Raw genomic sequence first — 136,241 nt, forward strand, 5'->3', positions numbered from 1 at the left:
AGTTTCACAGCTCGCACGGACAATCTGCGACCCGACCTCCGTCGTGTTCTCAGGTAGTGTCGCGATGCTTGCGGGAATCCTACCCAATACCTCGAGGCGTTGTCGGGTGAGCTGGACGCTCTCTATGGACAGTCCCACCATGTCCAGTTGTGCGTCCACCAGTCTGTCAGCAGACCGGCTTTGCCGGCTCATCCTCTGGAGAGACGGCATATGGGATTCAACCCCGGGAGTGCGTTGCTGCACACCACTAGTACTCGGAGCCTCGGATGGATGAGAATGTTTCATCCTTGGACGAGGCGTTATCTGGAGGAAAAAGAGGTGTCGAGTGCATCGGTCTCCCTCCACCACCACCCCCCCCCGGAGTAAGCTGCTCCGTCCACTCCTCTCCTTCAAGTTCCTCATCCTCCTCCTCACCCCCCCCGGCATGATGGCCTGAGGTGAAGGCTTTGAGGATGTGGCGCATGCAACTCCTTATCTGGAAATAGAAAACAACAGACGAGTGACTAGCAGCAGTAAGGGTAAGTCCTGCACACTGCCTGGGCTGGGTTTGGGCAATGTGATGCAGTGTCTGTGGACTAGGGTTTGAGCAATGTGATGCAGTGTCATGAGTAAAGTCACAAAGCACAGGCTTATTTTATTTGAAGGACCGCCGCTACTGCATTATATGTAGTCAAGAGACACTGCATCACATTGCTCCAACCCTAGTCCACAGACACTACATCACATTGCCCCAATCCAGCCCAGGGAGTGTGCAGGACTTATCCTTACTTTTGAACAGGGTGGTGGGGGGGAAGGACAGTCGCCCTCCCTGAGGCACCAATCAAACTGGACACTCTCTCCTCCTGGTCTGTCAGAAACATGCTTCGGGATGGACCACTGCCTGTCCACCACTGCACCCAGCAAAGATGAATGGTTACCAGAGGGCCCCTCTGCTCTTGTGGCACACACAGATAGTCACCAAAGCACTTACACCATACCGTGTGCATTTAATACAATCCTCTGTCTAATGGCCCTGGAAGTTGCTCGTGGTTCATGAGAAAGACATCGAAGTGCAGAAACATCTTTTAAGATCTCAGAAAACAATTTTAATAATGTGTAAAGATCATTCATGGCAAATAGGGTGCAACACTAAGCCTACCGTTACCAACAGCATGAGGACAAATAGTGTGTCAGATTTATAATTTAAATAATGAAACATAGAAACATAGAAAATAGGTGCAGGAGTAGGCCATTCGGCCCTTCGAGCCTGCACCACCATTCAATAAGATCATGGCTGATCATTCACCTCTGTACCCCTTTCCTACTTTCTCTCCATTCCCCTTGATCCCTTTAGCCATAAGGGCCATATCTAACTCCCTCTTGAATATATCCAATGAACTGGCATAAACAACTCTCTGCGGCAGGGAATTCCACAGGTTAACAACTCTCTGAGTGAAGAAGTTTCTCCTCATCTCGGTCCTAAATGGCCTACCCCTTATCCTAAGACTGTGTCCCCTGGTTCTGGACTTCCCCAACATCGGGAACATTCTTCCCGCATCTAACCTGTCCCGTCCCGTCAGAATCTTATACGTTTCTATGAGATCCCCTCTCATCCTTCTAAACTCCAGTGTATAAAGGCCCAGTTGATCCAGTCTCTCCTCATATGTCAGTCCAACCATCCCTGGAATCAGTCTGGTGAACCTTCGCTGCACTCCCTCAATAGCAGGAACATCCTTCCTCAGATTAGGAGACCAAAACTGAACACAATATTCCAGTTGAGGCTTTACCAAGGTCCTGTACAATTGCAGTAAGACCTCCCTGCTCCTATACTCAAATCCCCTTGCTATGAAGGCCAAATGCCATTTGCCTTCTTCACCACCTGCTGTACCTGCATGCCAACTTTCAATGACTGATGAACCATGACACCCAGGTAACATTGCACCTCCCCTTTTCCTAATCTGCCGCCATTCAGATAATATTCTGCCTTTGTGTTTTTGCCACCAAAGTGGATAACCTCACATTTATCCACATTATATTGCATCTGCCATGCATTTGCCCACTCACCTGACCTGTCCAAATCACCCTGCAGCCTCTTAGCATCCTCCCCACAGCTCACACCGCCACCCAGTTTAGTGTCATTGCAAACTTGGAGATATTACACTCAATTACTTCATCCAAATCATTCATGTATATTGTAAAGAGCTGGGGTCCCAGCACTGAGCCCTGCAGCACTCCACTAGTCACTGCCTCCCATTCCGAAAAGGACCTGTTTATCCCGACTCTCTGCTTCCTGTCTGCCAACCAATTCTCTATCCATGTCAGTATATTGCCCCAATACCATGTGCTTTGATTTTGCACACCAATCTCTTATGTGGGACCTTGTCAAAGGCCTTTTGAAAGTCCAAATACACCACATCCACTGGTTCTCCCTTGTCCACTCTACTAGTTACATCCTCAAAAAATTTAAGACGACTTGTCAAGCATGATTTCCCTTTCATAAATCCATGCTGACTTGGACTGATCCTGTCACTGCTTTCCAAATGCGCTGCTATTTCATCCTTATTAATTGATTCCAACAGTTTCCCCACTACTGATGTCAAGCTAACTGGTCTATAATTACCCGTTTTCTCTCTCCCTCATTTTTTTTAAAAGTGGTGCTACATTAGCTACCCTCCAGTCCATAGGAATTGATCCAGAGTCGATAGAATGTTGGAAAATGATCACCAATGCATCCACTATTTCTAGGGCCACTTCCTTAAGTACTCTGGGATACAGACAATCAGTCCCCGGGGATTTTTCGGTATTCAATCCCATCAATTTCCCCAACACAATTTCCCGCCTAATAAGGATATCCTTCAGTTCCTCCTTCTCACTAGACCTACTGTCCCCTAGTACATCCGGAAGGTTATTTGTGTCTTCCTTCGTGAAGACAGAACCAAAGTATTTGTTCAACTGGTCTGCCATTTCTTTGTTCCCCATTATAAATTCACCTGAGTCCGACTGCAAGGGACCTACTGCAAGGAGTGCATCAATAAAAATATTACTTACTCTGATGATCCTGCAATGGTCATTAAACCTCTTGTGGCACTGTGTGTGGTTCCTTCGGATGGTGTCGACATAGAAGACCTCCTCAGCTATACTGGTCCAAATTTTTTGAAAAACTCCTGGGAGGGCTCCACTTGCACCCCTCCTGTTCAATTCTGCCCATGTTCTTTCAACAGCACTGACAAGCGACCTTGTTTGCCTCACTGCTGAACTTTCTGGCTCTCTGACTGCAACCATCTCCTTCCATTGTGAATCAAATCTAAAAATGGCTGATTCAACCCTGACTGTACTGTGAATGCGCAGGTGCTGCCTGCCAGCTGTCCACAAGCGCGGGAGGAAGAAAAAAAATTGCAAACAAAAAAAAAATGCACATGCACAGGTGTTCTTATTTTTTTTGGGGGGCTCGCAAATTTCGGTTCTGGCGCACAAATTCAGTTATGTAACTTCAGATTTATCACCATCGCTAACGATCTTTATTTGCCGAAACTTGCGAGCTCTGGCGGTAATGGTAAGCCAGGGGTAAAAAAAAATTTTCACCGCGATTATCGCCTGAAAACGGGCGAAATCGCTAAAACCCGAAAATCTAGCCCTTACAGTTTAATTGCCTGTCACATATTGCCATAGTGTTGTACCTGCAGCATGTGGGTACAGGATATTATCCTTTTAGCAAGTAGTACAGTATTTATCGCTCTGACCATGTGTTAGATTTGCAAACATGAGCCTTTTTCGTAACACTGCAGAGCTTTGAAACAGAACTCTGAATACTGTTTTCCCAGGAGAGTTGTACCTGGAAATTCTGGGTCATTCATATAAAGATGAATCATTCAAAGGTTCCTGCATTCTGGTGGTCTGTTACAAAGCGGTTTCATCCAACTCTTGCCATCATTCATTGTTCAAGGTTTTCTGCTGTTTAACAATCACCAGCACAAAGGCCATTGACATTCTTGCACAGGGTTGTCATTCAAGATTTTCCAGGCTCCTTGTTTCCCTCACAATGATTAAAAAAAGCATGCCATGCAATACCCGAAAAGGTATTGTGTATAAAGGTAAAGAAACCTTCTACATTCTGTATTACCAAACAGTCCGTGTAAATGAAAGTTAGTTCAGTAAAATATAGTTTGAAAATTTTACACAGGAAGGAAAATATCCTTTTCACTTTGACATTTAACAAAGTATTGCTTTAGGAAAACAAGCCTCCCCCAGGAACCACTTTCCTCTGCAGCAAGGCTACACTTTCATTACTTAAGCTGCTGCAATTTCCTAGAGTATACAATACCTTTGTATTGTTTTCCAAAGGCAACTACACGACAGCACTTGCATGTGGGTGCCTTCACTGTTTACATGTATAACTCCTTGTGCAAGGGGCACTTGGGCTCCAGCCCCTCCTGGATTGTCCTGGAGTCTTCAAGAATGAAAGATTAATCTCCTGGACATTGCTATGAGCAAGCAGGGGGAAAGCTCATTCGGGCATTTAAAAAAACAAATTGTGTGCTCTAAAAAAAAATTCTTTGATACTTTTGTTTATTAGTTATAAAGAAAGACTTGCATTTCTATAGCGCCTTTCATGACCACCAAATGTCTCAAAGCGCTTTACAGCCAGTGAAGTACTTTTGGGATGTAGTCACTGTTGTAACGTGGGAAATTTGGAAATGGGTGAAAAAAGGCGGTTTGACTCGGCTGGGTGATTGGAGGCGGGAGGTCATGTGATGAAACCGCCTGGAGTATGTCCAACCAGAGTTGGCAACTCTACATGCGGCAGATGAGGAACTTCACAATTGAATTCTGTCATTTGTTCACTGCAAAACTTTGGGGGGTGAATTTCCATTATACATAGACCCCATCAAAGTCCCAGCGCAGGTTGGATTTGTGAGAAACCTCTTTTTTGCTGTACGTATGGAATGTACTTTTTATCCCCAGAACCCTGGCCAGTGTTCTTCCTTCAACCAATGTCACCAACATTGATTAATTGGTCATTCATCTCATTGCAATTGTGGGACCTACATTGGCTGCCACATTCACCTACTGAGCAACAGCGAATGTACTATAAAACTAATTCAATGGCTGTGGGATTGTTTTGCTACATCCCATCGATAGGACACTTACTATTGTGTCAGTCTGGACAAGGGGTGCCAAGAGGCTATTCGGCTGTGCATGGCATTACAGTGAAACACACTCCTGTCCTCACTCAACATCCATTTTCCAGAAGGGCTTTTTGGATTACCACATAGAGTAAAGCTTTCCCCCTCTCTAACTTAGGGGCAGAAAGGAGAATTTTAGTCCCCTTACAATCATCCCATCTGAGATTGGCCAACTCGGGATAGATCAAGCAGCCAGGCTCTCAGTTTAATGTCTCCGTAAAACTCCCTCAATATTGCACTGATGTCTCAGTTCAGATTATATGCTCAAGCCCATAGTGGGCCTTGAACCCGCAGAAGTATCATCACTGAGGTAAATCAACACTTTGATGAGCTAAATAAAAATGAACTCCATATTTGCAGCTTTGTAGCAGGGGGAAATGTTTACAGGGTATGCGCACAAAGGTGAAGATGTTACTTGGATGAGTTGCTGGAGAGCTACAAGTGCCTTTGGGACTCCAGCTTGGCATGAATCCTTTACCTTCAGGAAAGGAAAAGTAATAGGGTGAATACTGGGGGAAAAAATGAATGTTTATCTTATTGTAACATGCTGACATGGATTGAGAACTGGTTGGCAGACAGGAAGCAGAGTAGGAGTAAATGGGTACTTTTCAGAATGGCAGGCAGTGACTAGTGGGGTACCGCAAGGTTCTGTGCTGGGGCCCCAGCTGTTTACATTGTACATTAATAATTTAGACGAGGGGATTAAATGTAGTATCTCCAAATTTGCGGATGATACTAAGTTAGGTGGCAGTGTGAGCTGCGAGGAGGATGCTATGAGGCTGCAGAGTGACTTGGATAGGTTAGGTGAGTGGGCAAATGCATGGCAGATGAAGTATAATGTGGATAAATGTGAGGTTATCCACTTTGGTGGTAAAAACAGAGAGACTATTATCTGAATAGTGACAGATTAGGAAAAGGGGAGATGCAACGAGACCTGGGTTTCATGGTACATCAGTCATTGAAGGTTGGCATGCAGGTACGGCAGGCGGTTAAGAAAACAAATGGCATGTTGGCCTTCATAACGAGGGGATTTGAGTACAGGGGCAGGGAGATGTTACTACAGTTGTACAGGGCCTTGGTGAGGCCATACCTGGAGTATTGTGTACAGTTTTGGTCTCCTAACTTGAGGAAGGACATTCTTGCTATTGAGGGAGTTCAGCGAAGGTTCACCAGACTGATTCCTGGGATGGCGGGACTGACATATCAAGAAAGACTAGATCAACTGGGCTTGTATTCATTGGAGTTCAGAAGAATGAGAGGGATCTCATAGAAACATTTAAAATTCTGACGGGTTTAGACAGGTTAGATGCATGAAGAGTGTTCCCAATGTTGGGGAAGTCCAGAACCAGGGGTCACAGTCTAAGGATAAGGGGTAAGCCATTTAGGACCGAGATGAGGAGAAACTTCTTCACCCAGAGAGTGGTGAACCTGTGGAATTTTCTACCACAGAAAGTTGTTGAGGCCAATTCACTAAATATATTCAAAAAGGAGTTAGATGTCGTCCTTACTACTAGAGGGATCAAGGGGTATGACGAGAAAGCAGGAATGGGGTACTGAAGTTGCATGTTCAGCCATGAACTCATTGAATGGCGGTGCAGGCTCGAAGGGCCGAATGGCCTACTCCTGCACCTATTTTCTATGTTTCTATGTTTCTATTTATGTTGCAATCTCCCAATGGAAGGTTGATTAGCCTCATTTTGTTTTTCTTCATTAATGAGCTGTTGATGTGCAAAATGACACCGTCGGTCAGATAAACAATAACTAAATCCTGCGAGGATTATGTCGAGAGAATTAGACAATAGAGAAATAAATGTCGAGGTAGCTCAGTTCATCGTTCTTGGAATTGTGAGCTTAGAATAGCTTACCCACCTCAATTCCATAAGGATAGCAAATGCTTATGTTTCAAACATTCAACTCCTTGGGGTGGCAATTACATTGACAAAATGTTGATGCATTAATGCATTTGATTTCTGTTGAAGCAAACAAGTGCTGAAGATGATTAGAGAAGCTGATGTGAGAATAGGAATCCTCAACTCTGCTCGTCACTTAAGGAATGTTTAATATTCTACCCCGCTCTTCTTCAAATAGTGCAATAGGACCTCTGACATCTTCGCGTCTCATCCGAAAGACGGCACTTCAGACTGTGCAGCGCACCCTCACAACTGCACTGAAGTGTCAGCCGAGATGTTATGTTCAAGTCTCTGGAGTGGAGCTTGAACCCATGACCTACTGACTCAGAGGCAAGAGTGCTACCCACTGAGCCACGGCTAGCACCAAAATTCAGTGCTAATGGATGGGAAGGGCCAACTCCCCAATGAGCCAAGCACAAAGCAACACAGCACACAGTAATGTTACTATACAAAAATATACCCAGTGTTTGGATGAATAAAAGTTAAAAAAATGTATATTAGGTCAGATAGCATAATATTTCCATTATACCAGCTCCAATTACTTATATTATTTCCTTTTCCTAATCTAAACTGTTAAAGCTCCTACGATCAGATATGTAGCTGAAGAGTGCGCACCTTGATGTGGTGGTGATTTTGATCTCCATTTATGAGAGAATATAAAAGCACTCACGCTTAGTTATTACTGGATTCGAGTACGAATGGGAAGTGGAAGATCACGGATTCCTTGTCATGTTTATTTTTCAAAGGGTTGTTTAAGATCCCACCTGGGATCACTGTCAGACAATTACTGACTGCAGTGTTGATGTGGGTTCATATAAAACTTTTATTTTGGTTTCAAACTTATTTCATGTACAAGTTCATAAAGGTGGATTTAACAAGGGCTTTCTACATGTTTTTTATTTTGTGTACACAGGAAAGATATTATGGAAAAAAAAACTTGACAGTAAAATAGGTGTCAAGCAATACCACGGTCTGGAACTCCTTGCCTAAACCTCTCCGCCTCTCTACCGCCTTTAAGACGCTCCGTAAAACCGACCTCGTTGACCAAGTTTTTGGTCATCTGTCCTAATTTCTTCTTATTGTGGCTCGGTGTCAAATTTTGTGTCTGTCAATACTCCTGTGAAGCACCTCGGGATGTTTTACTATGTTAAAGGTGCTATATAAATACAAGTTGTTGTTGTAAATCGTGTACAAACATTTCTAGGCTATGTTACCTCCACATACATTGTATAAATTAAATTATGCAAAAAAACAACCACATAATTAGGGGCAGGGTAGTGATTCATTTTTTTTTAATGTTCAGATGTTGTTCTCCTCTACAACAACAACAACTTGCATTTATAGAGTACCTTCAGCGTAGTGAAACGCCCCCAGGCGCTTCACAGGAGTATTATGAGACAAAAAATTTGACACCGAGTAGCACAAGTAAAAATCAGCGTAGGTGACCAAAAGCTTGGTCAAAGAGGTACGTTTTAAGGAGTGCCCTGAAGGAGGAAAGAGAGGCAGCGAGGTTTAGGCAGGGTTGGGGCCTAGGCAACAGAAAGCACAGCTACCAATGGTCGAGCGATTATAATCAGGGATGCTCAAGAGGGTAGAATTAGAGGAGCGCAGACAACTCAGGGGGGGCTGGAGGAGATTACAGAGATAGAGAGGGGCAAGGACATGGAGGGATTTGAAAATAAGGATGAGAATTTTGAAATCGAGGCGTTGCTTAACCGGAAGCCAATGTAGGTCAGCGAGCACAGGGGTGATGGGTGAGCGGGTCTTGGTGCAAGTTAGGACCTACTTGTATTTATAAGTTACCTCCACATACTTGGTATAAATTACTGTGAGCCACGTGCCAACTGTCAAGTTGCTTAAAATGTGTCCACTATACTCAGAATTCCTGTTTAAAAGTATTCTTTTGAATCATTCTTGTTTAAAATTTGGTGCTGCATGGACCAACCAGCAGGGGTCTTACAACTGACTGAGTAACTTTTTTTAAATTTCAAAATATACTTTATTCATGTAAAAATTTGCACAGTACATTGGAAAGCAGTTCAGTACATTTGGATGCAGTCAGCAATTCCATACAATACATTTGGATGCTGACGGCAGTTCCGTTCAATACATTTGCTTGCTTTACATTGAGGTACATTTCAGTACAATCCAGGATACAGTGTAATACGGTCATCAAATTACGTTACATGTGGATTTTACGGTACACGGAATGGGTGAGGGTACAGTTACATTTCTCTGCAACATACATTACTAAACAGAACTTGCATTATACATGGCGCTACAGAGAGCACCATGATCTGAAAAAACCTACGCATACAAAAAGTTTACAAGTACAGCCCGAGAGGAGTTTTATACTGATTCCAGCCCCTGGGTTTATCGTGGCGGAAGGGCTTTAAACTGTGGCTCTTCCCCACCGTGCCTTTGCGGCGACTGCACCAATTTTTAGTGCGTCCCTCAGCACGTACTCCTGGATCTTGGATCGCGCCAGTCTGCAACACACAGTCGTGGACATCTCCTTGCTCTGGAAGACCAGCAAGTTTTGGCAAGACCAAAGTGCGTCTTTCACCGAGTTGATGGCCGTCCAGCAGCAGATGATGTCTGTCTTGGTGTGTGTCCCTGGGAACAGCCCGTAGAGCACAGAGTCCTGTGTTACGGAGCTGCTCGGGATGAACCTCGACAGCAACCACTGCATCTCCATCCAGACCTGCCTTGCAAAGAAGCAATCCCAAAGGAGATGGATGACTGTCTCATCGCACCACAGCCAATTCGGGGGCAGAGTGCCGTGTCTCTGAAACCCCGGCTGTGCATGAAGGATCTGACGGGTAGGGTCCTCCTCACCGCCAACCAAGCTACATCTTGGTGCTTGTGTGAAAGCTCTGGCGATGAGACGTTCTGCCAAACGAGTTCGACAGTCTGCTCGGGGAACCACCCAACAGGGTCCACCCTCTCCTTCTTTCGTAGGGCGTCCAGGACCTTACGTGCCGACCACTGCTTTATGGCCTTGTGGTCAAAGGGGTTTTTTTCTGAAAAACTTTTCCATGAAGGACAGGTGGACAGGCATGGTGCAACTGGTGGGGGCGTTTCGCGGCAGCGTGGCCAGGCCCATCCTTCGCAACACCGGGGACAGGTAGAACCTCAGCACGTAGTGACACTTGGTGTTTGCATACCGGGGGTCTATGCACAGCCGCACACAAAGGTGGCCATCAGGATGAGGGCCTCGTTCGGAACATCCTTTCCTCAACTGTCCAGAGATTTGTACATCGTGTCTCTGCGGACACGATCCATTTTGGACCTCCAGACAAAGTGGAAGACGGCCCGGGTGACTACCACGGCACAGGAGCGTGAGATAGGCCAGACCTGCGTCACGTACAACACCGAGAGCACCTCACTCCTGATGACCAGGTTCTTTCCTGCAATGGAGAGGGAGCACAACTTCCACCATCCCAGTTTTTGTTTCACTTTGGCGATATGCTCTTCCCAGTTTTTAGCGCACGTCCCGTCCGCTCCGAACCATGTTCCCAACACCTTCAGGTAATCTGGCTTAACGGTGAGGGGAATAAAGGATCGGTCGGTCCAGTTGCCAAAGAACATGGCCTCGCTTTTGCTGCGATTGACCTTCGCTCCCGAGGCCAGTTCAAACTGGTCGCAGACTGCGGATCCAAGCAAAAGACGGTGACGTCGTCCATGTACAGGGAGGTCTTGACCTGAGCACCTCCGCTGCCTGGGTTCGTCACCCCTCCTGATGGACTCGGCAAAGGGCAGGAGGAGAGGGGACAGCCTTGCCCGACTCCAGACCTGATCGGAAAGCTTTCAGTTTCCCACCCGTTGATTAGAACTGTGCTACTGATGTCTGTGTAGAGCAGTTGGATCCAATTGCGGATACCCTCCCCAAACCCCATCTTGGAGAGCACGTCCATCAGGTACGTGTACGATATCCTGTGAAAGGCCTTCTCCTGGTCCAAGCTGATTAAACAGGTGTCCACCCTCCTGTCCCGCAAGTAGGCGATCGTATCCCTGAATAGTGCGAGGCTATCAGAGATCTTCCTGCCGGGGACAGCGCAGGTCTGGTCCGGGTGGATCACCAGCTCTCGAGCAGACTTGACCCTGTTTGCAATGACCTTCGACAAGATCTTGTAGTCCACATTGAGCAGCGAAATGGGCCGCCAGTTTTTGATTTCCTCCCTCTCCCCCTTCTGCTTGTAGATGAGGGTGATGATGCCTTTCCTCATTGATTCTGACATACTGCCAGCCAGAAGCATACCCTCGTACACTTCCAGCAGGTCTGGGCCCATCCAGTTCCACAGAGCCGAATACAACTCGACCGGTAAGCCGTCACTTCCGGGAGTTTTACTCGTCGCAAGGGACCGGACGGCCTTTGTCAGCTCGTCTAGAGTTAGCGGATGGTCCAGACTCTCCTGCTCGCTGTCGTCTAAGACCTCTGAGATAGACGACAGTAAAGACTGGGAGGCCGCGCGGTTTGTGGGCTTGACGTCGTACAGCCCGGCATAGAAGGATTTGCTGATCCTCAAGCATGTCGGGCTGCGAAGATGTCACAGAACCATCTTCTTCCTTTAGGTTAGTGATCACAGAGCTCCCTATGTACCTTTTGGAAGAAGAAACACGAACACATCTGGCTCGACGGAGCAGACTCTGGAACGGATGATGATTTTGGAGGACTCTGAGGCAAAGAGCGAGGTTTGCTGGCCCTTCACCTCTTGGAGTTCCTCCACGACATCGACCGCAGCAGGAGCAGGTTTTGCATACACCTTTGAGGATGAAGAACCTCTTGATGTTTGTCTTGATTGTTTCCCACCAGTGCATCGGGAATCACAGAGGGGTTTTACGGTTCTCCAACTTTTTTAATCCCTCTTTGTAATTCCTCAACGTTTTCCGGGGTCAACAGTTTCACGTTGAGCTTCCATAACCCCCTGTCAACTTTCTGGTTTTCCTGTGGGAGGCAGTCGGCCAGTAGGAGGCAGTGGTCAGAGAAGAACACCGGTGTGACGTCGGTGGATCTGACCTTGAGCATGTGGGACACAAACAGGAAGTCTATTCTGGAACGGACGGACCCGTCTGGTCTCGACCAGGTGTATCTGCGCGGTGCTCCATCTGCAGGGTTGCTGAAGACGTCGCACAGCTTGGCATCTTTTACCACGTCCATCAGGAGTTTGGATGTGGTGTCCAGTTTGCTGTCGGCTCTGCTGGATCGTCCTGCCGCATCGATGATGCAGTTGAAATCATCGCCCAGAACGACCGGTCTGGATGTCGCCAGCAGCAGTGGGAGCTGCTGGAGGAGGGCCAGCCGCTCGCTTCTGAGAGGCGAGGCATACACGTTAATTAGCCTTAGAGGAACATTTTTATACAGTACATCTGCTACGAGGAGGCGGCCGCCCACCACCTCCTTAACTTCAGTGATGGTGAAGTGGCCTCCCCACAGCAGAATGCCCAGGCCGGAGGAACGGCAATCCGTTGCCTCCTGACCAGACGGATGGTCCGTGGGACCACCATTGCGACCACTGCCGGTAACTGCTGAAGGCCACACTCCTGCAAGAATAGCAGGGTCTGCCTTGACCTTGGCGAGGTACCCCAAGGTGGAAACACATCGCGTAGTCGACTTAATGCTACGCACATTAATGGATGCAATCTTTAAACCCATTTTTAAATTGGTGATTGCAGTCCAAACATTACATTTCGAACACGCAGTTCCCGTATACAAAGATTAGCTTTAAACTTTTCTACTGCACCTTGGCTGAGATATGGGTTGTCCTCTGCCTTGGGGATGGTTCGACCAGGGGACAGCAGCAGTGTGGACGAGGGGTCCTCCATGTCAAACGGGCTGCCCTCGCCTGGTGTTGGTTGTTCCTTGTGTGCATCCTCTGTGGTGTCGTTGCTCACAGCGTTCTGGAACTGGGGTGCATCGGTGGCTTCGTCGCTCCCGGAGATCCGGAGCAGGGGTGCATCGGTGACATCACTGCTCCTGGGGTGCCGGAGCTGGTCGCATTGGCGTTTTGCCTCTTCTTCTGCTGGTGGTAGTGGGGGCTTTTGCCTCGCCCTTCGTCATCAGAAGAGCTGCAGCCACTGCTGTCTGTCGTGGACGGTAGCCGTCTGTTGCCTCTCGTTTCTGCAGGAGGCCTCTTTTCCTTTGACTTGTGGGCTGCCTTCTTCTTGGCGACACGCTGTCATCCTATCCCTATTCCTCCTCTGCTTCTGCTCCCTCCTCTTCCATGGACTCGATGTCTCGGGGGGGGGGGGGTAAAGAGTTTCACTGCTGGGTGTTAGTGTCAGGCAGCGTCCCGTGGCAGACTTCCCTTCCTCCTCTCGGTCAGTGTCGACTAGGGCGGTGGTTTGTTCGCACGGTATCTTGGTGGGGAGGGAGGTGTAGGTAGGCCTCCTCTGGGGTGTTGCACTCCTCCGCTTTCTCCTCACATGTCACCATGTTCTTTGCCGCCTGCGCATAGCTGAAATTGCGCTTGGGGCAGGCCTTATGCTGACTGAGTAACATGCAGGGTATTCTTGTGTACCTCCTTCACAGTCAAGTTTCAGACTGCTTTTGCAGACTCCGTCATGGTCAACATCTATTGGGGTGGTGGATGTAATGGTAGCCATTTTTAAGGGGAGAAAATAGCTTGAATAGGAAAAGTCATCATATCCCTCCACAAAACAGCACATTGAATCTCAATATTGACAGTACTACCGTTAGTTGCACCCGAGCACATTGTGAAGACTTGTATTTGCATTTATATAGCGCCTTTCATGACCACTGGACATCTCAAAGCGCGTTACAGCCAATGAAGCACTTTTGTAATGTGGCAAACACAGCAACCAACTTGCGCAAAAGCAGCTCCCACAAACAGCATTATTATAATGACCAGATAATATGTTTTTGTGACGTTGATTGAGGGATAGATTGGCCAGGACACCAGTGATAACTCCCCTGCTCTTCTTCGAAATAGTACGCATGGGATCTTTTACGTTCACCCGAGCGCAGACGCGGCCTCGGTTTAACTCCCCCAGCACGGCACTGGAGTCTCAGCTTAGATTTGTGTTCAAGTTCTTGGAGTGGGACTTGAACCCTCAACCTTCTGAGTCAGGAGTGTGTGGTACTCACTGAGCCACAGCTGACACTACAAGCCGTAATATTTAAATCAAACTGGGCCCTTGAATCTACTCCGTTCCGATCAATTATTGCTCAATTTACATGGTTGAGTTAATCCTCATTCATACTTAGATTTTCCAACAGGGGTTCCCCAATTTTACATTGGTTTAGTGCAACTTGCAGTATCAAGTGACTGAAAACTGCCACGTCTCATTAAACCATCAGCAGCAAAGTTGGCACTTAGAATTGAATTTTAAATTGCTAAGTAACAGGTTGCAATAAGATAACCGACTCTTGTATGCCATTTGCAGTGGTTTGGGGGAATTGTGTGGCAGCAGCTTGAACGTTTTCAGACTGGAAAGAGTTCATGGGAGCTTTACTTTTAAAACAGAAGTTATACAACTGTACAGAAGATTAGTGGGGACGATGGTGATGTCTTTTTGGAAGGAGCATGTTGTGACTGTACAGAGCATACCAGCCTTTAGAACAGCTCATTGTTGCACAACCAGAACACTTGCCAAGTAAATATACTGTTGAAGCACACTAATGGTGCATTTAGCAACTCCCAAGGTACAATTAGTAAGACTACTATCATTTGCGTCTGGTTATTTGCATGTGGCAGTTTCGCCTTGTGGTTTTAGCAGTTAGAAAATGGCTCCACTGATGTTAAGTTCATTAATCTAAATAAATAACCATTTGGCCCATCAAGTTTGTTCATTCCTGTGCATCAACTGCTATAGACTCTGGCCACTTACCCCTGGGACCCAGAGGCAATTGAATTAAAAATCCAGGACATTAACCTACTAACACACATTATTCGACCGTGGCTGGCTGCATTCTGTAGATAACATTCCATGCTCCAACATGAACTGAAGCCACTGTGTGCAGCAGGCTAGGTTACCCATGTCCGTGACAAGATTTCCACCCAGCCATTTTTCAAAGTTTGCGGACAAAACATCTTCTATTTTTGCATGCATCTGTGATGTATCTAAATTTGAAAGAAAAAAAGACTTGCATTTATATAGCACCTTTCACAACCACCGGGCGTCTCAAAGCTCTTTACAGCCAATGAAGTACTTTTGGAGTGCAGTCACTGTTGTAATGTGGAAAACGCAGCAGCCAAATTGCGCACAGCAAGCTCCCACAAACAGCAATGTGATGATGATCAGATAAGATGTTTTTGTTATGTTGATCGAGGGATAAATATTGGCCAAGGCATGAACTCATCTGCTGTTCTTCAAAATAGTGCCATGGGATCTTTTACATCCACCGGAGGGGTCAGACCGGGCCTCGGTTTAACGTCTCATCTGAAAGACGACACCTCCGACAGTGCAGCACTCCCTCAGCACTGCACTGGAATGTCAGCTTAGATTTATGTGCTCAAGACCCTGGAGTGGGACTTGAACCCACAACCTTCTGACTCACAGGCAGGTGTGCTACCCACTGAGCCACAGCTGACAGTGGAATGTTATGCAGATTTGGGTTGCAAACACATTGGAACCATTCTCCTTCAATACACCAATAGTTAGATGAGGCTTATGGTTTCTTTGCAAAAAAGGGTGACAGAAGGGGTTTTTAAATTGCTGAATGATATTGATAATTGCATGCAAGTTGTTTAACTTGGGCTGATTACCGAACAAGGTGACAAAAGTATAAAATTGTTAAGCTGGACCAGAATTGAGAAATTTTGCCTTCTCAAATCAGAGGAAAAATTCAGATCTCTGCTCTCCCCGGCAAAGCTGCGGAAAATCAACTTTTCATTTTGGAAAAATGCAGAAGTCTTGGGGGACGTATAGGACTGTTGGGATAGCAGTGGAACTTTTCAGAGGCTTGGAGGACTGAATAGGTACAGAATATTTTAGTCTAACTTCTTTCTGAAGAAAGCTACTTCCAAAGGAAAGAAAAGCACCAGAACACACAGATAGCAATAATTAATTTATTGAGCACATTTAGAAAGCAAGGAGCGCCAGATTTTTTACCTGCTCTCACGCACAACTTTCCAGCTATTGCAAGATGTCCATTTGATTTCTAGTTAGTGATTAAAGTACAGCTGATGTGAGCACTACAGCAAGAATCTTGCAACCCCCTTCCCCCAGGTGAATTTCCACTGCTTTCAGTTAGTGACGTGAAATGTATGCTGGGATAGGTTTGAAAAACAGAAGATGGTTGTTACACGAGTTAAGACAAAAAGTACACACTAATGTACACTTCATTATCGGATTTCTGGGGGGGGGGTGGGGGGAAAAGAGAAGAGAAAGACATCGAACATATTCCAGAAAGGTATTAAATCAAGTCTTTATACGAGTTAAACCAGATCAAGACTATCACAAACTTGGAGACTGGGGTAAAACAACACTGCTGGAAGTCAATTCAAGTTTAGTTTTTCAGCTCCTTTTTCCTTCCAAGTTGAAGCACTCTATGCCTTGTGCAGGGCCACCAATGTAAACCTTAATTCATCAGGGTCACGTTGCATAAACGTCTTACAAACTCCTATTGCATCCTGGAAGGTAAATCGAAAATTACAACAGGAAGAAATTTGAATCCTCAGAAAGAATAAAATCACATCAGGCTCTGTGCAACAAAGTTCGATCAATATTGTTTGGATTGATGCAGTTTTAATCAAATTGGTTACTAGGCACTAATCTCACGAGGGAGAAGATTACCGAGTACCATCCTTGCTCCCAAATTAACTTGCAACCACTCCAAAGCATTGATTAAATGTACTGTGATTCTCCGCTCCACTCTGACCTCTGACTCCTACACTGTTCCAACGAAGCTCAACGCAAGCTCAAGGAACAGCACCCCATCTTTCGATTAGACGTTTTACAGCCTTCTGGACTCAACATGGAATTCAACAATTTCTGACCGTAACCTCTGCCCCTATTTCTTCACATGGCAGTTGTTGATGATTCTGCCGTTCCCACTGACACCTCCTCCAGACTCATCTTCTGTCTCTTTACTAGTCCCATTACCAGCTCTTTTTGCTTTGTACGATCATCCCTTTTGTCATTCAATCTCCCCTGCCGTCCACCCTATCACAGACTGTCCCTTTTGTTCTTTCCTCCCCGCCCCCTTTCCCTGCCTCTGCACTTGCTTAAAACCTGTTACATCTCCAACTTTTCCCAGTTCTGACGAAGGGTCATCGACCTGAAACGTTAACTCGGTTTCCCTCTCCATAGATACTGCCTGACCTGCTGAGCATTTCCTGTTTCTATTTCAGATTCCCAGCATCCGCAGTATTTTGCTTTTGATTTATTCTGTTTTAAGTTTGGCCTCTGCACTCCAAGTAGTTGATTGTCTTTCACTGCAGATCCTTCCCAACGAAATGACCAGAGTCTTTAATTATATTTAACAGTTTATTATTGTGAAATAATGAGATTCATTAATATCAAAGATATTAATATACTGAGATAACTGACAGTAAATGTTGGAAGTCCCCCAACCCTGTGTTTTTTGGAAGTATTAAGGAGCAAGTTATACTGTAATCTAAAACAGATGATTATAAAATCTGAATCTCAGCCTTGTAACTCAGTCCAAAACATTACTACTAAATATTTGCACTATTGTTTTCCTAGTCAGCAACAGTACCGTAAAGTAGATCTTTTGAATAATTAGCTGTTTTCCCATAAAATAAAGAAAAACTTATCTGGTAAAGTCTGCTTCATTCTTCAAATTAACTGCAATCTTCACAGACAAAGGGAGTATGCCCTAGCTTGACATGTTCTCATGAAATCAAATGTTGAGCACTCTGTGTGCTTTCCTATTGCCACACTGCTGTGCAAAGCCCAAGGATCGGAGTCAATGTGTGCTGACCTGCAACTAATTAACCGCTTGAGACTATTTCCGCCCCCCCCCCCCTCCCCACCCCGTACACTTGCAGGGATGAACAGAAGGGATGATAGCGTCAAGAGGATGCACATCATTCAAAGAATGGAGAACCTACAAGGTAATAATCTACCTTTCCATTCCGCACCCTCCACATACTGTACAAGCGCATCAAAACAGTACAAGTTTAGGAGGCGGAGGTCCCAGTGTAGGAGCCATGGCAGCAGTAGTTAGGACTGATCTGGCAGAAACTGTGTGTGCTGCAGTTAAATCAAGACGGTAATGCTCTGTAAATGTGCAGTGACTGCTCCATGTGGCAGCCATCTGGTTCTATCAATTCCAATCTGATTCAAGGATGCTCAGGAGGCAACTAGAGGCTAGGTGGAGTGGCCATTAACTTATCCCTCAAGTTTCTTCTGTACTAGTAGCAGAATTGCAGAGTTTTACAGCACAGCACCATTGCACCTGTGCCAGTTCTCCGAACTATCCATTAACCGCTTACTCCCATTACCGTGTCCTTTCCCCATACCTTTTGTTTTTTTTCTTTTTGGAATATTTATCCCTTTCCCTTTTAAAAGCAATTACAGATTATCTCTGGAAGGGAATTCCATGTCTTAAACCTCTGGATGAAATAAATTCTCTTAACTTGTTCATTTTTTTGATGATCTCAACTTTATGCCCTCCAGTTACTGATTCACCGGCTAGTGGCAATAGTTTTTCGTTTTTTACCTCAGCAAAACCGCTCACTTTTGAACACCTCCACCAGCTCGCCTCTCGACCTTCTTTGCTCTAATGTAACTTGTTTTAGTCACTCCTCATAACTAAAACGGCCATCCCTACCTTCTGTTGCCTGGGCCTGAAGCTCTGGAACCCTTTGCCTAAACCTCTCTTTCCTTCTTCAAGACGCTTCTTCAAACCTACCTCTTTGACCAAGCTTTTGGTCACTTGCCCTAATTTCTCCGTGTGGCTCAGTGTCAAATTTTGAGTCTCATACCACTACGTTTAAGGTGCGATATAAATATAAGTTGTTGTTGGTGGTAGTATCATTGTGAATCTCTTCCATATTATTTTCATTACTTTTACATCTTTCCTAAAAGTGAGGCACCCAACACCAACGTGTATTTATATAGCACCTTTAACGTAACAAAACATCCCAAGGTGCTTCACAGGAGTGTTAAGAGACTAAAAATTTGACACCGAGCCACACAAGGAGAAATTAGGGCAGGTGACCGAAAGCTTGGTCAAAGTGGTGGGTTTTAAGGCGCGACTTGAAGGAGGCAAGAGCAGTAGCAAGGCAGAGGTTGAGGCCGGAATTGTAGAGCTTGGGGCCCAGGCAACAGAAGACACGGCCACCATTGGTTGAGCGATTATAATCAAGGATGCTCAAGAGGGCAGAATTAGAGCAGCACAGACATCCCATCATGTTTGAGGATTATTTAAAAAAAAAAACAGAATTTGGGGATTGAGTTCATGTTTATGTTTAAGAGTTGCATTTTTAAAACAAAATGAATTTATAGGTGGAACAAGGCCACTGGCTGCAGGCATTGAAGAATGTGCATTAAAGCCAGACAAGCCAGTGTGGGGGAAATGCCACAAGTTGGGAGTGTATTTCAAACTGAAACAAGGACACATCGTCTCAGCCCATTAGCCAGGCTGGTTAGGGACAAACAGACCATTTGATCGGTTTTTGATAGTGTTGGCTGAGGAATGCAGGTCAGGAAACCAGAAGAATTCCTTACTCCAAAAGGAATTATGCAATGGAATTTTTTTTTATATAAACAGGCCGTCGGGGTCTTAGTTTAAAACCTCTTCTGGGGGATAGCATCCTTGACAATGCAGTAACCCCCCCCCAACCCCCCACGCTGCATTGGAGTGTCAGCCTGGAATGGTGCTTGAATTCACAACATTCTGACTGAGAATCAAAGTTGCTGCAAACTCAGCCAGACTGACACTGCACAATGGAGAAGGTCAGCTACCTCCTTCTGACTGGGAAATGTATGATGACTGGGGGGGAAAAAAAATGTTCAAGACAAAAATTTTCAAAACACAAGATACAATTTGTTGCAACTTCGCCCACTGCACACCTTAATGCCATTAGTGGCAATTAAATATTAAATGAAGAATGATAAATCAAAAGAGAGTTGCTTAACCGAGTGCCAAAAGGAGGTGCTACCCCACGGGTAGTTTAAGGTGTTTATAATCGTCAACTGAACTCGAGTCTAGATAGCTCATCCAATGTGCTTAGAAATAAAGACTAATTTTGAGATGGTTTTGAGTTTCACCTTTTTTGCTGTTGGCATACTCCAAAACAAAATCATTCATTTCAAGAGTTAATGTTATTAGTTCATCAAGACACAATTTGCAGTTGATTACGTGGATTTTATAAACTGCCTCCCTTATTTAGGGCTCATTTCTTAATTATTAATATGCAGGACCCACTCTTACCTCGAGCAAGCTATCAGCAGTAGTGTCTCCATGATTTATAGGGAATGGTTTACGTCCATCTGGGTAGAAAAACCAAACAAAATTTAATTTTTTAGCAAATACTACTACTTTGAATGTTTGTTTTTAAAATCAAAGAATGTTGTAATACATACATAATATAAAATTGTGCCATTCCCAGGGTCAGCTAGTAAAACAAAAAGAATGTAATTTCTAGCTGAAGATGATGATAAACAGAAGAACATTAGAAACAAGAGTAGGCCATTTGGCCCCTCAAGTCTGCTCCGCCATTCAATAAGATCATGGCTGATTTTCTACCTCAACTCTAATCTCCTGCACGATCCCCATATCCCTTGATTCTCAAAAAACTATCAATCTCGGTCTTGAATATACTCAAAGACTGAGCCACCACAGCCCTGAGGTAGAAAATCCCAAAGATACTGGAGTGAAGAAATGTCTCCTCATCTCAGTCCTAAATGGCCAACTCCTTATTCTGAGACTGTGACCCCCTAGTTCTGGGCTCCCTAGCCAAGGGAAACATCCTCCCAGCATCTACCCAGTCAAGCCCTGTAAGAATTGTCTATGTTTCAATGAGATCACTCCTCATTCTTCTAAACGTGCAAGAACAGCATGTCAATAATTGTTCATCATGAAAGAAATCAATGTATTGCATTACAAGGAAGAGAGTCCTCTGTAGCAGCAACATTGAGATGGGAACACGGGAACAATAAAATCACTCCATTTTTGCACTCCTATTTGTTATGAGATCATCTCAATCTCTTGCCTTGGCGCATTCTCCATACTGTGCATCTTCCTAGAAAACTAGATAGCCAACAAACTAGAAATATCCACAAAAGTCAACAAATGGTTTCAGCATGAGCGACACACATTAAAACAGTCGTGGAACGAGGATTATATTGTTTGGTGCATCAGCGGCATTCCAGTGAGGCTTCTCGGAGGAATTCAGTATGCATGGCCCACTTTCCAAGATTATTATATGTACTCAAAATTCATTGGGAAGCGAAAGCAGACCAGCTCAGGTGTGATGCCCCATAGTTCATATTTGAATAATGAACACTTGGACAATGTACCTGTGGAATAATATCCCAGCTGAAATCAGCTAATGCAGCATAGACTGGGGCGAGGGTTAACCTCACAACATGACTCAACCACTCACTGAATAAATTCAGACAACCATGGGGTAGTCTTGAATGGTTGGACCTCTGGTCAGTATCCTTAAATTTCGGTGATCTCTAGCTGTGAACCAATGTGTTGCGCTACGGCATAGAACAACCCTGTGAGTCAGAAGGTTGTGGGTTCAAGTCCCACTCCAGGAACTTGAGCACATAAGATTTTTGTGCTCAAGTTCCTGGAGTGGGACTTGAACCCGCAACCTTCTGACCCAGAGGAGAGAGCTCTACCCACTGAGCCACAGCTGACACAGAGGCCTCTCAATAGGTGATCTGAATAGAGCTTCAGTATATGATGGGGAACATTGATCACTTGTAAAGGAATTCATTGTTCTGAAGTGCTTTGGGACATTATGAAGGAATAAATCACTATATAAAAAGCATGCCCTTTCTTTACAAATTAAGGAACCAAATAGTGCATGTGACCCAAGTAAACAAGAGGCATTTCCAGATAGCACTGCTACTGTCATTTAGGCAATAAGACCATTGATCAGACCATGAGCTCAGACAACACAAGAGAATACCAAATAATTACTAGTTGTGATTCTTGTATCCACTTTATCACCTGGATGATGTCAGACCACATTAGTGCCAAATAATACAATTCATCAAATCAGTGGTTGTTGCTTGGCGACATTGGAAAATTACACCAATAAACAGTCATGTCTGGATAATGAAAAACACATAATTGAGCCAGGCCCATAAGAGCTTTAAGAAATGTATTCTCAGTCCCTTTAGGCAGTTATTTAGGCAAGTGCAGAAAATAAATGGTTGAGTCCCGCTTCGATTCTCATCTCCTGCTCTGCTGTAGGGTCACATTTTTCTACAATACACATCTCTTTTTCCTCCCCCCCCGCCCCCGCCTCTCCACCCCACCTCCGATCCCCCAATCCCACTCAAATGCATTTGCGTTTTCAGCTCAGACATGGACGATGACCATGTGGGTGGAGCACTGATCGATGGGCAGTCAGCAGCCATGGGCCATACTTCAAGGGCCAACACCTTCAGGAGAACCTGAAGGGAAGAAAGTACCAACATACCAACAAAAAACAATAATCATCTGTGGAAAAATTGTTGACATGGCCTTTTGATTACAATGAGCAGCCAACCTACCAGCTTTCACACACACACACGATTCTGGGCTGCCATGTTAAAAGGAAACCAAAAAGCAGGGGGCGAAACTGCCCCTTTTTATAGCCCCATTAGTGCCTCCAGGGGGCGCAATGGCGTTTTCACACGGGGGAGGGGGGGTGCTCGCACCTCCAGAAAAATTGCCCAGAGGTTTGGGGGGGGGGGGGGGGGGGGCGTGGTGGCACTTTCCTGGCAGCGCTGCGCCCCGCAAATAGTGCCCCGAGCTGGCACACAACTGGTGAGGACATCATTGCCATGCCGCCGATCCCTTAGCGCCCCACGGGAGGAATTGCCCCGTGAGCCGCGAGGCTGGCGGATATTTGCCACCCTGGCGCCTTTTAAAAGGAGAAGTCTTTAGCGTCCCAGGCTGCCATTTTTATTTGTCGGTTGACTGGGCCGCCATTGTGCAGCCCGGCATTCCGCTTTGGGTGTGGGGTTGCTGGCTCAGTCGATCGTCTCCCGAGTAGCCCAGTGGCGGCCACTAAAGGGCCTGCAGAATGCGTGGCGGCACTCCCGCTTCCTGTGAGGGGCGCACAGCCCAATTCCGCATCGGGACTTCCAGATGTTGAAGAAAAGGAGCTCAACTATATTTTTCCAACAAAAACCCACAGTGCTCAGACATCTGTAGTTGTCGGTTCCCCAGAAAACAAGGAAGTGAAAACTAGCAAACAATCTCTGTTGGCACACATATGACAAAAGGTTTCAATGACCCAGCAAGGAATTCAAGCCCTTTTCTAACAAAACCAAGATACCATGCTAACAATTTCACCAACCAATACAAAGGTCATATACATGACAAACTGTAAGAATGTGTCATGCTTGTAATGTAACTGTTGGATTTTCAAAAACTCAAGAGCTTGCAAATAGCAGCGGACTGCTCAAAATAGGATGTCAGTTCACATATCTGCAGAATATAAACAAGAGTGCATGCACAACATCCTCTTATATCTGGGAGGAACTCATTTGCAGTAGAGGGAAGGGGAAGGGCGAGAGAAAAGAGGGATGGGAAGAGAGAAACAGGAGGGGGGTGGGGGGGGGGGGGGAAGAGAGAAACGGAAGAAACATAGAAAATAGATGCAGGAGTAGGCCATTCGGCCCTTCGAGCCTGCACCATCATTCAATATGATCATGGCTGATCATGCAACTTCAGTACCCCAGTTGTGCTTTCTCTCCATAGCCCTTGATCTCTTCAGCCGTAAGGGCCATAATCTAACTCCCTTTTGAATATATCTAACGAACTGGCCTCAACAACTTTATGAGTAGAGAATTCCACAGGTTCACAATTCTCTGGGTGAAGAAGTTTCTCCTCATCTCGGTCCTAAATGGCTTACCCCTTATCCTTCGACTGTGACCCCTGGTTCTGGACTTCCCAAACATCGGGAACATTCTTCCCGCATCTATCTGTCCAATCCCGTCAGAATTTTATATGTTTCTATGAGATGTCCTCTCATTCTTCTAAAATCCAGTGAATATAAGCCTAGTCGATCCAGTCTTCATATGTCAGTCCTGCCATCCTGGGAATCAGTCTGGTGAACCTTCGCTGCACTCCCTCAATAGCAAGAATGTCCTTCCTCAGATTAGGAGACCAAAACTGTACACAATATTCACCAAGGTTCTGTACAACTGCAGTAAGATCTCCCTGCTCCGATACTCAAATCCCATAGCTATGAAGGCCAACATGCCATTTGCCTCCTTTCCCGCCTGCTGTACCTGCATGCCAACATTCAATGACACCCAAGTCTCGTTGCACCTCCCCTTTTCCTAATTTGTCAACATTCAGATAATATTCTGCCTTCCTGTTTTTGCCACCAAAGTGGATAACCTCACATTTATCTACATCTGCCATGCATTTGCCCACTCGCCTAACCTGTCCCAAGTCACCCTACAGCCTCTTAGCAACCTCCTCACAGCTCACACTGCCACCCAGCTTAGTGCCATCTGCAAACTTGGAGATATTACATTCAATTCCTTTGTCTAAATCATTAATATATATTGTAAATAGCTGGGGTCCGATCACTGAACCTTGCAGTACCCCACTAGTCACTGCCTGCCATTCTGAAAATAACCCATTTATTCCTACTCTTTGCTTCCTGTCTGCCACCCAGTTCTCAAGCCACTTCAATAAGTTATCCCCAATACCATGTGCTTTAATTTTTCACACCGATCTCTTGTGTGGGACCTTGTCAAAAGCCATTTGAAAGTCCAAATACACCACACCCACTGGTTCTCCCTTATACACTTTACTAGTTACATCCTCAAAAAATTCTAGAAGATTTGTCAAGCATGATTTCCCTTTCATAAATCCATGCTGACTTGGACCGATTCTGTCACTGCTTTCCAAATGCGCTGCTATGACATCTTTAATAATTGATTCCAACATTTTCCCCACTACCGATGTCAGGCTAACCGGTCTATAATTCCCTGTTTTCTCTCTCCCTCCTTTTTTAAAAAGTGGGGTTATATCAGCTACCCTCCAATCCATAGGAACTGATCCAGAGTCTATAGAACGTTGGAAAATGACCACCAATGTATCCACTATTTCTAGGGCCACTTCCTTAAGTACACTGGGATGCAGACTATCAGGCCCTGGGGATTTATCAGCCTTCAATTTCCCTAACACAATTTTCTAACAAACAAGAATTTCCTTCAGTTCCTCCTTCTCACAAGATCCTCAGTCCCCTAGTATTTCCAGGTTATTTGTGTCTACCTTCGTGAAGACAGAACCAAAGTATTTGTTCAACTGGTCTGCCATTTCTTTGTTCCCCATTATAAATTCACCTGATTCTGACTGCAAGGGACCTGCATTTGTCTTCACTAATCTTTTTCTCTTCACATAGCTTTAGAAACTTTTTCAGTCAGTTTTTATATTCCCTGTAAGCTTACTCTCATACTCAATTTTCCCCCTCTGCTGAATTCTAAATTTCTCCCAGTCCTCAGATTTGTTGCTTTTTTTGGCCACTTTATATGCCTCTTCCTTGGATTTAACACGATCCCTAATTTCCCTTGTTAGCTACGGTTGAGCCACCTTTCCAGTTTTATTTTTTATGCCAGACAGGGATGTACAATTGTTGAAGTTCATCCATGTGATCTTTAAATGTCTACAATTGCCTATCCACCGTCAACCCTTTAAGTATCATTCACTAGCCTATCCTAGCCAATTCATGTCTCATACCATCAAAGTTACTTTAAGTTCAGGATCCTAGTCTCTGAATTAACTGTGTAACTCTCCTTCTTAATGAAGAATTCTACCATATTATGGTCACTCTTCCCCAAGAGGCCTCGCACGACCAGATTGCTAATTAATCCTCTCTCGTTACACAAGACCCAGTCTAGGATGGCCAGCTCTTTAGTTGGTTCCTCGACATATTGGTCTGGAAAATCATCCCTTATACAGTCCTGGAAGTCCTCCTCCACCATATTGCTACCAGTTTGGTTAGCCCCATCTATATGTAGATTAAAGTCACCCATGATGATTGCTGTACCTTTATTGCACGCATCCCTAATTTCCTGTTTGATGCCATCCCCAACCTCACTACCACTGTTGGTGGTCTGTACACAACTCCCACTAGCGTTTTCTGCCCTTTGGTGTTCCGCAGCTCTACCCATACAGATTCCACATCATCCAAGCTAATGTCCTTCCTTACTATTGCGTTAATCGCCTCTTTAACCAGTAACTCTTCCCCACCTGCTTTTCCTTTCTGTCTATCCTTTCTGAATATTGAATTCCCAGCCTTGGTCACCCTGGAGCCATGTCTCTGTAATCCCAATTACATCATATCCGTTACCTGCGCAGTTAATTCATCCACCTTATTACGAATGCTCCTCGCATTGAGACACAGAGCCATCAGGCTTGTTTTTTTAACACTCTTTGTCTTTTAGAATTATGTTGTAATGTGGTCCTCTTTGATTTCTCTGCCCTCTACTTTTCATTATCTCCTTTCTACCTTTTGCTTCTGTCCCCATTTTACTTCCCCGTCTCCCTGCATAGATTCCCATCTCCCTGCCATATTAATTTAAACCCTCCCAGAGAGCGCGCGCGAAAAGGGGGGGGGGGGGGGGGGAAGTGCACGCGAAAAGAAGGGGGGAAAGAGAAAAGAGAGGGGGAAAAGGAGAGAGAAAAGTGAGAGGGTAGAGGGAAGAGAGGGATGGTGCGAGACAAATGAGAAAAATAAATTGGAGGAAAGTTAAAAACGCTCTTTTCACATCAAATAACCAAAATCTCTTAACATTGTAATACTGCAAAAAGCGAGAAAGTAAAAAATTTTTTAACTTTATTGAGCAGACTCATCAGAAATTGGTTGAACTTGTGAAATGTCTGTCCAGGAGCTTGACTGCTTTGCTTGACCAAGCTTGAAAATTAACAATTTTGTTCAGTACAAAGGGCTTGGCTAATTTACTTAACTTGTTCAAACAGGGCTGGCTGCCAAAATGCGAATGAACAAATAAGGGCAGTGTTCCAAGACATTCCTATTCCCAAGTCTTGACTTCCAATGGAACTGAAGAATTTGTAATGGAAACGCCCAACCTTTGTGGCCACCACCAGCTTTAAACACATTCATCTTATGACAAGTGAATCCTTCCAACAATTCAGCACAAGGAGTTTGTTTTTAAGAAAAGACACAGTTGCAAACCTGGATTGGATCCTTCTGTAGAGTCAGTGCAAACTCTGAAAAGATATCTCGGGTTTGGTTTCCAATTGGGTTGCCAACTCGGCTTGGAGGTATTCCTGAAGGTTTGACCACGTGACGCTCGATCACACCATTTGCAAGCGTTACTGCATTTATATTAAAAAAAGTTGTCTCCCCTGTAGTCGAGACCTTGGCTCGCAGTTTCAGGCCGGCAGTTACCGGGTGAAAAGTTCCGAGAACAGGGCACCGCCCACAAACGGGCAAAGCAAGCACATAGGCACAAACCACAGATGCAAATATGAACTTTACATTTCTCCTGGATTACACTCAGCAGTGCCCGGGAAATTATCTTCCATTCCGGGAGACTCGCGGACCATTTAAGAGTGTGTTGCCAACCCAAATCCAGATACCTGGAACTCAATTCATTGGACCCGACAGACTTCTCTTTTATAATGCCGCTGTGAAATGTAAATATGCTGTCTACATAGAAATTGCACATTCTCCAACCTTTCGGGGAAGAGGGTAATGGAGGAAAGAAGAAATCTGTTCATAGAATAATATAGTGCAAAAGGAGGCCAGTCCACTGTGCCTGTACCGACTCGAAGAAACAGCTGGCCACTCATTTTACCCTCCAATCAATCCCACTTCCCTGCTCTTTCCCCATTGCCATGGAAGTTTTCCCCCTTCGTGTACTGATCCAATTCTCTTTAGAAAGTTATTATTGAATCTGCTTCCATCCGCCTTTCAGGCAGTGCATTCCAAATCATCACAACACACCGAGTAAAAAAAAAACTCACCTGATCTCACCTCTGGTTCTTTTGCCAGTCACCTTAAATCCGTGTCCTCTGGTGACCGACCTCTCTACCACTGGAAACAGTTTCTGCTTATTTACTCAATCAAAACTCTTCATGATTTTGAACACCTCTATTAAAGCTCCCCCTAACCTTCTCTGCTTTAAGGAGAACAGCCCTAGCTTCTCCACTTAACTGAAGTCCCACATCCCTGGTACCATTCTAGTAAATCTCCTCTGCGCCCTCTCAAGGGGGTTGACATTCTTGCTAAAGCGCGTTCATTTAAAAAAAGTGAGCGGGACACAATTCATGAACTTACTCAGACTTCAATGCACTGAAAGACAACTTTCTAACTATCTCTGGCATAATTCTGGAGTTCGGTCTACCGACAAGCAACTACAAGGTACCTTTAAACAACGGGGCTGAATGTGTGGCACTTATGGGCGAGTCCGAGCTGCGCACGCGCCCGTAGGAGCTCCACAAGTTCCGGGTTTAGACATGCACTGCGCATGTGCTGAAACCCGGAACTTGCGATCCGTCAAGAATTCTCTGACAGAAATGGGCCTCCGCGGGCGGAGAGTTGGGCTACTTGCCCAACTTCTGCCCAGCAAAAGGCCTTGAAATTCTTATGCCTTTAGAAGCAGGCATAAGGCAAAAAATGTTTTTAAAATAATATTTTTTCCACTCATTTATATATTAAAAACCCTGTCCATTATGGTAGGTTTATTTTAGCCCTGTTAAAAATTTAAAATTTTTTTTTAAAAATTAAAATATTTAATATAATTTAAATGGCATTTTAATAAATTTTAAACATGTAATGTGTTCTAAATTTTTATTTCATGTGTTGCATTTTTTGGAGGTATTCTCATTCGTACTTGTGGCAGCTCTGTAAAAACGAAACCCACCATTAATATGAATAGGGATCCCCCTACTTTCATTGGTTGGGTCGGCCCACGTGATCCCAGAGGCACTTGTGAACCGCATGCACTCTTGGGCTACGTGGGCCTCTACGCAGGCCTATGCGTAGAGGTCCGGGACCTCAAGCCGCCGAACCTCCCGATAAGTTCGTAGATGTTTTGCAGGTCGGAGGCATCCGCCCGCGGGAAGCTTCCAACCGCGAATTCTACCCCAGAAATATGTTCCTAGATCTTTAACGGGATGGGGAGGGGAATTATAAAGTGATTTATACAAAAGTATTTGTAGCATTACAGTCTTCCGTTTATTATCTACCCACCCAAGCAAGATGTACTTACCCAGTTCATACAGATGTCCATCAATGTTTGCAAAGGTTATAAAATGTAAGTCTACTTTCTCATCTAAGCTTGGTGCCTGAAAGAGACAACATTGATTCATAGTTTAGTCATTATAAACTTTATAATTTCGAAATGTAAATGATCTTAAATTAATGTTCTATACAACACAAAGTTACAGTACTTTTTTGCTTTCCAAAACATTTATTCCATCAGAAGTATGACAAAAAAAAATTAAAGCAGAAAAAGCACAGAAGATAGGTCTGCATCTTAGAGAGAATGAAAGGTTAAAGTGTCCCAACAGATTCCTTTGATAAGAGTCAGTCAATAGATGCAGATCAATGGACTTTCATGGATTTTCAGAAGGCATCTGATAAGGTTCCCTACAAGAGTATAAGAGTAAGGAAGTCATGCTGCAATTATATAGGGCTTTGGTGAGACCACCTGGAGCAGAGTGTACAGTTTTGGTCTCATTTCCCAAGGAAGGATATACTTGCTTTAGAAGAGGCGCAACAAAGGTTCACTAGATCGATTCCTGTACAGGGTTATTGGTGAGGCCACACCTGGAATACTGCGTGCAGTTTTGTTTTCCATATTTACGAAAGGATATACTTGCTTTGGAGGCAGTTCAGAGAAGGTTCACTAGGTTGATTCCAGAGGTGAGGAGGTTGACTTATGAGGAAAGGTTGATTAGGTTGGGCCTCTACTCATTGGAATTCAGAAGAATAAGAGGTGTTCTTATAGAAATGTATAAAAGATTATGAGGGGGCTTGACAAGGTGGATACAGAGAGGATGTTTCCACTGATGGGGGAGACTAAAATGAGGGCACGATCTTAGAATAAGGGGCCGCCCATTTAGAACTGAGATAAGGAGAAATTTCTTCTCTCAGAGGGTTGTGAATCTGTGGACTTCATTGCCTCAGAAATATGTGAAAGCTGGGATATTAAATAAATTTAAGACCGAAATCGACAGTTTCTTGAGCGATGGGCAGATGAGGGGTTATGGGGAGCGGGCAGGGAAGTTGAGCTGAGTCCATGATCAGATCAGCCATGATCTTATTGAATGGTGGAGAAGGCTCGAGGGGCCTTATGGCCTACTCCTGCTCCTATTTCTTATGTTATGTTTTCTTATGAGAGAGTTGTCCCATGAGAAGATATTGGCTTACATTCTCTGGAGTTTAGAAGAATGAGAGGAGATCTCATTGAAACTACGAGGGCTTGACAGGGTAGATGCCGAGAGGCCGTTTTCCCCTGGCTGGAGGCTCTGGAACTAGAGATCCACTGTTACTTGGACTTGCCCTTGCCCATTAAATTTCCATGAGCTTTTGCATTGCAAGTTGCTGCAAATGGGATGTGTGTGAACAGGGTAAGCAAATGAGTATCTCCTTAACTAATCAGGTTGAAGAATCATTAAACCGAGTCCCTGTCTGCCCTTTCAGATGGATGCAAAAGTTCCCTTATTTCGAAGAATATTTATCCCTCAACCAACATCACTTTAAAAAGAAACAGATTATCTGGTCATTATCACATTGCTGTTTGTGGGAGTTTGCTGTGCGCAAATTGGCCGCCACGTTTCCTACATTACAACAGTGACTACACTTCAACAAGAACAACAGCAACTTTTACTACATTAAAGGCGCCATATAAATAAAACTTCCCAAGGTGCTTCACAGCAGTGATACAAGACAAAACAGATGAGCAACATTTGCAAATCTAGAACATGGGGGAAATACAGATATTGCACCCAGGACCCTGCTGATAGCATTATACAACCAGTCACACAGGAAGTGCATGAGAGCAGCGTGGGTTGATTCACCTCAGGATTTGCCCCCACACTTCTGTGGGAGAAGCACTGTGCCTCTGCCTGTCAGCATTCTTGACATCAACAAATCACCACAAGCCGCACCGCACTTGGGAACCAAGTTGCTCCGCGTTAGAAAACTTGGCTAGAATCAAGAGCGGCTTTGATTGTACAAGCAAAATGCTCCACTCCCAACACACAACCCTTCACGCCCGAATGAACAAGCACTAGACTGGAATGCCAATCCCAGCACGACCGACATGTTTTAACGGTTGTCAGTGATGCCGTGCAATCGTGCTCTTTCCGAGAGCTGGGCCTGCCCTGCCCTACAGGAACACACATCTCGCAGGCTAGTCAAACAGCAGCACTTCCAGCAGCTATGAAAAAGTCCCAAACTGCTGCAAGAAAATAAAACGGTGGAATAAATATTTTAAAAGACTCAAGAGTGGTGGGAATGTGGAACGCGCTACCATAAGGAGTAGTTGCAAATAGCATAGATGCACTTAAGTGGAAGCTAGATACGCACATGATGGGGGGAAAGGAATCTCTAACCTTTTCCAGTTCTGATGACCGGCCATCGACCTGAAACGTCAACTCTGTTTCTCTCTCTCCACAGGTGCTGCCTGACCTACTGACTATTTCCAGCATTCTGTTTCTATTTCAGATTTCCAGCATCCGCAGTATTTTGCATTAAGGAATAGAAGGATATGTTGATAGGGTGAGATGAAGTAAGGTGGGAGGAGACTCGTGTGGAGCATAAACACCGGCACAGATCAGTTGGGCCGAATAGCCTGTTTCTGTGTTGTAAAATTCTATGTAATTCTACGTGATTGTGGGAACTATACTTCAAGCAAAAACTGTTTACAAGGGAGCTAAAAAAAAGAAAAGAAAAGCAACTTTTGCAATGCAGGCATATCATTATTTAGATGTACTTAAAAATGCTCTTTTCATGGAAAAAGTCATGCCATTTGCAGTATCGTCACAGGAATATAGTATTTGTATCTCATCAATGCAGCCTACTTTTTTCTTCAAACTTGTTAACTTTTCAAAAGAAACACGTTAAACATATTAAGCAACGTTTCTGATTTGGCAAAGAGCATGCAATTATTCTTTTTGCTTGAGGTGCCGGGGGGGGGGGGGGGAAATTTATTGGCAATTCAATTGGTTAAAAGCAACAACTTGAAGCATTCCAAAAGCATTAATGCCCGCTAGCCTTTTAATGTAATCAAAGAAATGCGTATCGAGTCTAAAATCCATGACTGGCAATGTCACTGCATTAGCTAACAGATGAAAGCTGCTTGCATGGTCCTATTCACAGCTGAAGGCAGACTAGGCTGTACACAAGGGGAGGGGAGAGTGCAACTGCTCTGCAACTTAAGACAGTTTGGGATATGAACACTGCTCATCAACATGCCCCCGCCCCAAAAATTAAAGTTTTCAAGGAGGCAAATAGGCTATCTGAAAAGGTACAGGTATGCGGGTGGGAGGAGGAGATCAGTGCTGTTTGTGGGAGCTTGCTGTGCGCAAATCAGCTGCTGCGTTTCCCATATTACAACAGTGACTATACTCCAAAAGTACTTCATTGGCTGTAACGAGCTTTGGGACATCCTGAGGTTGTGGAAAGGTGCTGTATAAATGCACGACTTTCTTTTTACTCACTGGTTTAAACCACAGAAAGTTGTTGAGGCCAATTCACTAAATATATTCAAAAAGGAGTTACTACTAGGGGGATCAAGGGGTATGGCGAGAAAGCAGGAATGGGGTACTGAAGTTGCATGTTCAGCCATCAACTCATTGAATGGCGGTGCAGGCTCGAAGGGCCGAATGGCCTACTCCTGCACCTATTTTCTATGTTTACTGGGAGGATACAGATCACTTTAAAACTCCTGTGTAGTACCATGACACAACACTTCAAGAGAAACTGTTTAACATCCACTTGCGCCTTTGATCACCCCTTGGGTTATTCAACCTCGGGGTCGGCACATCACAGAGGAACCCATTCTGCTCAGCAGATGTCCACGCACGGATCTTCCCGGTAGGAGAGTCCCTAGGTAAGCAGGAGGAATACGGATTCTTCCGTTGCCTAGACCTGGGCCAGGAATTCCTTTGGATTGGCTCCCGTTCTGCTGCTGGTCAGGTGGAAACCCCCATTGTGTGTGTAAGCTCGGAGGGAATTCCCGCCGAAGAATGTTGAGATCCATTGGAATGTGCTTAATACGGCCAGTGGCAATTCAGCAGAGACAGGTCGAATGTGCTCAGTAAATCAGCATCATAGGCAATCCCTCGGAGTCGAGGAAGACTTGCTTCCACTCTAAAAGTGAGTTCTCAGGTGTCTGTACAGTCCAATTCGGGAATTACAGTCTCTGTCACAGGTGGGGCAGACAGTGATTGAAGGAAAGGGTGGGCGGGGAATCTGGTTTGCCGCACGCTCCTTCCGTTGTCTGCGCTTGATTTCGGCATGCTGTTGGCGATGAGACTTGAGGTGCTCAGTGCCTTCCTCCATTTTGGGCGGTCTTAGGCCAGGGTTTCCCAAGTGCCAGTGGGGATGTTACACTTTATCAAGGAGACTTTGAGGGTGTCCTTGAAATGTTTCCTCTGCCCACTTAGGGCTCGCTTGCCGTGTAGGAGTCCTGAATAGAGCGCTTGCTTAGGGAGTCTCGTGTCGGGCATGCGGAAGATGTGGCCCGTTGAACGGAGCTGGTCGAGCGTGGTCAGTGCTTCGATGCAGGGGATGTTGGCCTAAGCGAGAACACTGATGTTGGTACGTCTGTCTTCCCAGTGGATTTACAGGATTTTGCGGAGGCAGTGTTGGTGGTACTTCTCCAGCACTTTGAGATGTCTGCTGTATATGGTCCACGTTTCTGAGCCATATAGGAGGGCGGGTATCACTACTGCCCTGTAGACCATAAGCTTGGTGCCAGATTTGAAGTCCTGTCTTCAAACACTCTCTTCCTCAGGTGACCGAAGGCTGCGCTGGCACACTGGAGGCGGTGCTGGACCTCGTCATCGATGTCTGCCCTTGCTGATAGTAGGCTCCCGAGGTATGGGAAATGGTCCACGTTGTCCAAGGTTGCGCCGTGGATTTTGATGACCAGGGGGGTGGGGGCAGTGCTGTGTGGTGGGGTCAGGTTGGTAGAAGACCTTTGTCTTACGGATGTTTAGCGTAAGGCCCATGCTTCCGTACGCCTCGGTGAAGATGTTGACGATGACTTAAGAGTTCGACCTGTATGTCCGCGCAGACGCAAGCGTCAACGACAGAGGATGGGACAACCTTGGATCTAGCTCGGAGGCGGCGAAGGTTAAACAAATTTCCATTGGTTCTATAGTTTAGTTCCACTCCAGCGGGGAGCTTGTTGAGAGCGAGGTGGAGCATTGCAGCGAGAAGATCGAGAAGAGCGATGGTCGAGAAAAATGATACCAGTGGTTGCTTTCAGCAATGAATCACCAGCACAGTGCCCTCAACTCTTAATTTAAAAACCCACAGCACGTGTGTACAGATAGCTTTCCTTGTGCACTCTTCATCGTCAGGCGTGGGGCCTGGGCTAGACCACAACACTTTCAATACGCAAGTGGTTACTTTGGGTGGTCTCACCGGCATTTGCAGACGGACACACCCATGACTTTCTCGGTCACCAAGATGACCTAACTGCACCGCCCTTATATTGCACACCTCTGCTCCGACCTCAGCCCACCTGCTGCTGCAGCCCTTATCCAGCCCCGCGGTCACCTCTAGACTCAACTATTCCAATGCTCTCCTGGCCGGCATCCCAGCCTCCACACTCCGCAAACGTTAGCGCATCCAAAGCTCTGCTGCCTGTAGTCTATCCCACCTCAAGACCCACTCACCCTATTCTTCGCTGACCTACATTGACTTACACACATAGCCCCCCCACCACCCCCCCACCCCCCACGTACTACCTCAAATTTAAAATCTCATCCTTGCTTTTAAATTTCTCCATGGTCTCACCTCTCCCCATCTCTGTTACCTCTTGGAGCACGACAATCCCTTCCACCAAGCTCGCCATTCCCTCGAACTCTGGCTTCTTGCACGTACCCCTTCCTTCACCTCTCCATTGACGGCCATGTCTCCTGCTGCCTGGGCCCCAGAATTCCTTCTGTAAACTACCTCGAGCTACCTCTCCTCCTTTAAGATGCTCCTTAAAACCTACCCCTTTTAAAATGGTCCCTAAAATCCACCTCTGTCCACATCCTTGGCCACTCCCAATATCTCCTTCTATGGTTCAGTGTCCATTTTTTTTTAAACTTGCTGATCTGGAAGCCAGATCTATTATAAATGCAAGTCCAGATTAGATGCTAAAACAACAAAAGATTTTGTACTTTTTTTTTTTTACACATGCCTCTACTTTAGCCCCATTTTTCACATGGCAGAAGGTAATGGTGCAGAAAGGTCCCTTCCCAATCATTTTCCTTATCCTCTCCACGTGTGGTGGATGCAGGTCTACACTCATTGATTGGAGGGCTTCAAGTACTTCATTTTCGGGGCTATTCTTCATCATGAGCCCAGACAGTGAGTGTTGCCAACCTATTTGACTGTGGGAGCAGCACTTCTGAGCCAGATTGTGTCCTCTCCAAATATCTACATTTTCCAGCAAAGGACAATGGATAGCAATCAGAAGCAGGGACTTTGGCTGATTTCATAGAATCATAGAAATTTAAAGCACGGAAGGAGGCCATTCGGCCCATCGTGCCTATGCTGGCCGACAAAGAGCTATTCAGCCTAATCGCATTTACCAGCTCTTGATGGAGTATAATGTGGGAAAACGTGAGGTTATCCACTTGGCAGAAAAAAATAGAAAAGCAAATAATAATTTAAATGGAGAAAAATTGCAAAGAGCTGCAGTAGAGGGGAACCTGAGGGTCCTTGTGCATGAAACACACAAAGTGAGTATGCAGGTCCAGCAAGTAATCAGGAAGGCAAGTGGAATGTTGGCCTTTATTGCAAGGGGGATATAGAGTATAAAAGCAGAGAAGTCCTGCTACAACTGTACAGGGTATTGGTGAGGCCACACCTAGAGTACTGTGTACAGTTTTAGTCTCCATATTTAAGGAAGGATATATTTGCATTGGAGGCTGTTCAGAGAAGGTTCACTAGGTTGATTCCGGAGATGAGGGGGTTGACTTATGAAGATAGGTTGAGCTTATACTCATTAGAATTCAGAAGAAAGAGAGGTGATCTTATCGAAACATAAAAGATAATGAGGGGGCTCGACAAGGTGGATGCAGAGAGGATATTTCCACTCATAGGGGAAACTAAAACTAGGGACATGGACTCAGAATAAGAGGCTGCCTATTTAAAACTGAGATGAGAAGGACTTTCTTCTTTGAGGATTGTACATCTATGGAATTCTCTGCCCCAGAGAGCTGTGGAGGCTGGGTCATTGAATATATTTAAGGCGGAGATACACAGATTTTTGAGCGATAAGGGAATAAAGGGTTATGGGGAGCAGGCGGGGAAGTGGAGCTGAGTCCATGATCAGATCAGCCATGATCTTATTAAACGGCAGAGCAGGCTCGAGGGGCCAAATGGCCTACTCCTGCTCCTATTTCTGATGTTCTTATATTCTTATGATCCGTAGCCTTGTAGGTTACAGCACTTCAAGTGCACATCCAAGTACTTTAAAAAAAAAAAAATGTGGTGAGGGTTTCTGCCTCTATCACCCTTTCAGGTAGTGAGATCCAGACGCGCATCACCCTCTGGGTGAAGAAATTTCCCCTCAAAGCCCCCTACCATTTACTTCTTCCTTCCTGGCTCAGGGACATTGAAACCAACTATAGTGCCCGACACTGGGTCAACAACTTACTTAGTGCAAGCCAGAAAATCAAATCTGGAACTTGTTGAACTTTATGGCTTAATTACACACTGCATATAGATAGAAACTATTTCTGCTGGTTGGGGTGTCTAGGAATAGGGAACATAGCCTAAAAATTAGAGCCAGATCTTTCAGGAGCAAAGTTAGGAAACATTTCTACATCATCATCATCATCATCACAGGCAGTCCCTCAGAATCGAGGAAGACTTGCTTCCACTCTTAAAAGTGAGTCCTTTGGTGACTGAACAGTCCAATACGAGAGCCACAGTCCCCGTGACAGGTGGGACAGATAGTCGTTGAGGGAAAGGGTGAATGGAACAGATTTGCCGCACGCTCTTTCCGCTGCCTGCACTTGGTTTCTGCATGCTCTCGGTGATGACGACACAAAGGGTGGTAGAAGTTTGAAACTCTCCTGCAAATGACAATCGATGCTAGATCAATTGTTAAATTATAAATCTGAGATAGATAGATTTTTGTTAACCAAACGGTATTAAGGGATAAGGAGTTAGATCACAGATCAGCCATGATCTCATTGAATGGCGTAATGGGCTTGAGGGGCAAAATGGCCTACGCCTGTTCCTATGCCAATGGAGCCATTGACAAAACATCAAGATTACAAATGTGGAATGATTTTTGTTGTAGACTACTTTTGGTGATATAATGATGTCTCTTTAAGAGAAGAAACGACAGCTACTCCACAAATTAGTCACTGCCCTACAATTCCCTTCCTGACAGTTCTACTTCAGGACATCTCCTTTCTAACTCTCTGCACCACACACCCAGGCAGCAAGATGGCTGTAGGATTGCAGTTACTCCTGGCAAGGAGGGGTCAAACCTCTTACAGCGACGTTGGGAAAGGATGAGAAGCAGAGATCGACAAAAAAACATCATTGTGTATTTCAAACTGAGGATGTTAACTGTCTGGCAAGAAAGTGGCAAATGAAATGAGTTGTGGACAAGTACAAAGTATTACACATACAAAGAAAAGTAGGTAAAATACTCTGTGAAGGTGCTGAAATAGCTGCGGGTGATGCAGAGAGATCGAGGAGTACTGGCAGACTTAGTGCTCAATACTTCCAATCGCTGCACAACAGCAATCAAACCAAATAGAACAATGAACTACGGCACCAAGAAAGGCATGCAAACTGGAGAAAGTTACACTTAAACTGTACAGATCAGGCATTGAATACTATGCTCAGTTCTGGTCATCAGGACACAAGGCAGATACTCACGCTCTGGGTGCAGTACAGAGAAGAAGCACTATACTAGTCCCTAGCATCAGAGGACACGGCTTCTATGAGGAAAAAGGCAGAAGACTGAACTTAAGCTTTACAGCCTTGCAAGAGAGCGACTGAGAAGAGGTATTCAGCATAGCAAATGATATTGAAATTGTAAATTTGGAACACCATTTGAAATTAGACCACGACAAGTAGGACAAGGGCACATAGGTTCAAACTAGCAAAAGGAAAAATTAGGACTGATATAGGGTTAGTTCTTCATGCACAGAGTGGTCTGGACCTCTGGGTGTGGTTGAGGAGAAAAACACCCTGAATTTATTTACGAAACACCTGGCTTCTGTGATTTGGAGATCAGTGAAGGCAGAAGATTGGGGGGAGGGGAAGAGAGAAGATTGAGCCCATTTCTTTCTGGATGAGCTAGAATGGGACAAAAGGTGGTCTTCATTCATATCCACCTTGTTAAATTGGGTACTATTGGCCTCGATTCACAAAATTGCTCACAATACTGTATCAAATTGATTTGGAGATCACCCGAGAACAGCTGTCGTTGAAAACAGATTCACACTGGTTGCAATAGCAGTGCTCTCCCGAGATTGGGTTTCAGGGATTTTGGAATAACAATCCTATTTGTGTGTGATGTGTATGAAAAAATATTTGACTAAAATGTTTCAATTCAGCATGGAGATAAATCCCTAGAGTATTTCTGTCAGTTATAACTGTAAAGTCCTGACCCTGCAGTACAGACTTACACCAGACACATGCTGAAGTCAAGGTCACTCTGGACCTGCACCTTTATTTCACAGCTCTGGAGTGCCACACTTGCCCGAGACCTCCCTTTATATACCTGTGTGGAACAGGTATGCAGTGTCTCCTGCAAGTGCATCCCTGGTGGTGAAGTATGCTTGTGGTTACAGGTTATATCTAGTTACAGTCATGTATATAGCATGGTAAGATACAGTTATATACAGTAGTGTGAGATACATGACAGTAACAGCAGGAAGTAGGAACCTTCTGTGACCCCCACAGTTTGCCCCGAGTTAGCGAATTCCAACTAGAGTGGTGGAGAGAACATTAGAGTTGGCCGCAGGGGTTAAGGAAGGGGTGAAGAGGGAACAGCATTCCTGCTCCTGATAGCTATATAGTGGCTCCTGTGGGAGGGTGCCTACGCGGACACCAGATAAGGATGAGATCACGATCAGGTCGGGTTCGCCTCGTCAGATGAACTACCAGAGGAGAAAACAGCAGTTGTGAAACTGGACCCGAGCAAGTAGTCAGGGGAGAAGATTGAGTAGGGGAAAAAAAAGCAGCCAAAGCAGGAAATAATTAAAGTTTAAACTTTTTTTCCCCCACTTGCAATACTGGTAGTACAGGCACAAGACCCACTTTCTTATCTCAACCCGAGAGCACTCGGAGTGAGCTGGTAACAGAGCGAGAGTGAGGAGCTGCTAAAATGGGAATTTGGTTCATAATGCGCATCAGCTGCCAACATAATGAACATCATAGCACTGGGACATCAACTTGTCAGGGTACCCTATACCCTATTCTGTATCAAGAGTACAGCGGAGTCGGATTCAATTAAAGCATTCAAAAGGGAATTGAATAAATCCCGGTTCAAGAGGCGGAGGTGCGGGGGAAAAGAGAGTGCTATGGGTTCTGTGTTGGAAAAGACAAAGTGGTCACAATGGATTCAGAAACAAGATCTGGATGGGCTGAACTGTTTTTTGTATTGGTTATAAGGCAGCGGGGCACGATGATGAATGCATTCATACATTTAAAAACTGAACGGGTTGAGCTCAAAGCACTTCAATGATTTGGTTTCCTTAAACAGGTGGAAGGTGCAAAAATAAATGAATGAATTGTTGCAAATCAAAACCATCTAATAAAAGACAAACAGATTTTTTTGAGTGTCAAACTGTTTTAATTACAAAAAAAATAAACTGGTAACAATCCTCAACAAAAAAATGCACATGTTTCGCACATCACTCAAGGGTGATTTTATATTCATACACGTGAACGTGAAAAAAAAGTTTTTAAAATTCAGAGTTTGTAATTTTCCAGTCCTGCTAAATTAAAAAGTACCCAAAATACTTCCCCCATCTTAATGAAAATATATATACACTTTAAAAATTCTTAGACTTTATTTTTTTATAAACGGCAATTTTCTGGCCTGCATGGAGACCCGCCAGGTTGAGTCTCCTCTCTCAGCGCAACTGTTCTGTGGTGTCACCAATGAGCAGAGGTACATAGCAGCACCATTGGCTGTTGTGAAGGCCACAAATCCTTGTTTGCGGGGCAAATCCATAGCCACCTATACATAGGGGATGGAGCATGCGTAGGTGACAGCATGGTTCACTGGATTGGGCAGCTCTGGATCTTAGGCAAATCCAAAGTCGCTGACCTCGAAAACAGGCAACACCGTGGCCTACTATGGCAGGCAGGAAGTGCACCAGACACCATACAGGTCAAGGACAAAGGAGAGAAATCCTTTACCTGTAGAGTCCTTACACAATACCACAAATCTACACGAGGCACATTCTATGGACAAGGTCACTCCATGACCTGAACCTTTATTCACAGGACCAAGAAGTGATGACCCTGCGTGGGACCTCCCTTTATATACCTGGATGACCAGGTGAGAAGTGTCTCCCACAAGTTCACCCTCTGTGGTCAAGGTGTGCATTTCTTATGTATATACAATATTGCAGTGTCATTACATAAAGGTATTATGTAATGACTATTATCTGAATGGTGACAGATTAGGAAAAGGGGAGGTGCAAAGAGACCTGGGTGTCATGGTACATCAGTCATTGAAGGTTGGCATGCAGGTGCAGCAGGCGGTTAAGAAAGCAAATGGCATGTTGACCTTCATAGCAAGGGGATTTGAGTACAGGGGCAGGGAGGTGTTGCTACAGTTGTACAGGGCATTAGTGAGGCCACACCTGGAGTATTGTGTACAGTTTTGGTCTCCTAACCTGAGGAAGGACATTCTTGCTATTGAGGGAGTGCAGCGAAGGTTCACCAGACTGATTCCCGGGATGGCGGGACTGACCTATCAAGAAAGACTGGATCAACTGGGCTTGTATTCACTGGAGTTCAGAAGAATGAGAGGGGACCTCATAGAAACATTTAAAATTCTGACAGGGTTAGACAGGTTAGATGCAGGAAGAATGTTCCCAATGTTGGGGAAGTCCAGAACCAGAGGTCACAGTCTAAGGATAAGGGGTAAGCCATTTAGGACCGAGATGCGGAGGAACTTCTTCACCCAGAGAGTGGTGAACCTGTGGAATTCTCTACCACAGAAAGTTGTTGAGGCCAATTCACTAAATATATTCAAAAAGGAGTTAGATGAGGTCCTTACTACTAGGGGGATCAAGGGGTATGGCGAGAAAGCAGGAATGGGGTACTGAAGTTGAATGTTCAGCCATGAACTCATTGAATGGCGGTGCAGGCTAGAAGGGCCGAATGGCCTACTCCTGCACCTATTTTCTATGTTTCTATGTTTCTATGTTATATACATGTCATCACCCACACCTGATGGAAACATTACACCTCTGGTTTACATATGCAAAGGACCCAACACCCGCTCCAACATTGGTTTGCCCTGAAGCAGCCAGGGCCAGCGCGGTTAGCACTCAGGGAAAATAGCCCTATAGAACATCTGCAACTAAGGTGGTAAGCTACCTGAATGTGGAGTCGGGAGGAGCAGGAGTGCCCCTCGAGCCTGCTCCACCATTCAATGTCATGGCTGATCTTTGACCTCAACTCCACTTTCCCGTATTATCCCTATATCCCTGGATTCCCTTAATATCCAAAAATCTATCGATCTCAGCCTCGAGTACACTCGACGACTGAGCATTCACAACCCTCTGGGGCAGAAATTTCCATAGATTCACAACCCTGAGTGAAGAAATTTCTCCTCATCTCAGTCCTAAATGGTTAACTCATTATCCTGAGACTATCACCACTGGTTCTAGACTCTCCAGCCAGGGGAAAATAGCCTTTGTCAAACCCTCTAAGAATGTTACATGTTTTAATGAGATCACAACAATCTACAACAAAGGTCACATTGAAGGATCCTCTTGATCTCCGCTATTCCCGGCCCCGAAACGCCCACCTTCCCTCTGCCCCAACTCCAGGCCCCTTGAGTAGCTTCCAGAACCCCAGCCAAGCCCACGGCTCAGTGTTCTCTTGGAATGTCTAGCCTCGCCTCCTCTCCCCCCACCGCCCCCCCCACATTCCCGACCGAACCCACTTAACTTCATTCCTCTCCTAATCATGCTGGTTCTATGACAATGAGGCCTGAGGCTCAACATGCAGTGTGCCTTGGACCTGGCCATTTACCTTGTGAACCCCCCCCTCCCACCGTCACCCGACCCTCCCGCTCCCACCCTCGCCGACACCCCACCCGCACTCCTGCTCCCACCCAGAATGCCTAAAAGTGGGCGCTCTGAATGTCTTGTCTGCTGGCTGAGCCACTCTAAGGCACATGGTTGCTCCAGTTAGTGATGGCATGCAGTATCCTAGCAATAAAGGAGAGCCAACTTGGTGGATCTGCTTTGAGATCCGGTCTGAAGAAAAACTCCAAGCAAAATTTTGATACGTAATTACCCCCCACCCCCTGAATTATTATTAAACAGGACAAGTACTTTGAACTAAAAGTACTCTGTATCCCCATCAACTGTAACAGAATACTGCACAACAAAATATCTACTAAAAAACAAAGCAGAAATCCAGGAAACTTTACTGACAGCCATTTTGAATTTTAGTAAACTTCAACTTGAAATAAATCCTTTTGGATGGAATCTTAAATTTACAATCCTTGTCCACCTGAACAGCAGTCTCACAAATACTGGCCTCAATTCTCACCCGTGTGTGAAATGAGGCCTTCGGCATTTTAAACAGATTTGTTAATATGCACAAGGATACCTCGTAGATCAAAGGTGAAATAAACATACCTCAGTTTGTCCTTCCTGCGCACTGAACTCGTGTGTAACACGAATACTCTGAAAAGAACACAAACACGAGTAAGCCCTTTTCTTTGTCCCTTCCCCACACAAAGGAATTTTAATCTCAACTTCAAATTTATTGACAAGCCAATATATCTGTTCATATTACTTATACTAAGAGTCTGTAGCTAGTATTTCAAATCTTAGAAAATATTTATTACTTCAACAACAACAACTTCTATTTATATAGGGCCTTTAACAGTGAAACTTCCCAAGGTGCTTCACAGCAGTATTACAAGACAAAAATTTGACACCGAACCACATATAGAGAAATCAGGGCAGATGAACAAATGCTTGGTCAAAGAGGTAAGTTTAAAGCTTCTTGAAGGAGGAAAGAGGGGTAGAAAGGCGAAGAGGTTTAGGGAAGGAGTTCCAGAGTTTAGGGCCTAGGCAGCTAAAGGTACGGCCACCAATGGTTGAGTGATTATAATCAGGGATTCTCAAGAGTGCAGAATTAGAGGAGCACAGATATCTCGGGGGGGAGTTGTGGGGCTGGAGGAGATTGCAGAGATAGGGAGGGTTAAGAAAACAAGGATGAGAATTTTGAAATTGAGGCATTACTTAACCGGTAGCCAATGTAGGTCAGTGAGCACAGGGGTGATGGGTAAATAGGACTTGGTGCGAGTTAGGACACAGGCAGCTGAGTTTTGGATGACCTCAAGTTTATGTAGGGTAGAATGTGGGAGGCCAGCCAGGAGTGCGTTGGAATAGTCAAGTCTAGAGGCAACAAAGGAATGGATGGAGAGTTCCAGCAGCAGATGAACTGAGGCAAGGATGGAGACGGGCGATGTTATGGAGGTGGAAATAGGTGGTCTTAGTTATGGAGCGGATATGTGGTCAGAAGCTCATTTCACAAAAATAAGCATGAAAAAAAAACCTCACATGTTGCAAAGCAATGTCTTCACACTAGTTTGTAATATTAAAAAAATAAGTCACCTCATCTTTTTCTAGGTATTTTGCTTTTTCTTCAGGAGTTAAGTTGGCCGAATCCTCCAAAAACTTTTTCATAACTGAATCGCTATCTGTCAAAAATAAATTACTACATTAATAACTGCATTACTGTACAAATGAGTGATGGTCCATGCCAAATATACTAACACCATCCTGAAAAATCTTTCATTAAAAATAGAAAAACTGCATAAATAAGCGACATCAACAAGACCAGCCCCACCTCTGTGGGTAAATGCACTGTATGGTGATACTTGTAAACCACACAGGCGAGGAATGTTCAACCTTTGGTCTATCAGAAGTGTGCCAACCTCAGATGGCTTTACATTTGGGATTAACACCTTGCTCCCCTCAACCCAAAGAAAGGAAATAAAGAAATGGTCAGGATTTCTACTCCTGATCACAGCACGTACTCTGCTGCTTTAAAAAAAAAAGCGTTCCTGGGATGTGTCCGTTGTTAGCAAGGCCAGCATTTATTTACAGCAATTAGGGGCGGGCAATCATCATCATAGGCAGTCCCTCGAAATCGAGGAAGACTTGTTTCCACTCCAAAAGTGAGTTCTCAGGTGACTGTCCAATATGGGGATTACAGTCTCTGTCACAGGTGGGACAGACAGTGGTTGAGGGAAGGGGTGGGTGGGACTGGTTTGCCGCACGCTCCTTCCGCTGCTTGCGCTTGGTCTCTGCATGCTCTCGGCGACAAGTCTCAAGGTGCTCAGCGCCCGCCCGGATGCTCTTCCTCCACTTAGAGTGGGTCTTTGGCTAGGGACTCCCAGGTATCAGTAAGGATGTTGCATTTTATCAAGGAGGCTTTGAGGGTGTCCTTGAAATGTTTCCTCTGCCCACCTGGGGCTCGCTTGCCGTGTAGGAGTTGCGAATAGAGCGCTTGCTTTGGGAGTCTTGTGTCTGGCATGCGGACAATGTGGCCCGCCCAACGGAGCTGGTCGAGTGTGGTCAGTGTTTCGATGCTGGGGATGTTAGCCTGACCAAGAGCACTGACGTTGGTGCGTCTGTCCTCCCAGGGGATTTCTCCAGCGATTTGAGGATGGGCAATAAATGCTGGTCAGTCATGAACGATTTTTTTTTTTTTAAAAAGTAAAAAGAGTAAAAAGATCATGATAAATCTGTACAAGCCAATGGTCTGGCCACAGTTAAGAGTACTATGTAGAGTTTTTGATGCCCAATTATAGAAAGGACATCAAAGCAACAGAGCATAGATTCACCAGGGGTCAGAAACTATAGCTCGAAAGTCTGGTTCGAGATACTGGGACTATTTCCACTGGAGCAGAGAAGGCTATAAGGGGATTTAATAGGGGATTTTAAAATAATGAAGGGTTTTGATGGGGTATATAGGGAAAGACTAATTCTTCTAATTAGGAGTCAGTGACTTACTAAGAAAGTGAGGAGAAAGGTTAGGAGACAGTTGTTAAAGCATGCAATGTTTTACCACAGGGACTGATCGAGGCCGAGACCGCTGCAAAAGTACAAGTGGATAAGTATTTTAACCAAATGATGATACGGGGCTGAGAGATGAGAACTGATTTGGACTGCTCTAACAAAGAGCTGGTACAGCCATGAGGAATTCTGTTGTGTATGCATGCCTGTTTACTGTGTGATGTCTGTAACACTGAATGTACCCTTACATTGTACACACCTTGCCTGTACTCAGAGGGTGCTGCTGCTGGAGGGTTATCTGCACATCCTTTGAAGGTGCCTTTTCTCTTTGCATGCATTGTCTTTGTAGCAGCACTGGTGGGCCCTGTGGTTTCCCCCACAGCGCCAGCATGGGGCTGGCCGGTTTGCCCCATGTGGCGAACTCAGGGTTGCGGGACTCGGGGCAGTGTTTCTGCCCTTAGAAGTATCAATGCGGTGCACTGCTCTCGTCAGTTTAGAGTCCCTTAGTGCTTCATTTAGGTGGTCACCAAAGTCGCATGGTGCAGCCAGTCTCAAGTGTTCCAATCTTTCTACAAAAGCGTCCCAATCTTCCCCATCGGTAAATTGCTGAAAGTTGCTGAGATTCGACATGCTGAGCTTGTGGTTCATCACCTTGTATTCCCATCGCCAGGTGTAGTGTATGTAGGCACCTTTAGTAATGACTCCACGAGGCAGGGTATGATACTTAAACTGTGTAGACCTGTAGTCCTTTATTTGCAGCTCCTGAGTGAGGACAAGAAGCTGTGAGCTCCTTTTTATACTCCAGCAGCAGCACCCTCTGGTGTACAGGTAAGGTGTGTACAGTGTAAGTGTACATTCAGTGTTACAGACATCACACAGTACACAGGCATGCATACACAACAGATTCAATGGACACTGGTCATGCTGTAAGCTTCTGAGGTTAATCTTTCTTTAAGTTCTCTGTCCCCACCCCACATTCTCGCAAATGAACATGAAATAGGGTCTGCGAGGATTTTCTCAGAATTGCTTCATTATTCATTCAGTCTTCTCAAACAGGATTTCTTTAAGGTGCAATTAAGACCTACTCCACCCTTGGATGATTCAGTTCTATTACACTGTCCAACTAATTGCGCTCAACTAGTTCCCACAATGTTATCAGCTTTATTACACGGAATGATTTACAAACTGGCCATGGGCCAAAGTGTCCTATGCACATCAAGCTTCTATGTGGATATGCCTCCCATGGGAACAAAGAGTTCCAATATAGACTTCAGAAATGCTTTATTTCCCTCCCGCCCTGCAGAAGGTATTGACTCCTTGCTGGGGTCCCAAACACCATTGGTGGAAGGGTCGAGAACCAGAGGACACAGATTTGGCAGATGGAGTACGAGGTTGGAAAGTGTGAGGTCATGCACTTTGGCAGAAATAAAATCAAAGAGCAAGTTATTATTTAAATGGAGAAAGATTGTAAAGTGCCGCAGTACAATGGGACCTGGGGGTACTTGTGCATAAAACACAAAAGGATATTATTGCAGATACAGCAGGTGATCAGGAAGGCCAAGGGTATCTTGGCCTTTATTGCAAAGGGGATGGAGCACAAAAGTAGGGAAGTCTTGCTACAGCTATATAAGGTGTTGTTGAGGCCACACCTGGAATACTGTGTGCAGTTTTGGTTTCCATATTTACAAAAGGATGTACTTGCTTTGGAGGCAGTTCAGAGAAGGTTCACTAGGTTGATTCCGGGGATGAGGGAGTTGACTTATGAGGAAAGGTTGAGTAGGTTGGGCCTCTACTCATTGGAATTCAGAAGAATGAGAGATGATCTTCTCGAAACGTACAAGATGATGAGGGGGCTTGACAAGTTGGATGCAAAGAGGATGTTTCCACTGATGGGGGAGACTAGAACTAGAGGGCATGATCTTAGAATAAGGGGCCGCCCATTTAAAACAGAGATGAGGAGAAATTTCTTCTCTCAGAGGGTTGTAAATCTGTGGAATTCGCTGCCTCAGAGAGCTGTGGAAGCTGGGACATTGAATAAATTTAAGACAGAAATAGACAGTTTCTTAAACGATAAGGGGATAAGGGGAGCGGGCAGGGAAGTGGAGCCGAGTCCATGATCAGATCAGCCATGATCTTATTGAATGGCGGAGCAGGCTCGAGGGGCCGTATGGCCTACTCCTACTTCTTATGTTCTTAAGGTGATTGGCAAAAAACCAAAGGCGACACGAGAAAAAACGTTGCTATGCAGCGAGTGATTAGGATCTGGAATGCACTGCCTGAAAGGGAGCTGGAGGCAGACTCGATCGTGGCTTTCAAAAGGGAATTGGATAAGTATCTAAAGGAAAAAAGCTTGCAGGTCTACGGGAAGAGGGCAGGGGGAGTGGGACTAGCTGAAGTGCTCTTGCAAAGAGCCGGCAAAGGTTCGACAGGCCGAATGACCTCCTTCTGTGCTGTAACCATTCTATGATTCTATGAATTGTCCTCCAGTACCTTATGAAGCAGCTATTACATACATGTGAGCCTTGAGCGGGATAGTTCGCAGGCACTGCAGTGGAGCTGGACTTGGTCCTTATCCAGCAGCATCATTGGATGGTGCACAGGACCCTCAACCAGTTTTCCTCTCCCTCGTCCAGGGAGCATCAAAACTATTTGTTTTGCTCTTAATGCGGCCCCAATTGAAATTTGCTAAATGGTCACTGGACTGGGATTGAATCTCAGGACTTTTAAACTGTTCAGAATATTTAGATCCCATCAGTAACAAAATTATTTATTCACAGCTGTTTTAACAACAACAACTTGTATTTATATAGCGCCTTTAATGTAGTAAAATGTCCCAAGGTGCTTCACAGGAGTGTTAAAGCAAAATTTAACACCGAGCCACATAAGGAGATATTAGGGCTTGGTCAAAGAGGTAGGTTTTAAGGAGCGTCTTAAAAGAGGAAAGCAAGGTAGAGAGGTGGAGAGATTTAGGGAGGGAATTCCAGAGCTTAGGACCTTGGCAGCTGAAGGTACGGACACCAATGGTAGTCCGATTAAAATTGAGGATTCTCCAGAGGCTAGATTTGGAGGAGCCCAGATGTCTCAGAGACTTCTGGGGCTGGAGGAGATTATATTACAGGAGCAGATCTCCTCCGTATTGTTCACGGTAGGTCGAAGGTTATTGTTGCCAAGGGGGTGGAAAAGGGATTCACTAATCCACTAAAAGAATTTGGAAAGAAGTTGGAGGCGTTCCGAGACAGAGAAGCATTTTTTTTAAACCATAATGTTTTCCATGCCAACTACAGGGTGATAAATAAATGTGTTAACTTCAAGATGGTAACAACTCGTACTTATATAGCACTTTTAGCAGAAAGAACTGTCCCGAAGCGCCTCACACAGGTGCAATCAGAAAAAGAGATCCCGAGCCAAAAGTGGGGCTATTAGGTGAGGTGACCAAAAGCTTGGTCGAAGAGGAGAGTTTTAAAGAGGATATTAAGGGTGCAGAGGGAGGTGGAGAGGCGAAGGGGTTTAGGTAAGGAATTCGAGTGTGGGGCCCTCGATGGCTAAAGGCACAGCTGCCAATAATGGGGGCAAAGGGGATGGGTGAGGGAAACAAAAATAAGACCAGAGGAAGAGACAGTGTTTTGGGGAGGCGGAGGTTCCAGAGATAGGGGGGGGGGGGGTGAAGCCATGAAGAGATTTAAACACGAGGATAAAAATCAGTATCAGCCCATCAGATCATTTGGAAAGTGGGACGGGAGGCGGTCAGAACCAGTTGGAGGGTAGGATTGGAGCCAATCGGATGTTACTGTTTCCTGTTGTTCAGTGCCCCCAAAACTTGAGGCTGAAGAATTTTGAATCATTTGTAAGTGGGATTTGCAGAAACAAACAGGACTGTTTATTTAGGATTTATCCTAAAAAAAAAATCAGTTTCTAGAAACCTTTCCTCCAAGCGACTTCCTGCCGTTTGTGCAGTTGTTCTATGCGAAGGTTTATCTCTGCAATACAAGGGGTAGCGGCTATTTTGCGAAAGGTTGGATATTCCCTGGTATGAATGCATTACTGGTCTGGCTTTAATAGACAACCCCCTCATCTCACTTGTGACATAGTCAAGGTTTGCAGATACGATAGAAAGTGGGGCTGGAGTGGATGACCCAGTTTACTCAATTATAGCGGGCTGCGGAAATGTCACCAAAGCAGGTGTGAAAAAAAATACAGAAGATAATTCTCATCTCTTCAGCATTCACAACCATCGTTCCCTCTCATTTTTTTTCCCGTGTGCGGTCCCTTTAACAGGCTGCGTGGCCCATTCAAATTTCCGCTCATCGTGCAGCTTCTTCGACGCACGAGCCAGCGAGCGGCCTGCGTGGGACCGCCAAACTGCTACGCGGCCGCGCAGCTTAGCAGGAACGTTGATCACAAGTCATTCCTAAATCACCACCGCTGTTAACAGTGCTTTTCTATAATACAACAAAAGTAATGAAATGCTGTATATACCTGCAGCTTAGTTTATAACTGTACAGTGTAATGTATTTGCTTCATGGGTTCTTTGCTATGAAGAACTAGTTGGCTTATTAACAAAGGTTTAACAGTCACACTAGACATTAGTGGCTCATCCACTAGGCTCACAACTGCATATCTCATTGTGGATGACCTAGACCCTACTGACTGGGGTTTTATTGCGTCTGGTGAACATCACGTGACTGGCGAAGCCACTCACGATGCAACAGCTCTACAACTATTTTAGTAAAACAATAAATCAAGTGCCCCGTTATTAAAGGGGCACTACAACCGCCAAATTAAACTTTTGGCATTAAATGGATCAAACTAAAATTTGGTTGCTGGGGGTGATGATGCATTCCAGTCACTCTGGCGCCCACTTCTCGCGGAAGGCCGCGAGCGTACCAGTGGACACCGCGTGCTCCATCTCCAGGGACACCCTGGCTAGAACGTTACATCAAAGAGAGGCAGGCAGTCGGGCTGAAAGACCCCCTCGACCGCCCGCTGCCAGGACCGGTTAATGGCCACCTTGGCCATGCTCAGGAGCAGTCCCACGAGGAGGCACTCCAACCTGCCCACTCCCCTCCGTACAGGGTGCAACAGTTCTATAAATCTGAGAGAATACTCACAGGTGCATACATTACAATGATTAAAACCACGTCCCGCTGCATACTCAGTGCAAGTCTTTGTCCTCACATGTCCTTGTTGTATATTCGAAGCGGTCAGCTATTTTGAAGCTTTTTCTAGTTTGGCATTTGTGTGGTTACACTAAATGCCTTTGAATATTCAAGTCTAAATCATTTTCTTGTAAATTTTGTAATTTAATTATGGTATGAAGCTATTTCCAGTTGCAAATCTTCAGCTTCACGGAGAAACCAAGGCAACAGCTAAAAGAATTTTTAAAATAAATGTGGATGTATTTTATTGGTTTTCTTTCTATATTGTCAGTATGGCTCAGTGGGCAGTACATTCTCCTGAGTCAGAAGGTTGTGGGTTCGAGTCCCACTCCAGAGACTTGAGCAAATAATCTAGGCTGACACTCCAGTAAAATGCTGAGGGAGTGCTGCACTGTCCGAGGTGCCGTCTTTCGGATGAGACGTTAAACAGAGGCCCCATTTATCGCTCAGGTGGATGTAAAAGATCCCATGGCACTATTTCGAAGAAGAGCAATGGAGTTATTCCCGGTGTCCTGGCCGATATTCATCCCTCAATCAACATAATAAGACAGATTATCTGGTGATGACATTGCTGTTTGTGGGAGTTTGCTGTGCGCAAATTGGCTGCCGCGTTCCCACATTACAACAGTGACTACACTCCAAAAGTTACCCACTGGGTGTAGAGCACTTTGGGACGTCCAGTGGTCATGAAAGGCACGATATAAATCCAAGTCTTTCTTTCGTTTATTGATAGCTCTGTTGACTGATCATTTCTATTCTTAGTCCGTCACTTTAGCAGCTTTCTTTGTGTTTGAAGGATATGTTCCCAATCTGTTCAGTTCTATTTATTGCTGATGTTTTCATGACACTGAAAACAATGTGAAAAGATGCAATGGCAAAAAAAAAAGGAAGTAACAAAGGTGCAAGAGCAAAGTGCGACATACACAGGCACATACAATACACAAGGCTTACACTGGTTTCAAAAATTCCAAATCAATTTAGCTTTTGATTGCAGAAGATTTCACATAAAGCACATACTCACCAAATTCCAGTTTATCTCGATTGTTAGCCAGCGCATGTATAAGGCCAATAGTCCCACACGCATTACTGATGGTCTGTTTCATGAAATAAACTTGCGGACTGACTTTTTGCCCCTCCGATTTTATTTTTGCTTCCTGTTCTTGCTTGAAGGCTTCATACTGAGGGAAACAAAAAAAATATTATATTGGCCACTTGCTTCCAAATATGCTCTATCATTTTCAAATCAAATGAAAATATTGTTTACTTCTGTTTGCCTCTTGCCTTTACTGACAGAAAACAAGGTTGCCGTATATGTTTCTTGGCTCTTTAGTAGTCTGGATTAAGCACTTATAAATATCTCTTTTTCTAATGGGTTTGGAACCTGTGGAAAGTTTTGGATCCACTGTCATTACACTCAGATTTTGGGAACACTTTTTTTTTATTCATTCCCGGGATGCGGGCATTGCTGGCAAGGCCCAGCATTTATTGCCCATCCCTAATTGCCCTTGAGGTGGTGGTGGTGAGTCGCTTTCTTGAACCGCTGCAGTCCATGAGGTGAAGGTGCTCCCACAGTGCTGTTAGGGAGGGAGTTCCAGGAATTTGACCCAACGACGATGAAGCAACGGCGATATATTTCCAAGTCAGGAATGTGTGTGACTTGGAGGGGAATTTGGAGGCGCTGGTGGTGTTCCCTTGTGCCTGCTGCCCTTGTCCTTCTAGGCAGTAGAGGTCATGGGTTTGGGAGGTGCTGCCGAAGAAACCGTGGCAAGTTGCTGCAGTGCATCTTGTAGATGCTACACACTGCAGCCACTGTGCGCCAGTGGTGGAGGGAGTAACTGTTTAAGGTGGTGGATGGGGTGCCAATCAAGTGGGCTCCATTGTCCTGGATAACCCAAGAGTGATTGCCGCCTCTCGTAAATAGTTTCTACTTATTGTGTTTAAAAAGGCTGCTCTGGATCAATATCTAGGAAGAGAGAGAGACTGATTTTTACTTGGGACAGATACTCAGCCAATGGAGTCCATGGCTGACATAAGCTGAGGGAGTCGGAGTGCCTGCACTGACCTAAATAAGTCAGATCCTTCAAAGGTTTCACGTGTTTAAAAAAAAAAGTAAAGACTTGCAATTATATGATGCCTTTCGCAACCTCAGGGCATCCCTAAATGTCAATGAAATACTTTGAAGTGTAGTCAATGTGGGAAACGTGGCAACCAATTTGTGCACAGCAAGCTCCCACAAACAGCAAGGGATAAATATTGGCCAGGGGACTGAGGATGACTCTCTTGCTTTTCGAAACAGTGCAATGCAATCTTTTACATCCACACAAGAGAGCAGGCGGGGACTCTGTTTGCCGTCTCATCCGAAGGACGGATTTACATGAAGGATGGCTTTGGGTTAGGAGTTAAAAAAATAAAGCTACTTTGATTTGCAAACTGCTTCCCTCCCTCTACATTTAACAGCCTTCCATCTTAACTTCATTGCACTTCTTCCTCTGTCAGCCAGAGGACAACTAGTTCCCACAATGCTATCAGCAATCAATATTCAGAAGATCAAATGCCTTCTCTATTGCCTTGAGCACAAACACAAGGCGGAATTAAAAAGGGTCATCTTTGCATTGTTCACGTTCAGACATGTTTACTAATTAGAACCAGAGGCATATTTACTCTCAACATTCTGCTCCTTTTACATTTACAGATTAACAGGGCAACAAATTGCACCATTTTTTTAATCCGCCTTCCCTTTCCTCCTGAAGGCACCTTCAAGGTGGGTCTGAAGACTGAGTGGATTCAAATCCCAAATTACAAAATCTAGTTTACTGATGCAAGGATCCAAGATCCTCACTCTGGGTATCCATAAGAAATAGGACCAGGCCATTCAATAAGATCATGGCTGATTATCGACCTCAACTCCACTTTCCCGCCCGATCTCCATATCCCTCGATTCCCCTAGACTCCAAAAATCTCTCTCAGCCTTGAATATATTCAGAGACTCAGCATCCACAGCCTTCTGGGGCAGAGAATTCCAAAGATTCACAACCCTCAGTGAAGACATTCCTTCTCAGCTCTGTCTTAAATGGTCTACCCCTTATCCTGGGACTGTGCCCCTAGTTCCAAACATTCCAGCCCAGGGAAACAGCCTCTGTATCTATCCTCCTCATTCCCTTCAGAATTTTGTATGTTTCAATGAGATCACCTCTCATTCTTCGAAACTTGAGAGTATAGGCCCATTCTACACAATCTCTCATCATAAGACAGCCCTCTCATTTCAAGAATCAATCTAGTGAACCTTCGTTGCACGCCTATATATCCTTCCTTCGATAAGAAGACCAACACTGTGCACAGTACTCCAAGTGTGGTCTCATCAAAGTCCTGTACAATTGTAGCAAGACTTCCTTACTATTACACTATAAACTGCGAGCCAGTCACCTCTCATAAGGTCCCTTGCAAACTATGAGGTGGATTTTCCTGTATCCTCTGCTACTGTGTACACCCCACTTCATCACCACCATCTTCTGACAAATGTTTCATTCATCTGCCAAGGGTAATCAGCCATGGTGGATAGTCTTGGGCTTGGATTTTCTTCCCAAACCCCCAAGGACTGCATATAAAAAGGAACTGGATGCAGAGAGTGACGACCAATAAAGCTCGCGCAACAAGAACTTGGATTTTATATAGCACGTAGTAAAATGTCATAAGGTGCTCCGCAGGAACATTAGCCGACAAAATTTGACACTGAGCCACACAAGGAGATATTAAGACAGATGACCATAAGCTTGGTCAAAGAGGTAGGTTTTAAGGAATGTCTTAAAGGAGGAGAGAGGTGTAGAGAAAGAAAGACTTAGGTTTCGATAGCGCCTTTGTCGACCACCGGATGTCCCAAAGCGTTTTACAGCCAATGAAGTACTTTTTGAAGTGTGGTCACTGTTGTAATGTGGGAAACGCGGCAGCCAATTTGCGCACAGCAAGCTCCCGCAAACAGCAATGTGAAAATGACCAGATAATCTGTTTTAGTGATGTTGATTGAGGGATAAATATTGGCCCCAGGACACCGGGAATAACTCCCCTGCTCTTCTTCAAAATAGTGCCAAGGGATCTTTTACATCCACTTGAGAGCGTGACAGGGCCTCTGTTTAACGTCTCATCTGAAAGACGGCACCTCCAACACTGCAGCCTTGAGCACAAATACAAGGCTGAATTAAAATTTGTCAACCTAAATTTCCAGTGCTTGGGCCTGATCCATCTTCAACAATGTCTCCACCTCTCACTCACTTTGCAGCAAAGGCAAATCAATGTTCCACGTGTATCTGCAGCACCAGTGACTGCAGATCCTTGCACCAGTTTGAAGGGCTACTTTGACAATTTGGTCACAGTTCTTCCAAGCACAGCAGAAAGGGCAAGTTGGTGAGTTAAATATACTACATATACTCGCAAATGAATCTAGTAATTTCTGTTGGGGGCTGAACGTGGGGGGAGAGGGTCAAGTCAACATGGTAGATGCTGCTGTACTGGTACACAGACCCGAGTCTGTCAGTGAACCCAGTGACATGCAGGGCCCAACCTGACCCTCAGTCAACCAGAATTTGACCTATCCAGATCATGCATTGAGTAGAACCCAAGCAGACCCAGACTTTAAACACCTGACCCAACCTCAGCCCATCCTACGACCACCGCGATAGTCAGGTAGAATCCAACCCTATCAGGCAGAAGTGTGATGGAGCTGTGAATGCCAATGGAATAGTCCCTACGGTAATGGAACAGCTGATCTTACAGTTAACCTCCCAGAATTGCAAAACCACAAGGGAATTGCAGGTAAAGTTGGCCAGTCAGTGATGTGTGGATTGCTGATACTCATCTTGCTTGTGGGTCATGGGATTAATTGGACAGCTCTACCAAAGAGCCGACATAGACACAATGGGCCCAAGTTTCCACACGATAAAAAACAGGCGCCCCTCCGAGCTGGGCGCCCGTTTTTCGCGCCTAAAACGGCGCCGGAAAAAAAACTCGCGATTCTGGAGAGCCCTGCAGCTCCTTGTCTGTTTGGCGCGGCGCCCAGGGGGGGCGGAGCCTACACTCGCGCCGATTTTGTAAGTGGGAGGGGGCGGGTACTATTTAAATTAGTTTTTTTTCCTGCCGGCAACCCTGCGCGTGCACGTTGGAGCGTTCGCGCACGCGCAGTGTGAAGGAAACATTGGCACTCGGCCATTTTTGTAGTTCTTTGTAGCTGTTTAATTTTTGAACATTTTTTTAATAAAAGCACATTGCCATCAGCATTCCCGCCCGCCGTCTGGAACGTCTTCCACCCCCCCCCCTGCTGCGTTCGGGCGGGCGGGCCCGCACTCCCTCCCTCCCTCCCACCGTCGGGAACGGCTTCCTCCTCCCTCCATCCCTGTCGTCGGGAACGAACGAACTTGTGAGGCTGGCTGAAGCACTTTCACACAGGTAGGAAGATGGTTTATTTAATCTTTTCTTGGCTTATAAATGTTTATTCAGGTTGGATTTATTTGTATAATATTTGTAGAAGTATAAATAAGGATTTATTGTAGAATTTAATGACTTCCCTTCCCCCCTCGTTCTGGCCGCCTAATTTGTAACCTGCACCTGATTTTTTAATGTGTAGACAGGTTTTTTCAGTTCTACAAAAATCTTCACTTGCTCCATTCTAAGTTAGTTTGGAGTACATTTTCACTGTGGAAACTTTCAAGTCAGGCGTCAGTGGCCGGACACGCCCCCTTTTGAAGAAAACATTCTGTTCCAAACTAGAACTGTTCTACCTGACTAGAACTGCAGAAAAAAAAAAATGTGGAGATTTGCGATTTCTAAGATAGTCCGTTCTCCACCAGTTGCTCCTAAAAATCAGGCGCAAATCATGTGGAAACTTGGGCCCTATGTGTTGCATCATGCTCTGATTCTATGAAAAAGTTTTCAGCTGTTGGCTGAAAGGTTGGGGGGGGGGGGGGGCGGTGAGGGGGGTTGCAAATAAGCGGTTTATATGTGGATTGCTGTGTACCCAAGTGCACAGAGTATACTGTACAAAGCAGGTGGTTAGGAGTCATTTCAATCCGAAACCCAGCTGCAGTTTTAACAGCACATCTCGTCCAAATTATTGCTTTGCCTCTCGAAACCTGCACAAAACAAACGCTGCAGTGTCTAATCTCATCCAGCACTTTTCCACCAGTCACATTTTCTCTTTGGCTAAGGCCGACTATAATCAAATGATCTATTTTGCTCAACGTGGAGAGGCAAGTTAGAACTTTCCTTCCACAAAATCACGTGGACAAACATGCTGACAGTTCAGATCCTAAAAGCAGATTCGAATGCAGGCTGCCTAGTTATACCACATAAAAGTCACAGTAGACAATCTTTCTCTTGCTGTCTTTGCTTTGTTCGTCGTGACATTACGTTCCGAGTGTATGCGGATAAATAGGGCCTTCTTTGTAAGTGCAAGTTACACAAAGAGACTGAATGAAAATGACTCACTGAAATAATACCATGTTTATTTCCCATACTAAACCCTGAAAGATGAGGCTTCCCCTCGGAATATGATCAAATAATCCTTAACTGTCTTCGCCGAACACCTTGGGCTAAAAATTCACCATAGCCTGGTTTGAGGTGGTGATACCGCCTGGTCGCTAACTTTAGCGACGGGCGATGTTTACCGCCTCCAACCGGGATATTCACTTTTAGCAGCCCAAGAAGGGAGTGGGGCGCTACTCCTCTTAGGGCGCCAACCCTGATTCCTGGGGCACTATCACAAGAACGCTGCTGAAATTCTGCCGCTGGGAAATCAGCATCCGAGCGCCTTAAGGTTAGGTCAGCTGGACCACCCGAAAAGTTAACGAAAAGCCACGGGCAGCTAAACCACAGTGTCCAGCATCGAGGAGAGATGCATTAATGGGGGAAAACATTTTTTTTTAAAACTGCCCAACTGCTTCCCCCCTTGAACATATCGCCCCGGCAGCTCCTCCGTGACGCCTGCTCTCCCTGTCGGAAGTGGCGCCAGGCGCTACGGCAGGTGAAAGCAATCAAGTTCATAACCGCGCGCTGGGGGGATTGCACACTCAGTGACGTCACCGAACGGGCGGCGCGAGAGTGCGCAGCGCTAATTCTCAGCGCTGCCAGTTGACCTCCACTGAAGGTCGCAGGGGTCACTGCCAGCACAGCTCTCAGTCGGTACGAGCTTAGTGACGCTGAGCAACCGAATTTTTAGCCCCCTTACCTTTTAATACAGTAGGTCCTGTCACAAGGCACTAATTATGACTCTTGCCTTTAAAGTTGTATCTACTCTTAGGTTTCCTCTTGAGTGGAAGCTGTCAAAAATGCTGACTGATCAAATTCTCAGCTCTGCAATGGTTCCAGGTGACAGGATGGATATCATCTCCAGCTCAAATTCAATTTTCCTTTAAAACCACCTGGTGTCTTCCCTCCCTTCCACCCTGCCCGCTGAGTACTGGGAGGACCTAGCGTGCTGTGGTTGACCTACACGGCAGTGCTACCAATTTCCCCACCGCCTGTCGGTGACAGATTTGGCTGGTCCAACCAAGTCACGGTGCTCTACCAGCAGTAATGGTTACACCATCCCTCGAGAGATGGAGCTGCAGCTAGGCGTCACAGAAAATGGTTGAAACATCCATAAATCAGTTTTCCAACCCCCCCCGCCAAACCATTGGACTTAATATTTACCAAGCAGAGAGCCCCACCAGACCAACAGCACTCAAAAAAGATGGTCCACATGTAAATGTCCGAGACATCGCAGCACTGACATTTTTTTCCCCCCCATTCAGAGCTGCATGAGAAAACTCCATATTTAGACAGGAGCAGATTTTTTGGCTCGCACAGTTGATAGTAACTGCGTGGTTACTGAGTTTATCCATTCATGCGCAAGATTCCAATCACCCAGTCGCCTTGTATCTTACAAGCAGAACCAGTGGCTTGTGATGACTGAATTAAATTGCATCACGCTTTAAAGCATGCAACCACAGGACTTTTTGATAATGCTCTGGGCACCACCCGCGGCAATTCTGTTCACTTATTCGTTACCCGTGAGGTTTACCTCAACCCAAAACTACGCTATTCCACCCCCTCACCTTCCCGCTGCATATCCCAAGTAACACATGACATGTGGATGTCTCAGAACAACAATCGATTTCAATTGATAAGAAATTTTACACTTTATCTTCTGTAAATTCTTTCGGCTGAAAACCGAGGGTGGGAGGGGGATTATATTTGAGTGCATATGGTCTGCCGTGCAAAAACAGTCGCAGTTGATGATCACTCATTTCAGACAATCAGCTTTTACAGTACACGACAAACATACTCGTGTTAGACCACACAGAGTACTGCATGCAGTTCTGGTCGCCGTATTATAAAAAGTATATAGAGGCACTGGGGAGGGTGCAGAGAAGGCTTACAAGGATGTTACCAGAAATGCGAGGGCACACACATCAGGAAAGGATGAACAGGCTGGGTCTCTTTTCTCTTGAAAAGGGATGCCCGAAAAGAGGTCTTTAAAATTATGAAAGAGTGGATAGAGAGAGAATGTTTCCATTTGTGGAGAAGAGCATAACTAGAGGCCATCAGTATAAGATAGTCACCAAGAAATACAATAGGGAATTCAGAAGAAACTTCTTTACCCAAAAAGTGGTGAGAATGTGGAACTCGCTACCATAGGGAGTGGTTGAAGCAAATAGTATAGATGCATTTGAGGCGCTAGACAAGCACATGAGGGAGAAGGAAGGTTATGCTTATAGATTTAGATGAGGAAAGACGGGAGGAGGCTGGAGTGGAGCATAAACACCAACCGGCATGGACTGGCTGAGCCAAATGGCCTGTTTCTGTGCCGTATATCCGATGTAATCCCATGTGTTCAAAAGAGGCAATCTAATTTGGTTTCTGTAAATCATTAGCTGAAAGGGTCTTTCTGAATACGTTTGAACAACATATCACTCGGCCTAAAACCAAACACAATGTTAAACAACATGAGGATTTCGCACATGGCTGTGAAAACTGTGGATTGTCTCAGAGCTCTTTGAAATATAGCTAATCAAATTACAGATCCTTTACAGAATAGATGGGTTTATTTTGTTCCCTATCAGATGCGTATGTATTCACGTGCTATTGGTATTACTCAATCAATAATAAACGATGTAAAAATCCACCCAAGCGAAAAAAACAATTAACATGGCTCGTTAACAGGCTGCAAATCGCCTCTATTGTGCCTGCAGTTCTAGATTTGTTCCATATAAAGGTAAATCTTCTCTTTAGTCTTAGGCAGTCCCTCGGATTCGAGGATGACTTGCTTCCACACTAAAAATGAGTTCTCAGGTGACTGATGAGTCCAATGTGGGACCTACAGTCTCTGACACAGGTGGGGCAGACGGTGGTTGAAGGAACAGGTGGGGTGGGGTGTTTGGGTTGTCGTGTGCTCCCTTCCGCTGTTTACGCTTGGCTTCAGCTTGCTCTCGGCGTAGAGACTCGAAGTGTTTGGCGCCTTCCCGGATGCTTTTCCTCCACTTTGTGCGGTCTTGGGCCAGGAATTCCCAGGTGTCGGTGGGGATGGTGCACTTTTTCATGGAGGCTTTGAGGCTGTCCTTAAAGCGTTCCCTCTGCCCACCTGGGGCTCGGAGAATTTTAATATCTAGGCGTTGCCGGACCAGACCCAATGTAGGTCAGTGAGCACGGGGGTGATGGGTGAACGAGCACTTGTGTTGGGGTCTAGTATCGGGCATGCAGACGACGTTGACCGCTCAACGGAGCTGATCGAGTGTGGTCAGTGCTTGAAAGGTTAAATATGAACAAAATGAAAGATGTTATAAATCTGAAAGATAAAACAGAAAATGCTCGAGGCACTCAGCATCTGTCAAGAAAACATGAGTCAGTTGACATTTCAGCTATAAACCCTTCCTCAGAATGGTTTCGGTATTTGCTTTAAATATAAATATGCCTCGAATCTCGTCAGCATCTACTGTCTATTTGGAAAGGAGCATGCTGTTACTAGTGGTACTCATCGCCGAGAGCATGCAGAAATCAAGCGCAAGCAGCGGAAAGAGCGTGCGGCAAACTAGTCCCGCCCATCCCTTCCCTCAACGACTATCTGTCCCACCTGTGACAGAGACTGCGGTTCCCATATTGGACTGTTCAGTCACCTAAGGACTCATTTTTTTTTTTAATATAGAGTGGAAGCAAGTCTTCCTCGATTCTGAGGGACTGCCTATGATGATGCTTTGGAAAAAAGAGTTTTAAATCTGCTAATTTAATCTTATTTCTGTATAATAACATTTCTTATTGACCTCATCCAAAATTCTGCTGCCCATAAGCCTAATTCGCACCAAATCCCGTTCACCCATCACCCCCGTGCTCACTGACCTACATTGGGTCTGGTCCGGCAACACCTAGATTTTAAAATTCTCACCTTTGTGGTCAATTCCCTCCATGGCTTCACCCGTCTCGATCCCTGTAACCACCTCCAGCCCGACAACCCTCCCAGATCTCTGCACTACTCCAATTCTGGCCTCTGGTGCATCGCCAATTGCCATCGCTCCACCATTGGCGGCCATGCATTCGCCTGCCTAGGCTCCAAGCTCTGTAATTCCCTCCCTAAACCTCTCCATCCTCTTTTAAGATGCTCCTTAAAACCTATTACCCCACGTCAATCGGAGTCAACTTTTGTCAGATAACACTCCAATGAAGGGTCTTGGGAAGTTTTATTACATTAAAGGCGCTATATAAACGCAAGTTGCTGATGTAATGAATTCCTGAAGATTTTTAGTCTGAGCTACATAGACTTTCAGTGTTGTGTTTTCCACTAAGATTTCTCTGCACCTCATTTACACACACAGTGGAATAAACACAGCTTTGTGTAGAGTCACACAATGGCTTTGACAGTGTTGAATTTACTAAAACTCAAGATAGATAATAGTCCTGTTGTGAAACGCAACCAGCACATTGAAGTAAAAACAACTTGCATTCATAGAAGTGTCCTTAATGCAGAAAAAGGTCCCAGCACAAGAGAAGAGAATCTGAAATTCAACAGATCAGGTCCACAAATTCCAAACACAAGAATTAGGTGGAGTCGGCCATACAGCCCCTCGAGCCGGCTACACCATTCAATATCATGGCTGATCTTCGTCCTCAACACTTCCCCACCTGATTCCCATATCCCACGATTCACCTCAAGTCCAAAAATCTATATCAGCCTTGCATATACTCAATGATTCAGCATCTACAGCCCTCTGGGGTAGAGAATTTCAAAGATTCACAACCCTCTGAGTGAAGAAATTCCACCTCATCTGAGTCTTAAATGGCCGACGGCTTATCCTGAGACAATGCCCCCTAGTTCTAGACTCTCCAGCCAGGAAAAACATTCTCTCAGCAGCGACCCTGTCAACCGCCCCTCCTCCTCAGAATTTTACATGTTTCCATGCGATCACTTCTTATTATTCTGAACTCGAGAATATAGGCCCAATCTGATCAATCTCTCCCCATAGGACATGCTTCTCATGCTAAGGATCAATCTAGTGAAACATAAGAACATAAGAAATAGGAGCAGGAGTAGGCCATTTGGCCCTTGAGCCTGCTCCGCCATTTAATAAGATCATGGCTGATCTGATCATGGACTCAGCTCCACTTCCCTGCCCGCTCCCCATAACCCTTTATTCCCTTATCGCTCAAAGATCTGTCTATCTCCACCTTAAAAATATTCAATGACCCAGCACTCTGGTAGAGAATTCCATAGATTTACAACCCTCAGGAGAAGAAATTCCCCCCCCATCCCAGTTTTAAATGGGCAGCCCCTTATTCTGAGACTATGTCCCCTAGTTTTAGTTTCCCCTGTGAGTGGAAATATCCTCTCTGCATCCACCTTGTTGAGCCCCCTCATTATCTTATATGTTTCGATAAGATCATCTCTCATTCTTCTGAACTCCATGTATAGACCTAACCTACTCAACCTATCCTCATCTCTGGAATCAACCCAGTGAACCTTCTCTGAACTGCCTCCAATTCAAGTATATCCTTCCTTAAATACGAAGACCAAAACTGTACGCAGTACTCGAGGTGTGGCCTCACCAATACCCTGTACAGTTGCAGCAGGACTTCTATGCTTTTATACTCTATCCCTCTTGCCAAGGCCAACATTCCATTTGTCTTCCTGATCACTTGCTTTCCCTGCATACTCACTTTGTGTGTTTCATGCACAAGAACCCCCGGGTCCCTCTGTACTGCAGCTTCTCGCAATTTTTCTCCATTTAAATTATAATTTGCTTTTGTATTGTTTCTGCCAAAGTGGATAACCTCACATTTTCCCTCATTATGCTCCAGCTGCCAAATGTTTGTCCACTCACTTAGCCTGTCTATAACCCTTTGCAGATTTTTTGTGTCCTCCTCACAATTTGCTTTCCCACCCATCTTTGTATCATCAGCAAACTTGGCTACATTACACTCGGTCCCTTCATCCAAGTCATTAATATAGAAACGTTAATCATTTTTTCCCATATATAAAAGTCTAGAGTTATCTGGTGCCAAAGTCCCTCATAATCACCAAGGAAACCTCAGGTAATGTAGATCTGTAAGTACTGATTTCTGGAGAGGATTGCACATTATCCACACTGACAACCAGGTACTCCAGCTACCATCAGTGCATATTAGAAAATTGTAGACACGCTCAATATTCCAGCCATGGAAATTCAATGGGCGGAAAATTGTCGGCAACGTGCCTGCAATTTTCTGATACACATTGGCAACACCATCCGCACAGACTCAGAACATTTAGACTACTGCGTTTGTGTGTCATTGTTGAGTAAAGTGTATCGGTAATCAACGTAAATGGTACATACTATGTTGTGATTGCCACAATTAGAGGTGCTGACCGGAATTTTCCCGTAAAACAACACATGGATTTGGAGCTTGGGGACAGTTAGTGATAAAAATGAGATTCCTGACCTGATCCCACCTCCAACCTGCTCACTTGCGGTTTTACCGGAGATGGGACGGGTCTAGCGACCAACCTATGAGACTGGAAGCCTCTTTTTCCCTGTCCATTTTGTGTTTAACTGCCCGTGGACAGGTTTCACAGAATTCATGAAACCTGCTTCCTGGATCCAGGGTACCTGCCTAACCCACCCCCTGCAATCGGAGGCCCTCCCCACGAGGCCTCCGATCACCTCCCCCACCCACCTCCCCCCCCCCCCCCCAGCCGATGCGCTCTTTCTCTCCGCCCCCCCCCCCACCCCTCCTGGCGAAGCTCTCTTTCTCTCCCAGCCATCCCCCCCAAACCCCGATCCCTGCCGATTGCCAATCCTCCTCCAACAATTCCTTCCCCCAGACCAGGCCTCTCAATCTGGCTGGCTGCGGGCGAGTAGCCGAGGTCTCGCAATCAAATCAGGCCATGCCTCCCTTGAGAAATTTCCGACCAGGAAGTCGGACTGGTTAAATGGTTTTGACCAGTTTTATCATCAGGCCTAGCCAAGGTTCTCAACTTCAAATCGCTCAAGTATAAAATTAAAAGATGTAGAAACTGAAAAATCAGTAATCCTTAATACAGATAGATGCAAGTCAGGAAAGAGGGCATGGACTTTCAAGGAAAAGAAAAGAATGTCAAATTTGCCAAGAAAGTTTGTTCACATCATAAGTATATATGTCCTATATTAATCAGTCTGGTGGGCTATAGATTACCTAAAATGGAGGGGTTTAAGAAACGAGTCTCATTAAAATATGTAGACAATTACAAAAATGCACAGTCTGGGTTGACAACAAGTTCCAGACGTGTCCAAGTGCCATCTTTTCATATAGATGTAAGGAGCGTAAAGCCAGACATACCCCAAAACAGATACACATCTAGCCCAAGGCCCAGGGACGGCAACAAGACTTAAATGCTCAACTGCACAAATTAGAGACCTCCCAAAAACTATAATTTTCCTACATCTTTATAAACACCTGTGAAACAACCCCGATATTCAGAAAACATTCTGCACACGACACAACAGATAAAAGATAAAAACAATTACAGGTTAATTTCTGGCGTAAACCTACAATTTTAAACAACTGAAGACAGAGCGTGGCATCAACTCCGTGACTTAACATTACATTTCATTGTGTTCAAAGAAACGCACTCATGCAAACAGATATTTTAAGAACATAAGAAATAGCAGGAGGAATAGACCACCTGGCCCCTCGAGCCTGCTCCGCCATTTAATACGAACACGGCTGATCTGATCATGGACTCAGCTCCACTTCCCCGCCCGCTCCCCATAACCTTTTACTCCCTTATCGCTCAAAAATCTATCTATCTCTACTTTAAATATATTCAATGATCCAGCCTCCACAGCTCTCTGTGGATTAAAACTGCATTCTTCCCTCATTTATACTTATGGCACTTCTTAATACACATGTATTTCAAATTACATTTAGCTTTATTAAAAAACGTTATAATAGGAGCTTCCTTACAGATCCGTGGTTAATTAATGGGCTTGAATGATGACGCTAGTGCAAAGGGCCAGTGACCCAGGGAATGAGAGCAAGCAACGCTGAAGGGATTCAAATGACTTTTTTCCAAATCGTATTTAACTTTTTATAAAAATACATACTGTGGGCTCAATTTTACCCAGTGCTGTTTTTTGGCGTATTTGAAGAGTTACGGCCGTTTTTTTGGCCCCGACTACTGCAAAAAAAAAAACCCTGAAAGTTTCCCCGTTGTAATTTTTGAAATTGGTGCCGCGCAGCCTGTCCTTTAGCTTTAGGGGGGGTGGAGCCCAAGGTCTGCGCCGAAAAAAGACCCCCCCCCACCACCACCAACCTTCTGCGCATGCGCGGGGGAAAAAAAAGTGACGTTTTCTATGTGACCTGTATGGGTGCGCATGTCCAGTACACCACCCGGTCTGCAGTCAGCCATTTTTAAAGAGCCAGTTATGTGTGAGAACTTTTCTTCGGAGTGGAAAAAAAAAATCAGAACTGCAATAAGCAACGCGGCTCAAGGACGAAGAATTTCTCTTAGGACGGTGGAAGCCCTGGTTACTGTAATTGAGGCCAGATGGCACGAGCTGGACACCAGCAGAGGTCAAATAAAAGTTACACCAAAAGAAAGAAATGAAAAAACGCTGGAACCAACTTTCACACGATTACTGTGCAATGGTGACCATCCCGTGATCCGGAGGGCAGTGCAAAAAGTGGCAGGACCTTGGTCAAGTAGTTGGTGTAAGTAACATTTTCATTTATTCACTGGAATTGCAATTGTTAATGCGACCATCTGTATGTCCCACCAACAGAACGACACCCTCTCTAAAAAGTTTTTTTTCATCTTTGCAGAGGAAGGTGGCACACAACAGAGAGAGAACTCGAACAGGGGAGAGGCAGGGTCGCTGCTTTGATGGGTCCTGCCTGGAGAAAAGTATCCACCACTGCACAAGCTGGGGGCACTTGAGGGAGAGGGTAAAGTCCTACAAATTCCACATTCTGGTTTTGCTAAATGTTAAGTACTGCACAGGCTAGCCATACTTCGGTTCATGGGCATGTCTCAGTCAGCCAGGCTTCATTGATGCAATGTGCTATCATTCATCGTGGTCCCTCAAATGAGCCCTTTCACCCCCCCCATAGCCCCCAACCCACCCCCCCCCATAGCCCCCAACCCCCCACCCCCCCATAGCCCCCAACCTCCAACCCCCCCCACAGCCCCCAACCACCCCCCCACCCAATAGCCCCCAACCCCCCCCCCCCCAAGCCCCCAACCACCCCCTCCCATAGCCCCCAACCCCCCCCCCCCCATAGCCCCCAACCACCCCCCCCCAACCTCCTCTGCTGCTAACCACTTGACTGTTCTGTTATATTTTGCAGAACTTGAGGCCAACCCTGACAAAGCTGAAGCCAATGCAGAAGATTCAGATGTGGACAAGGATGAGAAGGAGAACATCTTCCAATCCGACCTTCCAGACCAAACCATGGGGGTGAGGGGGAGGGGGAGGATGAAGCCTCCACTGTTGTACTCACTCTGGAGGAGGTTCTGGTGCCGCCCATTGAGGTGCCAGGCCCTTTCCCGAGTGGTGCGAGTGTTGGGACATTTCCTGGATTCACACGGTCCGAGGCTGCGGGTCCCAGTGGGATGCAGCGAGCCACACCCAGGGTGAGGAGGGGAAGGAGAGCTCGAAAGCGCTCTCCTGAGGTGCAGGATCTAACAGATCTGGTTCAGATGATGGCAATGAGTGCGGAGAACATTGACTTTACACGATCACTCCTGGAAACCATCAGTGGGGTGGGTGATGAGGTATCGGGACTGTCGGGAGAAGTAATAGCAATCTCACGAAAAATGGGAACATTGTCAGGGCACATTAGGGATGTCGTAGGCAGCTGATACACTGTCGGTGAACATGATGGAGGGAATGTTGCGGGTCGCTGACTCGCTGTCGGGGCACACGAGGGAGGTAATGTCGGAGGTAATTGAGATGCTGTCGGGGCACGAAGAGGGAATGTCGAAGGTAGCTGCTGCAATAAGGGAACATGGCCATTGACGGAATTAACTGCCACTCCCACTCCAATCCCCAGACCAACCTCTGAAGAGCCCAAAGCCGGGCCTTCCACATTATCACCTGCCGACAACCCCCCCAACAAGAAGTGTGCATTATCCGAGATGCACGAAAGAATAAGCTTGGTGCCAACCCGAGAAATACTGCGCCACTGCCTGCGGGCAGGGCTGGAGTCACCAAGACCAAGCGCAGCAGGCGGTCTTAGAATAAGATGGAGGAGAGATGGGTGCAGCCTTTGTTTGCTGCTGCTGTTATTGTTATTACTGTTGTAACTGTTCTCAAATTAAAAGTTTTTGTAAGTGATGTAAATTTACAAGTTTAAAAGTTTGTAAGTGATCTTAACTAAATAGTTTAAAGTTTGATACAAGAATATTTTTTATTAAAGTTAAATTAGTTAAGTACAAACAAGTAATAATAAAATATGTATTTTAAATTATAACAATCATTTCCATTATTTGTTCCATTAACACAACACAACGTTACGGAACAGGTCCAAACAGTAAACATGGTACATTTTGAATAGTTGCCACTGAGTCTTCAGGCAGCAAAGCGCTCACGGATGAGCTGCTGATGTAAGGCTCGAACAATTAAAGGACGGCCCGCCCTCCTCCGCCAACGTGCTCCGGGGTCAGGTAGTTGCATGGCTTCCTCGTCATCTACATCTTCCTCCTCATCATCAGCCACTCTCACCTCAGGTAGGTCTTCTACTACCAGCTGCTGCTGCCTCATGATGGCCAAGTTGTGCAGCATGCAGCACACAACAGTGAACTGACCGACAATCTCAGGGGAGTACTGCAAGTAGCCTCCGGAATGGTCCAGGCATCGGAAACACTGTTTCACTATGCCAATGATCATCTCTATTATGCTGCGTGTCGCAATGTGCGACACGTTGTATTCCCGCTCAGCTTCCGTCCGGGTTACACGTAGGGGCATCATGAGCCAGGTGGTGAGGCCGTACCCTTTGTTCCCCCAGCAGCCAGCTCTGCCCTTCTGGTTGCTGCTGAATCATGGCCGATATAACGCTCTCGCATCGTGGGTGCTCCCAGGGTATACGAGATGATGTGATGCATGTCGTTTCTGTTCCTGTACATCTCGGAATCCTCCAAAAAGGTGCTCGCAAGGCAATGTGGGTACAATAAATTAAGCCCTATACCTTGGGGAAGCCAGCAATCCTGGAGAAGCCCACAGCCCTGTCACGCATTGCCTGGGTGGTCATGGGGAACTTTATGTAGTCATTCCTCCAGGCATATAATGCAGCAGTCACCTACCGAATGCAGATATGTGTTGCATGTTGAGAAATGGCACACACATCCCCAGTTATAGCTTGAAACGATCTGGATACATAGAATGAAAGTGCAGCTGTAACCTTCACTTCAACTGACAAAGCAGTCCGCCTGACGCTTCTAGATTGTAGGTCTGCTTTTACTAACTTAGATCTTGGCTGCAACCTCTTTTTGGAAACGCAGCCTTCTGACACAGTCTGCATCACTCAGGTGCAGGTATGAATGCCTGTCTCGATATATCCGAGGTGGGTAAGGCTTCCTACCCAGCACCCTACGGGCTCTGAGGTCCCTCATGCGATGACGTCAAATCAATTGTCTCCTCCGCAGCACCATCATGCAGAAGGCTCACACAAGGTATGGCATTGTCAGTATTGTCCTCATGATAAAATTTTACTTTTGCAGGAAGCTCAAAACGGCAGGATAGGTTTTTTTGTTCTCTCTCCCCAAGGCCTGTATGGACCACACACAGGTCTGAGCAAGCGCAGTGATCGGGAATCGGGAACCGGGAACCCCCCCCCCCCCGCCCCCGCCCAGATCATTGCAGTCTTATGACTTCTTCTGATTGGTTTTAACAGCACCTTCCCCCCCACCCCCACAAAGCCCCCGGGCTCATTTGATGCCTATAGTGCAGTCTTCCGATGACCACCTACCCTCCCTGGGCTTATTTTGCAGCCGAGTCCCTGAGACGATGTCCGGGCACGGGGCCGATTCTGCCGACTGATGCTCCGACCCTGCAGCCCTGTTTGAAGACATTCGGTGGTGGCGTATGCGTTTAAAAAAAAAAATGAAAAGTTCAGAATTCCATCTACTCTGTTGCAAGGTAAAAAAAAAAAATTTAATCTTTATTATATGTATTTAAAGAGTTCTTATCTCCCTTCAAAACTTCGATGAAAAACAATGACATCTTTCAGCGCCAATTTTTCAATATGAGCTGCTTTCTCTTAACTCACCAGAAGGTTTTTCGGGAGTGGCCAGATACACCAACCTAGGATAAATTTTATTTGGGCAAACTTTGAAAAATGATTAAAAAAAACTGGCGCAGACATGAGGCAACACCCCTATGACGTAAAAAAAAAAACGAACCTAAAATATCGTAACTAACTTAGTTACGCTGGCGCAGGTTCCTTGGGGAAACTTTAATATAAAAACTTACGCCAAAAAAACGCCGCAAATGACCGGGGAAAATTGAGCCCAATATCTAGTATTTACCTGCGTGGTCTTCTTTCTTTCCCTCCCCTTCTCTTCTGAAGGTGCTGAAGTACTGTCTCATAGGTGGTCCTTCAGTACCTCAGCCAACTGAGTGTTCTTCATAAGAACCTAAGAAATAGGAATCGGAGTAGGCCATACGGCCCCCCGAGCCTGCCATTCAATAAGATCATGGCTGATCTGATCATGGACTCAGCTCCACTTCTTCGCCTGTTCCCCATAACCCTTTATCGATTAAGAAACCGTCTATTTCTGTCTTAAATTTATTCAATGTCCCAGCTTCCACAGCTCTTTGAGGCAGCAAATTCCACAGATTCACAACCCTCAGAGAAGAAATTTCTCCTCATCTCTGTTTTAAATGGGCGGCCCCTTATTCTAAGATCGTGCCCTCTAGTTTGAGTTTCCCCCATCAGTGGAAACATCCTCTCTGCATCCACTCTATCAAGCCCCCTCATAATCTTATACGTCTCGATAAGATCACCTCTCATTCTTCTGAATTCCAATGAGTAGAGGCTCAACCTCCTGAATCTTTCCTCATAAGTCAACCCTCTCATCCCCGGAATTAACCTAGTGAACCTTCTCTGGACTGCTTCCAAAGCAAGTATATCCTTTCGTAAATATGGAAACCAAAACTGCACGCAGTATTCCAGGTGTGGCCTCACCAATACCTTATATAGCTGTAGTAAGACTTCCCTGCTTTTATACTCCATCCCCTTTGCCATGTGTCAGCCAACAGCAGTGTCATAAAGCAGTGACACATCAAGTAAAAAAGGCCCGAGATGACTATGATCAGACTGAGAAAGCTCTAGCTGTTTTATTAAAAAGGGAAATGTCACCGGTGGATGGGGAGGGAGAAGAGGAAGGGGAAAAGAGTGGAGGAACTACCCTCAAAAAAACCTATCCCTCCTGTTTTTTTATATAAAGGAAATTACATTTCAGTCAAAGGAGTCACTAAGAGATAACAAGCAATCTCAGAGGTCAGGCCATCTGCCCAATACGGTCTTTTCTAGCCAGGAGACTTTGCTGTAACTATCTTTCCTGCTCCTGAAAGCTGAGCTCAAGACTAGAGGTCAAAAGTTCAGAACCAGCAGGATCTCGGGTGAAAGTGCAGAAACTGCTGCCCACTGAGCGGACAGTCAATCAATATAATATTGCTTGAACTCGATGCTCAGCAAAGGATCAACGGCCAGCACTCGGACCCGGAGCACTGGAATACGCTCAAAACACGCACCAGAAAAATGTGCTAGTTGCATTCATCTAGCTACACAGCTTGTCTGCTAGAGATATAGGAAATAAGACCCATGCTTCCCAAATGGTGCAGTGGGTGCTAGATTCATGCAGATCAAGGAGCTCCCAGTTTGATCCTTGCTGTGTGTTAAGTTAGCTGATCTTAGCCAGGACAATGAGAGCGTTCTACACTCAGTTACAATGGGAGGGGATGAGTCACCCAGAAATCCAACACTAGATTTGCTATCCAGTGTACAATTACCACCCAGAAAATTATATCTGAACGCGAGGGCCCGGATTTTGTGATCAACGGCAAAGTGCCGATGCTCGCCGCTGACCTCGAAGAAAGCTGCCCACAAAGATCCAGCCACCTCCATTGCAGGGATTTCACCTCTCCTGACATGAATTTCATTTTGGCATCACCTAACGGGATCACCAGCATCCAGCAACAGTGATGTTATCAAGCTGGTTAAGCAGTCAATCATGTTGAAGAATTCTCAAATGGCAAACCAGGAAGTAAAAAGCACTGATTATCCTTAACGTTTTAATCATTTTACAGATAGTGAAATAAAGATTGGGACATACACATGGGATTAAGGTAGAAGCTAAAATATCAAACTTTAAAATAAATAATTTTTATTATTTTAAAAATCTACGAATAAATAAATAATGGAGAAATTTGACATTCCACAAATATAAAATTAGTTTTTCAAGGCCAGAGAGGTTGTTCGGCGGTAATTATGACTTAGTACACCATTAAATAAATCAGTTACACTTCATTCAACAAGGCGTAAGTGTTTTTTTTTTTAAAAAAAGGGTTTTTACAGCGCGAAGACTGCGTAAAAAGTGGAAGTTCATGTGAATTCAATGTGTTCAATTTTCCCCAGTGATCTGTGCCATTTTTTTTGGAGCAGGCTGCTTTTTTCGGCACAAGTTAAAAAAAATGTTTCCCCAATCAATTTGTACCAGCGTAACTCAGTTAGTTACGATTCTTTTTAGGTATGTTTTCTTTCAGCCAAAGGAGGCGTAACCTGCCACCCGCGTCAATTCTAGCCATTTTGGCAAGTTTGGCCAGCTGAGAGTTACTCCAGTTCTGCTTAGGCCAGCATATATGGCCTCTGCATCAAAACTTTCTGGAGAGTTAAAGAAATCGGCGCAGGGAAGTGCAGCAGATGCCCGGACAGCAGCAGCAGCAAGCAGCAGGAAAGGTAAGAGAGAGGGGAAGAGAGAGGTGGCTGGGGGAGGGAGGAAGCCTTTCAGGTGTAGTTAGGTGCAGGGACTGGGAGGGAGGCCATTCGGCAGGGGCTAGTGGCGGGGGAAGCAGACCGGCAAGCCCTTCGGCCAGGGCTAGGAGACCAACAAGGCACTCGAGGCTGGGGGGGCGAAGAAAGAGAGCGGGACCGGTAAGGCATTCGGGGCTGGGGGCGGTTGTGGGGGAGCTGGAGCTGGACTAGCTGCGGCAAGGGGCTCGGGGTGAGCTAGGCAAGCAGACCGGCCAGCACTTCGGCCAAGGCTCGGGGCAGGGAGCAGAACTGGCTTTAATAATTGGAGGCAAATTGCTGCAATATATTTTAATGTGCTTTTAAGTTGATGCAATGTGTTTTAATGTGTTGGGAGCTGGCTGTATGTTTCACTTTGCAGCCTCAGCTCGCATTGCGTCCCTGGTTACCGTGACAACCTGATCTTTTTGGCGCTGATCAAGGCTCCACCCCCAAAACTAAAGGACAGGTTCGGCCACGCCAAAATGAAAAAAATCCAACGGGGAAAACTTAGCACATTTTTTTTTTGGTGTACTTGAGCCCCCCCAAAAAAACGGGCGTAACTCTTCAAGTACGCCAAAAAAAGCTTTGGGGGAAATTGAGCCCAATGATTTGAATTGGTTTCCATCTGCGAGGACTATAACAGCGCACTCTATGGAGGAGCAGGGTAGCACTGACAGCAATTTCAGCATGTGCGGACGGCAGAATTTGCTGCCAATTTTACATAGAAATGATGGCAAACGCCGAGAAACTGCAAACTCCAAGCAATGAATTGCTGCTACCTTTAAGAGGGAAGGTGTAAGAGGAGGAAGAAACGATAAAACAGGACATTTGGCTGAGGTTAAGTTTAACGTTTAGCCTTAGAAACTACCAAATGCCAGTTTAACATTCACAAACACAGTTCTGGGAGTCTTCCCTGGAATGATTGCCTCAGTATAAAATGTACCCTCAGTATAAAACACAAGAAAAACAGTAATCAGGAGTATAAGTGGGAGAAATTGAGGTCTACACTTTTGAAAAGATATGCCTCATCTTGGGAGTCCCATATTTACCACCTTTTAGTTAGAGAAGTGACCAGACATAGTAAAAGAAAAACAAGTACCTTTTCCGTAACAGGGAAGAGTAGAAGAATTGAGCAGACAGGTCTTGGCACCAAATTGAGGAGTTCAGGATCCATTCCAAAGACATCGCCAAATTGCCAACTGGGCAACAATCCCAGTTGCTGCATGAACTGGTGGGAAAACGCCTCAAGTCAATTCAACAGGTATACTTAATCTTTACATATTCAACTTACATACAATTAAATTCACTGAATAGAATGAAACCCACATGGATTAGACCCCATAATTGCTTTAGAAAACAGAGACGTGCATTTAAATAGCTCCTTTCACGGCCTCAGGTGTCCCAAAGCGTTTTGTGTAGCTACTGTTGTAAAGTAGGAAATGCGCCAGCCAATTTTCACACAGCAAGCTCCCACAAACTGCAATATGATAACGACCAAATAATCTGATTTAGTGATGTTGGATGAGGACACAAGGGATAACTCCCCTGCTCTTCTATGAAAAAGAGTGACATGGGATCTTTTATATCCACTCGAGAGAGATCGAGAGATAGAGAGAGAGCAGACGGGGCCTCAGTTTAACGTCTCATCCGAAAGGATGGCACCTCCAACAGTGCAGCACTCCCTCAGTACTGCATTGGAATGTCAGCCTACATTTTGTGCTCAAGTCTCTGGAGTGGGACTTGAACCCACAACCTTCTGACTCAGTGGCGAGAGTGCTACCCGCTAAGCCATGGTTGACAGCTCTTTATTCTTAGGTCATTTACCTGAAGTTGTTACGATGCTTCCTTTCTGAAAAGTCACCATCAGTCTCCGACCCTAAGCTGCCATTTTTAGCCTAGTTTCTGCGATTAAGTTAACAAATATGACAAATCATTACCTATCCTTGGCTTCCAGCATCCCCTCATTTTTTTTTTTTAAAAAGCTTTAAAAAAATTGTTTAAAGAAATTACTCCTGGCACTATCTTTTGAGATTAATGTTTCAATATTTCAAGTGGATGTGACAGTAGTCCGCCTACCCAGCCTGTGAAGCCAACTCGTTTTCAGAGTAACAGCACCACCTAGTGTGAAACAAGGGCTGGTTGATTCCCCTTGTAAACTATAAAATATTTGTGCTGCTGAAAGCATTACGGTCAGTGCTTCCATTTCGCAATATTTTTTTAATTTGCAAAAGAAATGCCATTAGTATCCCTTTAAAAAAGTGACATCCACATAATTATTCCCCTGTTGGTTTTTGAAGATTGTTTAGATCACAATCATTGGTGGACAATGGATGACGGAGAGCCAGGAAATCTTCAAGCCTGCCAATGCATGGAATGGCCAATTAGTAAGAACATCTAGAACTGGAAGGCAGTACTTCAAAAGGAATGCACAACTGTTTTGGGTCTACAGTCTCAATCAATTGGTAACCTACCTGATGACATTTTCGTAGGACTGTAATTACTTTAAAGTCCCAGAATTCATTCTAAGCTCTCCAAATAATCACATAGGATAAACGACACAGAAACAGGCCATTCGGCCTAACCAGTATATACTGGCATTTATGCTCCAGTCGCGCATCCTTCCATCTATCCTCATCCAATTCCACCAGCATAACCCTCTATTCCCTTCTCCCTCATATGCTTGTCCAGCCTCCCATGAACTGCATCCATACTATTCGCTTCAACCAATCACTCACTGTGCAGCAAATCTAATCTTACTCAATACAGGATATATAGCTCAAAAACACAATTCTTAAGACAATAGATAAATCCAGGTCAGTCAAAAAAAACAGTCAACTATCGTCACTTCCCCTTCCCCCCCCACCCCTCCAAACTCAGATTGCCACAAAAAGGCATTTTTTTATTCATTCATGGATTGTAGGCGTCGCTGGCAAAGCCAGCATTTATTGCCAATCCCTAATTGCCCTTGAGGTGGTGGTGAGCCGCCTTCCTGAACCTCTGCAGTCCGTGTGGTGAAGATGCTCCCACAGTGCTGTTAGGGAGGGAGCTCCAGGATTTTGACCCAGCGACAATGAAGGAAAGGCGATATTTCCAAGTCAGGATGATGCGTGACTTGGGGAGGGGAACTTGTAGGTTGTGGTGTTCCCATGCGACTGCTGCCCTTTATCCTACACTCTGGGATGTCCGGAGGTCGTGAAAGACACTATATAAATGCAAGTATTTCTTTCCAAAAAGATAAAAAGAGTTCAATGTAGAAAGGAGCAACAATTTTCCAAAGGGCAATGAACTAACCCGACAAGATCGTGACTTACTTAGGAAGGCATTATGATATCCCACTGACCCGGCTCATCACAAAACTACCTTTCCCAGTGTTCCCCACAAAATTGCAGAGTCCCCATCATGTGTTCAACCATATTACCAATCCCCGTGTACTGTGAAAACTGTCCAGACTTATCTAAATACAAGCCTTTTTCAAATTATTTCGCCCGAATAAGAGTTTAACACTGAGGTTTAATGAAACAATTAGGGGGAAAAAAAAGTCGAAGTCAGCAGATGTTCACAAAGTCAGTCCCGAACATTCTCCTCTGTCCCCATCAAGGGTTTATAGTATTTAAAAATTTTTTAAATCTTCTTTAATAAAAAAAATGTAAAAATCGGGAAGATGTTTTAAGTAAATCAAATGGGTTCCAACAGTTTAAATGGGATTCTCATCAGCAGCTCACTTCAACCAAGAACCACAGCCAAAAATCAAACTGTAACTCAACAGTATGTTACATACAGTGGGATTCATTGTGTGCGTAAAGATTAATAAATCTTCTGCTATACTTGGTTTTTTTTTAAAGACCACATCACGAGCCAGGAATTTGTTGAGTGGAAAGCATCTGAAGCGATGGTTTGCCATATACAGGCCATCTCTTGACTCTATGTGCTACATCCACAGGAATGTGCTGATTTCACAGTGCATGCAGAAGGCCTGGGACCCTGGAGAATTCATTACAAGTTATGATTCCCATTCCTTCTAGCATTTGGGAAATCATTGTGCTCTTAGAATGATTTTCAAGTGTCAGGGATTTCTTTGATGTATTTCTTCCTACACGGTAAAGGATTTGGTATTGAGTTACCGTTTAAGAATTGTGTTTTTAAAAGAAACCCTGGTTTAAAAAGCAGCAGGCTACAGCACGGAGGCAGAAGGAAGCTTCAGATGTCAGCAAGCCCGAAGCTGACGTTGTCTCAATCATGATGTTAATAATCTGGGGGCGGTGGAGGTTCCACTTTGGGCGCAATCGCAGATTCCAGAGCAAATTGTGCCCGTTTTGAAAAGCGATTTCAACCACCTCCCCACGCCCACAAGTTTCCCATCAAATTCATTTGCATATTGCCGACACAAAATTTGTCATGATCCAGCGCAATCGGGCAGCGTCTTAAAACGTAATTATTTTTTAAAATTGTTAGAAAAGTATTCCTTGATATATTTAAGAATGGTAACTTGGTGCAATTTGATTATTACAGGTAAAAATGGGTTTAGCACAAAAAATAAACATTTTAAATCTGTGGCAATCCACCACCTGTGAGTAACCCGATTTTAAATGACTAAAAATAACGTTAAAAAAAAAGTACAAACTATTTTCTGGATCGATTGGGGTACCCGAGTAAATTAAAAAAAAAAATAATTCCAATCCTTTCAAACTGTATCTATTAGTGTCCTTGTGCCCAAAAGTTCCAGCTTAATGTTTGGAGCCTCCTTGAAGGCCTGCAAACGAGCGACGGTGATTAATTTCCCCCGTGGGCATGGCCATATGTGGGGGCGGGGCCTGCTTCCAGCACAATGATATTAAAACGAGCGCAAAATGTTGCACTGAACACAATTTGCTCCTAAAATTCCGCGATCTTTTGCACCGGTTACACCGATAGCGGGGGAATTGCGCCGAAAAAATATCCAGCGCACTCGAGCAGAAACTCCAGGCCCTGATCTCAGATAGCCAAACAAACATTCACACCCATTGTGACGAGGACGATTCTATTCGCGCGGGCTCTCTCCTCTCTCTCCCGCTTCCTGGGGTGAGATTCAACAATAAGGGGAAAGTCCACGCTCAGGTTGGTCTGGTTTTTCCAAAGGGAGCCCAGGGCAAAAAGCTAAAATGCAGTTAGGCAGTCTTTGCAGTTAGAAGTTGGCCAAAATGAAAGGCAACGCCAAAACAATCAAGTTGGCCTACGAAAGGGACTGGCTGCATGGTTTTATTTCAGCATCGACAAGCGATTGAGTGAAATAATTCCATTTGCTAGAACTGTTACTCTGTAGGTTCAGTTGCTGGCTGCAAAATAAAGCAGATAACAATTCACATCTGGCCTTGTCTCACGAAAATGTCTGCCTTCAGGTGGATTGGAGAGTTGCCAGTGGGACAAGTGGACGCTTCTGATGGACAGGAGACAGAAAAGTCTCAGAATGCAAGGGGGTATGGTAACCGAAGGCTCTGCCACCCATGGTAGAGAGCGAGGGGTAGGGGTCACAGTAACATCCAAAAACTCAATCAAAAGAGCAGAGGCTATACGCTGGGATTTAGGACAGGACATTAAATAATTATGAAGCAAGACTACGGAAGGATTTGAAGGCGAGTTATCGATATCCAAGTGTTTTAGGGTGCAGTCTGCAAGGCCAGGGATGGTGTGCGTGCAGTTTGTGTGTGGAAAGATATGGACTACAAAGTTCCAAACAAATTGGTGTTTGTGCTAGGTAGAATGAGAGACAACCAAAAGAAAGTATCAAGCCTTGAAGTGGCAAAGGGTGGATGAGGATTTCAGTGGTGGGAGGCAAATGATGTTATAGTTGGAAGCTATCTATCTTGGTTATGGGTTGAAAGTGGGCTTGAAGCACATCCAAGGATCAAGAATAACATGGCTGATTCAACAAGATCATGGCTGACCTCCTACCTCAACTCCACCTTCCCCCACTATCCCCATATCCCTTAATTCCGAAAAATATATCGACCTCTGTCTTGAATACAGTCAATGACTGAGCATCCACAGCTCTCTGGGGTAGAGAATGCCAAAGATTCACAAGCCTTTGAGTGAAGAAAAATCTCCTCATCTCAGTCCTAAATGGCCGACCCCTAATTCTAGATTCCCCAGCCAGGGGAAACATTTTCCCAGCATTAACCCTGTCAAGCCCCTTAAGAATTTTATACATTTCAATTAGATCACCTCTCATTCTTCTAAACTTTAGGGAATATAGGTCTAGTCTATTCAATCTCTCCTGAAAGGCAATCCCCTCATACCATGATGACAACCTTAGAATTAAGATTGTGTAGCAGAGTGATGTCTTCAGCATACATTTGTAGAAGCTGAACCTTAAGTTTGTGATATTGGCATGGGGCAGCATGACGATAAGGAATAGAAGGGATCCAAGCATGGGCCTTTGGGATATGCCGAACGTGACTGGCAGATGATAGACAGGCTGCAGTGGCAATAGCAAGAGGGTGTAATTACATCGTAATACGTTTACATAGGCAGTTCCCATTGTACAAGACACGGAAATTTAGAATGGAAACATAAAAATAAGAATGAATAACTTGAAAAAGGGGGACTTAATTACATCTACTTGCCCTGGTTGAATTATTCTCATCTGTTTCACCTGAAAAGCAGGAAACTATAGACTAGTTAGCTTAACATCTGTCATGGGAAAATGCTGGAGTCCATTATTTAGGAAGCAGTAGCGGGACATTTGGAAAAGCATAATTCAATCAAACAGAATCAACATGGTTTTATGAAAGGGAAATCATGTTTGACAAATTTGCTGGAGTTCTGTGAGGATGTAACGAGCAGGATGGATAAGGGGGAACCCGTAGATGTGGTGTATTTGGATTTCCAGAAGGCATTCGATAAGGTGCCACATAAGAGGTTACTGCACAAGATAATATATTAGCATGGATAGAGGGTTGGCTAACTAACAGAAAACAGAGAGTCAGGATAAATGGGTCATTTTCCAGTTGGCAAACAGTGACTAGTGGGATGCCGCAGGGATCAGTGCTGGATCTTCAACTATTTACAATCTATATTAAAGACTTGGATGAAGGGACCGAGTGTAATGTCGCCAAGTTTGCTGATGATACAAAGATGGGTGGGAAAGCAAATTGTGAGAAAAACACAAAAAATCTGCAAAGGGTTATAGACAGGCTAAGTTGAGTGGACAAAAATTTGGCAGATAGAGTATAATGTGGGAAAATGTGAGGTTATCCACTTTTTCGGAAATAATAGAAAAGCAAATTATAATTTAAATGGAGTAAAATTGCAAAGTGCTGCAGTACTGAGAGACACCTAGGGGTCCTTGTGCATGAAACACAAAAAGTTAGCACGCAGGTACAGCAAGTAATCAGGAAGGCAAATGGAATGTTGGCCTTTATTGCGAGGGGGATAGAATATAAAAGCAGGGAAGTGATGCTACAATTGTACAGGGTATTGGTGAGGCCACACCTAGAGTACTGTGTGCAGTTTTGGTTTCCATATTTAAGGAAGGATATACTTGCATTGGAGGCTGTTCAGAGAAGGTTCACTTGGTTGATTCCGGAGATGAGGGGGTTGACTTGAGGAGAGGTTGAGCCTATACACATTGGAGTTCAGAAGCATGAGAGGTGATCTTATTGAAACATATAAGATAATGAGGGGGCTTGACAAGGTGGATGCAAAGAGGATATTTCCACTCATAGGGGAAACTAAAACTAGGGACATGGTCTCAGAATAAGGGGCCACCCATTTAAAACTGAGATGAGGAGGAATTTCTTCTCTGAGGGTAGTAAATCTATGGAATTTTTTGCCACACAGAGCTGTGGAAGCTGGGTCATTGAGTATATTTAAGGCGGAGATAGACAGATTTTTGAGCGATAAGGGAGTAAAGGGTTATGGGGAGCGGGCAGGGAAGTGGAGCTGAGTCCATGATCAGATCAGCCACGATCTTATTAAATGGCGGAGCAGGCTCGAAGGGCCAAATGGCCGACTCCAGCTCCTTATGTTTTTACAACAACAACTTGCATTTATATAGCACATTCAATGTAGTAAAACATCCCAAGCACATTACAGGAGCGTTATCAAACAAAATTTGACACCGAGCCACATAAAGAGACCAAAAGCTTGGTCAAAGAGGTAGGCTTTAACGAACGTTTTAAAAGGAGGAAAGATAGAGGCGGAGGTTTAGGGAGGGAATTCCACAGCTGAGGGCCCAGGCAGCTGAAGGCACAGCCACCAATGATTGAACTATTCAAATCAAAGAAGCTTGCGAGGCTAGAATTAGAGGAGCGCAGACATATCAAGAGGGTTTTGGACGGGAGGAGGTTAGAGATAGAGGGGTGAGGCCATGGAGTGTTTTGAAAACAAGGATGAGAATTTAAAAATCGAGGCGTTGCTTAACCGGGAGCCAACGTAGGTCAGCGAACACAGGAGTGATGGGTGATCGGGACTTGGTATGAGTTAGGACATGGGCAGCCCGGTGGGAGGCCAGCCAGGAGTGCGTTGGAATAGTCAAGTCTAGAAGTAACAAGGGCATGGATGACCATTTCTGAAGCAGATGAGCAGAGGCAAGGGCAGAGACGGGTGATGTTACGGAGGTGGAAATAGGCAGTCTTAGCTATGCTACGGATATATGGTCGGAAACTAATTTCAAGGTCAAATATGACACCAAGGTTGCGAATAGTCTGGTTCGGCCTCAGACAGTTGACAGGGAGTGCGATGGAGTCAGTAGCTAGGGAACGCAGTTTGTGGCCAGGACCAAAGACAATGGCTTCAGTCTTCATAATATTTAGTTGGGAGGAAATTTCTGCTCATCCAGTACTGGATGTCGGACAAGCAGTCTGAAAATTGAGAGACCGTGGAGGGGTCGAGAGAGGTGGTGGTGAGGTAGAGTTGGGTGTCGTCAGCGTACATGTAGAAACTAACGCTGTGTTTTTGGATGATGGCGCCAAGGGGCAACATATAGATGAGAAATAGGAGGGGGCCAAGATTAGATCCTTGAGGAACACCAGAGGTAACGATGCAGGAGTGGGAAGAGAAGCCATTACAGGAGATTTTCTGGCTACGATTAGATAGATAAGAATGGAACCAGGCGAGTGCAGTCCCACCCAGCTGGACGATGGGCGGAGAGGCGTTGGAAGAGGATGGAGTGGTCAACTGTGTCAAAGGCTGCAGATAGGTGCAGAAGGATGAGAAGGGATAGTTTACCTTTGTCACAGTCACAAAGGATGTCATTTGTGACTTTTATAAGAGTTGTTTCAGTACTGTGGCAGGGGCGGAAACCGGATTGGAGGGATTCAATCATGGAGTTCCGGGAAATCTGGGCATGGATTTGGGAGGAGACAACACGTTCAAGGATTTGGACTACATTTGGACTGAACTTACTGGGCTGGATTTTCGGGTTTTTGCGTTTTCGCCCATTTCCGAGCACAGATGGTGGCAAAATCAAAAATTTAACATCGGGTTAGCGTTAGTGTCAGAGCGTGCAACTTTCGCCAAATACAAGTTCACGACAAGCATTAGCGCTAACCCCGGCACTGCACCGCAGAATGTGTACGCCGGAGCTGAAAGTTTCAGCGCCAAATTTTTTAAAATCAGCCATTCTGCGCACGCGCAATTTCCCCCCCCCCCCCCCTGCCCCGTGCTGCTTCTGATCTGCTGTCCGATCGGCAAGACAAATGCAGGGAGCAGCCGCACACATGCGCAGTACACCCGGGGCTGAATCAGCCATTTTATATTTGGATTTTGATGATGGAGGATGATGATGATTCGAGAGAGTGCCAGGTGATTTAGCCAGGGGCGAATGAAGCTCGAGTGGGGGCTGTGGAGAAGATGGCAGGAGTTGCAACGTAGGGGTGGATCTAGACCCCTGGCATCCATTTTTAAACCCATAAGGAGGGAAATTGCTGAGGCGGTTTCTGCCTCAGATCTAGTTGGCAGGAATGGCACACACAGTGCCGAAAAAAGTTCAATGATCTTTCGAGGGTCATGAAGAGCGAGTACAATTTTTATTCATGCACTCTTCATTACTTCAGTTCTAAATCTGACACACTATTTGTTCGCATTCTATTGGTGCCCGTCAGCAGTCTGTGGGTGTTCTCATGCTGTTGGTGTCTCTCAGCACTGTGGGTTGTCTCCTAAAATACATGACACATAGGTAGGCTTAGTGTGGCACCCTATTTGCCATGAATGATCTTTACACATTATTAAGATTGCTTTCTGAGATCTCACAAGATGTCTCCACACTTCGATGTCCTCCTGATGAAGCACGGGCAACTTCCAAGGCCATTAAACAGAGGACTGTATTACATTCGGACAGTCTGGTACAAGTGCTTTAGTGGCTATGTGTGTGTGCCACAAGACCAGATGGACCCTCTGGTAACCATTTCCATTTTCAACTTTGCAGGCAAAGAAGTCTCATAATCGCCGTGAACAGATGTGGACAGGCGGCAGTCCGTCTCAGACCCTGCCACTTACCTACCTGGAGGTCTCCGGTCAGGCAACTGCCACTGGGGGCGCTGACCCACACTTGGAAATTGTACACTCCCTGGGCTGGGTTGGGGCAATATGATGCAGTGTCTGTGGACTAGATATAATGGAGTGGCGGCGGTCCTTCAAATGAGCCTGTGCTATGTGACCTTCCTCACAGAAACATAGACATAGAAAATAGGTGCAGGAGTAGGCCATTCGGCCCTTCTAGCCTGCACCGCCATTCAATGAGTTCATGGCTGAACATTCAACTTCAGTACCCCATTCCTGCTTTCTCGCCATACCCCTTGATCCCCCTAGTAGTAAGGACCTCATCTAACTCCTTTTTGAATATATTTAGTGAATTGGCCTCAACAACTTTCTGTGGTAGAGAATTCCACAGGTTCACCACTCTCTGGGTGAAGAAGTTCCTCCGCATCTCGGTCCTAAATGGCTTACCCCTTATCCTTAGACTGTGACCCCTGGTTCTGGACTTCCCCAACATTGGGAACATTATTCCTGCATCTAACATGTCTAACCCCGTCAGAATTTTAAATGTTTCTATGAGGTCCCCTCTCATTCTTCTGAACTCCAGTGAATACAAGCCCAGTTGATCCAGTCTTTCTTGATAGGTCAGTCCCGCCATCCCGGGAATCAGTCTGGTGAACCTTCGCTGCACTCCCTCAATAGCAAGAATGTCCTTCCTCAGGTTAGGAGACCAAAACTGTACACAATACTCCAGGTGTGGCCTCACCAATGCCCTGTACAACTGTAGCAATACCTCCCTGCCCCTGTACTCAAATCCCCTTGCTATGAAGGCCAACATGCCATTTGCTTTCTTAACCGCCTGCTGCACCTGCATGCCAGTCTTCAATGACTGATGTACCATGACACCCAGGTCTCTTTGCACCTCCCCTTTTCCTAATCTGTCACCATTCAGATAATAGTCTGTCTCTCTGTTTTTACCACCAAAGTGGATAACCTCACATTTATCCACATTATACTTCATCTGTCATGCATTTGCCCACTCACCTAACCTATCCAAGTCGCTCTGCAGCCTCACAGCATCCTCCTCGCAGCTCACACTGCCACCCAACTTAGTGTCATCCGCAAATTTGGAGATACTACATTTAATCCCCTCATCTAAATCATTAATGCACAATGTAAACAGCTGGGGCCCCAGCACAGAACCTTGCGGTACCCCACTAGTCACTGCCTGCCATTCTGAAAAGTACCCATTTACTCCTACTCTTTGCTTCCTGTCTGACAACCAGTTCTCAATCCATGTCAGTACACTACCCCCAATCCCTCATGTCACCCTGCCCCTTCCCCTGCTGCTAACCACTCCTCTGTTGCTTTCTACTTCCAGATGAGCAGCCACAGCATCCCTGAAAGCAACAGGCCATCATGTACAGGAGGAGGAAGAGGACAAGTTCAGAGATCAGCCGACTCCAGGGCAGATACAATCCACCCCTCTTTTACCACCGGCAATCACCTTGTCTGCAGACGATGATGTGACGTTCTCGGGCTTTGACAATTCCGAGGCTCCTGGGACCAGTGGCGTGCAGTAACGCAGTTCTGGGTTCGAATCCCATATACCATCTCTCCAGAGGGTGAGTTGGCAAAGTCGGTCTGCTGACAGACATGCAGACGTGGAACTGGACACGGTGGGAATGTCCAGGGAGATCATCCAGGTCAGCCGTCAGCTCCTTGATGTCTTGGGTAGGATTCCCGTGACCATCAAGAATCTCACTGTGACCATTACGGAGGTATGGTCGCAGATTGTCGGTGCGAGCCGTGAAACCTGTGAGGCCATCACTGCCCACACGAGGCTGGTACCCTCCACCGGTCACACTGGAGTCCCAGAGTGTGTGGCATGAAGCCTTGCGGAATATAGTGCATCACAAGCACAAGCTCAATGAAGTGAAGAAGAATGAAAGGTGATCTTATTGAAATACACAAGATATTGAGGGGGCTCGAGAAGGTAGATGCAGAGAGGATGTTTCCCCTCGCAGGGGAATCTAGAACCAGGGGGCATAGTATCAGAATAAGGGGTCGCCCATTTAAAACAGAGGAGGAATTTCTTCTCTCAGAGGGTTATAAATCTGTGGAATTCTCTGCCCCAGAGAGGTGTGGAGGCTGGGTCATTGAACATATTTAAGGCGGAGATACAGATTTTTGAGCGATAAGGGAGTAAAGGGTTATGGGGAGCAGGCAGGGAAGTAGAGCCGAGTCCATGATCAGATCAGCCATGATCTTATTAAATGGTGGAGCAGGCTTGAGGGGCCAAATGGCCTACTCCTGCTCCTATTTCTTATGTTCTTATGTTAAGCTCTGCTTCAGCTTGGGTAGGTGATGCAGTCCTTAAACCTTCCCGCCATTCTTTCTGCGCTCCCCACTGTCACACCCAAACCCAAACCACCTGTGACTGTCGACGCCGATGAAGAGGCGAGCCAGTCAGAAGCCGGGCCTTCCATGCCGCGAGCTGGTCCAGTGTGTCCCCAGGTGGCGTCTCCATTGTCTCTCCCCCCAACACAGCAGCGCTCTGGTAACCTTGCTGCACGCCACCTTGGTACCACTTTGGTTCGGAGCAGCCAGCAAGGGAGGGGGATATGGAAAGGGGGCGGGGTGGGGAAGCCGGTGGTAAAAGATAGTGGGGCAGGGGTTGCTGCATTTATGTTGTTGATGCTGGATGCATCCTATGTTTTATGTTTTATTATGATGTTCTGATTTATGTTGTTGTTGAATTATTACACTGCTGGATACAACTAATTTATGTTATTTTATTGAAGTTTACAAAGTTGACAAAGTTTACAATGTTTAATAAATTCTTCTGTTCACCCTAACCTTTCCTGTGTAGTGTCTCATTTGTAGAGTGAGAGGGGGAATAGTCAACATGGTGCGATAGAGTGGCCAAGCAACAGTCAAACATGCCTATCACTTTTCAAGCAAAGCACTCAATTATAAAGTGCTGACGCAAGGCTTTTGCAGCGGCGAAATTTCCACGATGCCTCCAGTGGTGGCATGGGTTCCTCACCAGATGACTCCTCTTCCTCCTCCTCCTCCTATTCCCTCCACCTGGCAAATCCTGTCCCCTCATGATGGCTAAGTTGTGTAGCACGCAGCACACCACAATGAAGTCAGAGACCTGCTGAGGGGAGTATTGCAGGCAGCCTCCAGAGTGGTCCAGGCATTGGACGCACTGCTTGAACACTGCAATTGTCTGTACGACGATCTTGCATGCGGCTGCATGGCTCTCATTGTAGCAATGCTTGGCTTCTGTCTGAGGGCTCCGGAGGGGGGTGGGGTCATGAACCAGGTGGCGAGGCCATAACATTTGTCCCCGAGCATCCTGCTCTGGCCTGGTGATTGACGCTGGAACAGGCCTGAGACAGGGCTCTCACGCAAGATGAAAACATCATGGATGCTCCCTGGGTATTGAGTATTGGCTGCCATGAAGTGCTGCGTATGGTCGCAGGTGATCTGCAATTTCATGGAGAGGAATCCCTTTTGGTTTCGGTAAACCTCTGGATTGTGTAAAGGTGCTCGCAGGGCAATGTGCATACAGTCATGGGCACTCTGAACCGTGGGGAAGCCAGCAAATCATCCAAAACCTACAGCCTTCTCACTTTGGGCATCTTTGGTTATTGGGAAGTTTAGGAACTCTATCCTGTGTGTGTACAGTGCAGTAATCACCTGGCGAATGTAGCGATGTGTAGCGTGCTGTGAGATGGCGCATATGTCCCCGGCTGATGCCTGAAAGGAGATGGAGGCACAGAAGGCAAGTGCCACAGTCACCTTTACCTCGACGGGCAGTGCAGTCCTGTTGCCGCTGGTAGGCTGTAGGTCTGCCTGTAGGAGCTGTATATCTCTGTGACTACCTCTTTTCGGAAGCGCAGCCTTCTAAGGCACTGTGCCTCAGAGCTGCAGGTATGAGCAATGTTCCCTGTAAACTCGTGGAGGGGGACGAAGGCCTCCTCCCCATTTGTTGCGACCTCTTCGATTACGTTAAAAATGATCAATAAGCATTCTTCCAGCTCGACGCCGTATACATACAGCAGCCAGAGATTAGTGTGCAAAATCAAAGCACATGGTATTGGGGGCAATATACTGATATGGATAGAGAACTGGTTGGCAGACAGGAAGCAGAGTCAGGATAAACGGGTCCTTTTCAGAATGGCAGGCAGTGAGCAGTGGGGTGCCGCAGGGCTCAGTGCTGGGACCCCAGCTATTTACAATATACATCAATGATTTGGATGAAGAAATTGAGTAGAATATCTCCAAGTTTGCAGGTGACACTAAACTGGGTGGCGGTGTGAACTGTGAGGGGGACGCTAAGAGGCTGCAGGGTGACTTAGACATATTAGGTGAGTGGGCAAATGTATGGCAGATGCAGTATAATGTGGATCAATGTGAGGTTATCCACATTGGGGGTAAAAACACAAAGACAGAATATTATCTGAACGGTGGCAGATTTGGAAAAGGGGAGGTGGAACGAGACCTGGGTGTCATGGTTCATCAGTCATTGAAAGTTGGCATATAGGTGCAGCAGGCGGTGAAGAAGGCAAATGGTATAGAAACATAGAAAATAGGTGCAGGAGTAGGTCATTCGGCCCTTCGAGCCTGCACTGCCATTCAATGAGTTCATGGTTGAACATGCAACTTCAGTACCCCATTCCTGCTTTCTCGCCATACCCCTTGATCCCCCGAGTAGTAAGGATTACATCCAACTCCTTTTTGAATATATTTAGTGAATTGGCCTCAACAACTTTCTGTGGTAGAGAATTCCACAGGTTCACCACTCTCTGGGTGAAGAAGTTCCTCCTCATCTCGGTCCTAAATGGCTTACCCCTTATCCTCAGACTGTGACCCCTGGTTCTGGACTTCCCCAACATTGGGAACATTATTCCTGCATCTAACCTGTCTAAACCCATCAGAATTTTAAATGTTTCTATGAGATCCCCTCTCATGCTTTTGAACTCCAGTGAATACAAGCCCAGTTGATCCAGTCTTTCTTGATATGTCAGTCCCGCCATCCCGGGAATCAGTCTGGTGAACCTTCGCTGCACTCCCTCAATAGCAAGAATGTCCTTCCTCAAGTTAGGAGACCAAAACTGTACACAATACTCCAGGTGTGGCCTCACCAAGGCCCTGTACAACTGTAGCAACACCTCCCTGCCCCTGTACTCAAATCCCCTCGCTATGAAGGCCAACATGCCATTTGCTTTCTTAACCGCCTGCTGTACCTGCATGCCAACCTTCAATGACTGATGTACCATGACACCCAGGTCTCATTGCACTTCCCCTTTTCCTAATCTGTCACCATTCAGATAATAGTCTGTCTCTGTTTTTACCACCAAAGTGGATAACCTCACATTTATCCACATTATACTTCATCTGCCATGCAATTGCCCACTCACCTAACCTATCCAAGTCACTCTGCAGCCTCATAGCATCCTCTTCGCAGCTCACACTGCCACCCAACTTAGTGTCATCCACAAATTTGGAGATACTACATTTAATCCCCTCGTCTAAATCATTAATGTACAGTGTAAACTGCTGGGGCCCCAGCACAGAACCTTGCGGTACCCCACTAGTCACTGCCTGCCATTCTGAAATGTACCCATTTACTCCTACTCTTTGCTTCCTGTCTGACAACCAGTTCTCAATCCATGTCAGCACACTACCCCCAATCCCATGTGCTTTAACTTTGCACATTAATCTCTTGTGTGGGACCTTGTCGAAAGCCTTCTGAAAGTCCAAATACACCACATCAACTGGTTCTCCCTTGTCCACTCTACTGGAAACATCCTCAAAAAATTCCAGAAGATTTGTCAAGCATGATTTCCCTTTCACAAATCCATGCTGACTTGGACCTATCATGTCACCTCTTTCCAAATGCGCTGCTATGACATCCTTAATAATTGATTTCATCATTTTGCCCACTACTGAGGTCAGGCTGACCGGTCTATAAATCCCTGTTTTCTCTCTCCCTCCTTTTTTAAAAAGTGGGGTGACATTGGCTACCCTCCACTCGATAGGAACTGATCCAGAGTCAATGGAATGTTGGAAAATGACTGTCAATGCATCCGCTATTTCCAAGGCCACCTCCTTAAGTACTCTGGGATGCAGTCCATCAGGCCCTGGGGATTTATCGGCCTTCGATCCCATCAATTTCCCCAACACAATTTCCCGACTAATAAGGATTTCCCTCAGTTCCTCCTCCTTACTAGACCCTCTGACCCCTTTTATATCCGGAAGGTTGTTTGTGTCCTCCTTAGTGAATACCGAACCAAAGTACTTGTTCAATTGGTCTGCCATTTCTTTGTTCCCCGTTAATGACTTCCCCTGATTCTGACTGCAGGGGACCTACGTTTGTCTTTACTAACCTTTTTCTCTTTGCATTTCAATAGAAACTTTTGCAATCCGTCTTAATGTTCCCTGCAAGCTTCTTCTCGTACTCCATTTTTCCTGCCCTAATCAAACCCTTTGTCCTCCTCTGCTGAGTTCTAAATTTCTCCCAGTCCCCGGGTTCGCTGCTATTTCTGGCCAATTTGTATGCCACTTCCTTGGCTTTAATACTATCCCTGATTTCCCTTGATAGCCATGGTTGAGCCACCTTCTCTTTTTTATTTTTACGCCAGACAGGAATGTACAATTGTTGTAGTTCATCCATGCGGTCTCTAAATGTCTGCCATTGCCCATCCACAGTCAACCCCTTAAGTATCATTCGCCAATCTATCCTAGCCAATTCACGCCTCATACCTTCAAAGTTACCCTTCTTTAAGTTCTGGACCATGGTCTCTGAATTAACTGTTTCATTCTCCATCCTAATGCAGAATTCCACCATATTATGGTCACTCTTCCCCAAGGGGCCTCGCACAACGAGATTGTTAATTAATCCTCTCTCATTACACAACACCCAGTCTAAGATGGCCTCACCTCTAGTTGGTTCCTCGACATATTGGTCTCGAAAACCATCCCTTGTGCACTCCAGGAAATCCTCTTCCACCATATTGCTTCCAGTTTGGTTAGCCCAATCTATGTGCATATTAAAGTCACCCATTATAACTGCTGCACCTTTATTGCATGCACCCCTAATTTCCTGTTTGATGCCATCCCCAACATCACTACTACTATTTGGAGGTCTGTACACAACTCCCACTAACGTTTTTGCCCTTTGGTGTTCTGCAGCTCTACCCATATAGATTCCACATCATCCAAGCTAATGTCCTTCCTAACTATTGCATTAATCTCCTCTTTAACCAGCAATGCTACCCCACCTCCTTTTCCTTTTATTCTATCCTTCCTGAATGTTGAATACCCCTGGATGTTGAGTTCCCAGCCCTGATCATCCTGGAGCCACGTCTCTGTAATCCCAATCACATCATATTTGTTAACATCTATTTGCAGTTAATTCATCCACCTTATTACGGATACTCCTTGCATTAAGACACAAAGCGTTCAGGCTTGTTTGTTTAACACCCTTTGTCCTTTTAAAATTTTGCTGTACAGTGGCCCTTTTTGTTCTTTGCCTTGGGTTTCTCTGCCCTCCACTTTTACTCATCTCCTTTCTGTCTTTTGCTTTTGTCTCCTTTTTGTTTCCCTCTGTCTCCCTGCATTGGTTCCCATCCCCCTGCCATATTAGTTTAACTCCTCCCCAACAGCACTAGCAAACACTTCCCCAAGGACATTGGTTCCGGTCCTGCCCAGGTGCAGACCGTCCGGTTTGTACTGGTCCCACCTCCCCCAGAACCGGTTCCAATGCCCCAGGAATTTGAATCCCTCCTTGCTACACCACTGCTCAAGCCACATATTCACCTGCGCTATCTTGTGATTCCTACTCTGACTAGCACGTGGCACTGGCAGCAATCCCGAGATTACGACTTTTGAGGTCCTACTTTTTAAATTTAGCTCCTAGCTCCTTAAATTCGTTTCGTAGGACCTCATCCCTTTTTTTTTAACCTATGTCGTTGGTACCAATGTGCACCACGACAACTGGCTGTTCTCCCTCCCTTTTTAGAATGTCCTGCGCCCGCTCCGAGACATCCTTGACCCTTGCACCAGGGAGGCAACATACCATCCTGGAGTCTCGGTTGCGGCCGCAGAAACGCCTATCTATTCCCCCCAAAATTGAATCCCCTATCACTATCGCTCTCCCACTCTTTTTCCTGCCCTCCTGTGCAACAGGGCCGGAAGGCTGGGGGGCAGGGACATCGTTAGAGGAAGTTTGGCCGAGTGAGCTAGGGGAAGGAAAGGAAGAGGCAGAGGCGGCCGAACGGATGGTCTCAATCTTAGAGGCAAAGTCGTCCATGAACTGCTCACACTTATTGTCGAAGGCTCACGTGACCATTTGAATAAAGTACCTAAGGAGACTGATGCACCACAACTCAGGGAGAAGTCAATGCCATCAGGAGGAGAAAATGAGCAAAAGAAGAAAATACATTTCAAAATACTCCAACCATTTCAAGTTGTGTTCCAGAGTGAATTTCCTTAAATTAATTCTCAAGCAAAGTGTTTAGTGCAATATGCACAATAGGCAAACTGCAGTCACTCTCACTAATCCCCCTCCAGTATTGTTGACTTTAGGGGAGAACACAAGAAAAAGAGTTTAATCCACGATGTCCCATGTGAAGTCAAAAACTGTAAGCGATTTGGTATTAGTAATTTTTAAATCTACTTTTTAAAAAATGATTTGTCCTGCATCCCATTAACCAAATTAAAACTTACTCCTTATTAATATGACATTACAATTCTCAAATACACCTACAACATAGTGCTATAATAGTGAGATATCTGGGAGAAAAAGGAAAATCCTGAAATGAGAGACAGCACCTGTTTGCATCCCTATGTAGCCTTAGAGAAGGCAAGCAGATACTGGTGAAGCTTTAAAGAAAATCAGCTGGCTCACCCATATCCTCCTGTGAATGGAAAGGATATGACATGGGTCGAAAGGAGGATGAGGTCCTGCGGGCAGAGTTTAGGGAGTTAGGAGCGAGATTAAAAAGCAGGACCTCAAAAAGGTAGCAACCTCCGGATTACTCACGGTGCCATGAGCTAGTGAGTACAGAAATAGGAGGATACAGCAGATCACTATGTGGCTGGAGAGATGGTACAGGAAGGAGGGCTTTCATTTCCTGAGGCATTGGGACCGTTTCTGGGAAGGTGGGACCTGTACAAGCCAGACGGGTTGTATATGAACAGCGCCGGAACCAATATCCTCATGGGGGAGGGGGTTTGCTCATGCTGTTGGGGAGGGTTTAAACTAGCTTGGCAGGGGGATGGGAACCCAAGACTAGATTCAGTAGGGAGGGGAGTAAAGCTGGAATTAGAAAGCAAAAATAAAGAAAGTGAGTTTGAAAGACAGAGGAAGCAAGCAGGAAAAAAGGGTAAAAGAACAAATTTTAAAACTCTGTCTAAATGCACGTAGCATTCGTAACAAAATAGATGAGTTGACAGCACAAATAGGTACAAATGGGTATGATCTGATAGCCATTAGAGATGTGGTTGCAACGTGACCAGGACTGGGAACTAAACATTCAGGGGTATTTGACAATCCAGAAGTACAGACAAAAAGGAAAAAGGAGGTGGGGTAGCTCTGTTGATAAAGGATGGAATCATTGCAATAGTTTGGGTGGAGATAAGGAATAATAAGGGGAAAAAGTCACTGGTGGGCGTAGTCTATAGGCCCCCTAACAGTAAAAACTTTGTTGGTCAGAGTATAAACCAAGAAAAAGTGGGGGCTTGTAAAAAAGGGAACAGCAATAATCATGGGTGATTTTAATCTCCATATTGATTGGACAAATCACATTGGTCAGGGTAACCTTGAGGAAGAATTTAGAGTGCATAAGGGACGGGTTCCTGAGCAGTATGTAATGGAACCAACCAGGGTGCAGGCTATCTTAGATCTGGTCCTGTGTAATGAGACAGGATTAATAAACAATCTCCTAGTAAAAGGATCGCCTTGGAATGAGTGATCATAGCATGGTTGAATTTCAAATTCAGATGGAGGGCGAGAAAGTTGGATCTCAAACCAGTGTACGAAGCGTAAATAAAGGAGACTACAAAAGGTACGAGGGCAGAGTTGGCTAAAGTGGAATGGGAAAATAGATTAAAGTGTGGGACGGTTGATGAACAGTGTCGTACATTTAAGGAGATATTTCACAACTCTCAAGAAAAATATACTCAAGTGAGGAGGAAAGGGTGTAAAAGAAAAAGATAGCCATCCGTGGCTAACTAAAGAAATAAAGGATGGTATCCAATTTAAAAACAAGGGCATACAAAGTGGGCAAAACTAGTGGGAGGACAGAAGATTGGGAAGCTTTTAAAAGCCAGCAAATAATGACTAAAAAAATGATTAAGAAAAGGAAGCTAGACTATGAAAGTAAACTAGCACAAAATATAAAAACAGATAGCAAGAGTTTATATCGATATATAAAAAGGAAGAGAGTGGCGAAAGTAAATGCTGGTCCCTTAGAGGATGAGACTGGGGAATTAGTGATGGGGAGCATGGAGATGGCAGAACTCTGAACAAATATATTGCATCAGTCTTTACAGTGGAGGACCTAAAAATATCCCAACAGTGGAAAACTGCAAATGTAACGCCCCTATTTTAAAAAGGAGGAAGACAAAAAGCAGGAAACTATAGACCAGTTAGCCTAACATCTATGGTTGGGAAAATGTTGGAGTCCATTATTAAAGAAGCAGTAGCAGGACATTTGGAAAAACATAATTCAGTCAGGCAGAGTCAGCATGGATTTATGAAGGGAAAGTCATGTTTGACAAATTTGCTGGAGTTCTTTGAGGATGTAACGAACAGGGTGGATAATGGGGAACCAGTGGATGTGGTGTATTTGGACTTCCAGAAGGCATCTGACAAGGTGCCACATAAAAAGGTTACTGCACAAGATAAATGTTCACAGGGTCGGGGGTAATATATTAGCATGGATAGAGGATTGGCTAACTAACAGAAAACAGAAAGTCGGGATAAATGGTTCATTCTCGGGTTGGCAATCAGTAACTAGTGGGATGTCGCAGGGATCAGTGCTGGGACCCCAACTATTTACAATCTATATTAACGACTTGGAAGAAGGGACCGAGTGTAACGTAGCCAAGTTTGCTGGCGATACAAAGATGGGAGGAAAAGCGATGTGAGAGGTGGACACAATAAACCTGCAAAAGGACATAGACAGGTTAAGTGAGTGGGCAAAAATTTGGCAGATGGAGTATAATGTTGGAAAGTGTGAGGTTATGCACTTTGGCAGAGAAAAAAAAATCGAAGAGCAAGTTATTATTTAAATGGAGAAAAATTGCAAAATGCTGCAGTACAGCCAGACCTAGGGGTCCTGGTGCATGAAACATAAAAGGTTAGTATGCAGGTACAGCAAGTGATCAGGAAGGCCAATGGAATCTTGATCTTTATTGCAAAGGGGATGGAATATAAAAGCAGGGAAGTCTTGCTACAGTTATACAGGGTATTGGTGAGGCCACACCTAGAATACTGCGCACAGTTTTGGTTTCCATATTTAAGAAAGGATATACTTGCTTTGGAGGCAGTTCAGAGAAGGTTCACTAGGTTGATTCCGCAGATGAGGGGGTTGACTTATGAGGAAAGGTGGAGTAGGTTGGATCTCCACTCATTGGAATTCAGAAGAATGAGAGGTGATCTTATCGAAACGTATAAGATTATGAGGGGGCTTGACAAGGTGGTTATAGAGATGACGTTTCCAATGATAGGGGAGACGAGAACTAGGGGGCATAATCTTAGAATAAGGGGCCGCCCATTTAAAACTGAGATGAAGAGGAATTTCTTCTCTCAGATGGTTGTAAATCTGTGGAATTCACTGCCTCAGAGAGCTGTGGAAGCTGGGACATGAATAAATTTAAGACAGAGATAGACTTTCTTAACCGATAAGGGAATAAGGGGTTATGGGGAGCGGGCAGGGAAGTGGACTTGAGTCCATGATCGGATCAGTCATGATCGTATTAAATGATGGAGCAGGCTCGAGGGGCTGTATGGCCTATTCCTGCTCCTATTTCTTATGTTATGATTTTTCACTTTTTTTTTTTAAATGGCATGGATACAAAATAGTCCTTTGGGTCAAATCAGCAACACATTATTGTTGCACAAGCTTCCAACACAGGAAGATAGGTCACCCTTCTAGTTTGAATGGCCACCAAGTTCAATGCTGCTGCATTATACATGCAGTGTCTGAGCAACACCAAGAGAAACCGTTGGTCAATGTTACCTATCACCCAAGGTAATAGGTGATGTCAATGCAGAGAAATTGTTGTGTAACCTAAAATGTGTGTAGAAATTTTAAAACACACCATTTTTATGAAAGAATTGGCAAATCTTCCCTCAACTGCATTATGAGGCACCATGGGATAATGTCACATTAGAACATTTTACAGATGACAAAAATGACATGCAGCTCTTCTCTCTCCGCTAAGGTTGTTACTTTTTCCAGAAGAACAGTGTCCTACAATCCGATATTGGACAAATATTATATGTGGCTTAACTGAACAGTAAACATTCTATTCCATAGAATTATGGCACAGATTTGCTAAGTGGAAAACACCAACATTACCCCTTTCTAAGCAACATAGTTACTACAGCTGACCTAAAGTGAAAAGCAACGAATCAGCATTTTGCACAATGGTAACGTTTCCTACATTAAAAATGCCAGTTATTCAGTTATCGACTAGAAAGTCCCACTCAAAACCTGGGCTTGTGGAAATTTCTGCAATGTAAACTAGACACCACAATTCTGTTTTTAAAAAAAATAACTGACGCCCATTTTGGATTCAACAACAATCCCACCATCATGCATTGAAAAAAAAACAAAAGCCTCCAGTGCAAGTCCTCCAGAACTGATTGCCAGGAGTCGAACAGCCCCACTGGTCTCACTGTCCAGTCTCTGTAGCCCCAGTAACTCACCTGGTTCATGACCTAGAAAAAAAACATAAAAAGAATGGATCAATCGCCATGAAATAGAACTGGCACATGCAATCTGCAGCGTTCAATTTAAAAGATGCAACCCCTTCAGCTTTTAAAACAAAATACATACATCGGGATTGGCTTCCAGTGGTAACCAGCGCTGGCAGTCCATTGCTTAGTGCAGTTTGATAAGGCCTTAATTAACTCTGCTGCTTCTTCTCTTCCCCCCCCAAACCACTCTTCCGCCTGGCAGAAATTGACCTTTTGGAAGACAATCCTTGCAACTTGGAAAGGGAGGGGGGAGGGAGGAAGCAAACAGTGGGCAGGAAATGAAACTCAGCGCACCATTTGATTCAGTGTTTAAATAACACAGGCAAGGACCCAGCAACAAACTATCAGAAGGGGATGGGGGAAGAAACAAGCAGAGTCGCTGTTTGCTCGTTGAGGACAATCCAGGGACTTGACATAAAAAGGTGCCGCTCCCTTGGCAGTGGCGATGGTGCGTGCGGTCAGAGGGCAGGGGTGAAACCGGCAGCAGCCAATCAGCGGGAGCGGGCAGGCCCGGGGATTCCCGGCGGCAGGGGGCGCGCGCCGCCCGATGGAACGTTGTGACTTTCATTGGAACGTTGCGACGGCGCGTTGTGACTGTCACAACGGCCAGCAGCCAATCAGCGGGAGCGGGCAGGCCCGGGGATTCCCGGCGGCAGGGGGCGCGCGCCGCGCCGCGCCGCCCGATGGAACGTTGTGACAATGGGAAGGGGCGGCGGGGCGGAAGTACTGTGATGGCAATGGCAGGTTGCGAGGGGCAGCTCTCTGCGGGATGGGCCGGTGAGTGTTTATTGTGGCCCATGCAGCACACACACACACACACACACACACACTTCTGGAGTCCATGCACCCGGTGCCTTTCACTGCTTTTGGTTTGACGCTGTTGACCATCTTGATCTGCAACCTGGCTGTTAGTGTTTAAAGCGAATGTCAATTCGAAAGGGAGCCCTTTCGTTGATTATTTATTGAGCTACGCTTTTGCTTTGGTATGCCAGGTACAGAAACATAGACATAGAAACATAGAAAATCGGTGTCGGAGTTGGCCATTCGGCTCTTCGAGCCTGCACCATCATTCACTAAGATCATGGCTGATCATTCAACTCAGTACCTCTTTCCTACTTTCTCTCCATACCCCTTAATCCCTTTGGCCGTAAGGGCCATATCTAACTCGCTCTTGAATATATCTAACGAACTGGCCTCAACAACTTTCTGCGGTATAGTCTAGTGGAGCTTTATATCAGGTCAATCTTTGCTGGAGTGCAGTGCTCACAACAGTTTATCTTTTTTAATTGCAGGTTTTGACAACTCTGTTGAAAGCATTAGCAAATTACCCCAAGATTTATTTGCAGAGGTGGTAAGTACTGTATTTATTTGTGAGCTAAAATGTTAAGCGTTTTGTTGTGATGGCTTTGTAAGACCATCTTTACTTTGTAAGTAGTGGATACAGCTCGCTGGTTAAATCTACCTGTATCAACAAAATGTGTGCAATGACTTTCTGAACGTATTCACGGTACCGAAGTGTGTCTAAAGTTTCGCCACTGAATCCATAATGCCCTATTAACTAATAAAAATCAAATGTCTTCCAATGGAAGCATATGCATGTATGTAAATAAAGTGTTGAGTTAAGTTTAGGTGTCAAAGGTAGAAACAAAACCGGGACATCCCTCAATTTAATTTGATCCATTTTGCTGAAAACATTTTTAGGACGAGGTTGCAGATCTAGCAACTAAACAGTCATTTTTTTTAATGTATTGTAGTCACAAATGGAATTTAAATGAAAAAATCAGATTTTAATTTTAGAAATGAAGAATAGTTATGAACATGTTTTAATCAGAGCATTAATTATGATGGATTTAACTTTTGAATCTATTGATTAATTGACTATTCAGTGCAGTATGGACAACAACAAATCTTGCATTCATCTGCATAAGTGTGGGTATTCTTGATTTTCTTTGTATATATAATATGTTTGTTAAATTCACAACAGTGCCAGCAGATCATGTTACACCTGCAATGCAAAACTCCTGGTGTGAATGCACTTGAATTGGCTGAAGTAAGTTGTTGAATTCATGACATTTAATTTGTCAGCTCAGAGTCTTTACTGCTTTGTTTTGTTTTGATACTGGATCTTTGCACCCATTCAAATATCTTCATTGTTTTTTTGAACCTTATGTAACAGAGACTTCAAACTGCTGGTGTTGAACTGGATTTGGAAGCTACTAAGGAGCTGATCCATTTTATCTCCTTGTATTTCAGGTAGGAAGCTTTGCATTATGTCTGCAGTTTCAAAATCCTGTTTTTTTTTAATATGATGCACATTTTCAAATTCATCTTTGACACATTTGAATGTTCAGATTATAATTTAACTACCTTTTTAGCTACATAACTTTTCAAAATAGTGAGCAGAGTATCTATTCATTTAGGTTCAGATCAGAAGTTGCTATTACAATTCTTGAAAAAATGTTAACAAGAAACGGATGGTTTAATATTTTTAAAATTCCAGCTTATTTATGTTGAGCGTAATTGTAACCTGCCTCTCTGGCTTGAGATCACGCTAACGACCCCCAGATTCCAGATCAAACCTAGACTCGTCTATTGGTTTCTGTACTGCAATCACATTAAAATTCTAAGCAAGCAAATTAAATGATCTGCTTCCCTCAGGAAGTAGCAGGAAAAAAATATGGCCTATCAAAGCTGCAGTGTTTTAAAAAAAAAACTAAGATCCTCCCTGTTAGTTATACCTTTTGAAAATGCAATATTGTAGCTGTGCCATTTAAATCTTTTTTACAGTGGTGTTTCTTTGCAATTTGTTTTGCTTTGCTGCTGAGAATTATTTTGCAAGCTGAGTCCAATCAAATCAAAATATCGTACCAAACAGTTCCATTTAATATTAACCAGACAGTAATGTATATTGATCAGAAGCGAGTGTTATTTTGAACATTCATTCAGTTTTCTACTTGTATTATTCAGTGTTATGAGTGCTTTTAATTTTGGTTTTAGAGAAGTGAAAGTAAAAATGATGTTAGAATCAATGTTATTTGATTGAAAACAACAACAACAATTTGTAATTATATAGCGCCTTTAATGTAGTGAAACGTCTCAAGGCATTAAAAAAAAGTTTGACACCAAGCCACATAAGTAGAAATTAGCGCAGGCGATCAAAAGGTAGGTTTTAAGGAGCGTCTTGAAGGAGGAAAGAGAGGCGGAGAGGTTTAGGCAGGGAGTTCCAAAGCTTAGGACCTAGGCAACAGAAGGCATGGCCACCGATAGTTGCGCGATTATAATCAGAGATGCTCAAGAGGGCAGAATTAGAGGAGTGCAGACATCTCGTGGAGGGTGAATTATGGGGCTGGAGGAAATTAGAGAGGTAGGGAGGGGCGAGGCCATGAAAACAAAGATGAGAATTTTGAAATCGAGGTGTTGCTTAACCGGGAGCCAACGTGGGGTTTAGTGAGCACAGGGGTGATGGGTGAGCGGGACACGGGGCAGCCGAGTTTTGGATCACCCCAATTTACGTAGGGGAGCATGAAATGTAATATTATGAAAATAATGAGGTGTAAGGGGTTGCCCTGTAAACTTGGTTAGAGACAAATAGGGTTCATTTCGACCACAGAAAAGGGCAGCTCTTTTTATTTAAAGGCATTTTATCAGACAAGTCGAATTCTGTTTTTAAGTCCAACTGCCAGAGAAGTGATGAGAGTTACTGGATTATGACTGCATGGACACATTTGTTACAAAGTATCTGTTGAATGTCCGGGCACGTAGAGGTGCAACTGGACAGATATAGCACAGTATAGTTGATGTTCAAAACCCTGGGGGGAATCCTAACTCTTCCCCGATCGGCAGGAAAGGAGTAGGGGAGCAGTTAGAGTGGAGTGCTCCTTTCCTGTTGGGTTCCCTCATTTTAACACTGTTGGTTTGTCCCATTGTTCACCAAGGTCCCAGATGCCCCGTTGTCTTCGCTGCACCGCTTTTGCCCTTCACTTTCAGCAACTTTGCGGCCAAAAAGCTTTCTAACCTAAAATGTGCACAAGCGAGTCTAACTGACGGACAGTTGCCCCGTTCCAGAAAAATCTGGCCCCACTTCTCTCGTTCGTTTGAACAAAGAGTCGGTGTAAGGAACTTAACAAAATTGCTAGCTCAGTTGGGAATTGTGAAGTGCGCAACTGAGCTATGTAGACGAGGAGGTCCTAGTTGTAAATATTGACTTGACCTAGTGAATATATCCCAACGAGCTGGGCAGAAAATAGCTGTAACGGTAGATCAATTTATAGCCCACAACCTGTTGCGGTCCACTCTGCTTACATGCAACATCACAACTGGCTCTTTCCACCCTCCCCAGTAATTTTCCCTAGTTTTATAAAGATCATCACTCATAAATCCAATAGGGAATTCAGGAGAAACTTCTTTACCCAGAGAGTGATTAGAATGTAGAACTCGCTACCACAGGGAGTGGTTGAGGCAAACAGCGTAGATGCATTCAAGGGAAAGTTAGATAAGCACGTGAGGGAAAAAGGAATAGAAGGATATGTTGATGGGGTGAGATGAAGAGAGATTGGAGGAGGCTCGTGTGGAGCATAAACACCGTCATGGACCTGTTGGGCTGAATGGCCTTTTTCTGTGCTGTAAATACTTTAAAAAAAAAAAGAGGCATCAAAACAGCCTATATAATCACTTATTACCACAATAAAAATCAATCACTTTTCACAGGTTATTCCTACATAAAGAATCACTTTCTCACTGCTGGCCCTAGACTTGCACACCACCGGTTGGAATTGCTAGCCAGTCTTATGCAGTTGCACTGAAGGAGGAGTCATCTAGAACTATACACCTTTAACGTATCTGTGCATTAGCTAGTATGGTAGCAATACCTTTAAGTTAGTGGCCATTGCCTTTTTTGACCCCCGCGTGTAGGTATCAGCTGTGACTCAGTTGATACCACCCACGCTTCTGAGTCAGAAGGTTGTGGGGTCAAGTCCCACTCCAGGGACTGGAGCAAAAAAATCTAGGCTGACATTCCAGTCCAGTGCTGAGGGAGTGCTGTGCTGTCGGAGATGCCGTCTTTCGGATGAGACGTTAAACCGAGGCCCCGTCTGCCCCCTCAGGTAGACGTAAAAGATCCCATGGCACTATTTCGAAGCAGAGCAGGGGAGTTATCCCTGCTGTCCTGGCCAATATTTATCCCTTGATCAACATAACAAAAAAAACAGATTATCTGGTCATTATCGCATTGCTGTTTGTGGGAGCTTGCTGTGTGCAAAATAACTGCCGTGTTTCCCACATTACAACAGTGACTACACATCAGAAAAGTACTTAATTGGCTGTAAAGTGCTTTGAGACATCCGGTGGTATTGAAAGGCGCTATATAAATGCAACTCTTTCTTTAATTTTTGTTTTTACAATGCCAATTAAGCTCGGAGGGGAAGTATGCAGCACCTGCCAATTATCCTGCTTTTTTCTCTTGGCAGGTCAGCTGCGCAGAGTAATATGACAGCTGAAGAACTCATTGTGAAGCTAGCAGATAGCAGCAGTAAGTGGTCCAAGCAAGCACTTCAAGTTGTTCGTCATGTGTGGAATGAACAAGGCAAACTAATTGTAACACCAGAAGACGCCAAGCACATGCTAACAGTAGGACAGGTGAGGTGGTCGCTGTTTTACCCAGTATGTGCAGCCTTTTTGAAGCTTAAGTGTGAGTAGATGTTTTGGATAAATCTGCATCCATTGTCCTGTCATCTGTATCAGCTGTGGCTCAGTGGGTCGCACTCTTGCCTCTGAGTCAGAAGGTTGTAAGTTCAAGTCCCACTCCAGGGACTTGAGCACACAAAAATCTAGGCTGACACTCCCAGTGCAGTGCTGAGGGAGCACTGCACTGTCGGAGAGACGTTAAACCGACGATGTAACTATTTGCACTGCACTTTTTTTGATAGACAGGCGTCTGTCAAGCCCCCCCCTTGCCCTACTGCACTTTTTGGACTGACAGACGACAAGGCCCGCCCCTTGTTAGTCTCCGCCCTCCACCCAGCCCGAATCATTCCATGCACATAGTGCTGAGAAGCAGAATCTGAGGTTCCGACTCTTTCTCCCCCCCTCCCCCCCCAGCCGGCGTGGGCCCGAGAGCGAGGGGGTGGGAGGGAGAGAGAGATCGAGCAAGAAGCTGGGGGGAGGGGAGAGACACGGGTGGGGGGGGGAGATGGAGCACGTTCTTCCAACCCCATACAAGGGACATCATTGGAGTGGATGATATCCAGAAGTCATGACATTGTCACTATTCCCTTCATACCCAATAAACCTGTTAACAATCCGTACACAATGCCTGCCCCATCTGTGGGGAGGTGGGGAAGGATGCACTTGCGATGGGATAAGGCACTTATGCTGGGGGAGGGATGTACTTGGACTGGGGTAAGGCACTTCGGCTGGCCCTTGCTGTCTTTTGGGGAGCTCTGTCCTCTGTCACTTCAGGAAGTTACAATTTGCAATGTCAGTGAGACCTTGGGATGGGTGGCTCTAGTTCACATTCCTGTGAAACTTCAGGGTGTGACTTATCCTCCAAGGGGACCAATCAGAAACAAAGGGTTAGCCATTTTTGCAGTGCAAATAAGCACGTCCTTAAACCGAGGCCCCGTCTGTGCTCTCAAGTGGACGTAGGAAAAATCAAAGAGCAAGTTATTATTTAAATGGAGAAATATTGCTAAGTGCTGCAGTACAGCAGGATCTGGGTGTGCATGAAACACAAAAGGATAGTATGCAGGTACAACAAGTGATCAGGAAGGCCAATGGAATCTTGGCCTTTATTCCAAAGGGGCTGGAGTATAAAAGCAGGGAAGTCTTGCTATAGTTATACAGGGTATTGGTGAGGCCACACCTGGAATACTGTGTGCAGTTTTGGTTTCCATATTTACGAAAGGCTATACTTGCTTTGGAGGCAGTTCAAAGAAGGTTCACTAGGTTGATTCTGGAGATGAGGGGCTTGACTTATGAGGAAAGGTTGAGTAGGTTGGGCCTCTACTCATTGGAATTCAGAAAAATGAGCGGTGATATCAAAATGTGTAAGATTATGAGGGGGCTTGATAAGGTGGATGCAGAGAGGATGTTACCACTGATGGGGGAGACTAGAACTAGAGGGCATGATCTTAGAATAATTAAAACTGAGATGAGGAGAAATTTATTCTCCTGAGGGTTGTGGATTTGTGGAATTCACTGCCTCAGAGAGCTGTGGAAGCTGGGACATTGAATAAATTTAAGACCAAAATCGACAGTTTCTTAACCGATAAGAGAATAAGGGGTTATGGAGAGCGGGCAGGGAAGTGGACCTGAGTCCATGATCGGATCAGCCATGATCGTATTAAATGGCAGAGCAGGCTCGAGGGGCCAAATGGTCCTGTTCCTATTTCTTATGTTCTTTGAAATAATGCCATGGGATCTTTTATAACAAGAGCAGGGGAGTTATCCCCGGTGTCCTGGCCAATATTTATCCCTCAATCAACATAGTAAAAAAACAGATTATCTAGTCATTATCACATTGCTGTTTGTGGGAGCTTGCTTGTGTGCAAATTGGCTGCCACGTTTCCCACATTTAAACAGTGACTACACTCAAAGTACTGTACTGTATAGCACTTTGAGACGTCCAGTGGTCGTGGAAGGTGCTATATAAATGCGTCCCTTTATATAAATAAACTCTGCCCCTGACTCAGCTCTTTTGCTGCTGAACCCCTCATTCATGCCTTTGTTACCTCTAGACTTGTCTACTCCAACTCACTCCTGGCCGGCCTTCCACACTGCACACTAAGTAAACTTGAAGTCATCCAAAACTCAGCAGCCCGTGTACAAACCCGCACTAAGTCAAAATCACACATCAGCCCTGTGCTTTCTGATCTACATTGGCTCCCAATTAAACAACGCCTCATTTCAAAATTCTCATCCTTGTTTACAAATCACTCCATGGATTTGCCCCTCCCTATCTCTGTAATCTTTCTCAGCCTCTCAATCCCACAAGATGTCTGCGCTCTTCAAATTCTCGCCACTTGAACATCCCTCATTATAATTGCTCAATTATCGGTGGCCGTGCCTTCAGTTGCCTGAGCCATAAGCTCTGGAACTCCCTCTCTAAACCTCTATTCCTCTCTATCTCTCTTTCCTCCTTTTAAGATGCTCGTTAAAACCTACCTCTTTAAACAAGCTTTTGATCATCTGCCTTAATTTCTTCTGTGGCTCAGTGTCAAATTTATCTGCTTGTCTGTAACACTGTTGTGAAGCACCTTGAGACATTTTACTACGTTAAAGGTGCTATATAAATACGTGATTATTATTATTATAAGTCTTTCTTTCAAGTCTTTGTGTGTCATATTTGGCAATGTGTATAGCACCCTACTTTTGTTTTTGCATTTCATGACATTTAGAGCTATGTTACACCCAGGAAAAGGCAAGACATTTCATTGCTATTTGTTGGAACATCAAAATTACTGTTTAAATCTCTTAACTTCTTCCAGTTCCAATGAAAGGACATCGAGCTGTGACATTACCTCTGTTTCTCTCTCTACAGATGCTGCCTGATCTGCTGAGTGTTTGCATTTGTGGTTGTTTTGCAGTTACTCCTGAGTCTGGCTCGCTTTAAGTGCTGTCTAGGTGTATCAGCAGGAGACTGAGAGCCATGGGGGCAGGAGCAGGTGGTTCAACTGAGCCACAAAATGTCTTCTATGAATTGGTCAAATTTAGTACGCAGAGCCTAAATTGCGATATATCGAGATGTTGAATGTATTGATATTCAATACATTTAAGGCTCCTCGGTGTTTGCAGAAGGCTATTTGTATCTCTTCCATATAGGTAAACTTCTATTTTTCTCTCTTTCCTCGAAGCTCGTGGATTTGCAGTGGAAGCTGGGAATGGCAGTCAGTTCCGACAGCTGCCGATGTCTGAACTACCCCTATGTAACCATGATGCTGAAAGTAGCTGACCCCTCGGGAGAAATAATCAGCAGATCGTTTGAAATGACCATCCCTCAGTTTCAGGTCAGTCGCTCAACTTTGATAAAAGAAAGAGGCAAATTGCACAAAGATCTTCTTTATTCTTTTGAAAAGGAAATCAAATCTGGTATTGGTCAAATGTGGATTCAGCATTGCTGGCAAAGAAGTCAATCTCTTGTGAACTTTCATTTTAAAAAAAGGACAGAGTATAAAAGAGTATAATGGTGGTTGTACTCACTGCATGTCTTTACTGTCTGGTGAGCAGAAAACAAGAGCTCATTCTCCCTAGAAATCAAAGTTTCGAGGGAGGCAGAAGTCTTGCACGTTTTGTTCCTTTAATGTCAAGCCTCCAAATATAAAGAATAAACTGACTGAGTGGAGATAGTGAAATGTGGGAAGTTGAACCCAGAATTAAGGATTATCCGAGGTTTAGCAGTATGCATTGAAGAAGTGGTGGAGGGAGAAAATTGTTGGGAGGAAAGTTTATGGGGATGCTAGATGAATGCATAAGAGAGAAAGGAATATGGTTAGATGAAGTAGGGTGGGAGGAGGCTGGTGTGGAGCATGAACACCAGCATCGACCAGTTGGCCTGAATGACTTTTTCTGTGCTGTAAATTCTATATAATTGTATTTGAGTTTGTCAGCACTAAAAGTGGTGAATGTCTCCCACACTGCAAACAAATTGACTAAACAAGTTGAAACTAGGCAAACTACAGCACAGAAGAAGCCCATTCAGCCCGTCGAGCCCATGCCGACTCTCAGCTAGTCCCACTCCCCTGCCCTTTCCCGTAGCTCTGCAACTTTTTTTCCTTCAGATACATATCCAACCTCTTTTTTTTTTAAAGTTAAAATTGAGTGTGCCTCCACCACCATTTCAGGCAGTGCTTTCCAGATCTTAACCACTTGCTGTGTTTTAAAAAAAAAAAAAGTTTTTTCTTGCATTGCCTTTGGTTCTTTTACCAATCACCCTCAACCTGGGTCCTCTGGTTCTCCACCCTGCTGCCATATCAGGATATATATCAAGAAAAGCAGTGGTCCCAGTAACGACTCTTGGGGAACACCACAGTTTACATTCCTCCAGTCCGATAAACAACCGTTCACCAGTACTTGTTAATCGAGACCATTTACCTGATCCTCAAAACAATTTATTTCTGTATTTTTACAGAATTTCTCCAAGCAGTTCCGGGAATTGGCTGCGGTCCTTGAAATGGTGTGAAGCTTGCTTCTGTTCTGAACCCCTTCTAAGCCCTGATTCTACTTCCATTCCAAGAGATGGAGGAGATCGTTCAACAAGACAAAAGAAAATGACTGCACTCAGTTTTGATATACATATTTGGATTGCATATTTTTTCCTTTACCTATTATTTTCCAGTTGTATATTAATAAATGTACTTCTTTTGTTGTAAAATGAAGGCACTCTGGGAGGAGCAGGCAGGTATTGCCTGAGAGAATTCAGTGGCAATTTGAATGACAAATGGGGGAGCTAGGTTTATGAAAAAACAATGCTGGGACCTACATTAAATAGAGGAGCTCATTAAAAATGAGTAAAGTAAGCGCATTTGTAGAACTGTTATAGAAAGAGGCACTGGTTCGTGCAGTGAGCTCGAAGCCTTGTTTCACCTCCCGATCTGAATTTGAATCCGTCCGTCGCGCTTTGGATGAACATCTCAGTGCGCCAGCTGTCGGGGTCTTGTGAAATGAGTCTGGATGGGCGCTGGTCCACACAATAAAAACCTTTACTAATTGGCACTGAATTGTCAGCTTTATTCAGGGGTCATGACTGATATGGCAATATCATGCAAATGCTCTTAAGTTGAAAATAAGTAAGTTGACAGTAAGGAGGAGCTTTTTTTCTGAAGTTAATCAGGCCATGTGCCATAAATGGTGTACTGTTGAGGATAGGTTGGATTGAATTGGTGATGCAGAGCTCCAATTCCTCGTACTGATATCTCTTACTTGAGGACAAAATGAACAGGTGGAAGAGGATGTGAGGATTAAATTGATGGCTCATATACGTTTGTTACACACATTATGTACTGGGTTTATTATAATACAGTTTGCACCTAGCTAGGTATTTATAAAAGTAGGGGTGGGGGGAATTTTTTCATCTTTGAGTGAGGCTTCAACCTTGGAAAAAGAAAAGTGACACAAAGTAGTTGCTGTGATAACCAAAGCGGGCCAGTTTCATGTGATGTGAATTGAATGCGGTTTCGGATTTCAGGATACTATTGCCACATTTGGATATTCAATCTATGTGTCCGTATTTCGCTAGGTTTGCTGCTGAAAGTTGCCTGCAGTGGGGAAATCCCCGTCACCATTGTAGGAATCAATCAGCACTGCACTTCAATGCTCATCGAAACTCATAGGAGGCTGAAGCAAGCTAGTGCTTGCTGGGGATGTCACAGTCCTGTTTAATCACGCACAATTCTGAAAGGTGACTTCCCTCTTGCACTGTGTGGAAAATCATATTACTTTCCAATCTTGGATTCTGTTCCTGGAAACTGCCGCAGCTGAAGTAAATGTTGGTGTTGTACCTGTGACGATGAGATCAGGTGGGGTTTAGTCTTCTGTTATACCACTGCAAGGTACAGCGTGAGCTGGTGCAGGATGGCGACGGCAGCGAAGAGGGCGACTCGATTGGACATCATCAAAGTCCAGGTCGGTGATTGGAGCGTGGGCAGGTACAGCAGGAGCGGCGAGGACGGGACGAAGGAGCGGCAAGAGATCGTGGAGCAACGTGATAGGGGCCCAGGAGAGGTGTGATTTTGGGGTCCAGAAGAGGTGTGTGCTCAGGAGCAGCACGGGCCAGCCCACACTGCGATATGTGTGCACACTAGGTCCATGCAGCAGAGCTGGCCTCCAGTCATCTTGGTTAATCCTTGCCACTGGACCAAGACCTAGCTCTGTCAAGCCCGTGTGGTGATTGGTGTGCAACAGCCACCACACGTTTTTTTTTTAAATCCACACACAGGTATCTTCCACCCTTCAGGATATAGTTTGGGACCTGGAATATTAGTTCCTTCATTGAAACACCTGTGAACTCATCCCTTTTTGGCGTGGAAGCAAGTCATCTTCGTTTCGAGGGACCGCCTATGCTAAAATATAGTTCAAAATAAAACTGCTTAGCTTTGATCTTAAGTTGTACGCCATCTCCCCTTTTGGACTGCCTTGGTTATTTCAGCAGCCCATATAATCCTGCCTCCCAATCATCATAGGCAGTCCCTCAGAATCAAGGAAGACTTGCTTCCACTCCTGAAGTGAGTTCTTTGGTGGCTGAACAGTCCAATACGAGAGCCACAGACTCTCACAGGCAGGACAGATAGTTGTTGAGGGAAGGGGTGGGTGGGACTGGTTTGCCGCATGCTCTTTCCGCTGCCTGCGCTTGATTTCTGCATGCTCTCGACGTTAAAACTCGAGGTGCTCAGCGCCCTCCCGGATGCTCTTCCTCTACTTAGGGCGGTCTTTGGCCAGGGACTCCCAGATGTCAGTGGGGATGTCGCACTTTATCAGGGAGGCTTTGAGGGTGTCCTTATAGCGTTTCCACTGCCCACCTTTGGCTAGTTTGCTGTGAAGGAGCTCTGAGTAGAGCACTTGCTTTGGGAGTCTCGTGTCTGGCATGCGAACTATGTGGCCTGCCCAGCGGAGCTGATCGAGTGTGGTCAGTACTTCAATGCTGGGGATGTTGGCCTGGACGAGGACGCTGATGTTGGTGTGCCTGTCCTCTCGGGATTTGTAGGATCTTGCAGAGACATCGTTGTTGCTATTTCTCCAGCAATTTGAGGTGTCTGCTGTACATGGTCCACGTCTCTGAGCCATACAGCAGGGCAGGTGTTACTACAGCCCTGTAAACCATGAGCTTGGTGGCAGTTTTGAGGGCCTGGTCTTCAAACACTCTTCTTCAGGTGGCCGAAGGCTGCACTGGTGCACTGGAGGCAGTGTTGGATCTCGTCGTCAATGCCTGCTGTTGATAGGAGGCTCCCGAGATATGGCAAGTGGTCCACATGTCCAGGGCCGCGCCGTGGATCTTGATGACTGGGGAGCAGTGCTGTGCGGCGAGGTCAGGCTGGTGGAGGACCTTTGTCTTATGATGTTTAGCGTAAGGCTCATGCTTTCGTACGCCTCAGTAAATACGTCGACTATGTCCTGGAGTTCAGCCTCTGTGTGCGCAGACGCAGGCGTCGTCCGAGTACTGTAGCTCGACAACGGAGGTTGGGGTGATCTTGGACCTGGCCTGGAGACTGCGCAGATTGAACAGGTTCCCACTGGTTCTGTAGATCAGTTCAACTCCAGCGGGGAGCTTGTTGACTGTGAGGCGGAGCATATAATCCTGCCTCCCAATAGGGTTGTTGCAAAGTCATCAGTTTCTCAAACTTGTATTTCCTTTTGAAGCAGTAGAAAGATCAGATTGGCTGTATGCAGATTGCCCGATTTTAATCTCCATCCCCGGGCCTGTGCCTCATTCTATTCATTGCTGACTATTAAATTTAAAAATTACAAGCTATTTTGCAATTCTAGTTCTACTTTATGTCTGAAATGTTTGGTTATATGGAGTGCCCAGGTCTTTCCTTAGCCGTGATGTCAAGTGAGGCGCTACTGTCAGTATTGCTATTTCCTTCCATGAACTTGGCAACTGCTAATATTGACACATGTCTACCGAGCCAGTGTCCCATCTGGCGCGCACAGTTCATTTCAATCACGATGCCCGTCTTTAAAAGTGGTATAATTCTTTTTTTTTATATTCACTCATGGGATGTGGGTGTCGCTGGCAAGGCCAGCATTTACTGCCCATCCCTAATTGCCCTTGAGAAAGTGGTGGTGGTCCACCATATCAGAGGACAGTTAAAAGTCGACCACATTTGCTGTACCTGTATCATCCATTGCACTTTGCGTCTACTTTAGTAACATTTTGATTTGAATCCTATGTTACAATTACATTGGAGGATTTCTTGTCAATTTTTTGTTTGAGAATATTGCATTGTTTTGTGTTCTAGTTTCAGAAGACTTCTGTTTATAACTATCTGGTATGTGATGTGCTATGTGACTTATAGGCAGTCTTTTTTCCAGACTTAATTTCACACGTGCAGCCATATATTGTATATTAATATTCATAAAGATCAGTCTCTGCTCCAGTTGGTGAAGGTTGCCTGCACAGTGGAGGCAACAATAGTGCGGAATTGCACACTAGTTTTCTCCCACCTCTACACCACATCCATGTGTCGCCTATAAATTCAAACTGAGCACTGACTTGAGTCATGCCATCCAACAGTCATGTGAGTCGCAGGATTACACAACTCACTTGACTCTCCCAGCCTAAATTGCGGTTCACCAGTTGCCAGTGCACTGGGTGTGGTAGCCTAGTGGTCACGGTTCTGGTCTAGCAATGGTAAATTGTGAAATCTAGGTGCAATAGATAACGGAATTGCATATTTGAGGGAAAGTGATTCAGAGGTTTCCTCAGCCCTAACCTGTTTAATTTTTTTTTTAAATACTCAGATCATCAGGCAGTATCTGCGGAGAGCGAAATAGATTTCATGTTTTTTTATCTGTTTCTTTTTCTGTTTCTCTCTCCACAGATGCTGCATGACCTGCTGAGTATTTCCAGCATTTTCTGTTTATATTTCAGATTTCCAGCATCTGCAGTAGTTGCTGTACGGTTCCTGCCTTACAACAGTGACTACACTCCAAAAAGTACTTCAGTGGCTGGAAACCACTTTGAGATGTCCACTGGTCGCGAAAAGTGCGATATAAATCCAAGTCTTTCTTTCTAAAGCAGATGAGCAATCTGAGGAGACCAGGCTTGTATACAATGATTGTGAATACTTGTGTGTGTATATAAAGACCATCAGATGTCATCATTCCCCCCACCTTAGGTCTGCATATATTTAAGCACGTCAGTTAATAAACTTGCATTTCACAGTGCAACAATTAGTTATTAATAATCGGTGAAACTATTTGTACTGCACTTTTTTGACCGACAGGCAACAAGCCACTCCCCCTGTCGAGCTCCGCCCCCCCCCCCCCCCCTGCCCCACCCCTGGCCGAATCATTTCATGAACCTGGTGCCTGGGACCGATGGCGGGGGGCGATGGCAGAGGGGGAGGGCCGAGAATGGCCGATGTGGGCCCATTATTGAGAGAGAGGCTGGGAGGGGGGAGAAAGAGAGGCTGGGAGGGGTGGGGGGAGGAGAGAGAGGCTGGGAGGGGTGGGGGGAGGAGAGAGAGGCTGGGGTGGAGGGGGAAGGGAGAGAGGCTAGGGAGGAGGGAGAGAGGCTGGGGTGGAGGGGGGAGGGAGAGAGGCTGCGGTGGAGGGGGGAGGGAGAGAGGCTGGGTGGAGGGGGGAGGGAGAGAAGCTGGGGTGGAGGGGGGAGGGAGAGAGGCTGGGGTGGAGCGGGGGAGGGAGAGAGAGGCTGGGGTGGAGGGGGGGAGGGAGAGAGGCTGGGGTGGAAGGGGGAGGGAGAGGGGGTGGGATGGAGGGAGAGGGGGTGAGGGAGGGAGAGCGGGGTGGGAGTGCGATGGAGGAGGTGGGGGAGTGGGATGGAGGGGGGAGGGGTGGGGGAGGGAGAGGGGGGTGGGGAGAGACGGGGAGGAGGGGAGGAAGGGGGGAGAGGAGGGGAGGGGGAGGGAGAGAGGCTGGGATGGAGGGGAGGGGGAGGGAGAGAGGCTGGGATGGAGGGGGAGGGAGAGAGGCTGGGATGGAGGGGAGGGGGAGGGAGAGGGAGAGAGGCTGGGATGGAGGGGAGGGGGAGGGAGAGAGGCTGGGGGGTGGGGAGAGGGAGAGAGGCTGGGGGGTGGGGAGAGGGAGAGGCTGGGGGGGAGTGAGAGAGGCTGGGATGGAGTGAGAGAGGCTGGGATGGAGTGAGAGAGGCTGGGATGGAGAGAGAGGCTGGGATGGAGTGAGAGAGGCTGGGATGGAGGGGGTGGGGAGAAGGAGAGAGGCTGGGATGCAGGGGGGAGGAGGAGAGAGGGGGGCTGGGGGGGGAGGGTGGAGAGAGGGCTGGGGGGGGAGGGTGGAGAGATGGGCTGGGGGGGGAGGGGGGAGAGAGGGGCTGGGGGGGAGGGAGGAGAGGGGGCTTTGGGGGAGGGAGGAGAGAGAGGCTGGGGTGGAGAGAGGGGGAGGGGGGAAGAGAGAGGCTGGGGTGGAGAGAGGGGGAGGGGGGAAGAGAGGGGCTGGGGGGGGAGGGAGGAGAGGGGGCTTTGGGGGAGGGAGGAGAGAGAGGCTGGGGTGGAGGGGGAGGGGGGGAAGAGAGGGGCTGGGGGGGGAAGAGAGGGGCTGGGGGGGGAGGGAGGAGAGAGAGGCTGGGGTGGAGGGGGGCGGGGGAAGAGAGGCTGGGGTGAGCGTGGTTGGGGGGGGGGAAGAGAGGTTGGGGTGAGCGTGGTGGGGGGGAAGAGAGGCTGGGGTGAGGGGGGAGGTGGGTAGAGAGGCTGGGGTGAGGGGGGGTGGGTAGAGAGGCTGGGGTGAGGGTGGGGGGGGCGGAGAGAGAAGTTGGGGTGGAGGGGGTGCGGGGGAAGAGAGGCTGAGATGGAGGGTGGGCATGGGGGAGAAAGGCTGGGGTGGGGGTGGGGAAAGAGAGGCTGGGGTGAGGGTGGGGGTGGGGAAAGAGAGGCTGGGGTGAGGGTGGGGGTGGGGAAAGAGAGGCTGGGGTGAGGGTGCGGGGGGGGGAAAGAGAGGCTGGGGTGAGGGTGAGGGTGGGGGGGGGGAAAGAGAGGCTGGGGTGAGGGTGCGGGGGGGGGAAAGAGAGGCTGGGGTGAGGGTGGGGGGGGGGAAAGAGAGGCTGGGATGAGGGTCGGGGGGGGGAATGAGGATGGGGGGTCGCGGGAAGAGGGGGGGTGGGGGGGCGCGGGAAGAGGGGAGGTGGGGGGTGGAGAGGAGGGGGTGGGGGGTGGAGAGGAGGGGGTGGGGGGAGGAAGGGAGGAGGGGGTGGCGGGAGGAGAGGAGGGTGAGGGGGAAAAAGAGAGCTGGGGTGGAGAGGGGGAGTAGGTGGAGAGGGTGACGGGGGGGGGCGGTAAGAGAGAGAGCTGGGGTGGGGGGAGCGACGGATGGAGAGGAGAGGAGGGGGTGGAGAAAAGAGAGACAGAGTGGGAGTGGGAGGGGGAGGGACACGTGGTGCGGCGGGAGAGAGACAGTGGGGAAGAGAGAGACGAACGTTGGGGGGGGTGGGGGAGCGAGAGACACATGGTTGCGGTGGGGTGCGGGAGAGACTTGGGTGGGGGAAAGAGAGACATGGGTGTGAGAGAGAGACACGGAAGGGGTGGGGTAGTGGAGAGAGACATGGGAGGAGGGGAGAGAGAGACACGGGGGTGGGTGAAGAGAGACACTGGTGGTGGTGGGCGGAGGGGGTGAGGAAGACGCATCATGTTCTTCCAACCCCCGTTGGTGTGGATGATATCCAGATGTCATGACACTGTCACTATACCCTTCGTACCCAATAAACCTGTTATCATTCCGTACACAATGCCTGCCCCATCTATGGTTGGGCGAGGGATGTATTTGGACTCTGATAAGGCAGTTTGGCTGGGGAAGGTATACACTTGGACTGGGGGAGGTTTGCACTTGGACTGGGGTAAGGTGTCATGTATGTAGACCATGTATACTAACTGTATAGTCACATAAGGTGTGCCACCAGAGGACACTGCAGTGGGAGACCTGAGGGTCACCTGCATAGGTGTGCAGGGCCCTCTCTGGAGTTACAATAAATGGGACTAAGGTCACAACAGCTCAAGTACAATACTAGACCTCGTGGAGTCATTCATAAGAGTATTAAAGACATAGCATAAGGCACTTTGGCCGGCCCTTGCTAAGTCTTCTGGGAGCTCTGTCCTCTCGCTTCAGGAAGGCAAAGTGGATCGAGTTACAATTTGCCAAGTCAGTGAGACCTTGCGATGGGCGGTTCCAGTTATACATTCCTGTGAAACTTCAGGGTGTGGCTTATCCTCCAAGGGGACCAATCAGAAACAAAGGGTGGAGCATGTTGGCAATTTTTGCAGTACAAATAAACGTGTCCATAAATAATACACACAAGCTTAATCCAAGGAGTATAGTTCATGTTGCCAATTTCAAGACATGCCGATAAACAAAATTGGCATGTGTAAGTAGAAAAGTACCAACGCTCTAGTGCACTTTGCTTTGAAACAAAATTGATCAAATTGTTGCTTTTATTTTTCACATTTTTAGCAGATTAAACCATGAAGAAAAAGCAGTGAATGTCCCAATGAAGGTTATCTTTTCAAATGCGTGCAGTCTTAAAAACAACTGCCAGGATCTATTATTGGGCTAGATAAGTATTAATAAAAAATGGATTTTAGTTATTTGCATTTTAACTTGCAGTTCCTGCCCCAGAACATAGGGTGGCGAGCACAATAGCAAATAACTATTCCAGGTCTGTGTCGGCCCTGCTCTGAGAACCATTAAAGAACAGCTTGTGGTGATTTGATTTCCTTTCTGTCCCCACTCACTTATCCGATGTGATTTGGAGCTTACAATCCACACTTTATAACACTAGCGCACAGTATGAACATAAGAATTAGGAGCAGGAGTAGACAATTTGGACACTCGAGCCTGCTCCACCATTTAATAAGATCATCTGATCATCGGCTCAGCTCCACTTCCCTGCCCGCTCCCCTTAACCCTTCACTCCTCTATCGCTCAAAAATCTGTCTATCTCTACCTTAAATATATTCAATGACCCAGCCTCCACTGCTCCCTGGGCAGAGAATTCCACAGATTTACGACCCTCTGAGAGAAGAAATTCTTCCTCATCTCAGTTCTTAATGGGCGACCCCTTATTCTTAAACTATGCCCCCTAGTTCTAGATTCCCCCACGAGTGGAAACATCCTCTCTGCATTTACCTTGTCGAGCCTCTCAGTATCTTATGTTTTAATAGATCATCTCTGAGTCTTCTAAATCCTGCTCAACCTTTCTTCATGTTAACCCCATTATCTCTGGAATCAACCTAGTGAACCTCCTCTGAACTGCCTCCTTAAATATGGAGACCAAAACTGTACACAGTACTCTAGGTGTGGCCTTACCAATACCCTGTACAGTTGTAGCAGAACTTCTCTGCTTTTATACTCCAACCCCCTTGCAATAATTTGCCTTCCTGATTACTTGCTGTACCTGCATACTAACTTTTTTTGTTTCATGCATAAGGACCCACAGGTCCCTCTGTACTGCAGCATTTTGTAATTTCCATTTAAATAATAATTTGCTTTTTTATTTTTATGCCAAAATGGATAACTTCACACTTTCCCACATTATACTCCATCTGCCAAATATTTACCCACTCACTTAGCCAGTCTATAGCCCTTTGCAGATTTTTTGTGTTCTCACAATTTGCTTTCCGACCCATCTTTGTATCATCAGCAAACTTGGCTGCATTACACTCTGTCCCTTCATCCAAGTCATTAATATAGATTGTAAATAGTTGAGGATCCATCACTGATCCCTGTGGCACCCCACTAGTTACAGTTTGTCAACCTGAAATTGACCTATTCCGACTCTGTTTTCTGTTAGTTAGCCAATCTTCTATCCATGCTAATATATTACCTCCAACCCCGTGAGCTCTTATCTTGTGCAGTAACCTTTTATGTGGCACCTTATCAAATGCCTTCTGGAAGTCAAAATACACCACATCCACTGGTTCCCCCTTATCCACTCTGCTCATTACATCCTCAAAGAACTCGAGCAAATTTGTCAAAAATGATTTCCCTTTCATAAAACCATGCTGACTCTGCTTGACTATATTATACTTTTCCAAATGTCTTGCTACTGCTTCCTTAATAATGGGCTCCAACATTTTCTCAATGACAAATGTTAGGCTAACTGATCTACAGTGCCCAGCTTTCTGTCTGTCTCCTTTTTAAATGGGGGTGTTACTGTTACGTATGGAGAAAGAGTCAGACTGAACACTGAGCTCAAAGTAAAGTGTGACCGTAGTCTTTTATTGCAGGTCTCCAGAGTGCCTCTCCAACCTGTGAGGCCTCCTTAAATACCTGTGCTCCCAAGGGATTATGGGATTCCTTAGGACTCCAGGAGATGAGCCCTCTGGTGGCTGTACAGAGTAAATACAAGTTTACATATATAACAAAATTCCCCTCCACCCCCACTAAAAGTCAACAGTGTAACTATTTACAAGGTGAGTCGATCTAGGGCCCTTCTTGCCCTGGTTGATCGTCTCGGTATGAAAGCTGGTATTGGTGAATCAACTGTTGGGCCCTCTCTGGGCTGCTGTGCAGCTGGCCTTGCTGGGCTGTCTGGTGTGGTGGGTCCCGCTGGGCTGCTGTGGATGATGGGTTCTGCTTCGTGGCCACCGCAGTGTTGGTAATGTGTGTATGTTGGGGGATCAAAGAAGGTAGGATCCAAAATGGGTTCCTCAGGATAGTCCGTGAATCTGAGTTTGATTTGGTCCAAGTGTTTCCGGTGAATGAGTCCATTTGAAAGTTTGACCCGAAATACCCTGCTTCCCTCTTTGGCCACGACAGTGCCAGGAAGCCACTTGGGACCTTGTCCATAATTCAATACAAATACAGGATCATTGATTTCAATCTCGCGTGACACATTTGCGCTATTATGGTATGTACTTTGTTGAAGCCATCTGTTCTCTACTTGTTCATGTAGATCAGGTGAACTAACGAGAGCCTTGTCTTAAGTGCTCTTTTCATGAGCAGTTCAGCAGGTGGGATCCCAGTGAGCGAATGAGGTCTCGTGCGGTAGCTAAGCAGGACTCGGGATAGGCGAGTCTGCAGTAAGCCTTCCGTTACCCTCTTCAAGCCCTGCTTGATGGTTTGCACTGCCCTCTCTGCCTGACCATTGGACGCTGGTTTAAACGGGGTAGATGTGACATGTTTGATCCCGTTGCGGGTCATGAATTCTTTGAACTCAGCACTGGTAAAACATGGTCCATTGTCGCTCACCAGGACATCGGGTAGGCCACGTGTGGCAAACGTGGCCCGTAGGCTTTCAGTGGTGGCAGCGAATGCGCTAACCGACATTATCTCACATTCAATCCATTTGGAGTACGCATCTACAACCACAAGGAACATTTTACCCAAGAACGGGCCTGCATAGTTGATATGTACCCTAGACCACGGTTTGGGGGACCAAGACCATAAACTTAGTGGCGCTTCCCTGGGTGCATTGCTTAACTGCGAGCATGTATTACATCTGTGCATACAGGACTCTTAAGTCCGCATCGATACCGGGCCACCACACGTATCTGGCTATCGCTTTCATCATTACGATGCCTGGGTGGGTACTGTGGAGGTCACTGTTGAAGGTGTCTCTGCTCTTCTTGGGGACCACTACTCAATTGCTCCACAGAAGGCAATCTGCCGGTATAGACATTTCATCTTTGCGCCACTGAAATGGCTTTATCGCTTCCTGCATTTCCACTGGGACACTGGACCAGCTCCCGTGAAACACACAGTTTTTGACTCGGGATAATAAGGGGTCCTGGCTCATCCAGGTTTTGATCTGCCGGGCAGTGACGGGTGATTGCTCGCTCTCGAATGCTTCCATAACCATGGCTAGATCTGCAGGCTGTGCCATTTCCACCCACGTGGTGGGCAATGGCAGCCTACTGAGAGCATCGGCACAGTTTTCTGTGCCTGGCCTGTGGCGGATGGCGTAGTTGTATGCGGACAACGTGAGCACCATCGCTTCTCGGCCTTTTGGCTAAGATCATGCGTAACTGACCTGACAGGGGAGTAGCCACCATGACCTCCGGGTGGTTCTCCCTGGATCAGGAAGGTATATGCTTGCTTTTTTGGAAACAGGAGGTGGGTGGGGTGGCTTGACCCATCCACCTCCACGGAGGTGTGTGGGGGACCTGACCCATCCACCTCCATGGCACGAACCTGGTATTGCAGTACTTCCAGGAACGGTGCAGTGGCTCTAGGCCTTTTGGCTAAGAGCATTGGCGCAGAGTGATCCTTGGCGTGTGCAAGGTGACCTCTAGCGTTTGTGATTTGACAAAGAATTGGAACGATTAGCTACGAATTTCAAAAAAAAAAAAAAAAACGTGAGCACCCATCGCTTGGCTAAGATCATGCGTAACTGACCTGACGGGAGTAACCATGACCAGAAAGTGGTTCTCCCTGGATCAGGAAGGTGGTTCTCCTATGCTTTTTGGAAATAGGAGGTGGGTGGGGGTCTTGCCCCGTCCACCTCCATGGAGATGGGTGGGGGACGCCCCATCCAACTCCATGCACGAACCTGGTATTGCAGTACTTCCAGGAATGGTGCAGCTTTGGCTCTAGGCCTTTTGGCTAAGAGCAAAATCATTGGCGCAGAGTGATCTTTGTTTGGGCGCAAGGTGACCTTTGCTGTTTATGATCTGACAAGTTGATCTGACAAAGAATTGAAAAGATTGGCAATGAATAAAATATATTTTAAAAATTAAAAAAAATAAAAACGTGAGCACCCATCTCTGTATGCGGGCCGATGCATTAGTATTTATCCCCTTACTCTTGGAAAACAGGGATATGAGTGGCTTATGGTCAGTTTCCACTTCGAATTTTAGCCTAAACAGATATTGATGCATTTTCTTTACCCCATGGACACACGCTAACGCTTCTTTTTCAATCATGCTGTCGGCTCTCTCAGCCTTAAGCAACCGATTGCAGTTTCCCAACATCATTAGCTTGTTGCAATACACACCCGACGCCATATGACGACGCATCACATGCTAGTACCAAACGCTTACATGGATCATAGAACACAAGCAATTTGTTTGAGCATAACAATTTTCTAGCTTTTACAAAGGCATTTTCTTGGCTTTTGCCCCATGCCCATTCGTCCCCTTTACACAGTAAGATGTGCAGTGGTTCTAACAGTGTGCTGAGACCTAGTAAGAAGTTACCAAAGTAGTTCAGGAGTCTTGGAAACGACCGCAGCTCTGTCACGTTCTGTGGCCTCAGTGCGTTCTTGATTGCCTCTGTCTTCGAATCGGTGGGCCTGATGCTGTCCGCCGCAATCCTCCTCCTCAGGAACTCCACTTCAGGTGCCAGGAAAACGCACTTCAAGCGTTTTAACCTGAGCCCCACACGGTTGAGTCGACTAAGAACCTCCTCCAGTTTCTGCAGATGCTCGACTGTGTCCCGACCTATAACCATGATGTTGTCCTGTAAGACCACAGTGTGCGGGACCCACTTCAGTAAGCTTTCCATGTTTCTCTGGAATATCGCTGCCACTGATCGAATTCCAAACAGGCATCTGTTATAAATGAAAAGACCTCTGTGCGTGTTGATGCAGGTAAGGCCCTTCAATGATTCCTCCAGTTCCTGCATCATGTAGGCTGAAGTCAAATCCAGCTTCGTGAACGTCTTTCTGCCCGCCAGCGTTGCAAAGAAGTCATCAGCCTTTGGTAGTGGGTATTGGTCCTGCAGGGAGAAATGCTTGATAGTTACTTTGTAATCACCACAGATTCTGAAGGCGCCGTCTTCCTTGAGGACTGGGACAATAGGACTGGCCCACTCGCTGAACTCGATCGGTGAGATGATGCCCTCTCTTTGCAGTCGGTCTAGCTTGATCTCTACCCTTTCTCTCATCATGTACGGTACTGCTCTCGCCATGTGATGGATGGGTCGCACACCCGGAATTAGGTGGATCTGCACTTTTGTTCCTTGGAATTTCCCGATGCCTGGTTCAAACAGCGACGGGAACTTGTTTAAGACCTGGGCACATGAAGTGTTGTCAGCGGGCGATAGCACTCGGACGTCGTCCCAGTTCCAGCGAATCTTTCCCAGCCAGCTCCTGCCGAGCAGCATGGGACCATCGCCCGGTACCACCCACAGTGGTAGCTTGTGCACCGCTCCATCGTAGGAGACCTTTATGGTAGCACTGCCGATTACGGGAATCAGTTCCTTTGTGTAAGTTCTTAGTTTCATGCGAATTGGAGTTAAGACTGGCCTTGAAGCATTGCTGCACCACAATTTCTCGAAAGTCTTTTTGTCCATGATGGACTGGCTCGCGCCCGTGTCCAGCTCCATTGACACCGGGAGTCCATTTAGTTCAACATTCAGCATTATCGGGGAACAATTTGTGCTGAATGTGTGCACTCCATGTACCTCGGTCTGAGGCTCTGGTTTGTCGTGATCCTCCATGGATCCGTCCTCCTCTGCAACATGGTGGTTTGCAGGTTTATCAGGATTTGCAGCTCGCCTGCCTATACATTGGAGGTGTCCCATTGTTCCACAGCCCTTGCAAATGTACACTTTGAATCGGCATGAATGGAAACGATGATCACCACCGCAGTGCCAACAAGGTGTTAATGGCCTTGCATTCATCACCCTTGATGGTGGACTCTGAGACATCTGCGGATGTGCAGCTGCAGGCATGTGTGACCTGCCCTGTACGTTGCGATTTGAAAATAGCATTACTATGTTCACAGTACTTGTAGGAGCACTTGTGTGCTGAGAGATTTGTCACTGGTGGCAATGAACGCCTGGGCTATCATTATGGCCTTACTCAAGGTTGGGGTCTCTACATTCAAAAGTTTGCGAAGTATGGTTTCATGGCCAATGCCAAGTTCGAAAAAGTCTCTGAGCATGTGCTCCAAATGTCCTTCAAATATCCTGCAAGGCGTCTTAACTCAGCGACACAACTCGCCACTTCCTGGCCTTCAGACCTTTTGTAGGTGTAGAACCGGTACCTCGCCATCAGAACGCTTTCCTTCGGGTTCAAATGTTCTCGGACCAGTGTGCACAAATCGTACGATTTTTCCGTGGGTTTCGCTGGAGTAAGCAGATTTTTCATGAGGCCATACGTTGGTGCCCCACAGACGGTGAGGAGGATTGCCTTTTGTTTGGCAGCATTCTCTTCTCCATCTAGCTCGTTGGCTATGAAGTATTGGTCGAGTCTCTCCACAAAAGTTTCCCTATCATCTCTCTCCAAGAATTTCTCCAGGATGCCCAATGTTCTCTGCATCTTTGGGTTCGCTATCTATATCTCATCGCCAGTTGTTATGTATGAATAAAGAGTCTGACTGGATACTGTGAGCTCAAAGTAAAGTGTGACCTTAGTCTTTTATTACAGGTTTCCAGAGTGCCTCTCCAACCTGTGAGGCCTCCTTAAATGCCTGTGCTCCCAAGGGATTGTGGGATCTCTTGGGACTCCAGGGGATGAGCCCTCTGGTGGCTATACAGAGTAAATACAAGTTTACATATATAACAGGTACATTTGCGGTTTTCCAATCCGCTGAGACCTCCCCAGAATCCAGGGAATTTTGGTAGATTACAACCAATGCATCCACTATCTCTGCAGCCACTTCTTTTAAGACCCTAGGATGCAGGCCATCAGGTCCAGGGGACTTGTCTGCTTTACATCCCATTTTATTATTTTTTTAGTTATCCTTTGCTAGCTCTTAAAAATGTCCCAATCCTCTGGTCTCCCACTAATCTTGGCAACTTTGTATGCCACAGTTTTCAATTTGATACCATCCTTTCCTTCCTTAATTAGCCACGGATGGTTCTCCCTTCTCTTAAAGTCTTTCCTTGTCACTGGAATATATTTTTGTTGAGAGTTATGAAACATCTCCTTAAATGTCTGCCACTGTTTATCAACTGTCTTACACTTTTATCCACTTTAGCCAACTCTGTCTTCATACCTTTGTAATCGTATTTATGGAAGATCGGGACACTGGTTTGAGATCCAACTTTCTCACCCTCCAACTGAATTTGAAATTCAACCATGCTATGATCACTCTTTCCTAGAGGATCCTTTCCTATGAGATTATTTATTACTCCTGTCTCATTACACAGTAACAGATCTAAGATAGCCTACTCCCTGGTTGTTTCCGCAACATACTGTTCAAGGAAACCATTCCGGATACACTCTATGAACTCTTCCTCAAGGCTACCTTGGCCAATTTGATTTGTCCAATCAATATGAGGACTAAAATTGCCCATTATTTTGCTGTACCTTTATTACAAGCCTCCATTATTTCTTGATTTACACTTCGTCTGACAGTGTAGCTACTGTTAGGGGGCCTATAGACTACGTCCCTTATTATGACTTCTTCCCTTTATTATTTCTTATCTCCACTGAAACTGATTCAACATCTTGATCTTCTGAGCCAATATCTTTTCTCACTACTGCACTGATCCCATTCTTTATTAACAGAGCTACCCCACCTCCTTTTCCTTTCTGTCTGTCCTTCCGAATTGTCAAATAACCCTGAATATTCAGTTCTCAGTCTTGGTCATCTTGCAACCACGCCTCTGTAATGGCTATCAGATCATACCCATTTATATCTATCTTGTTACGAATGCTGCGCACATTCAGATAAAGAGCTTTTAATTTTTTCTTTTTACCATTTTTCCCTGCTTTGACCCCACTTTCTGATACACTCTTATTTTATTCTGTCCCTTCCTGTCACACGCTGGTTACCATTCCCCCCCACGCTAGCCTGCCCTATTGGCATCTCCTTGCTCTTTGACTTTTTAATTTTCTGCTCACCTGAACCCTTACCCCCACTATTTAATTTAAAGCCCTCTCTTTAAGGACCTTATTCTGAATGATTGACCATTGCCACAATACAATCAAATGCTGCGTTAATATGTAATAACCTACAGATTAAATCTCAGCAGTGCATTGAGTTATGCTACCCACCAGTAGAAGATAAAGGATGTTCAACTGTTTGAAGTTGATCTCACAAGCTAAGAATCACTTTTGATCGCTAACACACTGCCATCTGAACTCGGTACAGGTACCAGTGCAACCAAAATGATGTCTAATTCTGAGCAAGTCCTACATTTATGTTAATTATGGCCAGAAATAGTCGGAAAGTAGAAAGTGCATACAAACCCTTTAGTCCGTGCCATAGAATAAATGATGAATTCTGGAAAATAATGTCTGATTAGCTGCAGAATTGTGGTAGTGTCGACTGCCATCCTTGAATTCAGGAAACATCTCTCCCTGCCTGAGTTTGCATGTGGGCTTTGGCTGTCCAGGATCTACTATTTAATATGCGGGCAATTGAAAGGATGGTAATCATTCCAGCAGGATAGAGCAATGGTTCAAGTACTGCAGTGACTTATCTCTACTGTATTGTGATAGAGTATGTGCAATCCAACAGTTGAAGACTAGTGCAAGAGCAAAATACTGCGGATGCTGGAATCTGAAATAAAAACAGAAAATGCTGGAAATCTCAGCAGGTCAGACAGCATCTGTGGAGAGAAACAGAGTTAACGTTTCAGGTTGATGACCCTTTGTCAGAACTCAAGTCCTGGGTGCTCCACAGAATCAAACATTTCAGAACATAAAGTAGAACTAGAATTGCAGAATAGCATGTAACCTTTAAATGTAATAGTCAACAATGGGTAGAAAGAGGCACAGGCCAGCGGACAGAGATGATAATCGGGCAGTCTGCATACAGCAAATCTGATCTTTCCACTGCTTCAAAAGGCCAGTCAGCCTAACCTTAGTGGTGGGAAAATTATTGGAAAAAATTCTGAGGGACAGGATAAATCTTCATTTAGAAAGACATGGATTAATCAAGAACATCAGCATGGATTTGTTAAGGGAAGGTCGTGTCTGACCAACGTATTTGAATTTTTTGAGGAGGTAACAAGGAGGGTCAACGAGGGTAGTGCGTTTGATGTAGTGTATATGGATTTTAGCAAGGCTTTTGATAAGGTCCCACGTGGCAGACTGGTCACGAAAGTAAAAGTCCATGGGATCCAGGACAAAGTGGCAAGTTGGATCCAAAACTGGCTCAGAGGCAGGAAGCAAAGGGTAATGAATGGCTGATGGGTGTTTTTGTGACTGGAAGGCTGTTTCCAGTGGGGTTCCGCAGAGCTCAATACTAGGTCCATTGCTTTTGTGGTATATATCAATGATTTAGACTGGAATGTAGGGGGTATGATTAAGAAGTTTGCAGATGATACTGTAGACTGCAGGAAGATATCAATGAACTGATCAGGTGGGCAGAAGAGTGGCGAATGGAATTCAATCCGGAGAAGTATGAGGTAATGCATTTGGGGAGAGCTATCATCATCATCATGGGCAGTCCCTCGGAATCGAGGACGACTTGCTTCCATGCTTAAAATGAGTCCTTAGGTGGCTGAACAGTCCTTTATGAAAGCCACAGTCCATGTCACAGGTGGGACAGATAATCATTGAGGGAAATGATGGGTGGGACACACGCTCTTTCCACTGCCTGCGCTTGATTTCTGCTCTCAGCGATGAAACTCGAGGTGCTCTGCGCCCTCCAGGATGCACTTCCTCCACTTAGGGCAATCTTTGGCCAGGGACTCCCACGTGTCAGTGGGGATGCTGAACTTTTTCAGGGTGGCTTTGATGGTGTCCCTGTAACGTTTCCTCTACCCCCCCTTTGGCTCGTTTGCCAGGAAGGAGTTCCGAGTAGAACGCTTGCTTTGGGAGTCTCGTGTCTGGCATGCAAACGATGTGGCCTGCCCAGCGGAGCTGATCAAGTGTGGTCAGTGCTTCAATGCTGGGGATGTTGACCTGGTCGAGGACCTAATGTTGGTGCGTCTGTCCTCCCAGGAGATTTGTAGGATCTTGTGGAGGCATCGTTGGTGGTATTTCTCCAGTGATTTGAGATGTCTACTGTAGATGGTCCATGGCTCTGAGCCGCAGGTATTACTACAGCCCTGTAGACCATGAGCTTGGTGGTAGTTTTGAGGGTCTGATCTTCAAACACTTTTTCTCAGGCGGCCGAAGACTGCACTGGCACACTGTTGAATCTCGTCGTCAATGTCTGCTCTTGTTGATAAGAGGCTCCCGAGGTATGCGAAATGGTCCACGTTGTCCAGGGCCACACCGTGGATCTTGATGACTGGGGGGCAGTGCAATGCGGCAAGGACAGGCTGATGGAGGACCTTTGTCTTACGGATGTTTATCGTAAGGCCCATGCTTTCGTACACCTCAGTAAATACGTCGGCGATGTCCTGGAATTCAGTCTCTATGTGCACCGACGCAGGCATCGTCTGCGTACTGTAGCTCGACGACAGAGTTTGGGGTGGTCTTGGATCTGGCCTGGAGATGGCTAAGGTTGAACAGGTTCCTACTGGTTCTGTTGTTTAGTTCCACTCCAGCAGGGAGCTTGTTGACTGTGAGGTGGAGGGCTAACAAGGCAAGGGAATACACATTAAAGCACTTTGGGACCTCCAAGGCTAAGTTATCAAAGGCCAGGTGACAGAGATTATACCAAGGAATTTAACCAAGAATAAGCTATCAACGGAGTCTCTGAACTGAGTGATTGTAGACCTGATTATAGAATCATAGAATAGTACAGCACAGAAGGAGACCATTTGGCCTTTCGAGTCTGCGCCAGCTCTTTCGAAGAGTAATCCAGTTAGTCCTAATCCTCCAATCTTTCCCCCAAACTCCTACAATTTTTTCTCCTTCAAGTATTTCTTGATGAGAAAAATTGTCAACTCCACTCCTGCATTACAATGACAAGACACAACTCATATTTCTGATCAATGCAGTCATAGAGTCAATTGATGTAGATGGGTAATCGAAGTTTACAGTTTAAGTGGTCACTTTTTGATATTAAAAATATGTATGTTCCTTCCAGGGGCACTAACGGGGCGGAGCCTCAGCAGCATTGCACACTGGGCCGTGCAGCACTGCCGCGTGCGAGGGGCCCTTCACTCACTTAAAGGGAAAGGCCCACGCTGCCAACTCTGCAGAAGGAAAACGGACGTACCTGGACCAGAGGGCGGGGGTACCATGCAATCTGCCCGGATCTCCAGCAGCGTGCTGGGGTGAGCGATCGTGGCCCCACGAAGAAAGCGGAGCAGCAGCGGCATACAACATGTTAAAAAAAAAAATTTCCCGACCAACTCGTCTTTAATTTTCGCTCTGGTAGCAGCCGGCCGCCCGCTCCGTGTCCCCTGCCACTGTCTGTGCTTTCGCCCGGCGCTGCCACAGGGGGTGAAAGTGAATTTCGGGTCCGGGAGACTAACCAAGCGATGCGCGCGGCGATGACATCATGATCTCCAGGCGCAGGAGATTGGGTCACAACGACGTAGCACCGCCGCTAAACTCCCACCTTCATTGCCAGCGTCACGCCCGGGCGGTAAGGCACTTGCGCCCCATGGAAGGTGCAAATACACCGAATTTCTAGCCCTAAGTATCCACTTGTGCTCAGACAAGAGCTGCTATTTTCTTATCTTAAGAACACCTGAAATAAATTGGCCTGATCTTCATGACATAAATGATAACAACTAAATCTGCGATTATTTCATTCTTAAATCCATTTAAAATTTGGTATTTACATGTAATGTGGCTAAAATTCCGGCCTCGCCGGAAGTGCGCACAGACCCGGCGAGGCCTCACAAAAGCCAGTTTTCGCCAATGTGCATGCACTGAAAACCGGCTTTTCCAATCCTCCACATCCCCGGGAGAAAGACATTTACATGGGAGAGATTGGCCCATCTCTTGCCCAGTGAATGTCCTTCGAACTTTTACACTTGGTGACATCAGATGCATAGCCGACTTTTACTAGCATAAGAGTTTTAAAACATAAAAATGAAATTTAAGTACACATTTTTATAGTAAAAACCCTGTCCATTAAGATAAGTTTATTTTTAATACTATTACATTAAAAGAAATTCCCAAAAATATATATTTTTTCTAAAACATTTAATTACATTTAATTTCAATTTTAAATATGTGAGGTATTTTATTTATTTATTATGCTGTGTTTGGGTGTATTAGGGTTTTTCTCATTGAAAGTAATGGGAACTCATACAAACGGAGTTCCCATTATCAATGAGAATACTGCATCATGATTGGTTGTCCAGGCCCACGTGACTCCAGTTTGGACTGACGTACCTCGAAGACAGGTCCCCATGTGTTGCACAGCCAATCTAGGCCTCCGACCTGGATCTTTCATTTCTCCGGGACCAACAGGTAGATTCATAGATTTTTTTCGGGTCGGAGGCGTTCGTACGAAGGAAACCTCCGACCGCAATTTTAGGCCCAACATACTTAAATGCCAGGGGTAAGTGTCATCCCCAAGGATAGTGGTAATCTTGAAAACTCTTCCCCAAAAAAGCAGTTGAGGCTGGGGGTCAATTGAAAATTTCAACTCTGAGATTGGTAGAATTTTGTTCGGCAAGGATTGTTGAGGGTTACGGAACCAAGGCGGGTAGATGGAATTAAAATACAGATCAGCCATGATCCAATTGAATGGAAGAACAGGCTCAAGGGGCTGAATGGCCGACTCCTGTTCCTTTGTTCCTGAATAACCTATCACAATTGTGATCAGTTTTATGAAACATGGAACCATGAATGAAGGGAAAATTGGCCTGTGCATATGCGTAAAGAGTACAGAAAACCTGCCTGCTTAAACCACTGTGATTTAAAACAATTGCGTCACATTATTTTTTTTAAATGAAGTACTTCAAGGTCAGCAGGGTGCACTCCCACACTGCATAATACGGTGCCACGATTGGAAAAGCGTCCCAATTGCATTAGGCAAGCTCTCTTGTTAATTGAATAAGACTAGATGCATTTATGCAGTGCATTATTGCATCCTTGGGACTTCTCAAAGCACTTCACAATCAATGAATTACTTTTGAAGTGCTGTCATTGCTGTTATTTAGGCAAATGCAGCAGCCTATTTTCCCACAGGAAAGTCCCACAAATAGATGAGTGAGCAGTTGAAAGTATTATTTTTGAGAAGAATATTGCCCAGGACATTGAGAGAAGTCCCTGCTCCTTTGTAATAGTGTTATGGGATCTTGACGAGGTAAACAGATCTCAGATCTAATATCTCAGCTGTGTGACTGCACCTCTGATAAGGCAGCATGCCTTCAGTACTGAAGTTCCAGGCTAGGTTATATGCTCAGGCCCTGGAGCAGTGGCGTAGCCAGGAATGAGGATTTGGATGGGCCCCAATTTATAGTGGACTTGCAATGACCATCAAATCATTTATATTATATTGCACAAATAATTCCAAGTTATCACTTTGTTTTAAATGCGTTTACCTCCCAATCGCAATGTTCAAATATTTTAAAGACATACATTTATTACATGACAAATATTTTAAAGACAGTACCTTTAACGGTTCATCCCACATCCACTTACCGTTATTCCTAACGTCTTTTCTGGTTGCCCATCTCCCTGGTAATATGTGTTTTAAGGCTGGACATTGCTGCTCTACACATGTCGGCCTGCTAACTTGGAGCAATTTTAAGGTTGCCAACCCTCCAGATTTGCCCTGGAGTTGCCAGGAATGGAAGATTAATCTCCGGGATACTGCTATAAGAAAACCCGGGAGAAATGTCACAGGGGCATGAAGCAAAATTCTGTTCCTTTTTCTTTTAAAATTTTAATTTATTAGTTCTAACTAACAGTCTGTTCCCTTTCTAATTGGCCATGGGAAGGCAGCACGCTTGGAGGATGGGCCAATGGCAGGAGTGTGGGGACGGGGAGGTTCGCGGTGGGAGGTCGTATGATGAAACCTCCAGGAATACACCCAACCAGAGTTGGCAACTCTAGGCAATTTACACTCCACTCCTCTTCTGTTGCTACCTTTTGCCTGAGTGGCATTCATACGGGTTCAAGTTTTGGTGGACCTGGGTACTACTTTGGTGGACCATGGCCCAAGCAGGTTCACCTGTGGCTATGCCCAAATCCAGGAGTGGGGCTTGAACCCATAACCTTCTGATGCAAGTTCTCCCAGTTGAGCCAGGCCAATGGTTGGGACTAAATATTACCAACTGAAAGACAATTTTGTGCTGAATGATCATTAGGAACGAGAGTGAGACTACCTAAACTCATCCATCTTAGAATACTTACAGCCAGAACTGAGAGGATAATTTCACCCATCAGTTTAGACTGAATCCAGAGGTAAAAGGACAGTATATTAACTCACGGTGCCCTTTAGTCCCCATGTCTCACATATTTATGAAAATATGGTAAATTCTAGCACTTTGTCTCGAAACTTCTTTACCCAGAGAGTGGTTAGAATGTGGACTATGCTATTGCATGGAGTAGTTGAGACAAATAACATAGATGCTTTTAAGCTACGTAAACACATGAGGAAGAAAGTAATAGAAGGATATGCTGATAGGGAGAGATGAAGTCAGGTAGGAGGCCCATGTGAAGCATCAACACCAGCTTGGACTAGTTGGGCCAAATGGCCTGTTTCTGTACTGTAGATTCTATGTAAGAAGAGGAAAGTGAGTAAAAGAAGCAGCAACATGTAAGATAGCAGGAACAGGTAAGACAAAGCTTGTATCCTGTGACTTGTGCGTGACACCACACCAGGTACATGGGATGTAATTTAATGCATCAGGTAGTGTTCAGTCCGCTGTATTGCTGGAACACTGGTCCCCACATGCTGTGGGTGTGCATTGGAAAACCACAGCCCTTTTGATCAAGACTTGTGTCAGCTGTGGCTCAGTGGGTAGCACTCTCGCCTCTGAGTCAGAAGGTTGTAGTTCAATTCCCACTCCAGGGATTTGAGCACACAAATCTAGGCCGACACTCCAGTGCAGTGAGGGAGTGCTGCACTGTTGGAGGTGCTATCTTTTGGATGGGACGTTAAAAAGAGGCTCCGTCTGCTCTCTCAGGTGGATGTAAAAGATCCCATGGCACTGTTTTTAAGAAGAGCAGGGGAGTTATCCCCAGTGTCCTGGCCAATATTTATCCCTCAACAAACATAACAAAAAACATTTACTTACAAATATATAGCTGCTGTGTTTCCCACATTACAACAGTGACTACACTCCAAAAATACTTCATTGGCGGTAAAGCGCATTGGGACGTCTGGTGGTCATGAAAGGCGCTATAGAAATCCAAGTCTTTTTTTTCTTTCCTTCAGTCCGCTTTATTGCTGGAACACTGGTCCTCACATGCTGCAGGTGTGCATTGGAAAACCACAGCCTTTTCAATCAAGACTTCTTTGCAATAGTCAACTTTTTTGAGATCTGGAAAGTATCTGATGCTCATGATTATCTTGTTCTTGACAATTTTCCTCCACAAATTTACTCCTTTATCTCTTCGTTTCCACATCCCTGCTCAACAACAAAACAACAACAACTTGCATTTATATAGTGCCTTCAACATAGTAAAATCTCCCAAGGCGCTTAACAGGAGCATTGACGAACATTGACTCCGAGCCGCAGCATGAGACATTAGCACAGGTAGGTTTTAAGGAGCGTCTTAAAGAGAGGTGGAAAGATTTAGGGAGGGAATTCCAGAGCTCGTGGCCTCGGCAGCTAAAGGAGCAGCCGCCACTGGTGGAGCGATGAAAATCGGGGGTGTGCAAGAGGCCAGAATTGGAGGAGCGCCGAGATCTTGGGAGTGTTGTAGGGCTGTAGGAGGTTGAATTACAACGATTTAGTGCTAGAACCAGATATTGGAGGAACATTTTGTAAATTAGACAGGTTATTCGGGCTGGAGATCCACATTTGTAAGTGCCCATCAAACGCAAAGCAGCCTGGGTCTGTTGCAAGTGATTAGTTCATTGCAGAACCTGTAGCCTGTCAGCTAGGGATTTTGGACCCCCCCCCCATGTAGATCCTCTTACTGAATTTTTTTTTAAACCAGCACAAGCTTTATCACGGATTATGACATTTCCTTATGGCAGTTGGAAGCTGTCAGAAGGGAAATGTTGCAAGCCTGAGGGCTGGTCAAGAAGGGATTCTCTTTGCTCCATGCTGAACTGTGGCAAGTATGATTCTTGCAATCTCACAGTTCCAACTGCTGAAAATATTTTGTTACTTCAAAAGCTCTTTCCAGGAGCTAAAGTGGAAAATCAGGAGTTGTTGGCTATAAACTTTGCTAAACTGATGGATTTGTACTGGAATCCCTCCCTCTCCCTGCCCCCTCACAATAAATCAACTGTTGACCATAATGTAGCTCTGAATTGATAGTGAATTACAGGTGTAAGGCCTGACTATATGGGAGTCCTTCCAAAATTGTCCCAAGGTCTTTCAAAATACATCTCCGTCGATGATTTTCTAATCCATTTTGTTGGATGTTAACAGCACTTCAGTCATTTGTAAAATGTATTTTTAAATAGCTGAAGGGCAGTGGAAACTATTTTGATTAGTTTGGAAATACTATGAAAGAAAGAATGCAAGTACTTACATTTCTATAGCACCTTTCACAACCTCAGGACATCCCAACATTCTTCACAGCTAATGGAAGTACTTTTGAAGCGTAGCCACTGTTGTAATGTAGGAAACGCGGCAGCCAATTTGCACACAGCAAGCTCTCACAAACAGCAATGTGATGATCAGATAATCTGATTTAGTGATGTTGGTTGAGGGATAACTCCCCTGCTCTTCTTTGAAATAATGCCATGGGATCTTTTACGTCCGCCTGAGAGGATGGACAGGGCCTCAGTTTAACATTTCATCCGTAAGACAGCGCGCCTCCGATAGTGCAGCACTCCCTCAGCACTGTACTGGAGTGTCAGCCTGGATTACATGCTCAAGTGGGACTTGAACCCATAACCTTTCTGTCTCATTGAGCCACGGCTGATACCAATAGACCAATGAGAGTGTTTGAAGAATAGGACCGCAAATCTGGTACCAAGTTTATGGTCTACAGAGCAGTATAGATACCCGCCTTCCTATATGGCTCAGAGATGTGGACTATATACAGTAGACACCTCAAAGCGCTGGAGAAGTACCACCAGTGCTGCATCCGCAAGATCCTGCAAATCCACTGGGAGGATAGACGCACCAATGTCAGTGTTCTCACTCAGGCCAATATCCCCAGCATCGAAGTACTGACCACATTTGACCAGCTCCGTTGGGCGGGCCACATCGTCCACATGCCCGACACGAGACCCCCGAAGCAAGCACTCTACTCGGAACCCCTACACGGCAAGTGAGCCCCAGGTGGACAGAGGAAATGTTTCAAGGACACCCTCAAAGCCTCCTTGATAAAGTGCAACATCCCCACCGCCACCTGGGAATCCTTGGGCCAAGACCGCCCTAAGTGGAGGAAGAGCATCCGGGAGGGCGCTGAGCACCTCGAGTCCCGTCGCCGAGAGCATGCAGAAAATCAGACGCCCCACCCACCTTTTCCTTAAATCACTGTCTGCCCCACCAGTGACAGAGACTGTAATTCCCGCATTGGACTGTACAGTCACCTGAGAACTCACTTCTAGAGTGGAAGCAATTCTTCCTCGATTTCAAGGGACTGCCTGTGATGATGATGATGATATGATGAATAGCCACCACAGTACTTCTTTCTATTGTTAAAAACAATGGGATCACAGCTTGAAAGTGGAACTCATCCTACTCTAAGTGAAATCCATTGTTTTTGTGAGCCTTGTACTGTCAATATCCTAGCAAAGGAACCTATAATAAGGACATCACAAAACCAGCTAGTCCCCTATCACACCTCGTCGAACAATTACCATTAACAATATTGCAGTCAAATGTTGGTGGGTTAAATGAAACTCTCTTAAAGTGCCAACAGTTGATGACTCATACTGTGCTATCACAGCAGCATGAAACAGCATGGTCTCCTTTGTCTGAATAATTCTCTACTTTTTTCCTCACTCCCACATCAGCTAATCAGGGACAGTTCTTGGTGCTCTCCTTGTTTTCCCATTGTTTAAATATATTTTAAAAGCTCATTCTCAGAATAATGCAGCACAGAAGGAGGCCATTCAGCCCATCGTGCCTGTGCCAGCTCTATGAAAGAGCTTTCCAGTGAATCCCACTCCTCTGCTCTTTCCCCATAGCTGTGCAAATGTTTGCGTTTCAAGTATTTATCCAATACCCTTTCGAATCTGCTTCCCCCACCCTTTCAGGCAATGTGTTCCAGATGAGCTAAATACATTCTCCTCATCGCCTCCTTGGCTTTTTTGCAAATTATCTTAGATCTGTGTCCTCTGGTTACCAACCAGGGGAAACAGTTTCTCCCTATCTACGCTATCAAAGCCCCTCATGATTTTGAACACCTCTATTAAATCGGCCCTTAACCTTCTTTGCTCTATGGAGAATAATTTTTAATATGTGGATAACTGAGTGGTAAAACACAGGCATGTGCCCATGCTTTCCCATGTGGAGTACACTGTGCTCCCATACAGAGAGACTGTGTGGAGGCTAAGCACTTTGCCATCTGGAGAATCAGGAGGTAAGTCACTCTGGCCGCACTAACATATTTTTTCAGGATTATCTGAGGATTCGGAGCAGGTCATCTCAGCCCAAGGAGAATACAGGAGGAGATAAAGAAAAGGACAGTAATAAATGATGAAAGAAAAGAAAAGTGCTTATATTGACCACTTTTCAAAATGCAGTGTATATACGTCAGGCAGGGAAGTGGAGCTGAGTCCATGATCAAATCAGCCATGATCTTATTAAATGGCGGAACAGGCTTGAGGGGCTAAATGGCCTACTCCTGCTCCTATTATGTTCTTATGTTCTTACGTAGGCCAGATCAGACAGCATCGTGCACCAGGTGTTCATATCGTGCATTTGTGTGTTAACAAATCAGCTCAGCCCCAGGATCTTTTTAACTTGTTCATGCATTCCGATAATTTAACAATACTAAAATGATGTACTTCAGGGGAGGTGCTGATAGCTGACAGTGTCATGTAAAACTGCTGTGGAATGGTGTTTGGAAGTGTATAGTATCATGCAACATGTTATATGTTTTGCCTGTCAAGGAGAAATGACCTTACTAGTTGAATCCAATTAAACTCAACAATTGTACACCATATTTATTAATGGAGCATCACTGACAATGCATTTAAATGAATAAATTAACATTTGAATTCTGGATATATTTACAATATATGTACGATAGATGTTATTCCCCCCACCCAACATGGAGACCTGAAGTGTGCTGTATGGTACATCACTAGACTAGCAATCCGAAGGTCACAGTTTCAACTCCTCAACTCCACAAGCTGTGAAACTCAATTCAATAAATCTGGTAGTTTCTGGACTGGCACCAGAGAAAAGTTAGCATCAAAGCTATGGGTGTATTGTGAAGGTTTACTTGGAGCTGGTATACGTGGTCATTGCCTTTGTCCCTCCCGACACTGCATGCTTGGCCAGCTTCCTGGACAGTAGCAGGCGCACGGCGGTCTGGATCTCCCGGGAGCTGATGGTGCGACGCTTGTTGTAACGGGCCAGGTGGGAAGCCTCAACCGCGATCCACTCGAAAATATCGTTCACAAAGGAATTCATGTGCTCATGGCCTTGGAAGAGATGCCAGTGTCGGGGTGAACCTGCTTCATTGCCTTGTAGATGTAAATGGTGTCATCATCATCATAGGCAGTCCCTCGAAACGAGGATGATGTGCTTGCATGTCAAAACGTTCACAGGTGTTTCAATGAAGGACCTGACATTCCAGATCCTGAACTAAATCTTGAAGGGTGGAAGATGCTTGTGCATGGATTTTTTTAATGTGTGGTGGCCATTGCACACCAGCCACCATACGGGCTTGACAGAGCTCGGCCTTTATCCAGTGGCAAGGATTAACCAAGACAACTGGAGACCAGCTCTGCTGCACGGACCTAGTGCGCGCACACATAGCGCAGTGTGGGCTAGCCCGTGCTGCCCCCGGGCCCATGCCTCTTCTGGGCCCCGATCACATCGCTCTACAATCTCTCGCCGCTCCTTCGCCCCGACCTCGCCGCTCCTGCTGTACCTGCCCACGTTCCAATCACTGACCTGGATCTTGATGACGTCACTCTTCACTGCCGTTGCTCTCCTGCTCCAGTACATGCTGCTCCCTGGAGTGGTACGCTGCCACGTTGCTCCTTCCGCTCCCCGACCTGCTCCGATGGTGCTCGCAGGCCGGAGACCGCTCAGTCTTTCTCAACCTTCTCCGCTTCTTGCCACCCTTGGGTGTTCCTTTATTCGCAGTTCCTGAGAGTTGATTTTCCTCATGCATTTTCAAACTCAATTTCAAACACAAATGATGTGGTCCACTCTCACTGCCCTCTGAAGTGACCTAGCAAGATGCTCATTTGTACAAAAAAAACAATTGCTACAGGGCATGTACGGATGGGATTAAAATTCAGTCTTGCTAGCATCGCGTGCAGCCCAAGAACAAATTTATGTAACTGGCCAGGTTTTGGGTTAAGATGGATTCATTGCTTAGACATTCTGCTGTCTTGTAACTTTCCCTTTTGTTTAATTTTAAAAAAAAGTTGAAATCATAAACACTGCAAATATTCTAAAATTCTTCTGCATAAAATATTTAATTATTTTATGAAAGATTGGCTATACTTGGTATATAGCCAGCTTAAGTTATTAGGCAAAGTAGATACAACTCCAAATTTCACCCAATCCTTGATGGTTCCTTTCCTTTAGACAAACACTTATCATCGTGACAGCTCTTGGATCTTTTTTCTGATATGTCTTCAATATTTTTAGCAAGTGACAGACCAATTCTAATTCCATTTACAGGATTACTTGTAATATCATGTGATTCTGTAAATACTCTCAAAAAAACATTGAGTGCATAAACTGCTGTAGTTGGTTACTGTTCTGCTGAATACTCTGTCGTTATCTTCGCAAAAACGGCATCACGGGCTTAACCTCTCGTGATTTTTATGAAATTGCTGGATTTGCACATTAATTGCCCATTAAACTAGCCATAGAAAGTTAAGTCTAGTAATTAATAGTGTAAATACCTTTTAATGACATGATAATTGTTGCTGAATGACAATTAACCTCTCTGGCCCAGAGAGCGAACAATTAAAAGTGTGGAGTCCCAATCCTTAGGTAGTGAATTATTAATGGAGATTTAAAAAAAAATAGCATTTTAAATGTAAAACTTTTTTAGGGCTTTTCCTTTCTGTCTTTTTTTAATCCAATCTTCCTTTCACTCTCTATTTATTTTCTGTACTTGACTTGACATTGAATTCACCCCTCCTTCTCAGTCCTTCCCCTGTTTATTTTTCAATCCTTGAATCTCATTAGCTATGGAGACACACATTATCATTCACCAAGGACCCAGATTCCTGTTTCTCTGGTTGGGCCGAATGGCCTGTTTATGTGCCATATATCCTATGTAATCCTCATTGCGCCGTTATCAGCTCACACTTTTAGCAACTAAGTTGGCAAAATTTTTGTGAACTGAACAATGCAGGAAACAACAACAACTTGTATTTATATAGTACCTTTCACATAGTAAAATGTCCCAAATGTGTGTCAGCTGTGGCTCAGTGGATGGCACACTCGCCTCTAAGTCTGAAGGTGTGGGTTCAAGTCCCACTCCAGGAACTTGAGCACATAAATCTAGACAGGCATTCAGTGCAGAGGGAGTGCTGCACAGTTGGAGGTGCCGTCTTTCGGATGCAACATTAAATCGAGGCCCCATCTCCTCTCTCAAGTCAACGTAAAAGATCCCATGGCACTATTTCGAAGAAGAGCAGAGGAGTTATCCCTGGTGTCCTGGCCAATATTTCATAGGCAGTTCCTCGAAATCGAGGAAGACTTGTTTCCACTCTAAAAGTGAGTTCTCAGGTGACTGTACAGTCTAATATGGGAATTACAGTCTCTGTCACAGGTGGGACAGACAGTCGTTGAAGGAAAGGGTGTGTGGGGAGTCTGGTTTAGAAACATAGAAAATAGGTGCAGGATAAGGCC

The 136,241-nt window shown here is 45.5% G+C and overlaps 2 protein-coding genes and 1 pseudogene across 2 annotated transcripts; 2 read left to right on the forward strand and 1 right to left on the reverse strand.

Annotated features, from left to right (window-relative positions):
- Positions 1-16,090: 16,090 nt before the first annotated feature.
- Positions 16,091-96,200, reverse strand: uchl3 (ubiquitin carboxyl-terminal esterase L3 (ubiquitin thiolesterase)). Its single transcript, XM_070891720.1, has 8 exons — positions 95,818-96,200; positions 73,383-73,511; positions 51,822-51,978; positions 44,238-44,323; positions 43,251-43,298; positions 29,429-29,504; positions 20,439-20,497; positions 16,091-16,668 (listed from the first exon to the last, which is right to left on the reverse strand). The coding sequence occupies exons 1-8, from the start codon at positions 95,857-95,859 to the stop codon at positions 16,585-16,587; spliced, it is 681 nt and encodes a 226-aa protein (XP_070747821.1). The 5' UTR covers positions 95,860-96,200; the 3' UTR covers positions 16,091-16,584.
- Positions 96,201-96,282: 82 nt separating this feature from the next.
- On the forward strand, positions 96,283-106,445 carry commd6 (COMM domain containing 6). The gene is made up of 7 exons (XM_070891721.1): positions 96,283-96,515; positions 97,031-97,089; positions 97,723-97,788; positions 97,915-97,991; positions 101,204-101,372; positions 104,588-104,740; positions 105,862-106,445. Exons 1-7 carry the CDS (start codon positions 96,422-96,424, stop codon positions 105,910-105,912), a joined length of 669 nt encoding a protein of 222 aa, XP_070747822.1. The 5' UTR covers positions 96,283-96,421; the 3' UTR covers positions 105,913-106,445.
- A 10,901-nt stretch (positions 106,446-117,346) lies between these two features.
- LOC139275382 (U2 spliceosomal RNA) lies at positions 117,347-117,585 on the forward strand (annotated as a pseudogene).
- The last annotated feature ends 18,656 nt before the right edge of the window (positions 117,586-136,241 follow it).

This window comes from Pristiophorus japonicus, chromosome 10 (assembly GCF_044704955.1).
Source record: "Pristiophorus japonicus isolate sPriJap1 chromosome 10, sPriJap1.hap1, whole genome shotgun sequence".
Lineage (NCBI taxonomy): Eukaryota > Metazoa > Chordata > Chondrichthyes > Pristiophoridae > Pristiophorus > Pristiophorus japonicus.

What these genes read in the sequence shown, in the direction of transcription:
- uchl3 (XM_070891720.1), bottom strand. Translation starts at nt 95,859, where the DNA reads ATGGACTGCCAGCGCTGGTTACCACTGGAAGCCAATCCCGAT. An exon ending in CACTGGAAGCCAATCCCGAT is followed by an intron (nt 73,512 to 95,817) that starts GTATGTATTTTG and finishes TTTTCCCACCAG; the next exon opens with TTCATGCAGCAACTGGGATT. An exon ending in CTGCTGATAGCTTGCTCGAG is followed by an intron (nt 16,669 to 20,438) that starts GTAAGAGTGGGT and finishes TTTACCTTCCAG; the next exon opens with GATGCAATAGGAGTTTGTAA.
- commd6 (XM_070891721.1), top strand. Translation starts at nt 96,422, where the DNA reads ATGGAACGTTGTGACAATGGGAAGGGGCGGCGGGGCGGAAGTACTGTG. An exon ending in GCTCTCTGCGGGATGGGCCG is followed by an intron (nt 96,516 to 97,030) that starts GTGAGTGTTTAT and finishes TTTTAATTGCAG; the next exon opens with GTTTTGACAACTCTGTTGAA. An exon ending in ACATGCTAACAGTAGGACAG is followed by an intron (nt 101,373 to 104,587) that starts GTGAGGTGGTCG and finishes CTTTCCTCGAAG; the next exon opens with CTCGTGGATTTGCAGTGGAA.